At 39.9% G+C, this 144,179-nt stretch overlaps 3 protein-coding genes across 8 annotated transcripts in view; 2 read left to right on the forward strand and 1 right to left on the reverse strand.

The window, feature by feature from the left end:
• The window catches only part of ankdd1a (ankyrin repeat and death domain containing 1A), a 47,128-nt gene extending 38,819 nt beyond the window's left edge, over positions 1-8,309 (forward strand). For 4 of the 5 annotated variants that reach the window (XM_022204354.2, XM_051942297.1, XM_022204352.2 and 1 more), the window contains exons 12-15: positions 5,547-5,642; positions 6,343-6,544; positions 6,739-6,870; positions 7,106-8,309. In XM_022204354.2, coding sequence (XP_022060046.1) covers positions 5,547-5,642; positions 6,343-6,544; positions 6,739-6,870; positions 7,106-7,167 — 492 coding nt within the window. In that variant the 3' untranslated portion in view covers positions 7,168-8,309. The remainder of the gene's footprint in view (positions 1-5,546; positions 5,643-6,342; positions 6,545-6,738; positions 6,871-7,105) is intronic. The other variant, XM_051942312.1, reaches the window with a different exon arrangement.
• Positions 8,310-15,546: 7,237 nt separating this feature from the next.
• On the reverse strand, positions 15,547-117,467 carry ano1a (anoctamin 1, calcium activated chloride channel a). 2 transcript variants are annotated; one of them, XM_051941918.1, is made up of 25 exons: positions 117,330-117,467; positions 101,804-101,937; positions 90,438-90,785; positions 84,000-84,098; positions 83,467-83,618; positions 75,834-75,888; positions 73,009-73,060; positions 67,851-67,906; positions 67,665-67,706; positions 63,205-63,269; positions 62,480-62,614; positions 59,384-59,544; positions 58,212-58,297; positions 51,398-51,469; positions 47,025-47,099; positions 43,099-43,300; positions 39,352-39,463; positions 37,475-37,532; positions 37,117-37,217; positions 34,862-35,004; positions 30,524-30,676; positions 26,110-26,162; positions 25,284-25,468; positions 21,952-22,057; positions 15,547-21,195 (listed from the first exon to the last, which is right to left on the reverse strand). In XM_051941918.1, the coding sequence occupies exons 2-25, from the start codon at positions 101,873-101,875 to the stop codon at positions 20,953-20,955; spliced, it is 2,826 nt and encodes a 941-aa protein (XP_051797878.1). In that variant the 5' UTR covers positions 101,876-101,937; positions 117,330-117,467; the 3' UTR covers positions 15,547-20,952. The 2 variants fall into 2 exon arrangements, with proteins under 2 accessions (XP_051797878.1, XP_051797871.1); XM_051941911.1 differs by lacking the exon at positions 117,330-117,467 and adding an exon at positions 115,031-115,538.
• Positions 117,468-138,081: 20,614 nt separating this feature from the next.
• The window catches only part of zgc:153993 (uncharacterized protein LOC767645 homolog), a 13,787-nt gene continuing 7,689 nt past the window's right edge, over positions 138,082-144,179 (forward strand). The window contains exon 1 of the mRNA XM_022211090.2: positions 138,082-138,288. Coding sequence (XP_022066782.2) covers positions 138,219-138,288 — 70 coding nt within the window. The 5' untranslated portion in view covers positions 138,082-138,218. The remainder of the gene's footprint in view (positions 138,289-144,179) is intronic.

Below are 144,179 nucleotides of genomic sequence, written 5' to 3' on the forward strand. Positions count from 1 at the left end.
CAAAAGAGTTCATTGTGTTCGATCGAAACAGCGAAGCATTCAAACCATAGCTACTCCTGAGTGTGAATTGAATCTGGCCTTCTGATGCACCTGCTTTTATAGAGAAACGTTTCTCTCTTTTTTGTTTACTAACGTTCAGAGTAATTAAATTTTTACCAGTGTATTTGCTCATCCCTTTGTAATGTTTCTTCAAAAAAAAGAGTTTCCATCATACTTTCAGTTCTTTCAAGGTCTTCAGGATATTCCCTTGGACATAAAATCCACTTTTACACAATCATAAGTAGCATTTCACGATTTTAGCAAACACTTGAAAGGCTTCAAATTAGGGCTGCACAATATTGGAAATATGTGCAATATGCGATATGGGTGTCAAGAACTGCGATATCGATATATATTGCGATATTGGCTATTAGTGCCGTTGTCTGTTGTAATGGCCACTTGTTTCTCTTCTTGCAACCCCCAGTTCGTCAACACATCCTGCCGGGCAGCCACTATATTTTCACCATTGTAGGAGTTGGGAAAGTAGGAGACTTGTGACAGCGTGTTTTGAGTTCGAAGTCGTTTGTGAGAAAGTGAACAGTAAAACTCATGTAGGGCTCAGTAGTACGACTGGATCATAAATCTGTAGTGCTTGCAAAGAAATCCACATTATTGACCTCCGCTTTTACAGACCCCAAGCAAGCCTCGCAGAATGGCGACTTGGGAAAAATAATTCCGTTATGGCACTTAGTATCTGCGGTCGAATTCTTTCAGCATATCAGAAAAAACCTTCTTTGCACACAACATTAACGGAGAGTGTGCATTTCGCGATGTAACGTGTATTGGCTGCAGTTAAATCTTGGTGACGCTTGGAAGTTTTTTCATATGGCGTAACAGAAGAAAAACTTTCACCATTTGTTGTCTGTGTGCTTGCCTTTCGTTTGTCTGCCTTCATCGGAGTAGCTTGTGGTGTTTTAGATTGTAAGAAAATGGCATACAGTTCCTTGTGGTTGTGTTCAATTTCGCTGTGCAGATTTGTAGTGTTTCCTAGCAACATAGCCACAATTTTTTGTCATGATTTGCAAAGTACTTGCGTCTGTGACTCGTCCTGTCTCCTAAAGCTGTAGTACTCCCAAATTTCAGAGGTGCGGTGTTTTTTAGGCACAAGTTGTTCATTACAGTTGTCTTTCTTGTGTCCTGCCATGTTGTGTTGTGGCGCTTTCCCTTTCCACTGGGAGCATGAGGCTTTGGTCTAGCCAATAGCAAAAGTACTATTCGGGGTGGGGTGGGGGCTTAAGGTTGCGCTCAGTTGGTCACAAGAAAACGTCTATGCATGCGAGAAGCATGATTTAAACATCAAAATAATCGTAGCATAGCATGGCATAGCTCGGTGGGTACAGTGGCCGTCTTGTAACTGGAAGGTTGCCGGTTCGATCCTCAGCCCGTCGAGCTCATCTCGAGGTGTCCCTGAGCAAGACACCGAACCCCTAATTGCTCCTGGTGGGTTGTGGTTAGCGCCTTGCATGGCAGCTTCCCCCATCAGTGTGTGAATGGGTGAATGTGGCGTATCATGTAAAGCGCTTTGGATAAAAGCGCTATATACACACGTGGACAAAATTGTTGGTACCCCTCAGTTAAAGAAGGAAAAACCCACAATTCTCACTGAAATCACTTGAAACTCACAAAAGTAACAATAAATAAAAATTTATTGAAAATTAAATAATCAAAAACAGCCATTACTTTTGAATTGTTGATTAACATAATTATTTAAAAAAACAAACTAATGAAACAGGCCTGGACAAAAATGATGGTACCTCTATAAAAGATTGAAAACTATTTGACCAGAGTGACATGATTAACTCAGGTGTGTCATTTAATTGACATCACAGGTGTTTCCAAACTCATAATCAGTCAGTCTGCCTATTTAAAGGGAGACAAGTAGTCACCCTGCTGTTTGGTGAAAAGGTGTGTACCACACTGAACATGGACAACAGAAAGCGAAGGAGAGAATTGTCCCAGGACATCCGAAAAAAAATGATAGACAAACATCTTAAAGGTAAAGGCTATAAGACCATCTCTAAACAGCTTGAAGTTCCTGTGACAACAGTGGCTGATATTATTCAGAAGTTCAAGACCCACGGGACAGTAGCCAACCTCCCTGGACGTGGCCGCAAGAGGAAAATTGATGACAAATTGAAGAGACGGATCGTTGGACTTGTATCCAAAGAGCCCAGAGCAACCTCCAAAGAAATTAAAGGTGAACTCCAAGGCCAAGGTACATCAGTGTCAGATCGCACCATTCGTCGTTGTTTGAGCCAAAGTGGACTTCATGGGAGACGACCAAGGAGGACACCACTGCTGAAAAAAACTCATAAAAAAGCCAGACTGGAATTTGCAAAAATGCATGTTGACAAGCCACAAAGCTTCTGGGAGAATGTCCTTTGGACAGATGAGACCAAACTGGAGCTTTTTGGTAGGGCACATCAACTCTATGTTCATAGACTCAAAAACCAAGCATACGAAGAAAAGAACACTGTCCCTACGGTGAAACATGGAGGAGGCTCAGTAATGTTTTGGGGCTGCTTTGCTGCATCTGGCACAGGGTGTCTTGAAAGTGTGCAAGGTACGATGAAATCTGAAGACTATCAAGGCATTCTGGAGAGAAATGTGCTGCCTAGTGTCAGAAAGCTTGGTCTCAGTCGCAGGTCATGGGTCTTCCAACAGGACAACGATCCAAAACACACAGCCAAAAACACCCAAGAATGGCTGAGAGAAAAGCGTTGGACTATTCTAAAGTGGCCTTCTATGAGCCCAGATCTGAATCCCATTGAACATATGTGGAAGGAGCTGAAACATGCCATTTGGAGAAGACACCCATCAAACCTGAGACAACTGGAGCTGTTTGCTCATGAGGAGTGGGCCAAAATACCTGTTGACAGCTGCAGAACGCTCATTGACAAATACAGAAATCGTTTAATTGCAGTGATTGCCTCAAAAGGTTGTGCAACAAAATATTAAGTTATGGGTACCATCATTTTTGTCCAGCCCTATTTCATTAGTTTGTTTTTTTAAATAATTATGTTAATCAACAATTCAAAAGTAATGGCTGATTTTGATTATTTAATTTTCAATAAATTTTTATTTATTGTTACTTTTGTGAGTTTCAAGTGATTTCAGTGAGAATTGTGAGTTTTTCCTTCTTTAACTGAGGGGTACCAACAATTTTGTCCACGTGTGTAAATAGCGCTTTTATCGTGCAACTTTGCAATATGGATATCGCACTTACCATTATGGTAATAATGATATTTTTTCGATATGTCGTGCAGCCCTACTTCAAATACCTACCTGGGATATTGCCTAAGGTTTGACTTTGAGTTCACACGACAAAGCAGTGCAGACACACAAAAACCCTCCAGTTGTGGCCAACATCTGGCACTCTGCCAGAGGTACTTTAAGGCATCATTCCAGTTTTTTTACTCAATACATGAATCTTTATTTTCTACTGTTATGCTGGTCACCTTTATACCAGTTTTCAATATGAATAGGAAAAGTAAATATTTCCTTAGATACCCCAACCACTAAATGTCCAAATAATAGCCAAGAATCAATTCAGATGGTTCCAGTGGTATTGTTTACATCACTGCTATAAGTGTTTAATCTCAGTTCACCTTTTCTTCAGCACAGTTAATTACTTTTCTTGTGACACCGCACCTTATGCTAACCCTCTATGGTATGCATTATGATGTTGGTTGGGAAAATATGTTAGGAGTGTTTTTCTGTCATTGAATAGACCAAATAAACATAATCTAAATAAATTATCAAGAAATTATTTTTAGGGGTACCTTTTGGGGTGTGTTGCCTTGAGGCAGCACTGTACCATAATAATAGTAATGAAAAAAGAGAGCTGTTGTTTCAAATTTGAACAAAATTTATTTGAAACTCATGGAAAATACTCAATACCCTCAACAGGTTAAAATGCCACTTAATATGTTAAAATGTTTAAAAAAAATAATTTTTTTTTCATAAGACGACATGTCTGAATGTTGCCTGCAGGCAACATTGTACCATTGTGGAACAACCTATTAAAATTATGTGTCTCTAAGCAGGCCCACTGCTTATGGAAATTGATGAAGCACTTCTTATTCATGGCCAGTGTTGTCCTGACACACAGGTGTTGATGGCATTGATGAAGCAGAACCTCTTCACCTCTTCTCAGCCAGGTATCCCTCAATATCCTGTGATGGTCTCCTCATTTTCTTCAAGACTTTTCTCTCATTGCAAAAGCAACTTGCAACTTCAGTTTTTAATTTCAGTAAGCTGTGTAAATCTTTCTTCAGGACATCACAGTCCTTGCAGTCCCTGCGGTACAAGAGCCACACATTAACCAGAGTGGAATCCATCATGTGGAACACAATCTTGTGATACCATCTCCTTGATGTGACTTTTCTTCTGTAGAGCGCAATCGGCTAGTTTAGCAGATGCTCACTAGACTCCTCCCTTACTCTCAGTGTATGCCTGCACGAAACTTGGGCAGGTAACCTGCACTGCTTCTTTTTTTTTCTCATCCCATCTGTAGATGGAGATCGTTGGGTTGGCTGAGGAGAAAGATTGAGAGCATAATTGTTATGCAATTTCACTGCCCTGAGTACGACTCCATCATGGCTTGGGACTTTCTCTTCAAAGGCTCCACTGCCTTTCTTTTTCATGTCTTCATCCTTAGAGATGCTGTACCCTCCCACTCCATTGTGCTGCACTCTTCAAACACAGTGGGTCTTCCTCTTTTGGAGAATGGTCTGGAGACCAACACCACTGACCCAGTTATCAACTTTCTGCGATTGGTTGCCTGAGATGATGCTTGCAAGTCACAGAACAATGTTGCCACTTGACCCAATACCTGGCATGTCGTCCACTGGAGAGATTGGGCCTGTGTATACTTGTCGGTGATCCCATGACTGTCTTTGATCACATAGTTTAAAACCATCATGGGACAGTGTTCCTTCGGGCAACATTTGCATGTTATCAAATTTTCATTACTTAGTGAGAAAATAAAGTACATTAACCTATTAGAAATTAAGCTTTGCTCATCTATTATTATGAAGTATTTTTTCCAGGCTGATAAAGGTCAGAAAAAGATGTTTTCAGACAATTTTTGTGGAGAGAAATGGTTGAGCTGATCCTTGTGAGACAGTCTTGGTTTTCAATATGGCCTCCAGAGAGTCATGTAACAAGCATTGATATTGGTTCCTCATGATTATGGGTCTTTTTCAAAGTATTGCATTGTAATAGGGGATGTATTGTGCAAATGTAAAAGGCCAAAAATGGGTTTGTTCCATCGAGCCAACATCATACCATATAGGGTTACATTATGTAGTATAGATTCTGGACACGTCATCAGTCTTGTGTAGGAGAACAGAGAATAAGTAGTGGATTGAGTCAATGTGCATTTTGGTTTTGTATTTTATGGCATGTACATGTCTTGTCTTCGCCATTACATTATAATATGTAATATGACTTTTGGAACCGTGTTTCTAACAGAAAATGTTGTGCTGACTATATAATGTTTATAGCAGGGGAAAACATGTCTGGAAGTTGCAGCAAGAGGAAATCATGTCATCCTGGTTGACATGATCATCAAAGCTGACCGTTTTTATAAATGGGAGAGGGTAAGTTTGTTGACATTCTCTGTGAACCTGCAGAGGATTTTCTGGATAAAAGTTAATCGTTATACTAACAGACAACACCAAATAGATTCTCTTCCAGCAACATACATCAAGTATGCATCAGAAGAGAGCACACCCCTGTGGAACATCATTTAAATGATTTAAAATTGTATCACCTTGTAGTCATGACATTATTTCTAACTTCAACAGGAGGGTATGTGTTCTTATTATAATGAAACCCTTAACGTTTAAGATTTATTGTATTACCAATGCAACAAAAGTCAGTCATAAGAAGAGTAAAAGAGTATAGTAGAGATAGTAGAACAATTCACGTACCTGAGTGTTCACCTCAACCAATACACTGGACTGGTCAAACCACACAAATGTCCTGTATAAGAGGTGAGGAGACTGAGGTCGTTTGGAGTGTGCAGGACACTGTGGTTGCTTCTGCAATCTACCACACAGTGATCTGCTGGGAATGTGGGAGCACAGACAGGGATAGAAGTAAAGTATATAAACTGGTCAGGAGGGCCATCTCCTCCATGTACTTAATTGTAAAAAGAGACAGAACACAGTTTCCCCAGAAAAACTATAACATTTTACTTGATATTGCACAACATATCAGCCAAGTAGCTTCATAAATTGTGAAGGTGTGCTGAGGCACTGTACTGTATTTGTGCATTGTTTTTGAAAACTTACATAGGATAACCTGATCAACGGGCGGGAATCCTGTGTGGGTCGACCTCTCAGCTTCAAACAAGACCACCAGCCAGAGACACAGCACTTGCGCTCTGTTCTGTGGAGCCTTGCCACCAAACACCTGTGCCGCGGAGAGTGGAAGATTCTGGCTCAACACTGGGACTTCAGTGATGCACATATACGAGCTATAGAACAACAGTGGACAGGTGAGCAGTGCTGACGACTTGAAACCCAATTAAATGCAGAACTGTATGCACTTCCTGTCTTTATGCAAGACTAAGCTAATCCATGCAGGGGACAGGGACAAGCAAAGAAATGGGCACATTTCCAAAAACCTGGTACATTGCTTTTAATATGATTTAAGCCATGCCTAGTCCAATGCTAATGACTTTGTTTGTAGGTATGAAAAGCTTCAAAGAGCATGGTCACCGCATGCTGTTAGTATGGCTTCATGGAGTGGTGATGGCTGGGGAAAACCCAATCAAAACTCTCTATGAGGGGCTGGTGCAGATCTCACGGGCAGACTTGGCAGGTGAGCCACTTAAATTGTGAGGTAACGGTCTTTTACTGCTATGATGCATTTACTAGTTTATCATTTGGGCCATTGACTGTAAAGTTTGGCCCTGCTCCACACAGAGACCTACAATGTGTTAGTGCTGTTTTTCTGATTCTCCTCTCCTCTGTGTCTGCGAGATATTGGTGGTTGAATGAAAGCGTGTCGAATGTGGTGATGACAATACCTTGTTTACTTGTATTTAATCATCTAGAGTGCATTCGGCAGAAGGCCAACGCAGATACCAGCTCTCCCAAAATGTGCTCGACAATGTGACCAACACTGTGAACGACTGTAACAGACACCTGACAAACCCACCCCTCATGTTTACAGAACTCCATCCAGCAGGCAATGCCCAGAACTGAGTCCATAAAAAGCTCTGTGCTGTCAATGGTATGACCTGCTTTCATGTTCACACTGTAAATATACTGTTTACTATCATTTACCACTAGCTAAGGAAATACTGGATGTAAACCTGTGAACTACCTGCTGAGGGTGCACACTAACAGCTTTTTTTATGCATGTGCTTACTAATACAGCTCATTCTGTACTGTATCCCTGGAAGCAAAGGGTTTCAATGACACAATAGTACAGCTTATAATGACCATGTATCAGTCAGCAATTCAATCATATACAGTATGTATATATGAAGACTTTTATGTCAATTCCCTGGTTCTGTGTGTTATTTGGGTTCTGATCAACATTAAACTTTACATTTGTTTATCAAACATTTATTAACTGGACTGCACAGTGGAGTGATGGTTAGCACTTCTGCCTTGCTGCTCGAAGATCCCTGGTTCGCGTTTCAGCCTTCCTGGGATCTTTCTGGATGGAGTTTGCATGTTCTCCCTGTGCATGTGTGGGTTCTCTCCGGGTACTCCAGCTTCCTCCCGCGGTCCAAAAATATGCTGAGGTTGATTGAATATTCTAAATTCCCCATAGGTGTGAATGCGAGTTTGATTGTTTGTCTCTATATGTAGCCCTAGGATAGACTGGCGACCCATCCAGGGCGTTCCCTACCTTCGCCCCAAGTCAGTTGGGATAGGCTCCAGCCCCTCTGTGACCCTAATGAGGCTTAAGCAGTATAGATAATGGATGGATGGATGGATGGATGGATGTAGCAGACTTGAGAGACTTGTCCAGAGCATTTTATTTACATACTACACCCCAAAGTGCATGTGTAACAAAATGGAAAGAAAGGGAAAAATGAGCTTAGTTAAAGAAAATTTATAAACCTGAAATGCACAACTAAACCTGAAGTGCAAACATGGACATCAATCCAAGTCCTGTGAGGCAGACTATTCAACACACTATTACCCTTTCAAAGCAGAAGGATTGTGGCTAGATTTTCTGACTTCACCATGACACTTGTATCAGAGTGATGTGTTGTTAATAAAATATCACAATGAAATAACAGACTTTTTTCAGTGTACAGAGAATGGATGGATGGGTTCCGTAACACATGCATACAGATCTGTGGAAACGGTCTTTGTTTAGTTTGTCCAGTGTTCTATATTGTCTCTGCCTGTTGTATTTTACCTCTTTTCTGAATCAGCTTGTGATGTCCTGTACAATGGTGCTATTTAATAAGTCTTGGCTAATTCAATGCTGCGGTTATTCGCAGGCTGAGTGACAGCAGTCCTGCACTACTGCATCTCTCGCAGACACTAAGTTCTCTTTAGATAAGTATGATTGAGTTGCATAGCTTCAGAAGCACATGGAAATATAGAGATAAACCTACCAGTATCTTAACTTTTGCTCTTGATGTTGATGTTGAAGCATTGATGTCAAGTTTGTTTCTCTTCTCTCTGTCTTTCTGACAGGGCAGGACATCAGGTATGCATTTCTGTCTTTGTGGCCTTTAGAATTTTTTTAAATAACTTCTGTATTAGTTTCAGTTTTGCCCATGATTACTTATAGAGATAAACTGTAATAAGTACCATGTGAGCAGACTTTCCAGCTTAAAACAAGACTCAGTTTTATTCTATTTACACTAAGATACAGTTTAGGAAGCAGTGTAACATTTATTAGAGTGCAGTGCCAGCCTTCACTGACTGTCCTTCACAGAGTGTAGTAGAGCTAAAATACCTGCAATATATAAATAAAATCTCTATGGTTGCTGAAGATATTTCACAGCAGAAAAAAAAAAAACTCATGCTACAAAAATACAGGTTGTCTGCTCAGACCCAATAAACATAATGCAACAGCCAACAGTGAGTCACAAGTGGACACTGCAGACAACTGCTGCTCTGGGCTAAATAGGGCATCACTGCACTGTTGTGGAAAACAACAGAAACACAATGACAATAAAGTCCATCCTAAAATGTACAGAATTCAAGGACATTTATGTCACATGTTATTTTGTTTCTCTGAACTTTTTTCTGTGAACAGACAGAATCATATGTGAAGGTGAAAATAGAAATCGTATTTGCATGAGCTGAAGAAATACATTGGAGATGACAAGTCAGGAACAATTTATGAACAAATTATGAACAGTTTCTGATTTTTTTCAGAACTAATGTAATCTTAATAGCTCAGCAGTTTAATACTCGTGCATATAGGTGGAAAAACAACCTTTAGAAACAAATGATCTGATGGTACAGATCATACATTTAACTTCATATTATTGAAGAAATATCACTCTTGGTCCATCGCAGTTTGCTGTAGTGGTGTGTTTTACTAGTCTTTCCAGTAATAACGGTGGATTTACCGACACAGAGTATGGGTCTGCAAAAGTAACTCGACCCAGAGCATTTTCAGGGTACACATTTTATAGGAATGTCACAGGATGGATCAAAGGGTGTGGAGGGGGCCTTAAGTATATATCAAGGTGGATCGTGGTTAATGTGCGTATGGTTACTAATCAGTGACCGAGGGTAAGACAACAGAACAAAAGGGTAATTGGATCAAAGTCTGGTAAACAATTGCAAAAAGCAAAGGTGTGATAACAAAAGGTAAGACTGGGCTCTGACAGACAGTAGTACATAATAAGAGATAAAAGAATTGTGGATAACCATGTGAAATGAAGTGACACATGACGGTAAGTATTGGTAGCAAAAGGTCTGGTATTTTCTTCATCAATATCATCGTCTGTCATGCACATGCATGTCCGTGGATCGTCGTGACGCCATGGAAACAGGACGATGACGCGCATAAAAGACCTGCAGATCATTTGAGCTGTCATTCTGTACTTGGACTTGAAACTGACCCGTTGGAGAAACAATGTGCTGGAAAGCTGAACTGTGGAGATTTGAAACGCTGGAAAGCATCTGAAGAATGGACCTTGTTGACAAACAAACTCAGTTAATTCCTGATAGAGGAAGAAAAGCAATCTGCTGGACAAACGGGTCAGATAGAAGAGCAGCTGCTGTTTGGAGGCCCGACAAATATGGACAGTCAGCACACAGGTAAGAAAATGAAAGTCATGTTTCCGCTGAGCATGAGTCCTTAACTGGGCTCCAGAAATGCTTTGGACGCAATTTCAGAAGAAATTTCAGGATAAATTGTTTAATTTAAAGTTTGTTAAGTAACGGAATGTTTGACGGCCTGTTTGCAAAACAGTTTGGTGATTCTGGCATTTTTTTTGGTGTAAGCTCCTCATTTATGAGGGTTTTTTTTAATTAAAATTTGTGGGAAATGTAAGGAATGTGTTATTAATGCCATAGTGATTCGAAAAGCTGTTGTATTGGTTTGAGAACATGGATTTTTCTATAATTTTTTGTTGAAATGTTTCGAAACAAGATGGCGTCGAAGCCATTTTTCAAAAAAATGCTCCAAAAGTTTATTTGTGGAAACCATGGAAACGGTCAGAAGAAGTGTTCGGAAAAGTTTTATGACGTCACCACGTCCGGGCTCAGAGATAGTAGCTGAGTTTAGCTGCTTGAAAATATTGTCTGGACATCAGGTGTTTTTCAGTTCAGAGCTGATCTTGTTTGTGAGCTGATGTTAAGGTGTTGTTTGTGTTGTTCTGAACTCAGACATGGGGCCTGTTTCACGAAGCAGGTTCAAGAAACTCTGAGTTTCATCCTCAACTCTGAGTTGATCTACTCTGAGATAGAAAACTCTGAGTTTCCCTCCTTTCAGGGTTAAGAAACTCAGAGTTTTCAATAAAGCTGCTTCGTGAAACAGGCCCCTGAACTGAACCTGTGTCTTTAACCCCTTGATGTCTGAATTTATTTCCAATTAAATTATAAAAAACTTTTTGCTCTCCAGCTAATGCTAAGATAAGTGGAGATTGTTAATTTGTCTATTACACATAGAACAGATAAATAATAATAACAGATATATAATAATTACTTCCCACTTCGACCAGTCCTACGAGAAACCAGTGCTTGCAAAAGGTTCCGAGGTACATATTGAATATGCACTAGCCGGCAATGGGGGAATCGATATACTATCTCGACCAGGCGTAAACTAACCGTGACGTCACCCGTTGGTTTCAACGCCGAGAAAATGAAGCCCGGATTTTGCTACTTCCTGGTCGCCGTTTTGGATTTTTTTGGAGCCAGTGACTTAAAAAGCGTCATCAAACAGACTGGACCGGAGAGCAACTAGGGGCAGGATTGGCTGAGGACTCTCTTATCCCGCCCACGTTTTACCGCAGAGGCTTCTGTTGCTGTCCATCAAGTATAGCCACGCTCCCTGGCTCCGCCAACTTTAACGATTTATTTCAAATTCAGTATTGATTTATTTTAAGATCAGCCACCTGATCTCTCATTTTGACCATGAAAACTAACGGGAAAAAAATCCTGAGCTGTAGAAAATCAGTCTATCAAATTTTATTTTTTCCAAAAATGAATTGGGGTCTATGGAGCAAAAGCTTTTTGGAGCCAACCCTAGCGGACGGCGTGATATTGCAAGTTTTTGACACTTCCGGGTTGGCTTCAATTCTGGAGCCAGATGCTACGTCCACTATATATACAGTCTATGATCTCGACTGCAGTCTGAATGAAAGTGGTATGTTGCGAATTTGCGACAATAGGCATCAAGGGGTTAATGGTTTAAAGAATGTCAGGCAGGTTGGTTGGCCCTCGGGCATTTTCAAATTATCAAATGTGATGCAGATTCAGACTGAGGCATACAAAAACGGCCCAGTAGAGGGAGCATTTACAGCCTATGAACTAGAGTGCCTGTATAACCAGAGTGGCGACAACTGGGGATTTGATGCCACTTTGTTTCCATTCACTCAATATGTGACCCGCAGCGCCAGGTGCACATTCACGAAAACTAGCCATTTGTGGATTGCTTACTGACTTCAAGACATATTTTGGACAAACTATTTTACTGGCTTGTTTTGTCTGGATGTCCAAGGTTGGATTATGGCCGTTTTTTGTGGAATATTTTCATCTGTGACTTGTTTTGAGCCTTCAAAGGTGAGGTGTGCAGTTTAGGTTATTTGCTGTTTGTTGGACAAATGTGTTCCCACAGTTTCCTTCTTTCACTATTACTAGGAAATCTAAACATGTGGAATCCCTTCTCTGACCGATTTGTGCACCCAAAGGCACAACAGCCCGTCATTTTTCAGGTATTTAGAAAGCAATAAAGGACCTAGAATTACTCTCTGCGGTGTAAACAACGTTAACAGGAAAACCCGGCGTTCATGAATTGGAAACAAAATGGCGCCATAGATCACGTGACCGAAATTTTTTGGACCCGTCATGTCGCCACTCTGGTTATACAGGCACTCTAGTTCATAGTAGAGTATAGACCTGTATAGACCTGATGTATAGGCACAAATCGGTCAGAGAAGGGATCCCACATGTTTCGGTTTCCCAGTGATCCAGAAAGAAGGAAAATGTGGGAAAATAAAGTCCGGAGAGTGGGATGGAAACTGACTTCATCATCGTTTTTGTGCCAAGTTAGTCCCATGTATGTACTTTCATGTTATGATGTATGGGTGAATGACAAATAGAAAAGTTTGATGTGATTTTAGGCAGTTGTGGTTATTTTGACTTTGACCATTTTCATGCATGGAGATGCATAGAATACTGCCGCTGAAGGTTAACGGGTTACCCCGTTAAACTTCAGCGGCCCGTATGTGCAAACGTATTTTGCTAAATTGACCGAAGCTGCAAACTCAATGATAGAAACATTATACACCCATGGAAAGCTTAGATTCTCATGAATCCGCCGGTATAAACCACTTTCAGATGTGATTACCACAGCGGGTAATATAAACACATTTGTCCGACAAACAGCAAATAACGTAAACAGCACAACTCACCTTTGAAGGCTCAAAACTAGTCACAGATGAAAATATTCCACAAAAAACGGCCATAATCCAACCTTGGACATCCAGACAAAACAAGCCAGTAAAATATTTTGTCCAAAACATGTCTTGAAATCAGTAAACAATCCACAAATGGCTAGTTTTCGTGAATGTGCACCTCGCGCTGCACGTCCCATTTTGCGTGAATGGAAACAAAATGGTGTCAAATCCCCAGTTGTCGCCACTCTGGTTATACAGGCACTCTACTATGAACACTTAGTCCTGTACAAGTTTGGTAAGAACACATGCACCAGTAAGAGATGTAATACAAACACACATGACACTGAATATTTGTGCATTTATGCACACTTGTCAAACAGCATTTCTCTCACAGTGTTTCAAAAACATAACATTCATAAAGACATATTGTTTTACAGGGTTATTGAATTACACTGCATTCAGTTGATCAGTAGCACCTAATGAACTGCTATCTTGATGCACATCTTATTTTACTATTTTTATCTCCTCCCAAAACTTTCCAAATTGCGATTTTATTTGAAAAACATGAAATTTGTACAGTACATTTAGAATTCTGACATGCTTGTGTAAACGTATGCATCTGCCACATTCATAAAGAATAAGATTTACTGTATACTCACTGACACACAAGAGGACAAAATGTGCGATGCCTACAAATATGCATGTGTTTTCTAAATTCACCTTCCTACACTGAACTAATTGATTTCTGTGTCTCAGATCTTCAGGATTCTTTAAATTCCTGCATGGATCTGATCACTGTGGTGTTGAGCCTGAGATTGTGGCAGGGTTTCCCAAATAATACGGAAGATAAGGCAAATTTGTTTGTGTAGCACAATTCATAGACAAGGCAATTCAAGGTGCTTTATAAAGGCAAAGATATGCACTCAGAAAAGTAGACATTAAGATCATACATTAAAATCATAGAAATATAATACAAAGGTGATTTTAAAAGCCATGAAAGTAGAGTGGGCATCTAAGTGAAAGCTGAAGTAAACAAAATGGTTTTCAGACCTGATTTGAAAGAACTGCCAGTTTGAGCAGATCTCAGGTTTTCAGGAAGTTTGTTCCTCAGGTGAAGAGCTTCACTAGTCTTGTTTCTGGTTCTGGGAACACACAGTAAACATGTGCCTGACGGCCTGAGGGCTCTGAATGCTTCATATGGAACTAGTAAGTCTAGGATGAACTTTGGTCCAAGATCATTTAGTGCTTTGTAAATCAAGAGTAAGATTTTGAACGCTACCCTTTGACCAACAGGAAGCCAGCTTAGTGGTTTGAGGACCAGTGTAATATGGTGCAGTTTTCTGGTGTTTGTTAGGACTCTTGCAGTTCTGGATCAGCTGCAGGTGCTTGATTGATTGATTTCTTAAGACCTGTAAAGACACCATTACAATAATCTAACCTACTGAAGAAAATGATGGAGAAGCTTCTCTGTGTCTTCCCAAGATAGGAAACCCTTGAATCTAGGAATGTTCTTCAGAATGGGATAGGCAGACTTAGTAACAGCTTGCAAGCGGTTGTTAAAAAAGTCTGAGTCAATAATGACACTGGGAATTCTGGCTGAATTTGTAACTTTTAGTGACATGGAGTCAAGGTGAACACTGATCTTTGACCTTTCATTTTTGGGGCCAAATACAATCACTACAGTTTTGCCTGCATTGAGCTGGAAAAAACTTTGACACATCCATTCACTGGTTTGACGGATACACTTACTGAGAGCTGGTAAAAGACTGTAATCATGTGATGGTATTAGAATATAGAAGTTGCTTGTCATCCGCATAAGTGTGGTAAGAGATGTTATGATGTGCTGTCGTCTGAGCAAGGGGCAACATGTAGATATTAGAAGACTCCCAGGAATGGACCCATCTGGAACCAGATTTTTTGGAACGTGTTGCAGGCAACCCAATGAATGTAAATGTAAAATAATCAAATACTTGCAAAAAAATACAGTTTATCAGTTTGAACATTAAATATCTCGTCATTGTGGTATATTCGATTGAATATAGGTTGAAAACAATGCAAACCATTGTATTCTGTTTTTGTTTACATTTAACACAATGTCTCAACTTCAATGGAATTTGGGTTTGTATGATAAAGTTTGTTTTTATGATACTTCAGTGAATCAGTGGATATAATGTGTAGTCATGATGGGATTCATCTGTCACTGGGTCTCAGACCCACTGCTGTGTATGTTCTCACTTTTTTTATGTCAATTGCAACAACAAAAAAAAGAAAGCTTTTAAACTAGTTTCCGACTCAAAGTTCGCTCGTAAAAATCTCAAAATAAGCTAAAAAAAAAAAAAATAGAAAGAAAGCCTACAAGGTTCACTTAAGTTGACATTATATTACTTTAGTTATGAAAGCTCCCTGAAAGAAATAATGCAATTAATCAAAGTACCAAAACACACATCTCCACTCAGGCAATTCCCCTCTGGTTTATTTGCAGTTAGATAAAACAACAAAAGGCAAAAATATCCGAGACAGACTCATAGGATACACATGCAGATGTGCTGAGGCATGTTGTGGAATGTGCTTTGACATACGTTAGAATAGGTATCAGCTTGTCACAATGTGTAGTGTTTATTGATGCTGTAAATGCCAAAAGGTGTAAGATGTCAGGTGGAGGTCATCTCATGAGGACGTTAAGGAAGGGTCTTCACACGTAACAGGAGGGTAGAAGAAATTTAGAGGCTCTAACTATTTTTAATTAAAACAGGCTCTGAGGCCCTCTGTCAACACATAATCTATCACCGAATATCAACACTAAGCTACTTACACACAGTATCACCAGGAAAAGGATTTGGTAAAAATAAAACGTAAAATGTGCAGCTTTTATTATAGCCCATGTAGAAGAACATCTCTAGTAATAAAACGTCTGTTAGCTGTATTAGAAGATGTTTTCCCAGGCATCCTTCCACATACAAAAATGTCCATCCTGATGATTTCTAGTGTATTAAATGATGATTTTTAAATGGATACAATATGATGAAGTTCTTCTGTCTTTTTGAAAGTCTTTAGTTGGTCGATCTCTGTTCCCCTGTGGGTTGACAACACCCTTTCAACATGTTAGATACACTTAGAAATCCATTGACATGTAACTAGAAGACCTATACAACAGAAATATTTTGACCTCAAGCTCACTATACATCACTGGAGAAAAAAAGTGAATCATACATTCCATGAGTCTGAGCTAAGGGCTTAGATTTTAGGTGACTATATATTTACAGCAAGGGGGAATTAGACAGTGTAGACTTTACCTTTGTCTACATTACATATTACCATCCCATTCTTCAATATGTTATCCAGTCACTCCCACATGTTTTTGCAGTTTAATAAATACAAAAGAAAATATCATTCAGTCTTTGTGCTTGAATAGCTAAAGAGCTGCAGCTTCGGAAGAATGCCAGACAATTTATTATGTTAGTATAAGGCAAGAGATCAATATTGAAACAGTGTAGCTCTGCCAGGATTGACTTCTAAATCATTTTGTATGAAAACCACTGAAAGGAAAACTTAAATGAGTTGATGATAGTTCAGAAGACGATCAGTTCATGGATATAAGGCAGAGTCATTAATGCTGTCACCTCGATCACCTACTCTCACTGAAGTGCCACTGAGCAAGACACTGGTACTGCTTTGCCGAGGCATCAAGAAATTTCTCCTCTAACAAAAAACTGAAAGCAAAATGTCCCTTTAAATTAGTATCTCATACTAATAAGCAAGATTCCGCAGTCCAAAAATTCCCCAGATGCAGTTTTCAGATGTCATGTGAGTATAATGGCACTAACTGTATACACTTACACACTACATGAGACTTCAACCACGAGTGCATTCATTTCCATTTTCAGTACACAACTTTAAATCTGACAGCACAGTTGTGTGATAAATATTTAAACACACATTTAAAATGGACAGCTACATTTTATTTACATTTGCTAAGTCTATGCTAACTAGCTAGGTTGCATTACGCAATAGCACTACTCTGCTTAATAGATAAAATATTTGACTCGGAAAACCCCAAATTTGAGCATCTGAATAGCTGTGGCTGGCAGTTTTGGTTTTAATCAAATCTAAGCTCTGTAAAGCTGCAAAGGCCAACATGTCCCCTTGGTGCATTCAGCGATGACAGGATTTTGAACTGAAGACAAGGTGACATCAATTAACTGCACTTGGCAGTTTGCTGATGATACGAAAGAGACAAAATAGATAAGAGTTGTTTCTTCCTGTAAATGGAGAGCTGACAGAGGCAGGAGCAAAAGATGAAAATGATATGACAATTGCATATAATTATACATTCACCAGAACAACATTAGCATTCATTTGGAGTCATGTTGATTAAAGCACTTTAAAGCTGCACTGATTATTGTTTTAACATTGACAACAGATCATGACTATTTGTAATGGAATAGGGGTTGATTATAATGACAAACTGGGCTGTTCCTCTCTGCTTCATACAGAATTTTTGAGTCTTGAAGCACATGGTTATGCTATTACAGTTTTTCCAAAAAATTCTTTGCTTGTTTCACACAACAGCAGGAAGGTTATTTTTTTCTCTGGAACATGTTTGGAAAGAAATTAACCGCACTTTAACTGCCCAGCCCCACACAGCTAAACCCTTTTCTGTCATGGGATACAAAACATTGCTGCTTTATCAAGCTACTGTCAATAGGTCACTTTTACTTTAAAGCTCGTGTCCGGAGTTTGAATCGCAGCGTCTCCCAAAACACTGTTGGTCCCACCCTCCCTCTGATTTCGCCCCTTTATTTGTGCACGTGCGCAGTACCTGAGAGGAGTGCCCGGAGTGCTGCAGCATCTTGCCTGTTTTGCTGTTTTCCACTCTTCTACATTTAGTACATTTAGTAAATAATAAAGGAATTACGTTAGAATTCTGTATTGAGTCTAACTTGTCCTAATACCAAAATAACATGAATCTGCTAGGACGAACGAGTAAAGTTTCAATATGTGATTACACTCGTGTATCCCTCTCGATGACGTCGTTTATCAAACTTAGTGCATTTACGCGTGTATATGTGTTACATTGTTTATTTACTTCTATCTAGAGTTCAGAATTGCATGACTCCTCTGACGAAGAGTATGTCCCAGACGCCCCAACATCTTCCTCCAGAGGTCGGGCATCTAAACGAAGCCGTCAGCCGGGCTATGGAGGCCGTGGTCGGGGAGCGACGCGAGCACCCTGAGCCAAAAAACGTCCTGCAGTCTCTTGGCCTGACAAGCCGTGGGATTGGTAACTTTTCTGGAAGCTGCTGATCCCTGATGCTCTCTCCTCCACAAGCAAAACAAATGTGCGCGCGGTTGCGTAGTGTGTAGCTCGCCCACCTCTGCATGGGCTTGCTTGCTGTGCGCGTAACCGTTGATTGACAGCATGACAAAGCGGAAGCTCGAACTCAATTGGTTGGCAGCGACCAGCGCTTTTTGGAATAACATGGGGGTCTATGAGAGGAAGGCGGAGCTCAGGAATAAATTTTCATATCGCGTCATACTAACATTATATTATAGTATCGAACTAGACTAACACATTTAAGCTTTGTTAAACAATGATACATAAATTGAAAACAAATGGAAACTCCGGACACGAGCTTTAAGGTTCATCACAGCTTCATTCAGAAACACTCACCACAGTTGTGATCCATGGTGCATGTGATATTCATCATACATGTGAGACTGGATAGTATGTCAACTGATGTATGATACTCAATAAAACACTAATAAACAACAGAGTAAATCTACACTAATAGCAAGTTTAGCAAACTGTCCAAATAACTGATGGACTAGTTCATTTATGATTTCCTACACACTGAAAATTCTGTCCATGCATGATAATCGAATGATATCTTTAGTGACATTAAAGTAAATATGGCCTGACAGCTGTCATGGAGCTCTGGACTCAATGTGAGAACGATCACGATGTAACAACTGATTTAAGTGAAACTTACTCCCTCTGTGGCTGTGTGGGACCTGTCTGATGTTAGAAGTTCTAACTGTGACTTGTTGGATCCTGATAATCCTGTCTCCATATTGGGGATAATTAATAATTCCAAGTAATTGATAAAGTTAATGCTGCTGTTCCATGTGCGTAAATGTATGTAATTCTCTCTCTCAAAGATGCTCGTGTAAACCCTGCTGCTGTCTGATGCTGCAGGTATTTAAACCGAGAGAAAGGTCTCTTGTAAAAGCCTAAATTACATTCATTATTGGTGAGTATCAATAATATGACCTGATCTGACTTGCTGAGATGAAGATAGAGACTGTATCAAGTGTATGCCTAATTTCTGAAATGTCCATCTTCTGGACACTTCTGTTTGCAATAGATATGAAATTGTAGAGCAGAGTGAATGAGAAAGGTGTTTTGTGATTGTGGTACCACACTGTGTCCTTTGCACTCTGGGCAAAGGACAGAGTCAGTCAACATATTTGTTGACCAATCATGGTGCTAAAAGGTGGAAAAAATCTTCTTCGAATCACTTCACATATCTTGAAGTACACTGCTTAATATTTGTTGATGTGACCACATACAGCTTAGACTTGTGCTGTGTTTACAGTAATTTGAAAATGTTAATAAATCAGACATAATAAGGTTCCCATCACAACTTTCGTGGAAAAGTTACCAGGGTTCTAATTCAGACATGAAGTCAACACGTTCAGATGCTGTCACTTACTGGAAAGGAAAGCATGTCTGAAAGGGGCCCTAGACAGATGACGATTAACAGTTATTCCAAGATGAAAGAGGCAGAGAACAAGAAACATTGGACTGAAATACTCCAAATGGTAACTATTGTTGTGCTGGATGTGTCAACAGCTGTTTACAAATCATGGATCAATGTGTCAAAAAAATTCTGTCTGCAACCAATACCACATCTTAGCAAGGGTACACAGGACACACGATATGTATTTACAGCATCTCAGCAAAGTGAGATGGAGCATGGCATCTTTGTGTTTACACTTTAAACCTTATCAATTGTAGTTTTAAGAATTCCAGTTCATTAAAGTGAAAAATAATGTGACTTGTGCTTCCAGAAATTATATCACTGAACCTTGTCAGGCTGTTTGATCGTTCTAAACATGTAACAAATGTAACAAAAAACAAGATGTTGCTCATACAAGAGAATATATAAATTAGCAGGTGTTCCTAAACCTGCTGTTCATCCCAACAACAAAAGCACATGTGCCTGACCATGTTGCATTTACAAAAAGCACATCATTAAATTCCTGCATTTGTACATGTGCAAAAAATAGAAAAAGGCCTGTCTAAATGTTGCACACTGATGCCAGGAGAGAAGATCTCCTATTCTGCTGGATCTTAGCAATAAGATGCCAGAGGAAGCTCTTCTCAGCAGGACCATTTGGACGGACTGACAGAGACTGTCTTCATTGAAAAAGTGGCATTCATGTCTCATGGGAGAGACTTTAATATCTACTGCAGTTGCAGTTTAGCACTCACATCCTGAAAGTTGATTTCCTCAATGAAGCAAATGGCTTGTTCCTTTCAAATAAATACGGTTGTGAGATCATAAATCTATGGCAAAGTACTGTTTGTGTACTACATGCTGGATTTTGAGTTAATGGTTGAAGATGTAAAATGTGTGTAAAAAGTAACATCTTAACTTGGGATTCTAATTCTAATGTGAACACATCAAAGTTAAGTCCTGCAAATGCTCCCGAACAATGTGAATGGAGCAAACTGACCATATATTAATGGATAACTGTTTTAACCTTTACCAGCCAACCTATGTATTTACAGTTTGCTATGTTTGCTCATTGTGTTTGTGCTTGTTTCCCAGATCCCAGCAGCTAGCACTTCAACAGCAGTTAGCATGTGAAATAGGCCGTGAGCGGGGCTGTGGTGGGCTTTCATTGGCTGATGAGGGGGAGGTGTAGTTGTCCTGGCTATCCTTGTCCCTCGCTGCAAGCCTTTTCCCCTGTTCCTCTTTCATAAAGAGCTCCACCATGAGGATCTTCTCTTTGTGAATCTGAAGGCTGATGTCTTTGGGGATGTCTGGGATGAGCCAGTCCACAAAGTCACTCATAAGCATCACAACATTCTGCAGGACAGAGCAGAGACCAGAGCACCTTAGAAGCAAGCTCCTATTAATGGACAGAACCTTTTGCTGAACAGCAGCCAGCACCACCACCCTACTGTGTGTTTTGTTCTTTGGCTTCATTTTTGCATTGATGATGAAAACGGAAAACGGTGATGTCCTACTGAAGCATGGTACAACAGGAGAGCCCTGAAGATAACAAACTGACTTATTTATGTCACTTACACAGCAAACTCTTTCTACAGTTTTTTGAAACAGGTCATGACAAACTGCCAGTTATACCAGATCAACTAAGACTGTGGCTTTAAAACCACTCAGTGAAATGAACTGAGGAAAACAAATTGAATTTTTTACTGATAATTAAAAGAAAATAATTTGCAAGAGGAGATGGCATTTCCAAGTAGTCTCACTTTAAGAACATTAGGAGAGCAAATAATGCTACCAAAGCTGCTTTTTAATGTAAAAAAAATGTAATTATAAATTGATATGTAGCTTTAACCAAATGAATATTTCTATGTTTATATGTGTTGTTTTGTTTTTATTAGCAAAGTTTAAATTGAAACCTTAAAATGATATGTCTACATTTTGACATTTTAAGTCTAGAATTTGAAGAAATTTGACTGAGTATTTTATAAATTAAACTCTAAGTGGCACAGTTCCATATGAGATGATTCCATGAGATACAAATGCCTGTTTGAAAGTGTGTGGAAGAATACAGCTCATGTGATTTGGTATTATTATGTTTGTGTCGTTCCAAACCTGAAAGACAATAACAAAGGCGAGGCGGGCAGCTAGTATGGCCCAGAACTCCTTGGAAAGTTCATATGGCGTGTTAGACCAGGGAGGCTCTCTGTAGTCCTTATATCTGGAGACAGCAAAAAGGAGAGTCTTAATGTATTTGGACACTTTTATAGTGTGCAATATAATTTACATGTCAACTGATTTAAAAAAAAATTAACATTTCTTAATATTTGCATTATTTATAAGCGAAACAGTGAAGTATTTCCTTTGAACATTCAAAAGCAAATACTTTAGAAAGATTATACAGTGAACCCTCGTTTATCGTGGGGGTTACGTTCCAAAAAGAACCCGCGATAGGCGAAATCCGTGAAGTAGTCAGCTTTATTTTTTACAGTTATTATACAATACTGAACAATACAATGAAACCAAAGACCAAAATCTGTTTTCAAGCCCAAGCATTTTAAAAAAAAACATAAATGTTTTCAACAAATAACTATGATAGTTTTTGGAAATACTGTAAAACAATATTTTTAATAGTCACTACGAGGTTGGACACATTGTGACTCGCGTATTTCACCGTTCCTCTGACTTTGCCGCTCCGCCGTAGCGTCTTTTTCTACTGAAGGCTGTGGTGCAGGTGTGTTTTTCCGAGAGAAAAACATAGTTATGGGTAATTGTTGGCACTCTTTTTTCTTCTGGACAAGAAGATTTTTATAAACAGACATGCCACCTTCGATTATATTTGAGAACTGTAATGAACGACACATCAAAGGGTCCCATTCTTGCGCCGAACGCTGAAGTTCCGAGGCCATTCTTACCATGGGTGCCAAGTGACCAAGTGTTAGTCCATCCTCCTCATCTTTATCAACACGTGTCCCCTCTTCTTCCCCTTGTCCCTCATCCTCGCTTGGTGGCTTTGTCATTTCTGCCAGATCTTCATCAGTCAGCGGATGTGTGTGCGCATCAATCAGGGCATTAATGTCATCAGGAGTCATATCATTAAAGCCGTCCTCTCCGAGCTGTTTAGCTAGATTCACAGCTGTATCTACCGCGGAGTGATGGATCTCGTCAAGGGAGCTTCCGGTCGGGTTTTGCACTGCCTCTGGCCACAGTTTTTTCCAGCAGGCATTCAAAGTTTCAGTTTTCATCTCCTGAATAGCCCACTGAATATTTTGGAGATATGATGCAATGGTGTATCCATGCCAGTAGTCCTTTAGTGAGAAATCTTGATCAGAGTCCACAGCATCAACAAGATGTTGCAGGGTGTTGCGCGTATAGAGAGCCTTGAAAGCACGGATGATGCCTTGGTCAAAGGGCTGAATCAGCAATGTGATGTTCGACGGCAGAAATTCGATTTGCACACCATCATAAGACAAATCATCAGCGTGACCTCCAGCGTTGTCAAGGAGCAGAAGCACTTTACAGTCTAGTCCTTTTTCTCTCAAATAACGCTTGACCTCCGGGATGAAACCAATCCAGATTGAGCGCTTTTGTCATCCAAGCCTTTGCGTTGTGCATCCAGTAAACGGGCAACGCATCCTTATTTTTGTTTTTCATGGCTCTTGGATTTTTAGACCTATAAATAAGTCCTGGTTTTATCACAAAACCTGCAGCATTTCCACACATAACGAGAGTCAAACAATCTTTGTGGGCCTTAAATCCCGGGGCTTTGGCTTCTTCCTGCATGATAAAGGTGCGAGAGGGCATTCGTTTCCAAAATAAACCTGTCTCGTCCATATTAAAAACTTGTTCAGGCTTATATCCCCCTTCCTCAATGATCGCTTTAAATTTGTTGTTCACGTATGCCTCTGCTCCAGCGGTATTCGCAGAGCCATGCAGAAAAACATTTTTAAGTCCAAAGCGTTTCTGAAATTTCTCAAACCAGCCCTTGCTGGCATTAAATCGGCTTGTTACTGCATGATCAGCACTCGTCGATGGCCCGAAATCCTACTCTTCTTCGCTGTCATGAATGTCATCGCTGTCAGCAAAGGTTTCATAAAGATTTTTAGCTTTTGTGCGGATTACGTTGGTATCTAGCGGAATGTTCTTTTTCCTGCAGCCGTTAATCCACAAAGCTAAAGCAGACTCCATCCTTACAATGGTCTTGTTGCGGACAGTTACAACCCTTTTTGGATCCTTGTTAAAACTTATTGCTGCTGTCCTCCTTATGTTATTTTCCTCCTTCTTTATGGAACGAACCGAAGATTCATTTATTCTGTAATGGCGCCCGACAGCCGCATAGCTTCTACCTTCCTTCAGCATGTCCAGAAGTTTAACTTTTTCTGCGATATTTAGCATCTTTCTCTTCCTTTTGGGCGTGTCCTCAGGTGCCTTTGCCGGTGCAGAACATTTCGTCGACATTGTGGGTTTTGTCATGGAGAAAATTTGCAAATGTAATTTGGCAAGCTGTACAGAGACGAGGCGCAGAGACTGTTCACGTTGGTCAGTCCCTTAGCCAATCAGGATGCAGAACACAATGCACTGTTAAAAAAAAGCATAAAAAACTGCACTAAAAAAATCCGAGAAACAGCGAAGCCGCGAAAGGTGAACCGCGTTATAGCGAGGGTTCACTGTATTGAAAATACAGACCATAAAATGTATGGAAAATGAAGTGAAAACACCTAACCACTGACACACAAATTAGAAAACCTGTGATCACTGCGTATACATCCGATTTCAAGTCAGTCTAACTGCATGAACATGAACATAAAATGTGAACAACAGAACATTGTCAGTTTTGGATTTATGGGTTCCCACTCATGCTAATTTGCATGAGTGGAAAACATGACATATATAGAGGGCACCATTGATACTGATGGATACACCAAAATACTGGCTGTCACCATTACTCCCTGTCTACAGAACCTTGACATGGGAGGAATTTTCCACCTGATTACCATCAAAAGCACACAATCACAGTAGAGTTTCTCAAGAGAGAAAGAATGAAAACTATGACCCTGGCAAGCATGTCACCTGACAGAACATGTTTGGTGTATTTTAAAGAAAAAGGTAGAGCAGCACAACCCCTGCAACAAAGAGCTGCTGAAAAGAATAGCAGAGCAGAAGAACAGCAGAACATCTCTCCCGGGGGCCATATGAATCTCAGTTATGTAAATTGTAAAACAAATACCCCACTGTTCAACATAGAACTATTCTAAAGTAATGTTATATCATTGTGAATCATTTGATATTTCAGTGATGTTGGTAACTCGCTTCTGTTACATTCTTTTGAAGCAATACAGTTTGGTGGTGAGCAACTTAGAACTGGGTGCTGGGAAATTTCCCTTACTCTTAAATCCCAATGTTTACATGTATGAACTCAGTTACGTCTAAAGTAAGTGAAACCTTACCTGCACATATCTACTGGGTAGCCAAGATGCATTGGCTCCAGAGGGTCTGTATCAGGCTGAAAATCACTGACGTTGAAGTATGACAGAGTGTGATTGATGAAACCGTGCATGGTGCCGTCGGGACTGTACGTGTACTGGTAGACCAGCCGAGGGATGAAATCAGATGTGAAGGAGATGACAAAAGCCTGAAAGACAGAAAATTGCTCATCTATTCACTGTTGTTATGAAACCAGTAACCAGGAGAAGCTAAGATTTCCTCCTGCCGATTTATTCAAGGAATCTGTAACTAAGTATTTTCTTTCATCTTCAGTTTCAAGTTTAGTGTTACAGCAAGCATGTTTAAACTAAGGCCTACAAGCCAACTATAGCCTCATATCGAAATTTATTTGGCAGTGAGATATCTTAAAACTGGAATTAAAGTATGTCCTGCTGTTTGTATACAAGTGTAATTCTCACTGTATATGCTAGGTGTCTCTATCACTATACATGTTTAAAGCCTATCTTTGGGGTCTCTCACTTATTCAGGAAAAATCAAGACAACTTTTTAGCACATCTCACAAAATTTGCAAGAAAGTGATGAGCTTGTGTTGTATATGTATGAAATGCAACATAACACATGACATCATAAGTTGTGAAGCTTCAACATTTCTCAACATTGTCCATGTTGGACTTTGCTCATCTCTGCTACAAACTATCCTTATTTTACCAAACACGAACATTTCTGTGAAATGATGATATAGTGTGGCTGTGCTCACAGAGTTTAACCAGAACTATAAAGACTGATAGAAACAGAGTAGTACAGAGTTTAAAGAAAGCTAGGACTTACGTTAACGATGACTGCTACCTTACTGAGGCCCCTCAAGAGGTTGTACCAGATTCCTGCAGAGCGACAGAAGGAGTCATTCGGGTACAAAACAGCAGCTCTAACATGTACTATAGGAGCAGTAAGTAGCAGTCACCACTAGATGGCACAAACACTCTGCATGAGAGGGTGCAGGACTCACAAATGTTATAGGTGACTTGTTAGGATTGTTTGGTTCATGATTTAGCCCAGTAACTATAAAGTGTTTCTTGGTTACCCCACACAATAGGTTCTGATAAGTATTTTCATTTATTTTCTCTTCAAGTCTGCACAGGAAGAAAACTAGCTTGCAGAAACCTGAACCTTGTAACATGTAATCCTACCTCGTGTTAGTTTCATGTTACAGGTTTGCTGTGGTGTAACAGACTGGAAGAAGGCTCGATTACAAAAAAAAAAAAACACTGTATGTCTATGTCATATAAGGATGTGCTGATGTCTAACAAAAACAGCCTTCAGTTATAACAATGACAAATTTAGTTAAAATGTGACTCAAATCAGTCTTAAAACGATAATCATATGCTGTAAAAAGGTGTTTTTGGTCCCTGATATCATTCCTCCACAAAGATCCCTTATTTGTTTACAATTTGAGTGATGGTGGGACAAAATCCATAGTAACCATTCTGTGCCAAAATGTTTTATAAAAAGTTTAAATGATCTGACCCAGGGAGAACAGTGGGCCTCATTCATGAAGCGCTCTTAAGAACAAATCTGTTCTTAGAGCCTTTTTAACCCTTTAAGCTTCAGTCAATTCCAGCCGTTTTCAGTACAAAAAAATCGCTAATATTCTATTTTTAAATAAAAAAAATTACGAAAAATACGGGGAATATTGGACGTGCATCGGGAGGTGCATTTCCTTGAAAACGACCGATTCGGGGATTTTATACCGACTTCAGGACATGTTTTGGACAAAATAGTTTACTGGCTTGTGTCATCTGGATGTAAAAGGTTGGATTATGGCCGTTTTTTGTGGAATCTTTTTTTGTGTGTGTAATAATAAACCCGGAAATGTGAGTCGCGCTGTGTGCGTTGAAGCCGTGTATAGAGAACGGATGGATGAATATTTGTTTTTGTCGGACAAATGTGTTTTTCTCACCCGCTGTGGTAATCGCATCTGAAAGTGGTTTATACCGGCGGATTCATGAGAATCTAAGCTTTCCATCGGTGTATAGTGTTTGTATAATCGCGTTTGCACCCGTCGGACATTCTTGAAATTCCTATGCAAATTAGTAGGTGTACCGCCGGCGGTACACTGAAGCTTAAGATTTTTGGCATTCACAAACGTGTTCTTAACTGACCTGTTCTTAAAAGTAAGAACAAATTCTAAGAACACTCAGGAGGACTCTTACACACAAAAAATCTGCTCTTTTAGAATTTTGTTACAGTCAAAACTGATCCAAAAATTTGAATTTCTTTCTTAAAATGATTCAAATATTACCACAAATTATTTAATTTAAAATTAGATTTATTCAAGTGAATTTTAGTGATCAATAGTTTTATAGTTCAGTGCCAGTTAAACTCAAAATCAGATTTTAGATCTGAAGCTGCACTTGGTCACCCTAACATGTTTGGAGGTCTGTGGGAGGTACAAGCGCAATGACCACTACGATGTGCACGCGCGATGACCGCCGCCACGTGCACACGCAATAACTATTGCAACGTGCGTGCGTAAGCTCAGTGAAGCTGACCCCCCACCCACAGAAAAAATCCAAGCAAACAGGCTGAGTGGTTAGTGCCTCGTTTGTGCTGATTTGTGCCGTTAAAATTTTCGTTTGTGCTGCTATCATTTTTGAGATATTAAAGATTATTTTTTAGGTCATTCAGAGGTCATCATCTCCCCAGCTTGCTCCAAAATGAACCAGACTTGTCTACTTTTTTAGTGCTTCGTTCGTGCTGATTTGTGCCGTTAAAATTTTCGTTTGTGCTGCTATAGTTTTTGAGATATTACAAGTTTTATTTTTGGGCAATGACGTCATCATCTCCCCAGTTTGCTCCAAAATGAACCAGACTTGTCTACTTTTTTAGTGCTTCGTTTGTGCTGATTTGTGCCGTTAAAACTTTCGTTTGTGCTGTTATAGTTTTTGAGATATTACAAGTTTTATTTACAGACGATCACATGACCCGAATTGATGACGTCTGTGGTCTGTCACATTTATAATGTCTTAATGTATATAATGTGTATAGAACTACTGTAATAACATCTGAGGATGTTCCACCTGTGTTATTGCTGGAAAATGTCTCTTTGAACTGACTTTGTGCCTTTGTGTGTACATTTGTTCAATAAAATTTGGTTAAATAAACGTAGAATGTATGTTTATGTTACTAATTTACATTTTTAATGAACTGTGCTTTATATTTACTTTGCCAATCACATTTCTGTCATAAGACATTAAATGAAATCGCTTCAAGGTTTATTTAGGAGCATGAAACATTTAAAAAAAAAAAAAACATTCAGCACTCCCCACTAAGAACGACACAAAATAGCAGTCTTTCACAGCCATTCAACAAGACACACACATTGGATGACCTTTTCACAATTTTACTATTTCAGTGGCATTTTTACAACCTTCAGACAAATCTGATTTCTAGACACGGTAAGTGCACTTGTAAAATACCGACATTTTAGTTAAAATTCCAAGTTAACACATGGTATAGGCAACATGATTTAGCTAACATGGTATCGCTAACATTTTAACGGCACAAATCAGCACAAACGAAGCACTAAAAAAGTAGACAAGTCTGGTTCATTTTGGAGCAAGCTGGGAGGATGATGACCTCTGAATGACCTAAAAAATAATCTTTAATATCTCAAAAATGATAGCAGCACAAACGAAAATTTTAACGGCACAAATCAGCACAAACGAAGCACTGAAAAAGTAGACAAGTCTGGTTCATTTTGGAGCAAACTGGAGGGGTGATGATGTCATCGCTCAAAAATAAAACTTGTAATATCTCAAAAACGATAGCAGCACAAACGAAAATTTTAACGGCACAAATCAGCACAAACGAAGCACTAAAAAAGTAGACAAGTCTGGTTCATTTTGGAGCAAACTAGGGGGATGATGACCTCTGAATGACCTAAAAAATAATCTTTAATATCTCAAAAATGATAGCAGCACAAACGAAAATTTTAACGGCACAAATCAGCACAAACGAGGCACTAACCACTCAGCCTGTTTGCTTGGATTTTTTCTGTGGTTGGGGGGTCAGCTTCACTGAGCTGCGTGAGTAATATCCACCACGCTGACCGCCACCACGTGCACACGGCCCGGTGTGCACGCGCGCGCTGACCGGGGAGACAAGGCGGACATGGCCTGGGCAGTTTTACCTGTCACTGCAACAGAGGCAGAGGGTGTTTTATTACGACACACACCCTTTCTGAGTATAAAAGTTTAGCTGTCTCAGGTCAGACTTTATTGGCTGTTTGAAGCTCTGTCATCTGCAGAAATGACCATCACTCTGGTGGGCGGCGTTTCACCTGCACTCCAGTGCTCACGTGTCTCAAACACGCTCTTGCTGCTGCCTTATAAGGAAGTTTAGAGGGTGTACCTCTTACATTTACAAGTCAATACAATGTAAATGTCATGTTAATGAGAGGGGAGGGTGTTCGTAGAGACTGTTCTTGAATCCGGGGCATCTCCCTCCTAAGAACAGATTTGGCTTGTCAAGAACGCTTCGTGAATCCAACGTACTTTTCTCTTGGGAGTTCTTAAAGCCGTTCTTACGAACGCTTTTCTATGAACGCGTTCATGAATGAGGCCCAGTGTCTTTTTTTTTTTGCTGTACTATTAATATTACAAGTATTGATGCACATTTTTGTCCCTCTCTTTTTTTTGTATGTTTTCGAAATGGGTAGGGAACTGTTAAAAAATTTACATTTGTAGCAAAAATAATTATGTTTGTGATCATTGAAACTTTAAATAAATTTGTGGAAAAATAAAACAGTGTCTTTTCCAAAATTTGTGCTCTCTGTACCTTTACTATAGCTACTATACCCTTTGCTGCCCTGAACAGCTGGAATAAAAGGTAATAAGCTAGAGAAAATTTAGTAACTGTGGAAGATACAAACTTGATTTGGTTCAGATTGCATGTTATGATAAATGGAACAGAAAGAGGACTGCAGATTTTGTCTCGTCTGTAACAATGTCTCTCTGCAACCAGTATGGACAGGAAAAACCGATTCTTTTGAAAAGATGTCAGCAATTTTATGTAAGTGAAAATTCAGTTTTTTTGATTTGTCTGTTGAATCCCAATTTGAGCAGAACGTTTATCAAGACAGATTACTTGTCTCCTTCATCCTCAGCTCTTCTCTTGGATTTTTCCCACACATGTAAGTAATGTTGCTGAAAACATCTAGAGGAAAAATCATGTTGAAACGTACCAATGTCTTTGGCTTTGGCCGCAATTGGCCTGCGCAGCTCCATAACAAACTTCTTGGCATCCAGGCGAATCTCAATGATGTTATTTAGAAGAGCAAAGAGTGGCGCCAGAGGAAAAGAAGCCACAAAGAGAGTCACCATCCCAAACTGGATGACTACAGAAACAGATGACAGGAGAAATAAGCAAGGATAACCTCTTAGTCTTTTACATCAAAAAATGAAACTGACTGTGGACATACTACAGGAGTTTTAAAATCCTAAGATAATTTAAAATGGGGTTGGATCACACACACAAAGCCTTTACAAGCATTCTTCTGTCTAATCTCAGATATGCAAGATTTGAAACTAATCACACTACAGGATACTATATGGATAGTAGTTCCAGAGGGAGCACAGAGCAGTGCCACAGCTCATCTGATCTCATGGGGAAGTAGATATGAATAAAATAAAGTATGCGGTGTAACATCTGACTAAAACACTGATAATACTTTGCAGTAAGAAAAAAAACAAAACCAGGAACTTAAACGAGCCTGGTTGAAAAAAAATGCTTTGAAGGATGTGGTCAACATGGTTTGCTTACTGGATGTGAGATTTTAACTATCATCTTTAATATCTGTAGCACAAGTTAGCCTGAAGGCACAGAACGTTTAGCGTGGCATGGAAACAGTGCTCCGGGCACTTGTGTAATCATTGTATCTACAGGGACTTTAATGCAAAACATGTCAGACACGTTTGATATTGATCAGGGCGTCCCCAATCAGTCTGCATGGTTGTAAGGAGGGGTGAAGCGGGGGTGAATTGACCTGAAACTCCTGTAGCATGAGCCCAGCCTAAGCTTGAGTAAAAAAAAATTGTGATCTTAGTGGTCGAAAATGTGTGTAAATCTGTTAAGAACAAACAAGCAAAAGAAATCAAGACAAGGTTCAGAAATTAAAAAACAACAAAACTAAACATACATTTACGTTCCTTTCCTATAACATACACAGTTACAAAAAAAAGTAAGTAGGTTTCCGTGGTACATCACTTTAGTCAGTTTGAAAGAGGATCAAATATTTGCTTGTTTAAATATGTGAAAATGCAAATATGTGCTAATTTTTCACATGATTGTAGAATTTGTTTGTATTTACCTGATTTAACCACCACAACACAGCATGGAGAAATATGGTAAAAAAAAAAAAAAAAAAAGAAAAAAAATGCATTTTGCTTTAAATCTGTCAGTGACAATGCTTTACTGCAATTGAAGTTCTATTAAAAGGTCACATGAGCCCACATAAAATCTAAACTCATCTACTTTAACCTTCTTTTCCATCACTAAAGAATGAAACAACTACATCTGATCATTACACTGTAAACTATCTTTAACTGAAAACAATCTGAGCACACAAATAAAGTGACTTAAACACACTATTCTCATCTCATATGCTAGTTTAGTGTCTGCTACTGCATAAATCTAAAATAACCAAAGCTGCCTTATTTGTGATGTGTACATGTTGAACTGAGCCCTCAGAAGCTTGATAGATCATCTGTTGGAAACCCAGATGTATATTGAACAGATGTTCAGGCTGGAGAGAGCCACACCAGTGTAGGAAGCCTCAGCTACATTAAAGCTGCATTTATTCATTGTTTGATCTCTTAGAAAGTGCAGAACAAATTAAAAATACATCTGAAATGTATTGTTTTTTTAAAAAAAATGTGTTATTCGTAACACATTAGCAAACAGCTGCCTACAGTATTTACACATCCAGCAGAGACAGAGCAGCATTAGCACTGGAGCCATCTTTCTGGAATTCAGTGGAAGAGGACAGATTCTGATGTAACGAGCTGCCACTGCATTTGGTGAATGGGGTTTAGAATACAGAGCATTGCACTGGTGACATTGTGTTTCATTATTTTGTATGTCTTGCCTGTGCCTTTTGTAACATTTGAGTTGTCACAGAGTTTGCATGTTGTCTTGTCTGACTGCGGTTATGGTTTGATTGGAATGTGGTATGTGTGGTATTTAATCAACAGAGTTGTGAACACCAAGTTTCTGGCTGATGAGTGTAAGCCTGATATGTACTCTTCTGTTTGCTCCACTTTGGTCATCATAAGGTCTTGATAAAAAAAAAAGTTTCTTTCTTCACTCATAGTTCATCTCTGTTTATGAGTTAGTGTATCTGCAGTTTAGCACTGACCAGGTAGTTTATTAGAAACAGCTGCCTGCTGCTGCTGTTAATAAAAATATTGATTAGTGCAGCTTTAAAGCCATTGTGCATCTAATGTACATATATGTTAATTTGGTTCTTTCCAATCATTGGCTAAAATAATGCAAAAGTGATTCCATCAATACTCATTACTTTAAAAGGTGAACCAATCAATATGCTAATATGTGTAACACAGGCTCTGGAGTGTAACTCACACTGATGCTCATTGTGTTGCATCAAATACCTGACTGACTGATGCTGTCTACTGTCATTACAGTCAGTGTTGAGCCATTTACTGAGATTTGTTTTAAACTGTAGCTCATTTGAAACTGGATGGTTGGGTTTCGTTTAGGTCTTTCATTTTGTGACTGTCCTACCTCAAACACTCCATCTTGCTACATGTGTAATGTGGACTAAAATGTCCAGTAAAATCATGAATGTAAATAATTTGGGCAATGCAGATTAACTCTTAGACATTAATTAAGTCTTAGACATTTGGAACACAGCTGCTATAGCAACCTGTCTTTTAAATGATACATACTGATCACACACATGACGATGTAACAGTGTTGAGCTAGAGTGGCTTTAGTTGTTATTCAGTAATATTGGGATATTTGTTTGCACTATAAGCCTGAGTCTGTCTCTTTCATTTAGATCTCCTTCCCTCAGAAGAGCTGTATGGATGAGCTACTTATTATTAATTTAGATCTCCAAACAGTGACTAGATGACCACAACAGCCACAAGATCTGAGCAACAAGAGTAAAACTCAATCACTTTGATCGACATATCTTCATTAAGCATACACTGTCCAGTACTTGGACACTGTTTTTCACTCTGCACTGAGATTTATTACTAGCAGTAGTCATCTCACCCACCATTGTGAATTGTATTGTATTGTACTGAATTGAACCTGCCTTCTTTGAGTGCACACAGATATACACACTGGCTGACTCTAATTAATAAGGCTCTTTTAGGCTTAATTATGCACTTTATTACAAAGAACAAAAAGGTTTCATGCCTTATGTTGCTGCACAATTCTTGTTTTATCTTGTGTAAGGACTGAATTTGGAAAAAGAGCTTTCTGAAAACTGTCTGAATTTATTCCACTTGGAGCCTTCCATTCTATCCTGAGGGATAGTGTGAGACCATTGAACAGTGCATGTGTTTTTAAATTTTAAATTGTTGTTTGTTGTCTATGTTACAGCTGGTAGACTTTTTATTGTATGCTTACTTTTCGAGGTCACCCTTGTGAAAGAGATTCTGATCTCAATGGGTTTTATCTGCTTAAATGAAGGTAAAATTAAAAACTACCATTCAAAAACTTGGTTTCACTCAGACAACTTCATGTTTTCCATGAAAATTCACACTATTATTCAATTGCTAAAAGGGTTTTCTAATCATCAATTAGCCTTTCAACACCATAAGCTAACACAATGTACCATTAGAAGACAGGAGTGATGGCTGCTGGAAATGTTCCTCTGTACCTCTGAGTAGATATTCCATTAAAATCAGCCATTTCCAGCTAGAATAGTCATTTACCAAATATACAATGTCTGGACTGTATTTCTGATTAATTTAACATTGACTTCATTGAAAAAAAACCTGATTTTCTTTCAAAAATAAGGACATTTCTAATTGACCCCAAACGTTTGAACAGTAGTGTACATAGACACTCACAGAAAGCTGTAATGTACATGAAGCATGATCCAGCCAGGGTTTCCACATCACTGGTTCGCTCATTTCTGTACATTACAATATTAAACTTCTTCTAAAGGTCAGCACAGTCTACCTTAACATGGCAATTAGTTTCTACATTCTTTATCAGAGGAACATATTTGCCATTTCAACAAATTGTACTGAAAGCAGCAGACATTTACAGCGTTAAGTAAAGGTCGATCATGAAACAGGAGGAAAAGAACAGGAATGAGTGTGTTTGTTGGCAGAAGCTGAGCATCACAGTGATTATTCCTAAGTGGCCACAGCCATTAAGCTTGACCTCAACATTAACACACAGCCTTTCTCAAACATCATGGACAGAAGACATCACTCTCATAGAAGAGATAAAGATGAAGACATATGCTCAGATGAGGTGGACAATGTATTACTAAAGAGGAGAGCTATATCAAGGATAAAACTGTATGTGTGGTTAGACTCACTCATCTCCATGTACTCGGGGCTAAGTCCAACAAATGGACCCAGGAAGTGGTCTTTCTCATGGCGTTGCATTGTTTTGTTCAGCTCCTCCTCTTGCTTTGAGTCCAAGTCCGATTTCCTCTTCCGGAGCAACTTCTTCAGCTTCCTGCATATACCAAGGAACCATGCCCAAAATTACACATTCAGCTATCTTAGAGCCTGACCTATATTTTACTAAAACACACAGTGTCAAACTAACAGTGAACATAACGGGAATTTCTGTAAATGCACACACATCTTGGAATTTCTCTACTTGTTTGTTATCAGCAACTAATATGCTTGTGATAACCTAAAATCGCATGATGATGTGGACAATGTAATTGTGGCCAATGTAACTGTCAGACGCTTTTTGTTTATATTGTTAGATGACATCCTACTTACTGCATCTTTTTTTTTTAGAGTATTCAGCTTCTTATTTAATGTATGTAAAACAACTGCAAGTTCATGGAAGTATCCTCCTTTATGGCACTCAGCAAGTGCAAAATCCTCAGACATTGGGAAACCAGGCTGGTTCCGCTGTGTAGATGAACTCAGGTCATTTATTTAGATCCTAAGCATTCCTGTGTTCATGAAGTTACTGCTGCTGTGCTGCATACATAAAATGCAAACATCTCTTCAAATTTAAAGAAGCAGTCATTGCTTCTGCGGCTGCTCTCTGATGCTGTAGGTATTTATGAAAGCCAAAGGAAAGAATCTGATACACTGTTTCTGCAAAATCCTGAATTACTTTCAAAGACACCTGAAAAAAATATAGTATGTCTGAGTCACATTCATAACTGTACTTTAACAGACACGTCAGTATGATGTAATAGATATCTATGGATGGCACAGTGGTACCTGGAAACAAGCCGTGACTTGATCTACTCTTGGGTCTAGGTTTCCTAGGTCCCAGTATGAATCGTTGAAACCCACACATCTTCGTCAATGAACATAATCGTGCATTTTGTTTTTTTTCAAAGATCATCAGTGATGATGATGTGATAATTAAATTTTCTTGGAGGTATCTGTTGCGGTTCAGCGGCCCACGGGCGGGCAGTTTTGATAACTGCATAAGCATTTTTCGAAATAGAACGACACTTCCAACTCGATGATAGAAACATTATACATTGATGGAAAGCTTAGATTCTCATGAATCCGCCGGTATAAACCACTTTCAGATGTGATTACCACAGCGGGTAATATAAACACATTTGTCCGACAAACAACGATTATCCATCCATCCGTTCTCTATACACGGCTTTAACGTACACAGCGCAACTCACATTTGCGGGTTCATTACTACACACAGATGAAAATATTCCACAAAAAACGGCCATAATCCAACCTTGGACATCCAGACGAAACAAGCCAGTAAACTATTTTGTCCAAAACATGTCTTGAAGTCGGTATATAATCCACGAATAGGTCGTTTTCGAGGAAATGCACCTCGCAATGCGCGTCCAATATTTCCTGTATTTCTCGTCATATTTTTATTTACAAATAAAATATTAGCGATTTTTTGTACTGAAAATGGCTGGAATTGACTGTACCTTATAGGGCTACCTTCTTTTAAGCGATTACAATTGTCTACAGCTGGTGACCAAGAAAGTAGGTCAGTAATAAATGACAAGCCGCCAAAACATGGATGTCAGTGTCATATAAAGCTGTTTATTCCACTTTGTTTATTGTCTGTTTGTTTTTTTGTGGTCAATATACGTGTGTTTCTTTACAGAAAATGATTCAATGAAGTAAAAAAGTCTAAATGCTTTGAATAAGCAGTTCCAGAGAGATAGTTTGTTTCATTTTAATTAGTTCAATTTTTGTCACACTGTAGCTATTAGGGCAATGTTCAACAGCTATCCCAATCGTTTCTTTCAAAGTTTTTAAGTTTTAGTTGCATTTATACCATTTTAATTCTGGTTGAGTAAAGTCAGTTTTGAAGTGGCAACAGTTATAATTAGGAGGAGTTTTTTGTTCTTGAAATTCTTGGATCCATTCTACTGTCTGGATTATATGTGGTTAGTTGATGATGCATTGTACTGTAAGGATGAAATGAGACAGAGAAAATTACATGCTGACAGAGTTCAGCAAAGTGTTGAGTAGTTCTCAGGTAAATGTGTCTGAAAACCAAGCAGGCAGCTGAGTGGGTGTGGATAATGTGTTCTGTGACTTACTGAACCCATATGTAGTGATCTATGCTATGCTTAAACATGTCACACAGTCTCTGCTCTGCACTCACGGTATGCCGATCTCAAACAGGTTGTTCTGGATAAGCTGCTTGCCTAACATGGTGATGCACAACTGGATGCACAGCTCCATGAGGCAGCCTGCATGGGCACACTGGAGGAGAGGAGAGACAGCAAACAGATGTCAGAGTGATGCAGAAGAGCATGAGGTAAAGGGGTGTTTAAAAGAGTTGACGAGAGGGAATTGAAAGTGAAAGCAACCTTCTTTAATGTCTATATTTAAACATGCACCTCACTGTGTGCTCGCTCTGAAAAATGATTTGTTTGACGACTAGTTGAAATAGTTGACAATGAGGACATATGATGTTAAACAACCTCAACTCAGACTCAGACTGTGTTTAGAGTAATTACCTCTTCCATTCTGTACGATCCAACAACATACAAGTAGTTTCCAGGTCTCCCAACAAGTCTGTAAACAAACACAACTATCACATGAGGAAAGCAGGAAGTACACACGTGGACAAAATTGTTGGTACCCCTCAGTTAAAGAAGGAAAAACCCACAATTCTCACTGAAATCACTTGAAACTCACAAAAGTAACAATAAATAAAAATTTATTGAAAATTAAATAATCAAAATCAGCCATCACTTTTGAATTGTTGATTAACATAATTATTTAAAAAAACAAACTAATGAAATAGGGCTGGACAAAAATGATGGTACCCATAACTTAATATTTTGTTGCACAACCTTTTGAGGCAATCACTGCAATTAAACGATTTCTGTATTTGTCAATGAGCGTTCTGCAGCTGTCAACAGGTATTTTGGCCCACTCCTCATGAGCAAACAGCTCCAGTTGTCTCAGGTTTGATGGGTGTCTTCTCCAAATGGCATGTTTCAGCTCCTTCCACATATGTTCAATGGGATTCAGATCTGGGCTCATAGAAGGCCACTTTAGAATAGTCCAACGCTTTTCTCTCAGCCATTCTTGGGTGTTTTTGGCTGTGTGTTTTGGATGGTTGTCCTGTTGGAAGACCCATGACTTGCGACTGAGACCAAGCTTTCTGACACTAGGCAGCACATTTCTCTCCAGAATGCCTTGATAGTCTTCAGATTTCATCGTACCTTGCACACTTTCAAGACACCCTGTGCCAGATGCAGCAAAGCAGCCCCAAAACATTACTGAGCCTCCTCCATGTTTCACCGTAGGGACAGTGTTCTTTTCTTCGTATGCTTGGTTTTTGAGTCTATGAACATAGAGTTGATGTGCCTTACCAAAAAGCTCCAGTTTGGTCACATCTGTCCAAAGGACATTCTCCCAGAAGCTTTGTGGCTTGTCAACATGCATTTTTGCAAATTCCAGTCTGGCTTTTTTATGAGTTTTTTTCAGCAGTGGTGTCCTCCTTGGTCGTCTCCCATGAAGTCCACTTTGGCTCAAACAACGACGAATGGTGCGATCTGACACTGATGTGCCTTGGCCTTGGAGTTCACCTTTAATTTCTTTGGAGGTTGCTCTGGGCTCTTTGGATACAATTCCAACGATCCGTCTCTTCAATTTGTCATCAATTTTCCTCTTGCGGCCACGTCCAGGGAGGTTGGCTACTGTCCCGTGGGTCTTGAACTTCTGAATAATATGAGCCACTGTTGTCACAGGAACTTCAAGCTGTTTAGAGATGGTCTTATAGCCTTTACCTTTAAGATGTTTGTCTATCATTTTTTTTCGGATGTCCTGGGACAATTCTCTCCTTCGCTTTCTGTTGTCCATGTTCAGTGTGGTACACACCTTTTCACCAAACAGCAGGGTGACTACTTGTCTCCCTTTAAATAGGCAGACTGACTGATTATGAGTTTGGAAACACCTGTGATGTCAATTAAATGACACACCTGAGTTAATCATGTCACTCTGGTCAAATAGTTTTCAATCTTTTATAGAGGTACCATCATTTTTGTCCAGGCCTGTTTCATTAGTTTGTTTTTTTAAATAATTATGTTAATCAACAATTCAAAAGTAATGGCTGTTTTTGATTATTTAATTTTCAATAAATTTTTATTTATTGTAACTTTTGTGAGTTTCAAGTGATTTCAGTGAGAATTGTGGGTTTTTCCTTCTTTAACTGAGGGGTACCAATAATTTTGTCCACGTGTGTACATAGTATGGTCGTGTTCTCTATGCACAAATTGGTACCAGCTTGCAGCGGTAAATGATATTTGATTTACTATAGAGGAACATAAATCTGATTAAAATAATGTATTGCTGAAAAAGTTGTGGTGAACAGTGGTTGTTTTACCTGCCCCTGAAAAAGGCCAAATAAACAATGGGTGTGAAGGCATTGACAAACTTCAAGATAAAGGTTTTAAAGATGAGGCGCTCCTCGAAGCTTTTGTCTGTTTTTGGAACCTCTGGAAAAGAGAAAAGAAATGAGTTTCTCACATTTACATTTCACTCAGTAGCTTTACTGTTATAAAAGACTGTATGAAATCCAATTAAACATTTGCACTGATCGTCTGACATGTCAGGATCTAACTGCATTTCAAGTCCAATGACTTTTCCTGACCTGATATATATTAGCCACAGTAAGCTAGCTGTCAATATAGAACAATGACTTTGCAACAGCTAAGGCTTTGAGGGTACTGACTTGAGTGAAAGTATTTAATTGCTCATTAATTCAACTTTTATTTGGAACAAAGCATCAGTTTTTCCCTTGTTTAGTTTCTTGGACATGCTATATATTCTCATTCTTTTTTTCTGGAAGCTACAGTGCCTTGCGAAAGTATCTGGCCCCCTTGAACTTTTCAACCTTTCGCCACATTTCAGGATTCAAACAAAAAGATATAAAATTTTAATTTTTTGTCAAGAATCAACAACAACTGGGACACAATCGTGAAGTGGAATGAAATTTATTGGATATTTTATACTTTTTTAACAAATAAAAAACTGAAAAGTGGGGTGTGCAATATTATTCGGCCCCTTTACTTTCAGTGCAGCAAACTCACTCCAGAAGTTCAGTGAGGATCTCTGAATGATCCAATGTTGTCCTAAATGACTGATGATGATAAATAGAATCCACCTGTGTGTAATCAAGTCTCCGTATAAATGCACCTGCTCTGTGATAGTCTCAGGGTTCTGTTTAAAGTGCAGAGAGCATCATGAAGACCAAGGAACACACCAGGCAGGTCCGAGATACCGTTGTGGAGAGGTTTAAAGCCGGATTTGGATACAAAAAGATTTCCCAAGCTTTAAACATCTCAAGGAGCACTGTGCAAGCAATCATATTGAAATGGAAGGAGTATCAGACCACTGCAAATCTACCAAGACCCGGCCATCCCTCTAAACTTTCACCTCCAACAAGGAGAAGACTGATCAGAGATGCAGCCAAGAGGCCCATGATCACTCTGGATGAACAGCAGAGATCTACAGCTGAGGCGGGAGAGTCTGTCCATAGGACAACAATCAGTCGTACACTGCACAAATCTGGCCTTTATGGAAGAGTGGCAAGAAGAAAGCCATTTCTCAAAGATATCCATAAAAAGTCTCGTTTGAAGTTTGCCACAAGCCACCTGGGAGACACACCAAACATGTGGAAGAAGGTGCTCTGGTCAGATGAAACCAAAATGAAACTTTTTGGCCACAATGCAAAACGATATGTTTGGCGTAAAAGCAACACAGCTCATCACCCTGAACACACCATCCCCACTGTCAAACATGGTGGTGGCAGCCTCATGGTTTGGGTCTGCTTTTCTTCAGCATGGACAGGGAAGATGGTTAAAATTGATGGGAAGATGAATGGAGCCAAATACAGGAGCATTCTGGAAGAAAACCTGTTGGAGTCTGCAAAAGACCTGAGACTGGGACGGAGATTTATCTTCCAACAGGACAATGATCCAAAACATAAAGCCAAATCTACAATGGAATGGTTCACAACTAAACGTATCCAGGTGTTAGAATGGCCAAGTCAAAGTCCAGACCTGAATCCAATCGAGAATCTGTGGGCAGAGCTGAAGACTGCTGTTCACAAACGCTCTCCATCCAACCTCACTGAGCTCGAGCTGTTTTGCAAGGAAGAATGAGCAAGAATTTCAGTCTCTCGATGTGCAAAACTGATAGAGACATATCCCAAGCGACTTGCAGCTGTAATTGCACCAAAAGGTGGCGCTACAAAGTATTAATGCAAGGGGGCCGAATAATGCACGCCCCACTTTTCAGGTTTTTATTTGTTAAAAAAGTTTAAAATATCCAAAAAATTTCGTTCCACTTCACGATTGTGTCCCACTTGTTGTTGATTCTTGACAAAAAATTAAAATTTTATATCTTTATGTTTGAAGCCTGAAATGTGGCGAAAGGTTGAAAAGTTCAAGGGGGCCGAATACTTTCGCAAGGCACTGTATATGATTAATCAGAGTGATTTCAGATCTGCAATATAGACATTTAACAACTGGATTTATATGTTTGAGAAATTAACTCAAAGTAAAGATATTTGGCCTCTTATGAACAGTGAAGCTCAACACCACCCCTTGGGATGGACACATCCACAATTGGTTAGAGGATGTTTTGAATTTGGCTCTAAGGAAGTATCTGTATCAAAGAAAGTCACTGGAATGCAACACAGCTTCTTTCCACAATTTTCTTGGGCTCTTTGTTCTTTCATGATTATTTTATAGATCTTTTGTTTCTACTTTGATAAAGTTGCTTTTTGTAAGTAGAGTTTTATTTTTCCAAGTCTCAGTTTTATCATGTTAACTTTTACAATGCAATGGTGAAAATGTTTTTTTCTTGTAGCTACTGGCTTTGACTCTTAGTGTATTTACTTTAACACACTTTTTCCTTCCAACTATGCAGAGTTGTTGTTCTGTCTCTGTGTTCTTGAACCAGCTCATCCAGTAGATCTTCTTAAATGTTCTTATGTGAGGAACCAGGTCTGCGAATTAGCTGTTAGCTATTGACCTATGAACATGACATCAGTTAATGTAACAATGTTTGTTGTTCTGTCCCTATCAAATAAACAAACAAACAAACAATAAGGACACATCCTGCCGCAGCTCTATCTCTCTTTCTTCTACTGATGTCACATGTTCATCCTGCAGCTGTACCGTGACTTTCTCTCAGCTAAACAGGTGAATTTATCATTTCTGTGTTTTGAAATTGATCACCGCTCCACCATCTGCTTCTAGTGATGATCACTGCTAATTACTTACTTTATCTGTATTTTATTCATTCATTGTTGTTACGCCATTGTTGCCTTATTGTTTATTTGTAGCAGTAGTTAATGTTGTGCATATAATTATCATCACTTCTGCCATGTATTTTTTCTTTGTTTGGGAACTGGAGGTCAATGAATTCAGAGTTCATGACTTCTGATAATGAGACTGATCAATACAAGTAGATTTGATAATTTATTATTTAAATATTCAGTCTAAATTATTCCTGATAGAAGTCTTTCTGATGACCTGATTTATGCCCTGGTTTGAAATGAATGCTAAGTTGAAATCATAAAGTGTAGCTTACATGACATTACTTTGGTGCTACTATGTGTGCATTTCAAACAAAATAGAACATTTTCTTTCCTTTAAAGTGCTTTCCATTTTAAAGAGAGATAGAAAGACTTCATGTGACATTGTTTTTTAGACATTCTTAACATGCCAACTCCTCTTTCTTCCTAACAAAATGTAAAGATTTTTTTATTTATTTTCATTTCTAAATTTTACCAGCTGGAAACAAGACAACATTAACATAAGGTTCAAAGTTGCAAGAGTGCGAGTTCATTCTGGACTGTGATTCAATTTAGCACTAATCATAGTGCACATCGTAGATTCAGATTTTAGGTGAACAACAAAAAGCATGGCCTTCAGTCTACATAGTAAAGCTGAAACATCACAGGAAGCAGTATGTATTTTAGAGAGGAGAGGCCTTGAACATTTATGTAGTATCAAACATCATATAAGCTTTCTTCCTTTTGCTTGAAATTAAAAATACAGCTGATCTCGTCAGTCCTCAGTAAAATCTTTTTCTGAGAGGCTAACAGTGATCTGTGCCTCACCTAGTGTGGTCAGCCAGCGGGCGATGGAGGCGTAGATTTCATCTAAAATGATGATGACGATGAGGTTGATAATGGCTGCGGTGGTTTTGACAGTGGCTCGGATGTTGGACCGTGCTGCAGGATAGGTGCTGATGTGCAGAGCTGCCTTGATGCTAATTCGGTATAGGATGACCCCGAACACAATGGCAAATGTCACAGCAATCTAAAAGTAAGGAGACAGAGCAAAACTGTAGTCTGGCAAAACAGTCGAGGTGAGCAGGAGTCATTGTAGGCGGTGGCATGCAAAAGTCTCCTGATGAACTCCCTGTGTTGATAGTTTGCAGTAGGTTGTTGCTAGAGGTACAGGCTATGGGTACGGGTCCGTATCTGTAGACACTACCTTTGCGGTAACATAACACAGTCACACTCCAGGATCTTTCTCTCTCTCTCTGTGTGTGTGTGTGTGTGTGTGTATATATATATATATATATATATGTGTGTGTGTGTGTGTGTGTGTGTGTGTGCGCGTGTGTGCACGCAATGAACACAATAAGAACTGCTATTCTGACATGTACCACTTAAGCCTGCGTTTCATTGCATTCATGCCTTCATGTGCTGCTACACTGCAGTTTTCTTATTCAGCCCGACAGCTCTTGACATTTCAGTCCAGAACCATTTTCTAGTGTAAAATACTGGCTGGATTCAGATTCTATTTTGGCTACTTTCAAAAGCATTCTTAATAACTGCTCTCTCTGGCTCTCTATGTCTGTGTCTCCTTGGCTGTGCCAATGAGTGTCATATCCCAAGTTGCTACTGGAAAGAAAAGCAGTTAACCTACATTAAATTGTTTTACTACATGTAGTACAACATCAAATAATCTCCAAGAATTTGGATGCCTTCTTCAATGTGGGAAGATTAGAATTATTATGATGATGATTCAATTCAGTTCAATTTAATTTTATTTATATAGCGCCAGTTACAATTCAGAACCCCCAGAGCAAGCCCTAAGGTGACAGTGGCAAGAAAAAAACTCCCTTCTAACAGCAAGAAACCTTGAGCAGAACCTGGTTCATATGAGGGGACCCATCTGCTGCTGGTCGGCTGGTTTGACAGAGAGTAAATTTATTATATTTGAATAATGTTGGATGTGCATTGTTTAGTTGGTTTCTATATGTACAGCTGTCACAAATGCCTTGTCACAAGAGTGGTAATAGCCTATCAGGTGATGTATTTTCCATTTTCACTGTAGGCCTTGCATATGATGGCAGTTGCCGGATGTTTCATTTCCTATTTGTGATAAAAGCTTTTGAAGCATAACTATTTCACAGTGAAGAAGAATGAATAAAATATAGCATGGGGTCAACTCAGTATTTGGTGCCTGATCTGTTGATTGTATTGAGGTGGATCAGGTTTCAAAGATGGATGTCAGTCAGCAGCTTCAGATACTCACACTGATTTTACAGCAGCCCTTACTGTATAGCAGACATGTGTTAAATCTCCATAACAAAAGTTTTTATCTCAGTATTGTTTCAATAAAAAGTAACATTTATAATAGCTAGTTTCTCTTTTCATGTCACTTCATGCACATTGTTGATGTATCATAAATAAGTCATGGAGCTCAAAAGTACTGAAACTAATCTGAAACCATTATCAAAATCAAATATCAGATTTGAATCATTCAGAACTCTGAAGATATGGCTCCCTTTTGACACATGCAAGAAAACTAATTTGCAAAAAATAAAAAATAAAAAAATGAAACTCATCAGTCACTTACGTCTGGGGAATGGCAAAAAAACATAACATGCTGTGTGAATGTTTGTCCCAGACTGAGATAACATATGCAGCCTACTGACTACTGCATGTTAGTTTTTATGAAGCAAGCAAAGACTGGAGGTACATAACTATGAAGCTTGTTGACTTAAATTTTACATATGATACACACTGAAGTTGAACAAAGAAATTCTCCTGATACAGTATGTTTTACAGCAGATGACTGCTTGACAGGTGTATTAATGATGGATCAGGTCTATGTCTACACTTGAGACTGATTTAACCCAGCTCCACTCCTCCTGACAGTCAAAGGAGAAATCTGATCTGGGATCTTGATGTGAGCTGATGTTTGGTTCAGATTATTTTGCTAATATTAGGGACAGATCCAGTCACAAACCTTGTGAACTGCTTACAGGCTCACTGGGGCCGGCTCGATTAATATCAAATATGTTTGATAGTTAAAGGCATTATGGAGGATGTTTTTTTTTTTGTTTAATTTGTCTGATTCACATAAAATGAACATACTGACCTTTAGTGGACTTGTATGTATGGTCTCTAAAAGAATAAAAAAAATAAATAAATAACTGTGGACATGGCAGGACCTGAAAAACATCAGCCAATCAAAGCGCTCGGACCGAGGCGTTTGGTTTGCTCCCTTTCCTGTCAATCAAAAATCTTCCAGCTCAGGCCTAGTTACGTAGATTACGTACGCCTTGGACTTACGTGTTTTGTGTATGTGTTGCTTTGGTATAGCTTCGTAGTTAGCTGGCGACTTGTTTTGCTCATCTTTTTTTACATAATGGCAGATAAAGATCCAGGGGGACCCAGCCGTAAAAGACAACTTCACGAGTGCTACGCAAGTTTCTGGAGGGGGGCTTTTCTTCGTAAATGTTAAGAGGGGGGAGGTTAGAGGGGGGTGAGGGAGAGGTTGTATGTGCGCATGCGCATGCTACGTTCAAAGTCGTAGGAAATTAAATCTCCTCTAATGCCTTTAAAGTCGGTATGGCTACAACAGACAGCCTTGCAAAGCAACACCAAACATCATAAAACTTGGTTAATGTTAGCTACAAATAACAAAACTAGATTAAAAAACCCTCCAGTTCACACTGTAGAATAAAAAAATAAGATTCTCATGTCTTCTCAGCATTAGCTCATCCAGACTAAAGCCTTTTGTATTTGTTTTGTTTTTCTCACTGCAACATTTTTCTAATTGTCTATTGTTTTTTTTAAGTTTTGTCCTTTATAATTTCTAGTTGTTATTGCACAGCCTTGAGAACAGTCATTTTGCATTTCAATGTACAGGCTGTATGAGCATGTGACAAATAAAAACTCTCGAATCTTGAATTATTGTTAGTGTTATGGTAAGTTGTTGCTCTACAGTCTGTAGAATATATAGTATATGATTTAATTTCAGTGTGCGTCACCATTAGATCATGTGAGGTGGTGCTCTGCTCCCTCTGGCACAATAATATTAAAAATTTTCTGTGGTGTGATGTGCCATTTTTTCTGTTACTATTTTGAATCTCCTGTAGTGTGAGCCATGACAGCGAGCCAACATCCACAAAAGCAGGATCTCCCCTAAATGGAATGTAGCCATCATTAAGACACGTGAGCTTTCCTTAATGCTACAAGTTTAAGATGTCTGTTGTGAACACAAATAATGTGATGTAATGAACGAGATGACTGAAGTAATCATTCTGATGATTCTTTTAAAGTAGAAAAATATGTACTTAAATTTCAGAAGTGGAGTCCCAGACTGTTTTTGGCAGACACTGAGTACAGATACTGGCATACACAGACCACATAAATCAGCAATCCAGCCAAAAGTTGCCTTTAGGCCTTACAAACATTAGCAAATGTTAATTGTAAGACATCACAGCTGATATAATCTGCTGCTGGTAACGTGGAGGGATTAACTAGTGAACGTGATCATCAGCCAAAGGATGAAAAGCAACTGTAATGTTTTCTAGATTGATTACTGCTAAAAAAAAAGAGAGAGAACATTTACAGATCAGGAAGAGATTTGTTAGTGCAGGAACCAAAAAAGAAGCATTTGAACGTAGTATTGTGTTGCCTGACTCTGAAGGTACATTAGAATAGTTAAAAGATCTTCCATGGCTTCAACTGTCATACATGCGCTGTTGATGGAACACTGTGTGGAGACTGCTGGGACTCACCATGAAGCACATCATGACCACAGTAGTCAGGTATGCTGGCAGCCTGTCTGTACATGTCAGCTTCACCTTCTCGTCCTAAAGCACAGACAAACACACAGATTAAGAACAGAGTGTATGCAACCCTGTGTCTCTCTGTCAGCAGAAGCTCTGTATCCTCTGGTCATGCAGTTGCACACAGCACACGCCATAAATATGAAGACAGTCTGTGGCTCCAGTGGAGCACAGCTAATCCTGCCTAGAGCTATCTTGTCACATTGAAAACCACTAAGAATTGGGTCAGACGCTCAGACGACTGTGTGTGTGTATTCAATGAAAAGGATGACCTTGGTACAAGACAGAAGCAGAAGGCTAATGATGAACATGAGCATGGCCAAAGCTAAACCTCGTCGGGAGAACATGTTATGTTGAATGTGCCATCCTCACACTCAGTGCTTTCTGCTACAAACATGTTTCAGTATTTGCTCAGCACTTTGTCTACAAGGCGCTAATGAACCTCCATTAGATTTTAGTCTTCCACAATTCAGAGCTATGGTTTCCTAAGAGCTGTTCGTGGTCAGTGTTTTTTTTCTTGGCTTTTGCTGTGCTTGTATATGAGCTGTGGAGGATATCATATTGGCATGGCAATTCATAAATTAATGTGAGAAGGAAAAAAAACTATTTCAAGATAACCAAAGTCAAAGTCAAAGTCAGCTCTATTATTAATTCTTCAATATGTACATGACATTTCGAGGATCGAAATTATGATACTCTCTTCGTGCAACAGTAGACATAAAATAAACACTGTACACAAAACAGGTTTTGATATATATATATATATATATATATATATATATATATATATACATATATATATATATATATGTATGTATAAATTTAGAAATATAATATAAAAATAAAAAATGATAAAAATTAAGAAAATTTAAGAGCCAAAAACTAAGCAAATTAAGAACTAGAAATCAAAAATCAGGCAAACTAAGAACAAAGGGAGCAAAACCAGAACTAAGCAACAACTAAGAACAAAGAACTAAGAAAAGCAGAACTGAGTCAAATGTCAACATAACCATGAGATAAAGTGGCATGGCAGATATAGTGCGCAATATTCAAGTGATCACAATTCATAGTGATCAAATGAAAAATAAAACTCAAAAGTAGGAGCATTTGTTTAGCCTAAACATATGACCACTCTGATTAGTGGCCTGAAGAGATTAGGAGAGGAAAACTGAATGAAAAGGATTGTGTAAAGCCTTTGATAGTTATACATTGCTGACATTTGTTGCAAAAGACAGTGGTTAACCAATGAGAGCCAGCCATTTAATACGTTTTGATCTTTATTTTTTAATAATGAATAGACTGTCATTTGTGGGTCCCTTAATTTCCTCTGAGTTTGTAGTGATTTTCTATGCAGCATAAAATGTGACACTGCAAAGCTCTTTAGGCTACAGTTGACTCAGGGCCACAATCATAAGAAAGTAAAGATGGAATGACTGAACAAAGTGGTGCGTTTAGTGTGAAAGTAACCAGTTTTGACTTCTAATCTCTGAAAACGAGCCTGCTCTGTTTCACATCTTCTAAAATGCATCACATCTTTTTGACTAATTTCATATCTTCCATAATTTCCATATCTTCATATCTTTCATATCTTGCTGATTTTGGTTCTTTTCGCGGAATTATAGAAATCACATACTAAACAATGAAACACTGCAATGTGAAAACAAATGCAGAAAAGAGAAAAAATGGATGAAACTACTACAAGTGTTGTGAAAATCTCTGAATATGTTTTGAAGATGGAAATACATCTAAAACCCCAAGGATATGCACACAGCCTTTTAAGTCATGTAACAATGAATGAAAACTTTGTTTTGAAGAAAACTTCAACCTTCTGTTTGCGAGATATGAGTTATGATGTGAATTTTACAGTTTCCATGTTTGCTTACTTATATTGTCAGACAATGTTGCATGTAAATGCAGCTTTTCAGTCACTGATTGTCAGCTATTCCATTCCAGAGCATAGATAAAGTTGAGATAAAGTTTTTAAACAATGTAACAAATCAATGTTATGTTATGTAACAAAACGTCAGCTGAAAAAATAGAGATCATTTCAACTGTCCACACTCAAAGATCTTAGATTCTACACACAAGCCATTCTAAGACAAGAGTTAACAACATAAGGAAGAAATGTTGGCCTCTCTACAAGATATAGCCCTACTTTCAGGGATGTTGAAACATAGGAGTTTGCAGTCTGGCCTGATCCCCCATCTGACAGGTATTTACAAGGTTGCTATAAGGTTGCCATCACCAATGACATGCTGGAGAGAAGGGTCTGTGCATACATCAAGAAATGGCTAAGACTACCTCAACGCCTCAGCAAAATCGACTTGTATAGGAATGGGGCCTTAATGAAAAATACAAATCCTTCAGAGTAAAGCTGGACATTACTATGTCAGACACTCTTGATGCTACTATATGGGGGGCAGCTCTCCAAGCAGCAGCAGGCAGAAAGTGGAATCCATCTTAGGTCGTGCTGCAGGCGAAATCTGTTCTCAGGCATGGAGATACTGTAGGCCATACCCACCAGCTGCAAGAACTACCTAATCCAAGACAGCTACCACTGGAGGCCGAACCAGGTCCACGATGTTCTGTCTCCTCCAATCTCTGCCTTGTCAAACACCTTGACCTTTGTAATGATGGGAAATGAACCAAAGAGGGCAACCACGACAAAGGAATCAAGCCTACTGGATACATCCTGAGGGCATAAAATGAATCTAGACAAGGAGCTCACCTTCCCAAGAGTGATCATTACAACCAGTCTCATTCTGGCCCTGTGGTCAGCCTCACAAAAAGCTTGACCACAAAAGAGTTCAAAATGCTATGACAATATGCAGTTGGGGAAATTAATAAATACAGAAAGTTGAAGCAACTACAACACGTGTGTTGACTGCAGGTGCTTTGTGGCCATGTCAACAACCAGGGTTCTGAAAGGGATGAGAATCTGTGGGCAGGACTTATACGTGAGCATGATGTTATTGAGGGAAGCAGCAACTGACTTTACTGACAGTAAGGATAAGAACTGGCCTGCAAGATGCCCCTCAGATGGCAGTTGGTGAAAAAGCAGAGGGGAGTGCAGTGGGAGGCAAGATTTCACTGCTGAGCCCTCTGGAATGTCGTGGGCCTATTAACAAAACACTGAGGAAACCAGGTGCCCTTCTGAAGATCCCACTGAAACAAATATCAAGGAAGATGGATGCCTAGCTCATGGGTTAAAAAGTTCTGCTGCTATATTTTGAACCAATTATAGTCAGCTAAAGTTGCTTTTGCTGTTTGTCCATGCTCATGTTGTCTGTCCCATCACCCCAACAGGTCGAGGCAAATGACCACCCTCCCTCCTAAAGGGAAGTTTGTCCTCTCCACTGTAACCAAGTGCCTGCTCAAAGGGAAGAGTTTGGTGTCTCTTTATCATACTGCAAGGTCTAATATATACTTACATGTATTTACCGGGCTTTGCAAAAGTTCTGTTACACTCGGTTTCATGATCTTTAGAGACGTTTACATGTCGGAGTGAAAAATTCCATTAAATAAACTGAAAGTTCTACCTTATAGGCAGGTGTCCTTAATACAATTTTTTTCTCCGGTGAAGTTGTATCAAGATGGAAGTCAAAAGAGTTGAGATATCTGCTCTCCTCTGTGCTGAACATCAGCCGGATGACCGTCCACAGAGTTGCGGAGAGGCTAAAGAATGGTGAAGATCTTTCAGGTCTTCACCATTCTTGAAAGATCACTGAAAGATCTTCACCATTCTTGAGCCTCTCCGTGACTCTGTGGACGGTCATCCGGCTGATGTTCAGCTGCTTGGCTATGTCAGACTTGTTGTGGCCAGCATGAAGGAGAGCAGATATCTCAACTCTTTTGACTTCCATCTTGATACAACTTCACCGGAGAAAAAATTGTATTAAGGACACCTGCCTATAAGGTAGAACTTTCAGTTTATTTAATGGAATTTTTCACTCCGACATGTAAACGTCTCTAAAGATCATGAAACCGTGTAACAGAACTTTTGCAAAGCCCGGTATATTGGAAGGTTTAACATTTAGAGGGCCTTTAGATGACGACATCTACTATTCAAATCTGCTAGTCATGTAATTTTGTATGATTCATCTTTTATCTCTAATGGAAACCACTTTGGGTCAACAACAGTTGTTCTAAATGTGTATTTCAAATAAAGGTTACTTTAATTGACTTAATAACCTCAGTGAAGCATTTACTGCTACTCCTACTCAAGGAATGATCGCTGAATAAAATACAGGACTGTAAAAACAAGTCCTATGTGTTTACCTGTGATAAGTGATGGGACGAGAGAAGAAATGCTCCAGTTTTACCTTTGGGATTGAATGCTCTTGTCTCATTGTCTTTTGCATAACCCGGAACTCGTACTCCGCTCGGTTGTGATCCTGGAAGAGAAATCAGTTTGTTTATTACACAACCATTTTGTTCAAGTCAAGACCCAATAAAGAAGATCCTGAAGGGGTTTCAGAATGAAGACAGAAATTAAGTGAACAGCCTGCATGAAGTTTTGAAAAATTAGTGCTTTATTTTTCCAGTTTGAGCATAGAGCCCTGTGCAAGAAAAGAAAGAAATGCATCATTACACCTTGAAAGGATTAAGTGGAGCACATCAAAATGAAACCAAACTGTAGTTTGGCGTTAGAATAGCATAGCAACAGCCTATTTTAAGCTTATGGAAACTCTAACTATACAGTATACAGTTGTGATGCTACAGTTTATTGTGTGTAATAATAATATAAGTAACAGTTTATAATGAACTTTTTTTTTACCATAACAATAATTTAAAAAAAAAAACTGTTTGAGAAATACAGTCATGGAAAAAAATTAGACAATCCTCGTTTTCTTCAATTTCATGTTCATTTTTATGTCTGGTACCACTTAAGGTATATTACCTGAAGAATACTATGAACACGAGAAAAAATGCAGCTAATTACAGAATATTTTATGCCCTATTTGACATGCGTGAAATCAATAGGTATATAACAGGCCATTTCATGTATGAGTAGCACTACGCATGCAAAGGCCTGGAGTGGTTTCCTGCTTACATTCAAGCTGTAGCACAACTCAGAAGTTGTCAGCTTTCACTTAATACCTAAAACAAAAGAACCATATGAAGCCACAAAGGCAGCCATCTTGGCACTGTTGGAAATTGGTATAAGTAAGAGACAGGTAGCGAAAAACTGAACATCTCCAAGACAGCCATATATTACACCAAAAAACAAGCTGAACATGGTACTACCAAATTGCTAGGTCGTCTTGGTAGGATATGTCTTTCTACCCAATGAAATGACCATGCACTCATCCATTCCTGTGTCAGAAATGGTCGTCAGACCTCCAGGGACATTAAAAAGGAGTGAGCATTGTTGAGAAATGTGACTTATTCGGCAAGGACAGTCAAAACTAACTTCATGAAGCTGGTCTGAAGTCACACAGGGAACGGAAGAAACCCTTCATCAACGAAAGGCAGAGAAAAGCCTGGTTACCCTTTGCTGGGATCACATGGATTGGACTGTTAATGATTGGGCTAAAGTTCTCTTCAGTGATTAATCCAGTTTTCAGTTGACACCCACTCCAGCCAACTTACTGGTTAGGTAGAAGTCTGGAGAAGCCTACAAGTCAGACTGTCTTGCCCCTACAGTAAAACATGTGGTTGGATCAGTGATGATCTGAGGTTGTTTCAGTATGAGTCGAACAGGGCAAATGCAATTGTGTGAAGGGCGAATGAACCAGGTCATGTACAGGACTAATTTTGAAAACAGTCTTCTTCCATCAGCTGGAAAACTCTTTCCTGCCTCGAATGTCTGGATTTTCCAACAAGACAATGCACCTTGCCACACAGCAAGGTCAGTTTAAGCCTGGATGGAGAACCAGAACATTCGAACCATGCCTTGGCCTGCTCAAGCACAGGACCTAAATCCAATTAAAACCTGTGGAAAATCATCGAATGTAAAATGGAGAACCACAGACCCAAAAACAAAGCAAATTTGTTTGCATTAGTGCAACAGGAATGGCTGATGTGACAACAGAACAATGTCAGAAGCTGGTGGAGAGCATGCCAAGACACATGACTGCAGTCATCCAAAACAATGGTTACACAACCAAGTACTAACTCCTGTGTGTATCATGTGACTAACACAGACAGACATGAAAAATATGGAATGCCGAAAAGCACTGTTTTTGGCCATACAAAGCCATAGCTACTGATGTAAGAACTTCAGTGATTTTGGTTATTATCAAGAAAACCAAAATAAACTCTTATGAGCTATTTCTGTTGTTATCATTATATTTGTCCAAACAAATGTACCTTTAGTTGTACCAGGCATTAAAATGAACGAGATATTGAAGAAAACAAGGGTGGTCTAATAATTTTTCCATGACTGTATGCTACTGAATCATAAAACATCACCAACACTGATCATGTCTGTGCACATTGTCTAAGTAAGTGTCTGGATTAACATAAAGATTGGCAAAAGTAAGTAGAATCCTAGCTACCCTTCACCGGAAATAAAACTTGTCTCATTTCATTGTCCTTTAGTAGGCCATTTAGACCGCTGTAAAAATTACAGCATTGCTTCGTGGCATAAACAGATACACCTGATTAACAATACCAGTTTCCATCTTAGCAAAACTAGCTCGAGGAATTTTATAATGGCATTTTGCCAGGCTATGATGAAAGATAGTGATGATAGCAAACATAATTAATTTCAGATATCAGATTCATCTGCTTATCTGTGCTAGACAAACTTCATAAATCTGAGTCTCTGCTCCTAAATCTGCTGTTTCGCATTTAACAAAGAACTCGCCACAAGGATTTGTATTGCTGTCAAATAATCCTTTCATGGTGAGGAATATACAATCGCATGTCCTTGTAATATGCAGCCAGAAGTAAATGGATGCGTCCCCATTTAACAGTAACAGCGTAACAGTCTGCAGTAAACCCACAGGACTTAAGAGGTGCTGTGTGTGAAGAGGAAACTGCATCACTAGAAAACAAAGCTGAGGGTTAGACAATCACTTTTTTCCTGAAGGTCCATGTGTCACGCTAATGTACAGGCAGGCAGACAGTCAGTGAAAACAGATAAAAAGACCCAAAAGCAGAATAAAGCTCGATAGATGGTGCAAACAAAGATCTTGTCCAGTATAGACTCCAGCCAGCTGCAGGCAAAAAAAACTGGTGGATAAAATGAAGCTGTTTTTATGTGGGCTGATATTTGAGCCATCTGTACTCTGACTCAGACTAGTTCAAACTCGCAGACTACTTATTTGTGAGCAAACAACTATTTACATGCCATAAGTAGCAGAGCCATCAGAGGAGTTGAGTTTTTTGGGTACCTGATAAATGTAAATCTAATGTTAGCTCCCTTCCTATCTCTGGTTTGACCTACTACTTCCCTCTAACTTTTTAGCTGATAAATGATGATGTAATCTGCAGTTGTATTACCAAAACAAAGAGCTGAAAAGTTGGGGGAAAAAAGAGTAACTGTAGAAAAACTGATAATCTTATGGTTCCATCCCATTCTCCTTTCTAATTACGCAATCACTTTTTACTCTGCTAGTTTAAAAATACTGAAAGTGCAGCTTTTCAGTTCTTACAGTGCAAAAGAGTGCACCGATGTATAAAGAAGGGAAAATTCTAAACATCTACCTCCATCTCTGTTTTTGTGGGGTTCTGTATCAGGCTGGATTTTGGAGAAACATATCAGCAGGTTTTTGAAAAAGAAATGATGTGGTTGACATTCCAATGTCTTCCCAGACCACATGTCCATGTGGCCCACATCAGGGCTGAAAGTGAGCTGAGCTTGTACTGGAACAGGGTCAACTATGTGGACCTCATATTTTAGTAGCGCAGGTACTACATAGTGCTACATGCTTTTGTCGGTCTATAGAGTTTCTTGTGCAACCTCTGCTTTAATTCATCCATTAGTCACTAACCTGGAGACTTTGATCAATAAGGCTAAAACAGGTAATTATCAAGTCACCTCCATGAGACTCCAGACTCATTAATTAGTGTGTACAGCTCACTGTTGCTTAGTGTCATAAAGGAAAGGAAGGGAAGCAAACAGTTAGTATGGAGGATGACTATAAATCTACATTTTATTACTTTACTCTGTGCACTGTTTGTCTTATTCGTATACTGTGTCTGTTTAAAACTGAAAGATCTAGAATCAAAGTCAGGGAAAAAAGAAGATACATAAGGTGTGAGTCGTCATTTGTCCTGTCTGCTCTGCAGTCATCAGCAGGCACAAACATCCAGCAACAGTATTAACAACTAACAAGAGGCCACAGCATGAGGATGTACTTCACAGAGACAGAGAGGAGCAACAGGTTAAATATGATACAGAGCAAAGAGACAAAGAGAATGTCAAGTGAAAAGACCTGAGGCAGATTGTTAGACACCTTGAGAGTGGAAAGATTAGTGGTTGGTAACAGCAGCTGCAGAATGGATCTGAAACAGTGAGTCCAAAAGAAAGAATGTAAGTTTAACAGCAAGAAATGAAACAAGTCAGATCCAAACCTTATGCTCCTCCTGTGAAACACAACACACACATAAAAACATAAGAAGATGAGAGTGAGCAGTTTGTGAAGATTAAAACATTTCCATGTCACATTTAGATCAATACAGACTCTTGATAAAAACAAAAAGGCTTTTATGAAAAGGAAAGCACTGCTCCATTTCATTATGATAAAAAAAAGAACATCCACTGCTGATGTCTGAGGCTGAGATGTTTGTGTGGGAACCTTTCTGCTGAGTGCTGACTCACTACAGAGACAAAGGAGTTACATTCATATTCAAATCCTGACCTGTGCCTTCATGTTAGCCTTAATACTTTGTGAATGTGCTTTTAGGTTAAAAGCAACAAAAAATGTCAAAACTCTGTCCATGGTAGTAAACTCCTTGAAAATATTCTACAAAAATTCAGTTCAAAAAGCCTGAAACTAAATTTGGAGAATTTGAAGGTAGAGTCAGATGTATGAAAAAGGATTGGCTGCTGGCTCTGGAAGTTTTCCCCAATTCTGGCTTCCCATTTCAAATTTTTATTGTTCTGCCAAGGAACACAGCAGAGTTATGTGACAATTGATGTTTATTTGTCTGTCTGTTAGCAACATTCAGGGAGGGGATCAGCAAGTTCTGATTCCAGCGGAAAGTTGTTGCCCGGGGGGGGGAGATATGTAACGATGATTGTAAACGGCGCAGCGACTTCCAATCGCTGGGCCGTTTACAATCATCGTTAACAAGCTATCGTTAACTCGTTACCATCTCGCGGGAGTATCAGCGACAATAAAGTGTTCAAACTTGAAATGAAATCGGCGGAAATCGGCGGATCCGCGGAAAATTCCCATCCCTTGACTCTACACTTCATGGTGATTCGATTATAGTACTGTACATGACTGCTCTCACTGAGTGGCAGCTGGCATTCAGCGCGGTGGATATTAGCAGCCGTCCGATATTACGACTTGCCGACCATAAACATACCTCACCCCCCAAAAAAATTTTCTCCTCGAATTTAGACGATTCACAAGAATGACCCTGGCAATGATAAAATCTGCGGAATTCCGCGGATACGCGGAAAATTCTCATCCCTGAACATTACTCAACAACGGACTTTCGGATTTGGATCACATTTTCAGGGAGGGTCAGATATGACACAAGGACTAACTGACTAGGTTTGGCAGTGATGTGGCTTACAGTCTGGATCCACGGATTTGTTAAAAGATTTCTGTGTCATTGTGAGGCAGCAGCACAGCGTCACTGTAAGTGAACACCACGTCAACTGCCTGCTGACAATCACATGATTGCGATCCTACGACAAATCGACTGCCGCGGACTTATCGGGACTTATCTTTAGGAAATTATACAAGGAACAACTGATTAAAGTGTGGGCGTGTTTCCGAGTCCCATCAATAATCGCCACCCACTACATATATAGGTCACGTGATTCGGTTTCTGTACATAACGTACACATGCATAACACATGCCTGTGCTCAGTGCAAGGTCATTTTGTTCTTGGGTCTATATTAAATGGCCACATTCTATGTTACCATGATTTCTGATTATCAATAACTAATAAACAACTTCTGCATTTCTTTAAAAAAATGCTGCATTTCTGACAATGCCATGTGGGGCAATGAACAGCCTTGGCAGAGTACTGCGCTCTCTGAGTGCTTTTCTTGTTTTAATTAATATTGTCAGCGTAATGTAGACACACCAGTCTGCTCATGTGATGATATTTATCCATGAGCCTTGGCTGCTGTTGCTATTTTAGGCTAGTAATCCCAAGTAACAACGGAGTTTTTACGTATGCAGGCTTGTACCTTTCGATCACAAGACAGATATTTTAGTACTCATTACGAGCAGGAGAGTTTCATGTCACCACTGCAGACACTAGCAAAAATGAATGTCAGTTTTCCTTTCAGGACCAGGGATACCAGAAATAGCTCCTCCCACTTTATCCAACACGCTGTATTTATTTTTGGTTGTATTCATTTGAACTTTTGTGGCTATAAGTTTAAATGACAATTCAAGCATTTTCTGTATGGTTCAAATTTTCCCAGCAGCAATTTATTTGAATTCATTTCACTGTGCAGAAAATGAACTTGCAGAGACTTGCAAAACCTCATGTTGGCTTTGACTGTGGTCAAAGCCACATTGCCAAATCAACCATAATGAAGTAAAGATTAATTATTGTGATGATTAAAGCAACACTGCCTACACTACATCAGCGCACATTAGGAAGCAAGTCTGAAACTGTTTGTGTAGCAAATGGACAGAGAACAATAGGTTGATGATGGAAAATGTTAAGTCCAAAGGATGTGTAGTTAATGGATTAAAATCAACAAGAGTATGATCCCTGAATATGATTAACTTTTCTTTTTGGTAACACAACACATGATCATGGCACTGATATTCATTATGAATCACACTAAGAGGATTAGCACAACCTGACTGAGCTGACTTTTTGTTAAGTGTACTCAAAATTTAGTCAAACAAAACTGACATTTTGTTACACATGATTGAGATGGGCATCATCATGTCTCCAAAACCTCCCTGTTTTAGCCATGCTTTCACAGGTGTGTATCTGTCAGCATGCACTGTACATACATAAAGATATCTGTGGCGTTATCTCACCTCCTCCTCCTCTCCAAAACCGGTCAGGTCCCAGATATAGTTGAGCCGCATCTGTCGCCTCTTCCAGTGCTCCATGAAGAGAACGGCTACATAAGCAAGCATACATAGCAAACTGAACACAGGCTCAAACACTAGTCACTGCACCTTCAAAATATCACTGTCAATGAATGACACAGGGTAAGGACTATGAATATACTGTCAGTATTTTTGGACACATGTTATCTGTTTCATGAGGTTACACAGAAATATGCCAGTTCTGTTCATTGATAATGCAATAATTAGCCGTGAGTAACTGTACATGCAGTAGGTGATATCATCATTTGTTCACCCTCTTGTGAAGAGGGTTCCTACAGGTGACCAAAGTTATTTTAAACTTATAGAAAGATTTGTTTTATTTGATACTAAACTGTTGATGATATATCACTCTTGTGACTCATTTCCAGCTTAGACCTACATATAATCACTATGTGCCTATGTACTGTAGGGAATTGCAGTGATATATTTCAGTTTATCATATCTACAAGAAGATAAACATGAAGATAAACATAAGGCTGCATAAGGCTGCCTGTATTTGATTATGATTTTGCAACTTACAGATCTCACACTAAGAATGCTTTAATCTGTCGAATAATTGTGGCAGCAGATTGAGTCAAAAAAAAACTACAGCGTGTCTGTTCATTTTTTCCCAAAAGCATACATGCACACACATGTTGCTATTTTGCTACTTATGCAATTTCCTTTGAAGGAAGAGTGCATACAGTTTGGTGGCATTCTGTGTGTTCAGGTCTACAGCAGGTGGATCCAGATGGCTGCCACACTGTGACTCTGTCAGACACTGGCTTCACCAACACATAACAGCACTGTGGTCTGTGTGCCTGCTGCTAACAGATGGCAGCGTGGTTTGGCAGGCCATCAAACGAGGGCTGGCAGTATGTTTATTCAGGAGTAACCCTTGTAGAAATATATTGTGAATTTCATGTGCCTTTCTGAAGCAGCATCCATATTTTCTGGCAATGCCGTGTTGAATGAGTTAAATGGTACTGTCTATCAAGTGGAACAGTTCCAGGGATGCTTGGCTGCACAGTCTGTATTTTTAAGGCTCTTGTTGTCTGCTGGTCTGTATTGGGCTTTTTGGTTGCTGTATGGATGCTTGGATGTGAGTATGTGCTTACCCCAGAGGGCCATGAAGATGGAGAAGAAGACAGTGGCTGGGTTGTCGAATAGGTGGCTAGCCCTGGCTGTGCCACATGCTGTCACCAACTTCCAGTAGCTGCAGGCGCGGTCGCACAGCGGACACATGGTGATGTTGTTCCTGGGATCACAAATCTCCATGCTACATTCAAAGGAGTGGAGAGACATCAGAACAACAGTTTAGATTTAGGAAAAACATTACCTTAAGTCTAATTAATCTGAGTAGGATAAAATAACTTGTCACACGCTGTGTGCAATCTGCTTTTGATATAAATCATGATATACATTACTGTTTAAAAGTTTGGGGTTTCCTCGGCAATTTAATATTTTACACGAAAATTCACATTCTTTATTCATGTGCTAACATAATTGCATAAGGGTTTTCCAATCATCAATTAGCCTTTCAGCATGATTAGCTAACACAATGTAGCATTAGAACACAGTAGTAATGTTTGCTGGAAATGGGCCTCTCTATCCCTACATAGATATTCCATTAAAAAGCATCTGTTTCACTTCAGGAATCTTTATAAAGATGGTATCTTTTCCACCTTTTCAGATCTGAGGTCAGACTTCACTTTACCTACTTCCCACTTGTTTCGTTATTTCCAACTTCGTCATTGTACTTCTACTTTGTTTCCAAGCTTCCCTTATCTTCCTGCTAACCAGCTATGGGGCGATCTTCTAACTTTGAAACTTGATCAAAAATCTCTTATATCAAAGATATATGCACAATTAATGACATTTGATGGTGGCGTGGCTGTTAGCACAAGCACAAGTTGTTTGGTCGCAAGAGTTGGGTTTAGATCTCACTAATGAGTTGTGGGACAAAGCTGTCCTTAGCATATGGTCTAGCACACCTTGTGCTAGGTTAGAGCTTATCCAGTTCAAAGTGTTGCACAGAGCCCATTTATCAAAATCCCGATTATCTGAAATCTATTCCAATGTTGCAGACCTATGCGACAGATGCCATGGTTCTCCATGTAATTTAAGCCATATGTTTTTCTTTTGTCCGAGGTTACAGAAATTTTGGAGTGATTATGCTACGACTATGTCTAAGATTTTGGGGAGAAATATTGTTATGGGTCCTTTTATGGCGATATTTGGGCTCTCTGTTGACTCCTCACATATTAATCATACTCAGTCAGACGTATTAGCCTTTACGTCTCTTTTAGCAAGGCGTCGAATCTTTCTATCATGGAAATCCCCCAAAGCTCCATCCATCTCCCTCTGGCTTAAGGATGTTATGTTCTTCCTTAAATTGGAAAAAATAAGGCTCTCTGTAAGAGGTGCTTCCTCTAAATTTGTTCATAAATGGAAATCCTTTACCCCAGATTGATTCTCCTCACCCCCTACCCCCCATTAAAAAAAAATTTATTTATTTATTTATTATTATTACTATTGTATATATATATATATATATATACATATATATATATATACACACACACGCGCACACACACACGCACGCACGCACATATATATATATATATATATATATAGTGTTTTTTTTCTCCTTCTTACCAATACTTCTCGCATTGCATATTTGTTATATTTTAATTAATTAATTGTACAGGGACTTTGTTCTACTGTTCATGCTTTTGACCCACCTTGTGTGGGTTGGGTGTTGTCTTGAGTTGAAAAAAAAAAAGAGTAGGATGTATAGAACATGTATATCACTATGTTTCTATTTGTATCTATTGTTGCATTTCCTGAAAAAGATTAATAAAAAAAAAATCATCCGTTTCCAGCTAGAATAGTCATTTACCACATTAACAATGTCTACACTGGATTTCTGATTAATTTAATGCTATCCTCATAGAAAAAAAATGCTTTTCTTTCAAAAATAAGGACCCCAAACTTTTTAAAGGCCATGTAAATTTTGTGGAAAATCTGCTGAAAAACTGACGATTTGTAAATAAGCTTAGTGGCAAAATCTCTGAGACTGAAAATATCTGTAGCTTTATGAATTATGCTGTGTCCTCATATTGCCTAAAACTGAGTGTTCAAGTAATGTTTGTAATGGCTTTGTTTTGCAATAAACCTAAAGCTTTAGATTGTTTTTATGTGAATAGGTGGAGTCACTTTGAGGGTGCGGTCTAAGCCTAGTATTTACCATCAAGCCTGTTAGCACACCACGCCATCCATCTTAAGATGTCATCTCTTCTGCTACTGAGACCAAGATATGTTATTATTTCATCTTGCTTCTGACACAAATCATCCATTGAACCATCGAGTATCTATATACCACTTAATCCCCATTAGGGTCGGAGGGGGGCTGGAGTCTATTCCAGCTGACTTAAGGTGAAGGCAGGGGACACCTTGGACAGGTCATCAGTCTATCACAGGGCTACATATGGAGACAAACAATCACACTCACATTCACACCTACAGACAATTTAGAATCACCAATTAACTTCGGCATGTTTTTGGACTGGAGAAAACTCACGCATGCACAGGGAGAACATGCAAACTCCATGTAGAAAGATCCCAGGCTCAAGCAAGTGCTAACCACCAATCCACTGTGCAGCCCTGACACAAATCAGTTAGTCATAATGACAGCTGATGAGTATCAGACTGTAGATTGACAGAAATCTGATTGGAGAAATTTAATTTGTCATGGAAATAACCTTTCTAACATAAAAAATTAAAACAGTAGCTTTTTCTGAACTTGAGAAAATATTTTGGAATAAATGATTGGCTGCAGTTCATGCTGGTATAATGACTACTGACTGTGTGTAGATATATCAATGATGTTTAGTCAACAGTAAACGGTCTACACATACGTATGGTGCATTTCTACCTCAGTGGGACTCAAAGCGCTTCACAGAGTTTCTCAGTCAAACATTCTCACACTCACACACTAGTCAAAGTCACCATCTAACACTGGTTGCTTTGCACAGTTAACCAGCTGACTAGTTCTAGCTGTAAAAATGAAAAAAATGGAGTAAAGACAAGAAGTTCTCAAAAGGACCTCAGTCAAGCAGACAGACATTGATGTGTGTGATGCAACTGCAAAGAGGACAGCTACAGTAGAAAGAGACAGAAAATACTTAGGAAGACGTGTGTGTGCTGTGTACCTCGGTATGTTATCGTCAACAGTGGCACACCCGTAGAGGAACACAATGACTCCAACGATGGCAGCGGGGATTAGCATCTGTGTGTAGACTCCTAACCAGGCAAAATACAGTCCAACCTTCTCCCCAAAGTACTTTCTGTGGGAGGAGATGCAGAGGTGAACTGTCAAATTATCTTTGATACCAGGGTAATTCACGATTTTTGCTTTTTCGCATTGGGCATTCACACCTTTAAAATTCATCATTAACAGAGTTGTAATTAAAGTTGTAGATGCAGGACTTTGGGGGTGCTTTGATTTATTCATGCTTTCCATCAACACGTCCCAAATACAGGAAGAGGTTTTACATTTTCCAGAGATCCTGCACTGTGTCCACCGCTGACATGGTGCGAGAGTTCAATCTGTAACCAACTGCTATATCGTGTAAAAAGTACAGAGTTACAGCTTTTCAGATTTGTCCTTTCCTGCTGTGGTTGGCTGCCTCCTGCAGAATTGATGATATATCATCCTGCTCATTATGTGTAAGCTGTGAGACCAGTTCTGCACTAACAGACCAGAGAGAGCTCAGCACATGATTACTGGCTCTCTTAAAGTCCTCATCTGTCTTTCTTGGTTAAAGGCTGGTGAAGGCAGTCAATGCAGCTGTGAGAGCAGCAGTCTTGTGCTGACAGAAAAAATTGTGTGTGATTCACCTGATGGCTGTGACAAGAGCACTGCTGAGGATCTGACCTGATGAGCCCGATAGGCTGGTACTTGTAGAAGACGCTGTAGCTGGCCCACTCCTCGTACAGCAGCTGTGAAGACAAGCAAAGGCCAATAAATAATGTGAACGCTTCCACATTATATTATCTTGTGTCTGAGGAAGGTCAGGATCTGCAGGTTTTTCAGCTTTATTAGTGTAAAGTTACAGTATGCTCAAGCTGTTTGATTTTGCTGACAGGAAAATAGGGTTTACATCCTTACTGTAGGAGCCATATGTGAGTGTGGTTGGTGTATGCACCTCTCATTGACGCACAGGTGAGGGGCGGGTCACTGTCGGTGTGATTGGTATTGATTATGATGGCACTCAGCTGGTCTCCTCAGGTGGCGTTTGTGACACATGGTGTGGGGTGAGCAGCGGGTGCGAAAACTTTCGTTGACCGCAATTTTATGGTGTTGTTTTGCGTTTTTTACCGTGAGCGATGGATTTGAAATTAAAATAAAGATGAGAGAAATTAAAAGAGAAACGTGGAGTGCGCGTCAACAATTTTCTCCTGTGTTCAGCCCACTGTGGCCGATTGTTTTTATCTTTAAAAGTTAGCCGCAACACTTACTGTTGTTGTATTTACTTTAACTTAACAGTTTTTTTTTTAACCATGCTTACATAAAGATAGGAATAGCAATGATTTTCTTGCTTCTTACTGATTTAGTACTGATTATTTTCTCATTAAATGTCTTTGGTCTATTATTTCTGCTAATAATAATACTGAAAAGTTCAAATGTCTTGTTTTTCCCATTTTGTCTGGCTTTGCTCATATCAAAACAAAAGTTATTCAGTGTAAAATAAAAAAAATCTCGCAAAGCCAAAGATATACACATTTAAAAGTGTGGTACCAGTGTGGTTTTGTTTTGAAGTGAAAGAATTCAGTGGTCAACATATTTTTTATCAAGAGTGCCTAACAGCAATTCCCTTACAGCGTTACATTTGGTTTGTGTGGGCAAATCAGCTCCTTCAGGGATGGAGTGTTGTGTAGCTGCACTGATTTTTCTCCCCTGTCTCTTTCAATTTGCATACAGAAATTGGAAGTGACACTACCATGACAAGATAAGACACAAAAAATTGTCATTAACAGATACACACTAGACAGGTCACCAGTCCACCACACAGACAGAGAGGAAGCATAATCTGAAGAAACAAATGTCGACAAAGCAGCTACTGCTGCTTGTGTGTGAACTGCTGTTCATAACATTTTGGTCAGCTCAAAGCTTATCTGGTTTTGTTGGGATTATGGTGTCTCAGGACAAAGGACAGATGAGGCACAAACATGCAATTCTCCTCACCTTAACCAACTAGCTTTGCTTTCCAAAACCTAACTATGAGTGTAATTAAATAAGTATAATAAAATGTGGTATTAGTCCTGGATATGTACCATCATATAAAAGCCTATCTAGTAAATGTCAGGATGAATAAGTATGCTCTTGGAAGCATTCATCAAATGATCATAAGAAATAGAATAACAAACGTGTATGTCTGTTTGAGTGTGTTCGCGCCTGTGTATGTGTTGCCCAGTGCGATTTAACTACCATGTGGTCAGACATATTTATATGGAAATCACTACTCTGAGTCTTTACAATTATTAACTGACTGCATTAGCGCTTCGTGTGCATGTTCCCATCCTAATAGCACATAAATCACTGTGAAATGCTGGAACACTTTCACACACTCTATTCACAGGCAGAGCAGCAAGCTGCAAAGTGACAAATGAAGGCTTTTCATGACAGAGGAAAAGCCCAGAGGAGCGTTCAGATGGATGATCACAGAAGACTGAGTCTCAGAGAAAACAACATTTTACAGTCAACTTGGAATATCTATACCATCATTCCCACACACGGGGAAAAGCTCTTCCTTTAACACGAACACATGGCTTGTGATATATACTGTTACATATAAATATGTTGCTGTGGAGCACACAGCTAAAGCTTGTCTGATGCTTAAGAAGAAGAGAGGGGGAATTATTAGGCTGTTGCCTTAGTGACAGACTCCGCTATAATTATGGAGAGTACTAGCAGGGGAGGAGGTAACTTCACACTCGTGAGCGCTTCTTCCCAATTGCACAGTTATTTTATTCTTATGCAATAGGAGGCAAATGCTCAGACATCTGAAATGTTTGCACAGCGCCATGGTAGTGTGTCCAGCTTTGTTACTCATCACTTACACATGGTAATATGGTATAACTAACTGAATAGCATGTCACACCAAATGCCATTTTCATTTTCCAAATAGAACATCTTTTCAGGGGAGAGATGACATGTCTTTGGTGTCCTTCCACCCTCCTTTATCATGGTTAAGCCTTCCTGACCAGGAGCTTGTTCCACATCCTGAACGTCATCTGAGCTGAATGGCCTGAAGCTCCATTCCTCATCACTCTTCCCTATGACTGACAGGCCCACTGCCCAGTAACAATAAAGCTTCAGAAATCACTGCACCTAGTCTGTTAGCATTGGTGGCTGTGATTTATTGTCAATGGGTTGCCTCTCACTGTCTTTGTATTTCTGTCTTGTATTCTTTGTATTCAGCACTTGCTGGCAGCCTCGTGTTTTTCTGTATTTGCTAGCTGGCAGTTACTAGTTGTCTGTGTGTTCTGCAGCTACTTGCTAGTGAATTCTTGTAGCTTGGAGCCTTGTTGACACATGTAATAAGGCAGTCATTAGTGCCTGGAGGCCGGGCCAGGCTTAGCTTTCCCACCATACCCATATTTAGTCGGGGCGGTTTCTGTCAGGAATCCGGAGGGGTGTGGCTGCTTTGTGTTTCAGTTTGCGTAGGCTTAGCTATTTTCATTTGTAGGTTATGTAGCAAGTTAGAGACCTACCAGCCATACATTGGATTTAATGTTTTTCAACACCCACAGATCCTGTTTTTTTGTTTTTTTGTTTTTTTTTGCAGATTTTGTTAATGAAATTACGAAGCATCAAATAACACTGACGAACCAAAAGCAACTGGTGTCATGTTGCCTCCCTTTGTCCTATAAGAGCTGGAAACAAAACATTTAGGGAAAGGACTGAGATGTAGTATTGTGTTGCATTACTGTATGGGGGTGTTACATGTTACTTATACCACATTTAATGATATGTATACTGACATAATTAAATGATTTAATAATCAGCATGTTGGCATGACAATAAGCAAGAGAACTCTGCTTTCCTCATTCAACCTGCTAACAACAAGGGTAAGACCCAGCAAGATGATTCATGGATAACGATGGTCCGTGTGATGCAATTTTTGTCATCTACCAAAGTCTGCGTTGTCCTCTTAGAAACCTTCAATGACGTCTGTGTGCAGCCCAAAATTTGTGACTATGCTAGAAGGGCAACAATATATAGATGCAACCTTCTCATGTATGCAGTAGAGTCCCTCCAGGGGTCTAGATGATGACAAAATATTTGTTTATGGGTTGATATAAATAATTAGTGTCCATTTTTAATTACCGATGTAGGAGCCTAAATGTATTTAAGTTAAAGTGCAACGGTTAAAGTATGGAAACTTGAGATATGGGAATAGGGCATGTGGATAGGGAGTTTGACTGTCAGACATGGAGAGGGGAGCCACAAAGTTTTTTGACCACTGTTTCTTATTTTTAATTGCTTGGATAATTTTCAGAATTTTGGAAAAAGAAGAATTGTTTTTGTACACTGTATTTTTGTTGTTCGAGCATTTAAGTGAACTGTACAAATGGCCCAGTGGATTCTTTCTTGAATATGGTTTATAGGTAGGAGAATGTCCAGAGCGTCAAACTGTCGGCTTCTTTAATTGGAATCTACAACCTATTTTTAATAAAGATAAAAGGCTTCATTTGAATGTAAAAACTATTGCTCCTTTATATAGCTATGATAGGTTCTTTGTGACCCTGGACGGCAGAACGCTCAGGGTTGGTTCATGCAACTAAATGCGTTTTCATCATGTGCTTTCATGGTGGTTTGAATGTGATGCATTCAAGTGAATCTACCCAGGAGTACATAACAGTAACATTTTATCACTGAGGCTAGAGGATTAGAAAAGTATTAACTAGTACTAGCCCTAACCCTTCCCCTAACATATGCATATTCATAAGGGAGGACTTTGGATTTTAGAAATTATAATGTGTTACAAGTTTGTTGCTGCCAATTTTCACAAAAATAATACATTTTCCCTCCACCCCAAAATGTACTTCTCATTTTTTAAATGGTGAAGAAACTTGAAAATGAATTTACAAAGTGGGTTTTAAATAGTTATTCTATTCTGCTGACAGCTCATTTCTGCTCTGGTTTCTACCCTGTGCTGCCATGTGTGCACAGTGTACTGAAGGTGAAACTAGCCCAGTTAGTTGAAAATAAAAGTACAGCACATTGCCTTCTTTGGACTTACTAATGAATGGGCTTTTGTAAATTGATTCAAAGTGTTGGTGTGGTACCATCTTATTCAGTCTTTTGACTGACAGACTTCTTGTACGTACCTTCCTGTCATTAGGTTCTGCATTCACTCCCTCAATGTCTCCCTGCAGCGCAAACACACACACACACACACACACACACACACACACACACACACACACACACACACACACACACACACATTATCTCAGTATACAGGAGTCAATTTATCATGAGAGATGACTATGAAGAATGATGGTCATACTCACATCATGTAGTGGATAAGCCGATGTGTAGACACCATTGGCTAGCAGACTGGTGATCCCTGTAACAAGATTATAACCATGGAATGCACACAAGCACTACAGCGTAACAGTCCGTAAAATACATTAGGGGAGTAAAATTCAGAAATTGCTTAATGCTGACATGAAAAAATACATGTCAAAATGCATATGTATCAGAGTAAATGTCACGACTAAGAGGGTGAACCCAAGCAGCAGGCAACAGACAGGCAGGTGAAATCCATCCATCCATCCTCTATAGACCGCTTTATCCTCACTAGGGTTGCGGGGGGTGCTGGAGCCTATCCCAGCTGACTTGGGCGAAGGCAGGGGACACCCTGGACAGGTCGCCAGTCTGTCACAGGGCTGGCAGGTGAAATAATAAGGATTTTATATATATATATATATATATATATATATATTCTGACGAGCTGGAGCATCGAGCAGGAGAGGGAGGGGCCATGACAGTACCCCGCCCCAATGTGCGCCTCCTGGCGCATACCGGCTGGTCGGGGTACTGGTGGGGCGACTCTGGGGACCGGCAGGGATCCGGCAGGAGAGACCGCTCCGGGGGGCGGCCCAAGGGACGGGCGGGCTGGGGCCCGGCGGGTGGGAGGGACAACTCCGGAGGACGGCCCGGGGGCAGGACAGGCTGGGGCTGGACAGGTTGGAGCCAGACAGGCTGAAGGAACCGCTCCGGAGGACGGCCCGGGGGCTGGACAGGCCAGGGCAGGACAGGCTGGAGCCAGACAGGCAGAAAGGACAGCTCCAGAGGACGGTCCGGGGGCTGGACAGGCCGGGGCTGGACAGGGAACTGATGGCCGGGCCGACGGAGGTCCTCAGGATGCCGGACTGGAAACCAGCAGCTGAGCCGATGGGGACCTTCTGGAGGCTGGGCTGGGAACCAGCAGCTGGACCGACGGGAATCCTCCGGGGGCCGGACTGGGAACCGGCAGCTGGACCGACGAGGACCCTCCAGAGGTCGGACCGGGAACCGCCAGCTGATCCGACGAGGACCCTCCGGGGGCCGGACCGGGAACCGACAGCTGATCCGACGAGGACCCTCCGAGGGCCGGACCGGGAACCGACAGCTGATCCGACGAGGACCCTCCGAGGGCCGGACCGGAAACCGACAGCTGGCCCGACGAGGATCCTCTGGAGGCCGAACTGGAAATTGGCAGTTAGACCGACAGGGACCCTCCGGAGGCCGGACTGGGAACCGGCAGCTGGACTGACGGGGACCCCCTGTAGGCTGGACTGGGAACCGGCAGTTGATCCGACGAAGACCTTCCGTAAGCCGGGCTAGGTGCTGGTGGCGGCGGGACCCCTCCGGGGGCCGGGCCAGCGGCCAGGCTGTGTGCCGGCGGCGGCGGCGGCGGGACCCCTCTGGGGGCAGAGCTGGAGCAGGAGACCCCTCCAGGGGCAGAGCTGGAGCATGGGGCCCCTCCAGGGGCAGAGCAGGAGCCAGGGGTCCTTCCGGGGGCAGGGCAGGAGCCGGGGGCCCCTCTGGGGGCAGAGCTGGATCCGGGGACCCCTCCGGGGGCCCATCCGGGTGCAGGACTGGAGCTGGAGACCCCTCCGGGGGCAGGATTGGGGACTGAACTGGGTTCGGGACTGGGGACAGGACTGGAGTTGGGAATGGGGACCCCTCAGGGAGCAGGACTGGGGACTGAACTGAATATGGGATGGGGAACGGGACCAGATTCGGGACCAGGGACCCTTCGGGGAATAGGACTGGGGACAGGGCTTTATTTGGGACTGGGGACCCTTTGGGGGGCAGGACTGGGGACGGAACTAAAGACGGGGGTAAGGAGACCACCGCCACAGGAGAACCAATTGGGGTGGCCACTGCAGGGGCACCACTAGGTGTTGGGCTGGCGTTCCTCCTTCTCAGGGCTGGTGGAGAGGTGCTAAACCTCTTCTGGGTTCGGGGGGAGGTGCTACGTCTACTGAAGGCTGCCGAGGAGGAGCTATGTCCCCTCAAGGCTGCCGAGGAGGCATTACACCTTTTCAAGGATTCAGGGGAGGCATTTTGCCTCTTCAAGGATTCAGGGGAGGCATTTTGCCTCTTCAAGGACTCGGGGGAGGCGTTTCGCCTCAACAAAGCTGCAGGGGAGGCATTTCGCCTCATTAAAGCTGCAGAGGAGGTGTTTCACCTCTTAAGAACTCGGGGAAGGTGTTTCGCCTCCTCAAGGCTGCCGAGGGTGTCAGACTGGCTGCTGCCAGGCCCAGATAGTGCCTCCTCTCCCTCTCTCTCTCTCTCAGGGTGGCTCAGCAGTGCAGCAGCAAGGACAGGTGTGCCTCATCAGCAATCCGCAGCCAGAACTAGGAGCAGGTTGAGATCGTCTAATCAAGCACACCCTGCCTCAATATAACCTGACGCCTCACAACTCTCAAGCGCCAGATCGTGACACATTGTGTAGGAGCCGAGTTGTCATTTTGCCAGTCTGTCCAAACCAACACTCAATACTAATCTCTGCTGTTCTAATCTCTTCTAGTTTTGGTTCCACCTGCTCCTAGTAGAGCCCTCTACCCACCATCTACACCGGATTCTAATCTCCGCTTCAGTGAGAAAGGAAAACTCTCCAGGCCGTCACAAACCCTTGGGCATCTCCTCCATTCACCTGTCATCTCCATTACCCTCCACCACCTAGCCCTGCACTCTGGCTTCCTCCTGAGCATCACTCAAAGAATTGTGTGTTAGTAGTTGGCCGTAGTTTTTGCTCCCGTACAGAGCAGCGTTCAGAGTATTCGTTATTTGTAGCATTCCCTTGAACCTAGGGGTTATAGTAAATTGGTTGTTTTATAGCACCTAAGTGTGCCTACTGAGAGTAGTAATTATTTGTTGTTATTTCGTAGTAGTTGTAGTTTCCAGCCACTAGTAGTCGCTGTGAGTATTGGGAACCTATTGTTTCCAGTTCAGTTTCCTGTTGTTGCTGCCAACTTGGTTTGTAGTTTTTGGAACCCCTGTGAATAAACCTTTTGTGTTGCATTTAAAGACCATCTGTCATTTCCTGCGCCTGAGCCAACAACAGCATAACAGAGGGGTCGTTAGGCCCCTTCAAGGCTGCCGAGGAGGCTCTACGTCTCATCAAGAACTCGGGCATGGCATGTTGCAGGCTGCAGGGGGAGCCTTAAGCTCCTTCAAAGCTGCAGGGGAGGCTGGAGGCCTCTTCAATGCTGCAGGGCCCACATGGACCGGAGACGGGGCGGTGGCCCCCACAAGGACAGGAGACGGGGCGACGGCCCCCACAGGGACAGAAGACGGGGCGTCGGCCCCCATATGGACTGAAGATGGGGCGTCGGCCCCCACAAGGACAGAAGACAGGGCGTTGGCCCCCACAGGGACAGAACACAGGGCGTCGGGCCCCACAGGGACAGAACACGGGGCGCCGGGCCCCATATGAACACAAGATGGGGCAATGGCCCCCGCAAGGACTGCTAGATGGACCGAAGACAGGGCGATGGCCCACATACGGACAGGAGACGGGTCGATGGCCCCCACAGGGACAGGAGAGAGGATGGCCTCTCCTCAGCCGGGAGTGAGGCGGCACAGGGCCTCTCCTCGACAGGGAGTGAGACGGCGTCGACCTGCTCGGAAACTGCGGCAGTGTCGACCCGCTTGGAAACTGAGGAAGCACAAGGCCCCTCCAGCACTGCAGGTGAGGTGACACAGGGCTCCTCCAGGGCAGGGCTCCTCCAGGGCAGGAGTAGGGGAGCTAAGGCGTCTTCTGGAGCCGCACCTTTGGCGACCAGGTTTTGTCACTGGTGGCTCCATGGTTAGCGGGGAGGCAGGACTGGGTTGGCTGTAGGGTGAACTGCCCGGTGGAGTGGCCTCGAGCCCCTCAAGGATCGCCATGGTGGCTTCCCGTACCCCAGGAACCCAAGAGGGATTCACGGAGCCGTCAGAGCCTGCCAAAACGGTCCTGAGGTGCTCAGAGGCAGCCAGGAACGCCTCAATGGTCGGAGAGGGAGCCTCGGTCCCCACAGAGGCCAGATTACCGGCCAGTCGCTCAGCGGCTGCCGAGGTGGCCTGGAGAATCTCAAAAGTGTGTGTGGGGGGGGGGGGCGCAGTTAAAAGAAAAAGCAGGGATGCCTGCCTGGTTCTTGGGTGGCTAGGTCATTCTGTCACGACTAGGAGGGTGAACCCAAACAGCAGGCAACAGACAGGCAGGTGAAATAATAAGGATTTTATATATATATATATATATATATATATATATATATATATGTATATATAATAAACAGGGAGCACTCAATGGGGGGACAACAGAACGGGGAAACTAAACAGAACTAAGGGCGACTGTACGGGGCCATGGTGGGGGCTAAACTAACTTACTGGGGAGAGAGGTGGCTCACGGAATGTCCAGGGTTCGGGAGACGGGACAGAGGCAGAGTTGAGGGCAGAGAAGCAGGCAGACCGGGAGCAGACGGAGGGGTGCAGAGCGGAGGAGGGGTGACGAGGTGAGGAGAGGAAGGCAGAGCAGGTGAGGTAATCCACAGGGGAGACTGAGTCCAGGGAGCGACGTGCGTGAAATGGAGTGCGGCATGCAATGACCCAGTGTCGGAGCAGAGGAGAGAGCCAGGCTTTATACTGAGCTGATTACAGATCGCGCTCAGCTGCGCTCCTCCGCAGCCGCTCCTCCGCAGCCGCTCCTCCGCAGCCGCTTATGACGAGCTGGAGCATCGAGCAGGAGAGGGAGGGGCCATGACAGTAGCTCTATCCCTGAAGTCTTCATATGCATTACTGATTTTTATGTATTTTCATGTTATACATTTCTGTGTGGACAGCATGCTAACATGTCTCAATGATAAAGGGTTGGTTTGATTTCACTTGATATTTTGGACTCTATTTACGTTTTAAATATGCAGTTAATGATGTGACGTGATATGCTTGACAGGCTTGTTTCTCTCAGGGTCATGAATCTACAGTTTTATGTGTCTTCAAGTCAAGAATCAGGAGGATCTGTCACAGAAGATTTAGTCCATTCTTTAGTAAATAAACTGAGCAAACACAGAGAGACAAACCCAAAGCCTGCTTCCTTCTGTGTAGCAATTACACTAGACTCCAATGAGAGGGGCACCCAGATTAATTGTATATTGATTTGTTCCTTGTATTAAAGATGTAGCACAGAGATGGTCTTACCCATGGAGTATTTGGCTTTGGTGCATCTTGTCCTCTTCAGTACCTCATAGACCTGGAAGCACAACAAAAACCCTTAAAAACTGTAAAATTAAGTATTTTCTGTCACAGAAGCACGAGAATATCGATAAGGAGGAGAAGATGAACAGGTATAATTAAATCTGAGTGTAAAATGAAGTAGGCAACCTGCTGAGTTTCATATGTTTGTCCTTAGAGAAGCTGCAAACCAGCTTAGTGTGAAATCAAGAGTTTATAGTTTTATTGATGTGAGCTGAAGCTGGGAGTCAACAACTACTGTGATTGAGGAGGTCCTTCCAATACTGAGAAGTCAATCACATTATCTAGTCATCTGTCAAGCACTTCAAACTTCTGTGTAGGTGTATGTATGCCAGTGCAACAACACAGAATGCAGATTCACAGAATGTACGTCTTTTTTTTTTATTGCAGCCACTTCCTCACTTCACATGAAAAGAAGGGGTCTTATTGGAGAAAAGCTGATGTCAGAGAGCACAGCATGTAGAAACCATATGTGTCCATATGAAGAACGAGGAATTTACAACCTTAAATTCAAACTGTGTACTTGCTGTCTCTGTGAAAATTAAACACTTCTTTTTTGTCTGAATATCTCGGTAACACTTTATAATAACTATACACTATTAAGCATTAGTTAAGCATTGGTTCAGCATAATTTAAGCATTAGTTAATCCTTAAATCCTCATGAACTCATCATGAATTCACCATTAGTAATGCATTACAAAGCATGAGTAAAGACAGTTTTAAATGTTCAACTAACACATTATTAAGCATTAGTTAAACATTAGTAAAGTGCTTAATTCATCGTTAACTCATCATTTGTAACTAATTAGTTATACGTGCTTAATTAATCATGAATTCATGATCTGTATGGCATTTATTATGCATTACTAAGCACTTAATAAATCCGGTTAAAATGTTTTGTTGCTCATTGATAATCTCAGTTGTTAATACTTTATAAAGGGTTAGCAACTGTGTTAGTATATGATTTACAAACACATATTCATACTCAATGAATAACTTATTAATGCGGTTACTACTCATTAGTTAAGTATATTCCGTGAGCTCATCTAAAGTGAGGACTATCTATGCTTTATAAAGCATTTATAAATGACACAGAAGCAAAGACATACAAAGTGTCAGTTTTCTTGGTCCCAAACAATACAAGCTCTTTTAAATACACACTTTAAACAAATACAATCTATAAAATTTCAAGTAAACTTGACAAACATCTTCAAATAACAGTCTGTGATCGTATAAAATAGAAACATAAAATACAAGCTCTTTTAAATACACGCTTTGCAATCCTTAACATTTCAAGTAAACTGGTGAACTATCTCTTTAGGGCACACACACACCAGAGGTAAGTGGGTGCCCTTGAAGTGCACAAAGTGCTTTACAGTAAGACAAATATACCGTTTTCAAATATTGCAAGATAACACTAGATAATTTCTGCAACCTGTTTGCCTCTACGATCAGCTGTCATCTTACCAGCGTGACTTCTGCATTTTGGAGCATGCGCACTAGCGTTTTTGATGGTAAGAGCATGCGCAGTAGCGTCTTACACATCCCAGAGTCCTACAAGTCCCAGTCTCCTCCGCGGTTCTGGAGAGCGAGACCGCGCGGGTTTTTTTATTTTTCTCAAATGCGGAAGTCGGAGAGAGAACCCGCTGGAGAGATGACAGCTGATCGTAGAGGCAAACAGGTTGCAGAAATTATCTAGTGTTATCTTGCAATATTTGAAAACGGTATATTTGTTTTACTGTAAAGCACTTTGTGCAATTCAAGGGTACACACACACCAGAAGTAGGTGGCTGCCTGATTCTGGGATTCCGCCAATGTAATTCAATGGGAAACGAGCGGATTCCTCCTCCTGCAACTTTTACCTTTGGCAGGAGGAGGAATGTACTCGTTTCCCATTGAAATGCACTGGCGGAATCCCAGAATCAGGCACCCACTTACCTCTGGTGTGTGTGTGCCCTAAAGAGATAGTTCACCAGTTTACTTGAAATGTTAAGGATTGCAAAGCATGTATTTAAAAGAGCTTGTATTTTATTTTTCTATTTTATACGATCACAGACTGTTGTTATTTGAAGATGTTTGTCAAGTTTACTTGAAATCTTATAGATTGTATTTGTTTAAAGTGTGTATTTAAAAGAGCTTGTATTGTTTGGGACCAAGAAAACTGACACTTTGTATAGCTTTGCTTCTGTGTCATTTATAAATGCTTTATAAAGCATAGATAGTCCTCACTTTAGATGGACTCACGGAATATACTGAACTAATGAGTAGTAACCGCATTAATAAGTTATTCATTGAGTATGAATGTGAATATGTGTTTGTAAATCATATACTAACACAGTTGCTAACCCTTTATAAAGTATTAACAACTGAGATTATCAATGAGCAACAAAACATTTTAACCGGATTTATTAAGTGCTTAGTAATGCATAATAAATGCCATACAGATCATGAATTCATGATTAATTAAGCACGTATAACTAATTAGTTACAAATGATGAGTTAACGATGAATTAAGCACTTTACTAATGTTTAACTAATGCTTAATAATGTGTTAGTTGAACATTTAAAACTGTCTTTACTCATGCTTTGTAATGTATTACTAATGGTGAATTCATGATGAGTTCATGAGGATTTAAGGATTAACTAATGCTTAAATTATGCTGAACCAATGCTTAACTAATGCTTAATAGTGTATAGTTATTATAAAGTGTTACCAATATCTCATATAGGATCCACCTTCCTTCCATCCATCTACTAAAGCACATACTTACTATTGAACTCCTGGTCTTGCTGTCAAAGAACTTGTCCCTGTCAGACAGATCGAATCTGGCAACAAAAAACAAAACACACCCAGTATCAGTTACAGGTGCAGAGGAAGAGTGCAGGCTTATAGGAGCATGTAAAACAGGCTTTACTCCACTAAAGTCCATAGGTACAGGAAAGAAAAAAAGGGGAGTAAGAAGGAGATAAAGGGCAAGAAATCCACCTTTGCAGAGTTGCAGACTCTATCGCTAAAGGTATTTTCTGTCCACCTTGCACACAATGAACTAAAATTGAAGCTACCATCACATGAGAGTTTATGTAAAAATACAGTCAGACTACGTGTTGCCTTAAAACTGAATTCGGATGCTTCAATGAGATACCATAAACATTTCTAAACTAACTTCTGGAAATAGGACCACACACAAATACTAAGAAGTCACATGTTCATGCACAAGAGGAGGTCATGCATTTACTGACTGCATTACCAGTCTGGAAGGTAGATAAAAGCACAAACATATACAAGTTAATATCCTGTCTCATGAACATCAGTCCTCCTATCTAAACCAACTGAGCACTCCTAAATGTTTCTATTGGCATGACTGTCCTCCGTCTCTCCTCACTGTTGTTTTAATCTTCACTCTTGTATTCATTTTCTGTGTTTCTCTCTATGCTCAGTCTGCGGTCATGTTTTGTCTTTTCATTCATTTATTCTACTCTGGTATCAGGGTTTTGTTCATTACTCATGTGTTCACAGAGCAGTCACTCCCACCTGCTGCATTACCTGATTCCACTCTGCTCATCAGTCCCTCACTATATAGTCTACTGGTTAATTGTAGAATACTTGCAGGATTGTCCTTGAGCATTCCAGTGAGTATCCCAGCCTTGTTCTTTCCTGCCTGGTTTTTGAACTGTTGTGGCCACTTCCCTGCTAGGTGGACTGCGGCTCTGCTTGCTGTCTGATTTCTGTTTGCTAAATAACCGGCTATCCAGCCTTGAAACTGGAGTAAATCTGCTCAAAACCCCTGGAGGATAAGCCTGAGATAGAATAGCCCATCTCTGTAACTCTAAAATAACTGTCATGAGCTCTCAGCAGACAGCTTCAAGACAAATATACACTTTGTGAATTTACACTCTTTAGCTTGACAAGTCAAATGTAACAAGTATAAATGTAAAGATGGTGTATGTATGTTTTGTGTATGCTTTGCTATTGCAAAGTCAGTCAGGATCACAGGAGGAGAAAAATATGTGTGTGTATTAACAGAAGACAATGTTAAACAATTATTTGGCTAATATTATAACATTGCGGATAGTTACTGAAATAATGGAATGAACTGAATACTCAGATGCACAAAACAAATCTGTTTACGCAGGTGTTAACTGTCAGACTCCATGCATATGAAGTGAACATCATTCTTAGAAGAAAAACCTCTTTAAGTGTGTGCTCCAGCACTGAGAGAATTTCATCACAGTGACTGTGTGGGCAGCTCCTGTCACTCAGTTCGCACTTGTGTTTTTGGTGGTGCTCAGTCTTCATCAAGACAATTCAAACAGACCTTGTGCCTCCACTGATAGTCAGCATGAGTAAAACCTGCAATTTTGGCGGGACACTTTAATCCTTCATTCAGTGCCAGAGCAACTGAAACGTCTCAGCAAATTACATAACTGAATTTAACTCCAGACTAGTCTAAATGTAGGAAAATGAAACATCATGTCTGATTAAGACAGACTGTGTTAATGTGCTTTGAATGCCACATTATGCTGTAATCCATAATGAGGCCTAATCTCAGGGAAATGGCCTGTAGCATTTTCAGAATCATGAAGATTCAGTGATGGAGAAGATGTGGAGGGAGATCTCCTGCTAGCTGTTAGTCAGAGCTGTAAATATAGCTGCTCACTGCCCACTCGCTCCTCCATACATCCCAGCAGGTTGACAGTAAGACATTCCTCTTCTATGATCACTGACTTTGAAAGCAGTTTCGGTTGTAGGTACTAAAAGAAAGCATCTGTGAAGCCATGACTTCCATCAACAGTTAATCCTATTAATTGCTGTTCTGAAGCCTTTATTCTGCTATCCAGTGTGTGATTTAAAATCCTCTATCCCAGTGCTGACAAAATGTAAATGTCTTGTGTGACTCAGACTAGCTGTGTTTGTTTCCTGTGTGACAGAAAGATAAGAGTGGGGGATTCAGCAGGAGGCTTTAGCTTCCTTTCCATGGTTTAGTGAGCTTTCATAGGCTTGTTGGGGAATTTTCTTCAATTTACACCTCTGTGGTGGGTTTCTAGAGCAGTTCTGCTGACTGTTGCAGATAGTGAGAGCAGGGTGCAGGCTCAAAAACCAAAAACAGTGAGTTCAGAGAGCTTCAAAATCCCTATATAGCTGAAGGTAGCAACAGGGTGAGTAATATTTCTCTGTAGGTTCATCCCTGTGAGTAACAGCTTTTAAATTACACACACAGCAATTATTAACATGAAAAATAGAAACCGTTGTTGGACATGCACTACAATCCAAGTATGGTTCGCTCATTCGTTTTTCCGTTTCAAAATAAAATGAGAAAAAACAAATAATTGGCTTGTTTTTTTGTTTTAAAATGAAATACGAAAAACAAAAAGCAGAGAAAGAAAAAAACGCTTCGTTTTTACAAATTTTAAGGTTTAAACAAACAAAAAAAGCCTTTTCCCATTTAGAAGCGACCGACAGAACTGGAAGTCAAAGTGTGAATTCGTGGCGACTTGACTTGACTTCTCTGTCAAACTCCGCACCACGTACTGTGAAAACAAGACATTATTTAGAGCGAGTAGATGCATCACTCTAAGAACTCATGATCTCTGTTAAGAACCGGCGTGTAGAACCCAAGCAGCAAGCGACAGGCAGGTGGGTGAATTAAATAATACATTTATTTTACAGAAAATAAGACAACAGGCACTCCATAAGGGAGGTACGGAAAATATACAAAACGGAACTGAAACTGAAACTAAGGATGGCGGCTCGCGTCCGCAACGGGGCTGAACTAAAACTATGGTGCCATAATTGGGTCAAAAGTCACGCGCATGTAACTCTCTCTCTCGCGCGCATAACACTCTCTCGCGCACGAAACACGTATCCCGCGCGAGCGGAAAAAAGTCTCCACGGGCGCGTAGCAATGTCTCCGCGCGCGAGGAACCTCCTACGTGCACAGAGACATTGCTACGCGTGTGCAGACCAAGCTCCATGCGCCCAGTGTCTCACGAAACTGTCCTCCTGCGTGCGTGGAGCTCTGATCTACGCGCGCGGGAAGAAGACTTTTGACCCTTTGTGGGCAGATATCAGTGCTTGCCACAACCTCCCTATGATTGGCTGCCTGTGACAGCAGGAACTCTCCCCCCACGTGGGATGCCACTGTATACAAGCGAGGAAATGGTTGTGGAGCAGGGAATAACACGCGCATCAAGTCTCGTAACACATCTCAACATACACTCAGGAAACGAGCTAACACCATGAAAGGAGCTAAGCGCAGTTAGTAACTAACACCACAGTCCGTGTAGCAGCATTTACCATGATGCTAACAATCTCACTATTCTCTGGACGCACACATCTCCGAACACCACACCAACACGAGATCTCAGGCCTCGATGTCTCTCCGCGACGCAGTCTGCTGTCAATATCGGAAGTCGTGCTTGTCCCGAAGCACCCTCCAGTGGATGAGTAAAACATAGCACCAACCGCAGCCCTCTCTACTGTGACAAGGTGATGTCATTTCCTTTCTTGTATACAGTGGCATCCCACGTGGGGGGTGAGTTCCTGCTGTCACAAGCAGCCAATCATAGGGAGGTTGTGGCGAACACTGGTATCCACCCACAAAGGGTCAAAAGTCTTCTCCCCATGCGCGTAGATAAGAGCTCCACGCATGCAGGAGGACAGTTTCGTGAGACACTGGGCGCACGGAGCTTGGTCTGCACACGCGTAGCAATGTCTCTGTGCGCACAGAGTGTTTTTTGCGCCCGTGGAGACTTTTTTCCGCTCGCGCGGGGTACATGCTTTTCTCGTGTGTGTAACACTTTCTTGCGCGTGACTTTCGACCCAATTATGGCACCATATAAAACTAATGGAAAAGGTGACTCACGTAAAGTCCAGGAGGGGGAATTGAAAGGCGAGGTGGGGAGCTGAGCTGAGTAGGCTGGTGGCGAGGATATGGCGAAGACTGAGGAATGGACAGAACATGGGCAGACGCTGAAGCTGAGGAAGGGAGATGAGCAGGTGAGGGTTCCAGGGTGAGAGGGGGAAAACGGAGCAGGCGTGGAATATCCAGAGGTTGACCAGTCCAGACAGCGGTGTAATCCAGATGGGGAATCTCAGTCAATGGCCCAGCAAGGCGCAGTGGAAAGAGCCAGGCTTTTAAGCAGCACTGATTAGTAATCCGCACTGGCTGTGCTGAAAAGCACAGCCACTCGTCATTAGTTAAACGAGCCAGTGCACCGGAGCAGAAGGGGGCGTGACAATCTCAGTGCGAACAAAATTGCTTTAATGGTCCAAGCAAGTATTTTTAAGTATTAAAATGTCAAGAACTCTGGCGATCGCTGTTCCAGCTGAACTGACGATCAGGTTAACTGGTAATAGTTTCTAGAGATGTTTTGTTGAAGGTTTCTCCTGACCAGACCTGGTTGTGTGTCAAATAAAGACACTAGACAAAGAAAACTTCCCCGAAAAACATCGCCATCATTACTTAATAAAGTCTATATCCATGTAAACATCACCTATAGACGGTTAAAAGAAATGTCTCGAATTTTATTTCTAAATTCCATCTTTTCCTCTTCACCGTTCATAAAAATACGTGTTTTTTTTATTTCGCCAGCACATTTCCTTTTACTGTCTGTAGGTGATATTTACATGGATATAGACTTTATTCAGCAGTGATGCCGACGTTTTTCGGCAAGCTCTTCTTTATCTAGTATCCTAATTTCACACACAGCCAGGTCTGGTCTGGTCAAATCTGCTACGAAAAAATCTGGAGACGGAAACTATCACCAGTTAAACTGGAACACCGGCACCAATAGATAGCATCCCATCATAAACTTTCGTCCATACGTCGGACCTGTCTATAAAACACACAAGCGTGAAAAATAACATTCTACAGTTAATAAAGTATGGCACTGAAAATATCATATCTGGTTAATAGAACAAATTACAGCTCTCTCCAAATCAGCATTAGACAGGACTGCGTCTTCTTAAATTGTTCTCCATGCAGAACCTCCTTGACTCTCATTATGCACTATAATAATATAATATAATATAATATAATATAATATAATATAATATAATATAATATAGAGCAATGTGGAGCTCCATGGTTTCTATGTGGGTTTTGTCACTCTGAAAGAGAATGAAATTGGAGAAGTGCTCCAGTACAGCCATTCTAGATGTGTTCACGAGCCAGACCAGCTTTAAGCTGTTCTTAATCAGCGACTTCCGGTGTTGCAACAAATTAAAACAACAGCCATATTTTGTATTTCGGGTTAAAAAGCAAGAGCAAAAATCCAACACTGTGGTTTTTCCATTAGTTAAATAATACGTTTCTACATTTAGGTTTTAAAAACTGAAAAACAAAAAAACAACGTGGTTTATTGGTTTTTTAGATTTTATTTTGAAACAGAAAAACGAATGAGCGAACCATACACTACTTCATTCACTACACATGCAATGGTACATTTTTCATTATGTGTCAACCCACTGTACATGGATCCATATAATTAAATGCAACTATAGAACATAGAGATAAACTCTCCAGGATTTTTGCTGATGACATGCTACAACATACATTAACTCTCAGAAAATGTGCACCTCTTGTCAGAGTCAGAAACTGGGGGATTTTCATTTTTCTGGCAATTCTCAATTACTCATGCCTGACATGCCATATATGCAAATCCAAGTTTAAAATTGTGATATTTCATCAAAATTATTTCATTCTAATCTCTTTTTAAAAAATTGTCTGTTCCAGATTGTGTAAATAAATAAATAAATTATTTGCTCCTCCATGAAATGCCATGCTTGACTCACCTCTGACCAACAATCACGTAACAAAAAATTCAGGAACTTGTCATCTAAACTGCAGGCTGTGTTTACACAGAGCAGAGGAAAACAACTGGGAAAATATGGCATTATAGTTTTATTACACTAGATAAAAACAATTCTAAAGTTCTCTCTACTTCTTTTCATGGTTGTACTGTGTCCATAGAGTTGCAGGACTTTATACTGCAGGGAAAAAAGAGCCCACAGTGTGTTCAGCTGTGTCAAAGCACCCAGAAACTGCTTGAGGTTTTATCAGTTTAATGAAACCATTATAGCAGAAATAGCACTAGGACAACTTCACAAAAGGAACTTAATATATGTACACTAGCTGTTCAATAACATTCATTTTGGAAGTATGAATTTATTGGACTACACATTTAACATGTTTAAAAGTTAGGTTTGTGTGTTTTACACATTTCTAAACTGATGCATAAACAGACCGTCAGGTTATGACGGGCGGCATGGATCAGTGGGTACAGTGACCGTCTTGTAACTGGAAGGTTGCCGGTTTGATCCTCAGCCCGTCGAGCTCATGTCGAGGTTTCCCTGAGCAAGACACCGAACCCCTAATTGCTCCTGGTGGGTCGTGGTTAGCGCCTTGCATGGCAGCTTCCGCCATCAGTGTGTGAATGTGTGTGTGAATGGGTGAATGTGACGCATCATGTAAAGCGCTTTGGATAAAAGCGCTATATAAATACAACCATTTACCATTTATGATTACTACAACGCAGTGTAATGCAGATAAGCATCCATGTTAAAAAAACAACAACAACAAAACAAAACAAAAAAAAACGAGATGGCGCAGCAGCCCCTCCAGGAAACAGCGAGAGTGACAGTTTGGAGTGTCTTGCCTGTCCAACACATTCATTCCGCAAAACTTGAACATCAGGGCAATGAATGTTGCTGAAACTGCTAGAAGTGAGAGTGGAGAACATAAACTTGCATGAAGTGCAGATCTCACAGGACCTGAGCTGGAATAATAACACTTCAGCGATCTTCAAACGGTCCCAGCAGAGACAACATTTCTTTAGGAAGCTGAAACAAGCCTCTCTCCCCACCAGCATCCTCAGGACTTTCTACACCTGACATACTGCATCTCAACATGGTACTTCAGCTGCAGTATGTCAGACCGAAAAGCCCTGCAGAAGATAGTCAGGGTAACCGAGAGGGTCATCAGAGTTTCCTGCACCTCTGTTCAAGTACTTTTCCAGAGCCGCTGCAGTAGCGAGACACTGAGTATTGTCAGGGACTCCTCACACTCTCTCCCTAAACTTTTTGAACTGCTGTCTTCAGGCAAATGTCTCCGAAGCATCAAAGAAAGAATGACCAGACTGATTAACAGCTTCATTCCACAAGCAGTCAGAATACTAGACTGCTGATCTGATTTTGGATCCTTGAGAAACACTCTCATCTGATATGACAATAAAGCTTCATTTGATTTTGATTTGATTGATTTGGTGTGGTAACTCGTGTAAAGTAAGTTTTTTTTAACTAAGTCAGTTTATCAATGTCCAAGTAAGCAACACATGGCTTAACAAAGGTGTACAATTTTATGACTTTTAAACTGAACTTAGAAGGTCAACACAGATTTGACTTACAGATGCTGCTTCTCTCTGGAGAATGGATGAGAGAGGGATTTGACACTGTCTGGTCGGTTGGCATCTACTTTTGGGTGAAGAGGAGCTGTAACTTTGTGAATGAACAATCGGATCTTCTCCACCAGATTGCTTCCTTGTTTGACATCATAAACCTGCAGAGAAGATAAAAAAACATTGCTTTAAGTAGATGAGGTGGTGAGGCTTAGATTTAAAGAATAAATAGTAAAGAAGGAACTATGCATTATGGTACTTGACAAACGGCTGATGGCTGTTATGTACTTTGCTCTTTCTATGATCAGATTTTCATTGCAAGGCTTGTAAGGGCTGTCACTTCAAAATGGCCTCATTGGGGTAGCCTAACACCATATGAACAGAAAGGACAGAGCTCTAGAAAACATTTATCTTCACACATTCACAACTCAGCACTATACAGACTCTTAGAGATAATTCACTCAGCTCCAGAGAGGAAAAAACTACACTAAATATGCATATGATGGAAAGGAAAAATTGACAATTTATTGATGGGGCATTACCTTCTTTGTTGGCATCTTGAGCTTCATGAACTCAGCCTCTCGACACAAAACATTCCAAGGAGCGTGGATCTTCAAAAAACCAATTCCAGGGATCTTACACTGGAAAAAAAAACAAATTTTGGATAATTAAATAGTAGTTGATGACTTAACAAAACATTAACCACCCTTAAAAACAACATGTTTATGAGAGCTGACATTTCAGCCAGTAGATCGCAGCAGCATGCTGTTAGTCTGTTAGATATGAAGCTCTGCTAACTGACAGGAAAATCCTCTGCATCCACTTCAGCAGAAACCTATGCCTTTCTATGTAAATATGAGATTGTCTCTGCAGCCTCTAATGTTATGTAAAACCACTCATGCATTGTCACACTTGTTTCACACCTTTCACCTGCCCACTGACCTGTCTGGATACAGAAATACATAATAACAAATCAGAATCACACAGAATCTGGCACACAGTGCACTGTATATTGCATGATACAACATTAAAATCACTGACAATTGAAGTGAATAACATTGATTAACTTTCTACAGTTGCACTTACTGGAAATTTTGATATATTAGGCAGCAAGTAAACAATGAGTTCTTGATGATGATGTGTTGGAAGCATGGAAAATGGGAAAACGTAAGAATCAGAGTGACTTTGACACGGGACAAAATGTGATGTCTTGACGAATGGGTCGGAGCAAGACTTCAGCATGAATCCTGTATGGATTCATGTTGGATTTAACCTGATGTATACTGTATATATTTTACCATCACTAGGCAAAAAATTTCACACAAACCTTTTAACATGTTGTCATTTAGGTGGTCTCAGTGTTTGGGTTCAGGCATATGGGTTCTGTAAAGCATCTTGAGACTATCTGAATTTTAATTGGCACTGTATAAATATAACTGAATTGAACCGAATTGAATTGAAAATTCAGACCACGAATGATGGGAGACTTTAGCCAAAGTCAGGGCTTTTCACTGATCAGATATGATTGCATAAATAGCAAGTCTGTGGTAAGAGGAGGATGTGGTGGCTCAAACAATCAGGTTGAGGACGTTTTCTTGTGAAAACTGGAATTCAAATCCCAGGTGAAATCTCACATGTTCTCCTGGGAATCCATGCTTTCACTGGGCACCATTATCTTTGCAAAGCACGGTTGTCATGCTTATTGTCACTACATTGCCATGTTCACAGACTGTGATGCAACATTTCTTTTCTTTAGAAGTGCTTATTTAATCAACTTTACACTTGACACTGCATTGACTTAGGTCTTCATCAACACACCGGCCAGGTTTAAAGTAATTTGGAGGAATGGTTGCCAAGAAAAGCCAAGAACAGATGGAAATACCAAGAGAATCATTTAATTGTGAGATGTTGTGCAACTCTTCATGGGTATTTTCTTTTTCTTTGATTTTTTATGCTTAGGAGTAAATAACTTCTGATCTTTTCTTATGAGCATGCAGTATTGGAGTGTTTAACTGTTACGGTACAGTGGGTACGGAAAGTATTCAGACCCCTTGAAATTTTTAACTCTCTGTGTCATTGCAGCCATTTGCCAAAATCAAAAAAGTTCATTTTATTTCTCATTAATATACACTCAGCACCTCATCTTGACAGAAAAAAACAGAAATGTAGAATTTTTTGCAAATTTATTAAAAAAGAAAAACTGAAATATCACATGGTCAGAAGTATTCAGACCCTTTGCAGCGACATTCTTATTTAACTCACATGGTGTCCATTTCTTCTGATCCTCCTCGAGATGCTTCTGCTTCTTTATTGAAGTCAAATGTGTGTAATTAAACTGATTGGAATTGATTAGGAAAGGCACACACCTGTCTTTATATGACCTTACAGCTCACAGTGCATGTCAGAGCAAATGAGAATCATGAGGTCGAAGGAACTGCCCAAGGAGCTCAGCGACAGAATTGTGGCAAGGCACAGATCTGGCCAAGGTTACAAAAGAATTTCTGCAGCACTCAAGGTTACTAAGAGCACAGTGGCCTCCATAATCCTCAAATGAAAGAAGTTTGGGACGACCACAACTCTTCCTAGACCTGGCCGTCCAGCCGAACTGAGCAATCGTGGGAGAAGAGCCTTGGTGAGAGAGGTAAAGAAGAAGCCAAAGATCACTGTGGCTGAGCGCCAGAGATGCAGTCGGGAGATAGGAGAAAGTTCCACAAAGTCAACTATCACTGCAGCCCTCCACCAGTCGGGGCTTTATGGCAGAGTGGCCCGATGGAAGCCTCTCCTCAGTGCAAGACACATGAAAGCCCGCATAGAGTTTGCCAAAAAACACATGAAGGACTCCCAGACTATGAGAAATAAGATTCTCTGGTCTGATGAGACCAAGATTGAACTTTCTGTTGTCAATTCTAAGCGGTATGTGTGGAGAAAACCAGGCACTGCTCATCACCTGCCCAATACAATCCCTACAGTGAAACATGGTGGCGGGAGCATCATGTTGTGGGGGTGTTTTTCAGCTGCAGGGACAGGACGACTGGTTGCAATTGAAGGAAGGATGAATGCGGCCAAGTACAGAGATATCCTGGAGGAAAACCTCTTCCAGAGGGCTCAGGACCTCGGACTGGGCCGAAGGTTCACCTTTCAACAGGACAATGACCCTAAGCACACAGCTAAAATAACAAAGGAGTGGCTTCAGAACAACTCTGTGACCATTCTTGACTGGCCCAGCCAGAGCCCTGACCTAAACCCAATTGAACATCTCTGGAGAGACCTCAAAATGGCTGTCCACCAACAGGGCCGGCCCTAGGACTTTGGTGGCCCTAAGCAAGATTTTTTTTGTGGCCCCAAAAAATGCACAGGGCAACTACCAAATCACGTGCACAGCTTGTAATTGGGTTAAAACACATGCACACGATAAACAGCATTAACAGATTTATGTTTTATTGGAATAAAGACAGGGACAAAATGCGAATCACACACTTATTGTGGTGTGGCCCCCTCTAGTGGATGTGGCTATAAACAACGGCATAGAGTGTTTATGCCAGCGGCCGGCCCTGTCCACCAACGTTCACCATCCAACCAGACAGAACTGGAGAGGATCTGCAAGGAAGAATGGCAGAGGATCCCCAAATCCAGGTGTGAAAAACTTGTTGCGTCATTCCCAAGAAGACTCATGGCTGTACTAGCTGAAAAGGGTGCTTCTACTCAATACTGAGCACAGGGTCTGAATACTTATGACCATGTGATATTTCAGTTCTTCATTTTTAATAAATTTGCAAAAAATTTCTACATTTCTGTTTTTTTCTGTCAAGATGGGGTGCTGAGTGTACATTAATGAGAAATAAAATGAACCTTTTTGATTTTGGCAAATGGCTGTAATGACACAGAGAGTGAAAAATTTCAAGGAGTCTGAATACTTTTCGTATCCACTGTAAGTATTATGGCCAATTAGGCATTTAATGAACATTTAAACTTTTAAAAAATATATATATATGAGCCACATTTTCAAAACTGAGGCACATACCAAACTGTAAAACGTATATATTATACCCATAGTTCTACTTGAATTAAATTAGACTTAGTGATGTTGGTAGATGATAAAGTCTACGCAAACAAAATGTCCTAACACTGTAACTAACATTCTGAAAGTGCAACATAAAAACATGTTTCCCTACTTTCTTTTAGCATGTGGTCATTGTACGTTTTGTAGATGAAACATCCTAAGCTGTAAAAGAGTAAGGCGATAACAGCATCAGCAAAAGAAGCTACACTATAACCACAATTTCTGTGTATCAGGCTGCCACATCATTTACCATCTCAACTCAAGCCTCCATAAAGCTTTGCAAAACGATACTGTTTCCAAATTTTGCCCATACATTTTGAGGCCACTTACAATAACCCCTGATGGCAGGCTGAGTTTTACACTGGGTTGCTAAAAGCCTTTTCCAGAACATATTAAGATTAAAGCTGCTTTATGTCAAAGGTTTGTTCATACACTTTTTAATGGATGAGTCACTTTGGGTCCATTTGTCTTTTCCACAGAAAAATGACAAAAACTCTTTCCAGTTCTCCATTAATGAAAACAAATCTCCCTGTATCCATGGCTCCACTCACGTAGCTCAAACACAGTAGTTACACAAGAGTCACCACCAAACATCTATATTTAGATGAAACGAGATTAAAAAATAAACATAATAATTTCAAAGTAATACTCTGGAGTCAGTTCAAAGATGAGGATTAAATAACCATCTGGCTTACTTTAAGCAACAGATAACTAACTTAGATCTTAGTCACTTCTTTTCATTAAGAAAAACTAAACATTTTTGATGTTATTAAGATGTAAACATGACATCCATTCAAGAGCTTACTGAACACACAAACTAAATGGTTTGGTTTGGCCCTTCACTGGCTCCTGTTGTTTGTAGCCATGCTAGAAGCAGAGGTGAAGCAGTGGCCAGACGGTAAAATGTGCTAAATATCTGTGTGCACATGTTGTGTTTACAATGATGACTGAGTATTTGGTTTGCCACTTCAAGATTTTCAGTGGCCCCATCTGGACCACCTGAGTAAAAAGGTTATTGTGTCTGGTTCCTCATAGACAACGTAGAGCTTCTTAATTCCGTTGTTGTTTTGGCGACACAAAAGCTGTTCTACACACACACAAACAAAAGCTCATCCAACTCACTGACGCCCTTCTGTTTCTGGCTTTGCACAGCACCACACCTGCCTTCAAGCTGTGCCCATGTATACAATTTCATGAAATATTCTCACCTCCGTTCACACCATTTAACCTTCACCTATTAAAGTAAGTGTCAATTCATTCATTGGTTGAAACTCTTGTCTGACTTTGATCTCGTGATACCACCAGAAACTTTTCACAGAGGAGTCCAGATGCAGCCATTGAAAATTTTGAAATGGCAAACCAAAACCAAAAGCCATAACTTTTAGGCCTCCGATGATCAGACTTGATCGTGGGTGCACATCCCTGGTTAGTGTGGGTGTTGGCGTTGGATGTAAGCCTAGGCAGTGTAAAGTGGAGGACGAGCTGTTGCCTATACAGCACATCCCCCTTCTCCACATCACTTATGGGTCCAAAGAACAGCAGGACCATTACAGTTTGACACCAGCGACATCACAGGAGTTGCCACAACGAAGTTGAGTACCACGTTAATTTCCCTTAGGGACTCCAACTCTGGATTTTTTCCTCCAATTATACTCCTGATGCCTTCCCCCCAAAAAGGGGGACCGTGAGGCAGCGGGGATTGCTAGATGGCCGCCATTGGCTGTCCTGAGATTGCGCCCTTTGGCAGGTCTTGTTTATAATATGGCGTCTAGCCACCCTCCTCACCACTTCTCTTGTGAGAACTGGTGGGGGAGCTGACAGCCTGACCCTGGGGCAGGCAGTACTGGGTTACAGGTTACCAGTAGCAGGTCCATTTTGGACCTGACCTGACTGTCAAAAGCCATAGCTGAATTTCAGATATCCTACACTGCTGCGGTATATAGACTATTTTTTAAACTATAACAACATGAGAATTAAGGAATAGCATATGCTGGTTTCTTATTTTACTGTTAATGTTATTACTCCACCAAGGAACGCGGGTTGTGTGACGACTGGCATACGTTTGTCTGTCAGTTTGGCTGTTCGCAACATTACTCTTAAAAGGATTAACGGATTTGGATGAAATTTTCAGGGAAGATCAGAAATGACACAAGGACCAAGTGATTACAAATCAACCATTGCGGACATATTAGGACTTATCCATCAGAAATGATACAAAGAACAGTTGATTAAATTGTGGAGGTGTTTCAGAGTCCCATCAATTCTCCCCGCCCACTACATATTTAGGTCACGCGATTTGGTATTCGAACATTACTTACACACACCTGTGCTCAGAGCAACATAATTTAAATGGTCACATTCTGTGGTGTTGTGATTTCTGATCATCAATAACTAAAAAATAAACAAATGTTGCATTTCTGACAATGCCATATGGGGGAATAAACAACCTTGGCAGAGTACTGCACTCTGTGAGTGTTTTTCTAGTTAATTATTTGATGTGCATAGAATGGCACAGGTACGGCTAGAATTTTGATATTTTGGGTTACCAACGCTTCAAAACAGTCAAGGGGAAGAGATGCTGTGGAGAATTTGAAATGAAAAGGTTTACCTATATGCAAGATATGTAGATGTACTTGCACCATATTTTTATACTGTGTTAATGAATATTAGTTAAATATGGAGAGGTTCATATGAAAGCAACCCATGCTGCACTTGTTCACTGAGACAGTTTAACATTTTCCAAACAAAGGAGTTAGTCATCTTCTATAAGTTCTATCATTAAAACTGAAATGTCCTATGAGAAAATATAGATGTATATAAGCCAAGCAGCCAAGGAGGTTTATGTCAGAAGGAAACAATGTGACCTCAACAAAAAGTCAGCTCTCAAAACACTCCATCACATTCAGACCTACAGTCTCACCCCATCATCCTTTTCCAGCTCTAGCCCCGTCTCCAGAAGGTTTTCTTCAAACTCCTCACGCCTGAAGCGCTTGTCATCCTCATGGTAGTCAGTCCGCTGCTCCTGGGCAGTGATCTCTGGGTCTTCTTTTGGTTGCAGCGGGGCTCGGCTGCTTCTCATGCTTAGGCTGCGCCGAAGCCGTCGTATGAAGTTGGTGTCGCCAAATCTGGACGACTGCCGCCGGATGCCACTGGGTTTTTGGATGTGATATGCCAGCACATAGTCCACACGCCGCCGCCCATCAGAGAAGTACGGGCCTAACTGAGGGTTTAGAGGTGAGCCATCATCTGCGTAGAGATTTTTCAATGGCTAGAAACAAGACAGAGAGAGAATATCATAGATTACTGTATGGATGTAGAAATATTTCTTACATTGACACAAACACGTCCTCTTTGAAAACACACACACACACACACACACACACACACACACACACACACACACACACACACACACACACACACACAAAGACAACACTGCTGATCTGTTTTCATTGACATTCATCAATTTCTCTGTCCTTTTCAGATGTGCCTGTTGTGGCCATCAGCAAACTGTGTCACATCTAAAGAGGTTAAAATAACTTTAATGATATTTATAGCAATGCAGCCACTACAATAGATTTGTAATGTTGATATCTTCTTTGTTCATGCAAAATCAACTAGCGACAGTCCACAGCCAGCTGCCTCAGGGTTTTAACTCTGATATAGATAAAACACATAAACAGGAAGTGGGTGGGCGGAGCCATGGGACCAAACAAATCGTAGTTATCTGGGAGGGAGACAAACAAGAGGGATGTGACTCCCCACAGAAGCACAGTGGGCTGCAGAAGCTGGAGGAGGCTGCCTCCCCTTCTTTGTCTCTCTCTGACATTGTGGCCCAGCAGGAATAGTCTTGGTTCTCCAGCTGGCCACTACACCACTGATAGTGGCTAACAAATGTGTTGATAGCTAACACTGGGTGACCAGCTATCCTTGAATATACTAAAGTTATGACAGTTTGTTCCATGACTCCTCCAAGTGCCACAGTGTCCTCTGTCAACACATTAAACCCAAAGTGTTGGGTGATGAGAAACATATTACCCAGCTAAGGTTAAAAGTAAAAACAACTCACTATTTAAAACCAAGGCCCTCACATTGGTGTCATATGATCACCACACGTAGACAAGTGAGACTTCTGCTAATGACACATATTTTCAAACTACCAGGAGTCTGATTTGGTTATTGCTGAATCCTTATTGATCCTATGCAGGGGTGAAAGTAGTTTTAAATTCTTGCCGGTACTATTACCAAAATCCTCATCTCGCTCGAACTTCATGCATTTTAAAATAGCAAAGTTAAAACACAAACAAATAAAAACATATTATTTTACTGTAGGCCAATGGAATAGGTTTATTTGTTTATTTGTTTAGTATTAGGATCCCCATTAGTTGTACCCTGAGGTCAGCTAATCTTCCTAGGGGCCTGTTTAAAATAGCATTTTAAATACAATACAATTCATACATATGTCAAAGGTACAAAAATAGAATTAAAAACCATATATATACGCACAAACAATATTAAAAGTTCATCCTGTGACTAACAAGCTTCAAAGTTTATCCAAAGCAATTCGCCATCCTTGCGCAATAAACAAATTAATTCTAACATCTGTAGTAAACCACTCACTTAAATAGTAGCAGATTTTAGTTCATTTTACAGTATATAGTACCGTGGTTCATCCTGCCCTGACTGAACTCCACTTAACAGAAGCACACGAGAGCAGCATGCAAAATACCACGGTACAAAAGATATATATAAATATGTGCACACATACACACACACACACACACACACACACACATACATGTATACATACATATATATGTATATATATATATATATATATATATATATATACATACACATATACATACATATATTCATATAATTTATATATAATAGGTAAGAATTAAAAACGCTTGAAAATATGGTAAACTTTTTGCTTTAATTGAAAAACTGATACACATCCAGAATACAAGGCTCTAAGAACAGACATTATGTCATGAGCAAACACTCAGAATGGAACTACACATCAAAACACATCACCTAAAATATTTTCCACAGAGGCCTAAAGTAGTTATAGTAGTAGTAGTTAGTTTCAGATTTTCTGTGATAACCCATCTTCAGTGTCCCTGTCTTTTCCTTTAATCAAAGAGGTAATTTTCCTCTGCATTATTACTTTGACAAAAATTTTTGACTGTTTTGTAGTGCTTTTCTCCGTTTTTATTTAAAATATGTATCTGTCGGTGATAGCTGCTCGAAATCCAGTTTAAAGTTTTTTCAGCCAATCACAAGAACGTGTGGAATTTCAGGTGTAATTTATTGCTCGCCCCGTCCCGGCGCAAGCGGCGCTTGTTGACGTCTATTGACTAGTTGTGGACAATGTCCCAGTGCAATAAATCAAGTGCACCTACTTGCTATTGGCTGTTATTGGCCATAGCAGTTGCTGTGTTACGGAAAGTAGACACACATGCGCACTCACGTACTGCTGAGTGAACGGTGGTAGCAGGCAGCCGGGCGGAGAACCGGTGGAAAAGCGGTGTACCACTACCGGATCTTTTACCGGTATTGCGTACCACCACCAGATCTTTTGCCGGTACGCAGTACCGGACCGCACTGGCTTACTGGCTTACCCTGATCCTATGGATCCTAATACATTTTTTTGCAGTCACTTCACATTAGTAAGAAGATACAGAAAAACAAATGCCTCATGGCAGGGTGTGGATGGAGGATCAGATGATATAGCTGATGGTTACAATGGCAACATCATGCTATTCTTCAGCTGTGTATTTACCTCACAGTTCACTGGACTAATGCACTACTGGGCGCCATACACTTTAGCACTAGAGAAGCAACACCACTAGCTTCCCCCAGTGAGTGCTGTTATCAGCGACAACATGGTGCACACTGGAAAAGAAATGTTGTTCAGCAGGGACCAACATACAACAAACATCCCAGATAGTAAACTATGGGTGAATCAATGTTGAATCTATGTTGAGACCTAATGTAGAAATTATACAGAAAGCGCAAGATTGATAAAATGTTGAGTCAACGTTTGCTTACATGGATTACATGTTTGCAAACATAGATTCAACATTAATTAAACATTGACCTGTCAAACATTTTAATTAAACCAAAATACAATGTAGATTCAATGGCATCTTTTAAACACAAACTTCAATGTTGACAAAATGTTGTTGAATCAACGTTGATCCAACCATCAATCTTCAACCGTATCCACTATTCAACCTTCTTAACCCTAATTCAACATTGATTTAACATCTTTTGCTATTTGGGTAAAGTGTGATTTATGGTTGAAAAGCAAACGTTGACTCAACATTTTATCAACCTTGCGCTTTCTGTATAATTTCTATGTTAGGTCTCAACATAGATTCAACATTGATTCACCCATAGTTTGCTATCTGGGATGTGGTTCTACAGCTGATTCATGTTGTCTTTTACTGCATGCCATCAAATATTAAATGTAATAGCAAGTAGTGTGTACACAGCGATCTATTCTAGATCTATTCTGTCGGCTGTCCCTTTCTTACTGTGGGTTATAAAAGCCTACAACATGCTGACATCCCTACACCTCATACTTTACAACAGCTTTGCATTTTGCTTTCAAATGTAAAAAAAAAAAAGTGCATAGACAATAAGAGAAAGGCCACAAGTTTTCTGGTATAACGACATACGGCTGACTCTTTTCTATTTTATGCTGTCACCAAGTCCCATGAAAGGTCAAAACAAACACTGAATGTATTTTTTAGCAAGCCTGGTATGTCTTCTCTTTGTGGGACATAGTTGTTCATAAATGATTGCAAAAACATCATTGAACACTATTGCCCCCTTCTTAGGTAACATCTGGAAAAAAAAAATACAATAATCAGCTGTTTCAAGAAACATTTAAATTTTGAAAAATAAATTTACATGTTTTCAGTGAAGGCATTGTTTCACAGAGGGTCAAATGTTTGTTTGTTCAAATATGACTGTTGAACTGACAGCTTGACTGATTTATTTCATGACTTTATGAAGAAAAGGGACACTGGTTTGTCTTCACAACAGTTTATACAGTCCAAAAATACATAAAATATGAACATTAGATTTCATTTGATAATCACTGTTCAATAACACTGCTGCAGCACACTGGAACACAACCAGCAATGTTCATTTGATATTTTCCTGATTTATTCTGTGGGTAATTCTAAAAAAAAACAACTAACTGCCCTTGTCAACTCTCATTTATCTGATTACAGCTTTGTACGCTGCCACTTGATGAACGGAACTCCAGGCTATTTGGAAGCTTGTTAACCCTTTGTGTGTGTGTGTGTGTGTGTGTGTGTGTGTGTGTGTGTGTGTGTGTGTGTGTGTGTGTGTGTGTGTGTGTGTGTGTGTGTGTGTGTGTGTGTGTGTGTGTGTGTGTGTGTGTATGTGTGGTGTAACACTCCTGCAGGCCATCTGATGAAACACTGAGGCACACAACCACACACACAAATCCTCAGCTGCTTCCACTATCAGGCCTTTTGTATGAACTTGCATACAAAAGGCTAGCTGTTTATCTTACTGACAAATCTTTGTTTTGATTACATTACAAGAAAAACTATGATGCTTTTGGGAAATTATATCATTCGGGCACCAAAAAGAAGACACAACAGGGAAAAATTAAAACATAGACACAAGACAGTAGACTTTAATACACACAAATATAAAGATAAAATCCATCCATCCATCCATTCTCTATACACTGTGTTATCCTCACTATGGTCCGGGGGGGGGGGGGGACTTTCTTCAAAAGCCTTCAAGGAACTTTCTTAAAGTCCAGTGGATTGATTTAAACTACTTTGGATAACCATGACCTGGATGAATGAGAACCTACACAGACAATTTGGAACAATGCAATTAGCAAATTGCACGCTGCTAGATAGGACATTTCCTACTGTTTATTTTATTGATCCAGTATGTTTTATTTTCCTCTCACGCTCTCTTGTCATCTTCTCTTTGCTCTGTGGAAACACAGCTGGCAGTTCATCTTAAAATTTTTACCATCGTCAGATTTTTTTCTCACATTGCAGTTGGTCACACTGAGTCACTTATCAAACCCTAGCCCTGTGATAGACTGTTACCTGTTAAAGGAGTCCCCCTCGTGACCTGAATGAAGATTAAGATTAGTACAGATCTATCAATAGTCTTTAAAGGGAAATTCGGTACAAAGAAAAGGTACAGAGATTTATTAGAATTATTAGAGGGTAGAAACAGTACATTTACAAACCTAATGTCTGTGTCTTTCCCCATCTTGAAGTAGTTGTAAAAAATGTAGTTGTATTTAGTAAATCTTTACCAGTCCCCTCTGTTCCAGCAACATACAGGAGTGTCACTGACTTTGTAACAGTGAGCGAGATGTGGTAAAGTGAAGACAGCACATACTGTATGGGAATTTGTGATAGCATTAAAAGCCTGTGCTATCTGGAACAGATCTTTACATGCTGATAAAGCCACAATTACATTAAACACAGATCAGACAGTCCGCTGTCAATAGGAGAGTCATAAACTCAGGATGAATGCATTTGAATTGCCTCCGTGGCTGTAGATCAACAATGAATCACAAAGCTAATATTGATACAGTAGGAAATGTGCTGATAAGAAAAGGTCTTTACAGCCACCGTGCAGCAACAGTCTGTGTTCCTGTGTGTTTCTGTGATAGGAAGTATCATCAAGGGCTGTTGAATATGGATGTGAATATGTGCGCAAAGAATATAAACACATATATTCATGTTCAACTCTCTCTCAAAAGAAAGTAGTCATCGCTGCAAAGGTCAGAGGTCACTTCTCAGAGGGCGCATGAGGATGTGGTGGTGTACGCATCGCTCACCAATAGGAACTGTATTCTCACCAAGCCACCGGGAAATGAGGTTCTCCTCTCCTCTGGGCTTCCACACAGTCACCCACCCACACGCATACACGCATACCCCCCTCCCCCCCCTCCCCCTCCCACACACACACACACACACACACACACACACACACACACACACACACACACACACACACACATGTTTCTGAGCCATGATAAACTACCCAGTTTTCAAGTCAATAATGTTTTTCACAGCAGCACTGAGGAAATATCCGCACGCTCAAGGGTTCAAATCACAGTATATTACTGTGGAATTTTGATTCCAGTATTCCAACACAGGAAATGAGGCAGTAAAGGACGTAACAGAGCAAACATAATAGTACTTATTGGTGGACATAGATTAGATTCCCCTACACATTTTCTGGTGGTATTTTCCCTGCAGACAGATTTAGCTATGTTCTTGTTTTCTAATATCTCTACACTAGAATCCAGAGGACGTGAATGGAAATTAATATATGTAGCTCACAAATATGCAGCCACTTCACATAGAGGTGTGTGAATATATGTCACACCTCAGTGACCTCAATGTACACAGCAGTAAATATCCATCCATTCTCTATACACCGCTTTATCCTCACTAGGGTCGCGGGGGGTGCTGGAGCCTACAGCAGTAAATATCTCAATGGATTTCACAAAAGTCAAGACACAAGAAGAACATATTTCTGCAGGACTAGACAGCATTATAGATAAGCGGTAAATCAGCTTATAAAATGTAGTATATCTAGGACCAAAACCCTCTCTGAAGTTACAGCCATTGCAGCCCTTAATTCCTAAAATATAGTCGATGCTTTGCACCACTGACCATTTAATCAAATTATGCAAATATACATTAAACCTTATATCATTCACCGTGAAATTAGATATTTTTTTTGTTTGGCCTGATTTAGAACTAAAGTCATTTTAATTGTACAATATATACTATTTCCTTTGGCCTGTCATCCCAAGATCATGATTTTGATTTACTTTTTATTTTCATATGATTGCAACAAGCTGATCCTAACAACCTTATTTTCTCAAGATAAAAATAAGAGAATAGGACAACTATCAGATAAATGAGGGCTTCATCGTTTCCTTATGGCCTATAGTAATGGCCACTATGAAACAGACTCGAATGAATGAATGAATGAATGAATGAATGAATGAATGAATGGGAAAAAAACAGAAAACCTCTGAGAAACTTACTATAATAATACACTTTAGTTGCAATTACAGTTTTTTTCAATTGCTAACAAGCATTGGTCCAAACTGAAGTCACATGTTCAAAAGTCTTTACTCAGCCTGCATTTCCATCATGTATCTCGGCTAAACAGTTAATTTCATCCCCAAAACTGTTTCTCACCAACAAAACATTTTATACATGTCTCAAAATAAGCTCATTCAACCACAACACGAGCAAATAGTCTCACTTTGGAAACAAATGCTGTCAGTCTTAGGATACTGAACTGCAAAATACTTACAACAGAGAGCATTACATGAAATAAATTGTAATCTTTAAAGTTTGAATGATTTCTTTTTAGATAAATCAGTATTTTAGTATAAAATAATATCCTTGCACTTTGAGTTTTCTAAATTATTGTAATATATTGCAACAAGAATGAATCGGGAAAGCAGCAGTTTACTTCAACAACATTGAGGTATTTTCTCTGTGCCTTTGCATAGGTACTTTGGGACCTTACAAAAAATAGAATGTTTACTGTAAACAAAAAAAATGCAGAATCTCAGAATTCAGGGGGCAGAATAGAAATAAAGAGATAAAATTCAAAAACCAACAACATGTACATGTATACTGTAACATTCACAACCTGCCGTCTGCATTTGGACTCATGTTTCTATCCATTACATCTGATGTCTTCTCTGGAGATGCATTGTGGGTAGAACCTTTTTGAGTGTCTCCTTTTTATGGTTTCTGATGAGGCCAAACACAGATCACGTGAATCGGTTTTCAGCTGACAACTACACTCAGCTGTGTTTGGAATTAGGTATTTTTTTAAATTTATTTTTATTGTCAATATTTTGAAATGATTTTCCATAGATTTCAATGTGGCTGCAGCAGAAATTCCTCATGTTTTTCCCCATCATTCTGTTTTGATTGTGGTTTTAACTGTTTTGAACAGAGTGTGTTAGCATTTGAAAAATGTGCTGTAAAAGTCTAGTGTTTTGTAGGTGGTGAACTAGAAACTGAGAAAAGAGTTCATGAATTTTGGTGACTGTGGTCACTGAATGCATTTTGTGTGAAAGCAATGCAAAATGTTCAGAGTGTTCAGAGTTTTGAACATGTGACTTCAGTTTTGACCAATGCGTGTTAGCAATTGAAAAAAAACTAAGATCTTTGCACTCTGATTGTTCTAAATCATTGTAATATATTGCAAAAAAAAAAAGAATCAGGAAAGCAGCAGTTTACTTCAACAACATTTACATATTTTCTCTGTGCCTTTGTATCAGTACTTTGGGACCTTACAAAAAAAAGAAAGTTTACTGTAAACAACAAAAATGCAGAATTCAGAGGACAGAATAGAAATCAAGAGATAAAAGTCAAAAACCAACAACACATGTATACTGTAACATTCACAGTCGTCTGCATTTGGACTCATGTTTCCATCCATATCACATCTTACATCTTCTCTGGTGATGCACTGTGGATAGAACCTTTCTGAGTGTCTCCTTTTATGTATATGGTTTCTGATGAGGCCAAACACAGATCACCTGAATCGGTTTTCAGCTGTCAACTACACTCAGCTGTGTTTAGAATTACATAATCTTTTAATTTATTTTTATTGTCAATATTTTGATATGATTTTCAATAGATTTCAATGTGGCTGCAGCAGAAATTCCCCGTGTTTTCCCCAATCATTCTGTTTTGATTGTGTTTTTAACTGTTGTGAACACGGTGTGCTAGCGTTTGAAAAATGTGCTGTAAAAGTCTAGTGTTTTGCAGGTGGTGAACTAGTAACTAAGAAAAGAGTTCATGAATTTTGGTGACTGTGGTCACTGAAGGCATTTTGTGTGAAAGCAATGGAAAGTGATTCAGAGTTCGGTCCACATGGACTTCTGTTTTGCAGACTGAGTTAAGAGTTTTGAACATGTGACTTCAGTTTCGATCAATGCGTGTTAGCAATTGAAAAAACTGTAAAGGACAACATTTGACAGAGCATTCTGCCTAGAACAATTAATTTGACCACAACAGGCAGCACAACAAGCTGTGAAAACAACAGCGACACATTATTGTTAAACAGTTAAACTTCTCAAGCACCAGAAAATATAAGGAAAGCTGTGTAGCTAAAATATGAGAAACTGTTACTGTAAAACAAGGCAAACACATTTGTAAAAAAAAAAAACAAAGTAGATCCCATACCACTTAGTAAACAAATACATTTTATTAATACAGCAATATAAACCAACAAGGCAGAAGTCTGGGAACCAGTGAACAGCTGACATGAAAATACAGTTGCTGCTGATGGCGTTCTTTAGGAAAAAATTGTAAATTGTTCTGTGTAAAAATGTTGTGTCAGCACATTGTGTGCACAGAATGCATCAACAAGATTTTAATGAATATTGAATTTAAATTAAAATCTCCCTTTAGTCCCAAATGCTCCATACATAACTACTGGTCCAAGCAAAGGAATGAATTTATTTCTCCTGACAGAGCTTTACCACATGATGCTCTACATACAGGCTGCTAGCATGGGACTAATAATACGATGAAAAACCACACACACTCTTGTTTTACTGCGGGAGCTGCAGCCCTGAACCATGGCTAGGAGCACTCTGGTCCTAAGTTAATGAAGCCTTTTAACTGCTCAAGTCTTCAGAGAGGCCAACGGAGAGGTGCCGGCTTATGTTCATGAACAATTTTATTTTTCTTCAGTGGCAGTAAACACCTCAAATGCTCATAATGCTGCTATATCCAGAGCATCACTAGATGTTTAAGGTTTAGAAACAGGTAGCCGTGTTCCAGCACAGGGCTCAGTATACGCTGACAATTCACAACACAGCAGGAGAACCTCTCACAGGAGAACCACACCATAGCTACAACACAACTACCCCACAACAACTGCCTGAAAGGGCCATAAATGCACTTGCTGTGACTGGCATCTATCCATGCCTACACTGGCTGCAAGTAACAACTATTCTCTAATCAATTAACCTGTCAATTAATTTCTGGATGAACTGATTAGTTGTTTGTTGTACAAAATGTATGAAGAATGTTTATCAGGATTGAACACAACCCAAATGTGGTGTTTAAAAGGTTTTTGTCCAGAACCCTAAGATATCTGGTTAACTGTCACAGTACATGAGTAGGAACTGAGGAGTGAAGACATCAGACAATATTCAGATTAAAAACGCTGCAATCAGAGAATTTAGAAACATGAATGTTAAAAGATTTAATGTATTACAGGTACAGGCTCATTTGCCACTGATGACTTCTTTTAGATCCACTCAGAATACACCACATCTGCTTTATTAATCACTATTGTCTATATCCCTTAGTCTTATTTATGTTTTTTTTAATTTGTTTCTTATGGGCTTATTATTTCAGCAGTTTCTTCAGCTATATTTATTGGAAACAGACAGGTCTTGACTCAGTGCATAACTGTGTAAATGTGTATCCCATAGAAATCCCATATTTCAATAATATTTACTTATTTGGTTTTTCTCATGCTGAACCATTGAACTGATGCATGGCCACTTCAGTCATTGCTCTACACCAGTCCTAAACACACAAACAGGACTTGCATACTGTACATGCAGTAATATGAATCATATGGAGTCAAACTGACTGCGGGCCACAACTCACACCTCAGTATTTTAGTCTACATTTTCTCATTGATTTGTTTTTTGTCATGGCTGAAGTTAAGCTGAATTAGCTATTAGCACCTTCCATCTGTGGTGAACTCATTAATATATCATTTGATTATTATGATATTGAGGAAAAGTTCAGAACAGTCAGAGAGCATTTTTCACAGATATCATAGTGGATTTAAGGATGTTTTCCATAATGGACATTAATTCATCAGCTACACAGCTTAAAGAGGGTTGCAGTGGGCTGGAGCATATCCCAGCTGATATTGGGCAGGAGGCGGGCTACATCCTGAGTAGGTAGCCTGCCCATCATAGGAATACATAGCGAGACAGACAATCATGCACACTCAGACACACACCTATGACCACTCTAGAATCACCAGTTAACCCAAACCCTGACAGATGACACATGCTGAATGCTGAATGTAGCGTAAGTAAGACCCTGTTGTTTTTTGAACACCTGCTTGCGCCTCACGTTTTGCATCTCTGCTTCTCCCTGGGGCAAGTTTGAAAATCTCTGCTCTGCATCACACATTACAACTCAGCAGCACTGCAATGATTATGTGGATGTAATTTCTTACTATGGACTCGTTGCTCCTGGGCAGGTTCTTCTCTTCACCAGGGACTGGCAGGTAGTTGTCGTTCCTTCTCATCTTTGCAGGCTCTTCCAGCTCTGGGCTCCGTGAGTGCTCACAAGAGGACAAGGGAGGAGAACCTGGGGGAAACACAGAGATGGATTTTGCATTTGAATTTTAAGATACTTATTCTACATTGTACTTTTGATTCATATTGTGATTCACTGCAAAGAAGAAAGTCTTGTGGTATTTGAATGTGTTATAGCCATGCATGAATTATGAGATAAAGATTGTTTGGGAACAGCAAGCAAAGGCTCCGTCCCTTCCTATACTGAACGCTACACACTTAAACTGAAGGCGAGGCAGCAGGTGAAGCAGAGCTTTCACGTGCAGGTTGGTTTAAACTGTATCACATCAAAGATGGACTTTTCTCCTTTTACAGTCTAACAATCTTCAGCTGACGGTTTGGTGTGAACATCGGGAGTAAAGGTAAAAGTCACTAACAATCCCATCTGTCAGACTAAGTAAAGCAGCAGTCTCTCCACATATCTTGCATAAACTTCCATCCATTCATTATCTACACACCACTTCATCCTCATTAGGGATACAGGGGGGCTGGAGCCTATCCCAGTTGACTGAGGGTGAAGACAGGGTTCATCTGGACAGGTCATTCACACTCATAATCACACCAATGGACAATTTAGAGTTAACAATTAACTCAACATGCTGTTGGACTGTGGGAGGAAGGCGCAGCACCCAGAGAAAACCCACGCATGCACAGATAGAACATGCAAACTATATGCAGAAAGATCCCAGGAAGGCCGGTAAGCAAACCAGGCATCTTCTCGCTGCAAGACGAAAGTGCTAACCACCAAACCACTGTACAGTCCCTTGCATAAACTTTTAATGTCAATTTCATTAAGTAGCATTCAGAAAAATGCTTTGGGATGAGTTCAACTCCACTGAAACAAATGAACTGGCAAGTCTTACTCCAGTACATTTTGTCCCTCACAGAGATGACAGTGACAGTAAACAAGCCAGTCTCAGTCTGAAGGATTCACACCTGAATTCTGGACAACGTCTGAAGAATTAGGCATTGTAGGCCAGAGTCGACCTTTCACACAAGTAGCACATAACAGCAGAGTGTCCATGTCAGATGAGATGTCACCACTGGAAATACGCAGTTTGGTTTTGATGAGTAGTGGCGCCTGAGCAGAGTGTGCAGGACACAGGACATGATGCACATCAACATGCACTCTGTCACTGTCATCGTCTGTATTAACACATGACACCTTTGTACCAGGGAGATGGAAGGGTAAAGTCTGTTTAATGTTGGGTTCCACTGATTCTGTCATTTGCATTGTCCCACACAGTTCAGTTGAGGGGCGAAGCACGTGTGAAAATGGCCTAGGTGTGTGAGTTCACACAATGAATAAGATCAAGCCCTTCACTACAGACTGACATTTTATATGAATTAACACTCACAGTTGTGAAGGCTTTCTGCATGAGAAAGGGGAGAAAAAACCTTCCTCCAATAACAGGAAACAGCTGTCACCATGGATACTGATAGATGCCTTGTTTGCTCAACTGTTGTATTTATTATAAGCTGTAAATGTAGAATGTCCCCAAAATGAACTTTTTCTTTTTGTGCAGTCCAGCTGTTATGGGAGAAGTTATAAATGTAGAATTTGAGCTGAGAATAATCTAAGAAGAAATGTATGAGTTCATCTGGTGTCCTCTAAAGACAGCAGACCACAGCCCCTTTCAGACATGCAACTCTGTACATTAATCTGTTGGCATCGAAATGTGTTGGCTTCATGTCTGAACTAGCACTCTGCTAACTTTTCTGTAAAAGCAGACTTACTAGATCAGACAAACTAACATTTCACTTTCAGCATGGGACACGTCTCAACTCCATGCAACCACAGTAACAGATATAGGCTATGAGCCAGAACCCCAAATTTCACCTATCGGTACCATTCAGATGGAGTAAGCCTCACTGTGATTTTTAGCAAGATATATATATCCCTAGAGATGAAAAAATTGTGATAGCCTTGTATAACTCTCGGCCATCACTGTGTTATCACCCTAAATGTATACGCGGGGCGCTCCGATTTGTATGAAAATTCGAAATTCACTAGAATTTCTTCAAATTTGGTTTTTGGTCACAATATGGGCTCAGTATGTTAAAATTAGAATAAAAACATAAAGAAGAAAAATATATCACATTTATGCAATACTTTTGCCATATAACATAAAAATATGCTAAATTTGGTGAAAAATGGTTACGGAAACACTTCGAGTTCCGAAAAGCAACTGAATATTTTGCTAAAAATTGTACAAACCAGGGCATGCACAGCATCAACTAACCACTTAAAATCTTTCTAAAGGGGTAGTCGTTCAGAATATATCAGAATTTGTCACAGTAATAGTTTATGTGGGCATATAATTTTAATTTGGCAACGTGAAACCATACCCCCCCGTTGTGATTTTGTCGAAAACGGACATTTTCGCTGTCTTTGACAGACGAGTCTGTGACATTTATATCTTTCTTCGCAGTTTTCACAAATTCTTGAGTTATATATTTGAAATATTTACTTGTATAGATGTGTGTGATTCACATTACTTAATATTTTGCATGAAAATGGTTTAAATTTACTGAAAAAACATCCAGGAGATAGCACCAAGCTTGAACATGCATGGCTACGGTTGGGATCTTTTCTAAAATCATTATACATGTACTCTCTCACATAAATAATACATCTGATCTTACACAGTATTTAACCCTTTCAAACCCTGTAACCGCCTTGTTATAATACTGACATAAACTAAAGAAAGCTTCTTTTTTTTGCATTTTAGATAATTTGGTGATGCATCTCACATATAACAGCAAATCTGATGTTGCACAGTATTTAACCATTTCAATCCCTGCAACTCATGTTATAATAGACTTGCCTCATCTAAAACCTTCTTTTTGCATTTCAGATAATTTGGGAAACCATCTCTCAAATATGATAACAATTCTGATGTTTAACCCTTTCAATCCATCTAACTTATGTTATAATATACTGTCAGGCTGCAACGTGCCCTGTGTGGTTTCCTTTGCATTCCACCTCAGTGAAGTCGGAAAGTAGATTTGCCAACGCACATTTGAAATTTACAGTCTAGTGACTAAAGTGTTCATAACTAGGTCATCAGTCAACTCAGGAATGTTTAGGAAATGTAGGAATGTAGTGCTTAATAACTGCTTTGTTGTAATTATATTTTTGTGTGTGGGTGTGTATGGTCTGCTTTGGTGATCGTGTTGGGACATGTGTTTTATTATCTTGTCTTAGTTTCTTCTTAATGTTGTGGCTTACACCTAACAACACTTACACCAAGATTACTCAGACATGCACAGCACGCATTCTACTGGTTTCTACAACCCCATATTGTGAGTATTAAATATCGCCTGTAATTTGGTTTCACAGAATATTCAGTAGCTGTGATCCTTGGTGTGTCTCCCTACTGTTGTGGCCATTTGAGCCAGGTCATAACAATTTAGAAAAGTATATGCATATATTTACTGTAAAACTTACATTAATTGATTTTACTTGATATAGTAGAAAAAAAACAGAAAGATATAGTATTACAGCTAGTTGCTTCCATGCTCCACTCTGTTCACAAGTACAAGTGAGCAGGGAAAGTACAGTTGGTTAATCAGACACTTTACACTGCAGCTATTGGAATCGAGGGGTGTTGAGAGTGAGATGAGTGTCACAGTGAATATAAAGTATTGATTAATCAATCTTTAGGTGATCTTTTAAAAGTTGATTTGCAAGTTTTCACAGAGCCATTGGTATCAGTTGACTTCAGAAAATGATAGAAACTAACTTGCTCCAAGCAAATCTATCACAGTGACAAACAAGAAAAGCACTCAGAGAGCACAGTACTCCAACAACGCTGCTCAGTCATTGTATGATTTCCAATGGATAAGTCCTGATTCGTCTGCAGCGGTGGATTTGTAGTAGGATAACGATTATGTGATTGTCAGCAGACAGCTGATGTAGTGTTCACTTGTTGTTATAGTTACAGTGACGCTATCTTGCAATGATATAGAAATATTTAATCTTTAAAATCTAATCACTTGGTCCTTGTGTCATTTATGACCTTCTCTGAAAATTTCATCAAAATCTGTCAATCTATTTTCGAAAAATATTGCTGACAGACAGACAAACAGACAGACAGACAGACAGACAAACAGACAGACAGACAGACAGACACACAAAAAGATGCACAAACAGACAAATGTACGGAAATCATCAATTAACTCTGCTGAGGCTCCACCTCCTTGGTGGAGTAATAATTGGTCATTAGATCTGTATTGTATGACTGTAAGCAAGAACTGCATGTGTCAAAGGCAGAGATAGTAGAAAATCAAATTCACAATGATAGGAAAGTTAATTTTGTGATTGTCTATATCTCAGGCACCAAGGCTCTACAAGTTCACTTTCAAAGTGTCTTTTCTGAGCTGAAACCAGTGACTGACTGTCTAAACCCATACAGATGGTAAGCAACTTGGCTAAAATGCACAAAACCACTATTGTGGTCCATAAAAGCAGAACAAGACAACTGCACAGCAGTGGTTTCAAATGGCCTCAATCTCAGTTTCTGGGAAACATAGAAAGTGTGTTGGTGAACTGCTTTGTAGTAAACAGCCTCAAGCACACAACCCTGTATGGTTCTATAAAGGTCCCATATTTTACCCCTTTTTGACAAATTAATACAAAGCTCACATGTCCCAAAATTGTGTATTTTAAATGTGAGCTCAAAACATAGCACAGATTGCTTTTATATTATGTGTACAATACTCTCAATTTTGGCCCTGTTTCTAGTGACAGAGAGGAATCCAGAGGAAGTGGAAGTTATCACAATAAGACCCAACACTGAACAGCTCATTCGGAGACACACTGATCTGTGAAAAAAGGAAATAAACAAGTGCATAGAGTCTGAGGATACATAGTCAAATTCAAAAACAATAAAAATGTGGCTTTTGTAAAATACAGGCAATTTAAAGTTTCACATGTTGGTGGCTATGAACAGGATAAAGATTATCTTTGAAGGCCTGTTCACTGCACACAGTACAGTGATACTTAAAAGTATTCACAAACAATTCAATAGAGAATTCCATTAATTCAAACTGCTGAATACTAATACAAGAAGTTATAAAGGATACGATGAGCAAAAATAAAGTTCTCCATTTTTGTACATATCTTTGCATATGAGTTACTTTACAACACAAGAAAACATTCAGTGCTCCAAAATTGGAAACAAAGATAAACATAAAGATGACAAAAACAAAACAACAGAGCGCCAGTACAAGAAAAACATAATTTGTTTCTTTAAATACGGACGGCATCTGCGATGATGCAGTGTGATGCTATTATACTGCAATGAAACCTGGATTACAGTACAAACTGTGTGTGCATTTCACTTCTCATTTAAGGCCAGGAGTAGAGAGTTTCTTTTACCATGACCTTCCTCTGACTTTGCCCTCATGTAAAGAAGGTAACACTGGCTCAGACGAGACGGTGCCTCAGGTGATGTGTCCAGTAATCACGAGTGACAAGATATGGTTTGTTTATTTTCCGAAGTGAAATACCAGAGACGAACTTGAAGTTACTTGTCTGGCCTGGCAAGTCTGATCCTGTACAGTGCATCAGCCTACTTGTGCACAGAATACCTCATGTAAACCCGAGCACGCATCTGTCAGCAAATGTATGGCTGTTGTCTGGTTATATAGAATTTAATCTAAAAGAACGTTTTAATGATTGTATTTTTTCTATTGTATGAGTAAAGCACTTGGGAATACTGCCTAATACTGTGAATGAAATTCTTAAATTTATCTCAAATACGAATACATCTGATTGTCACTATAAAGCAGCTTTATTTTCAGTATATTATATGCTGTTACAAACATTGCATCACAACAGCACCCTGCCAAGGAATTGATTTCATCTGCCAAGTGTCTTGGCAGATGGCCTAGACAGGCAGCGCCCAGCATGTGTCTTGGATCTATTTTCTTGACATGCAAAGTTTTCAGTGTAACATTTACTTCCATGAATGACCAACATTTCTGAAATTTATATCTACTAAATGGACACACAAGGCTGCTCGGCTGTTTCTACTGATCAGGCTCTAATGAACAGATATAAGACATCCAATAAAGCTCTCCAGCATGCAAAACACTGAGAGAATATTTTGCTTGTTGCTTTGAGAACTATTACTGGAGAAACACATTTAAACCAGGGATTGCAATACTGGATAAAATGCTTCACTGACCTGCTGCAGTCATCCATCGTCAAACACAAATCAAGCTGCTATTCTTAGGGCAAAAGTGAGATGCTTTACACTGAGCAGATCACGAAGAAATAAAAATCTAACTGGATGTGAACCGACAGTGTGTTTGCACAACCATCAGCTCCAGTGTGTACATTCCAACCATGAATATTCAAATCAAATGAAGGCAAAAAGTGACAGCTCGGTGTTTCATGACAAAGAAGAGAGTGCCACAAAATTCTAAGAATTTGTGTCTCAGCACTTCCACAGAATCAAAATCACAAATCATCTGAGTGACATGCTGTATGCACAAAAAAGAATCAAACCAGTGAGCACAGGACTGCATAATATGGACAGATATTGTAATAATTATCAAAATACTAACTCCACATAGATTCACTTCAGAACTACCAGGGACAAATGATTATTTTATGTTTAAAGCTGCACTAATACATATTTTTACATTATGGATTATGTGACTGTGCAGAGAATGAGAAAGCAATTACTACCTCTACTGGGAATGCACTGAGATTTTTGCCAGTATCTGATATATGGATATTTTCCAGCTTATTTTGTCCGATTGCCAATGCTGATATATGTTCATATATTCTCCTCAGAGAACATCAGGTCACACCTGTAGTGGAATTAACATGTTATTATTCCAACTGTGAGGACCCACTGGTAGGTGCAGACAAAAATTGCTTTTCAAAAGTACACAATTCCTAGGCAAAATGAAAAAAACAAAACTGCTTAATCTACAAACAAGCATATTGATGGAAATGCTGCTTTCTAGGAGCGTGACAAAATTGTGAATTAAAAAGTTTTATACTTTTTAATTCACATTTTTACAAGTCATTTAGGGTTTTTTTCTTATTATTCCTTCATTACAATCATGATTTCAAACAGTTGGCAAATTCTGATTGCAGTCAACTGAAAAGTAAATAAACTCTAGATTTGCAAAAAAAAAAAAGTAATACTGCTCTATTAACGCTCCGCACAGACACTTCAGAGTCCTACTAAAAGTATGTGGATTACAGCGCTACTGCTTTGATTTTTAAAACTACCAAAATGCATGATGTGAAGAAAAGCACAAATCCAGCTTGCTGTGAAGAACCGTTGCATGTGTACAGCAGAAATATGTCTACGGCACATTTTCAAATTGTCAAGTTTAAATATAGATAATGGCATAATGGTAATGAGTATAGATCACACCATGTGGCCACTGATAGAATTCATGTTATGAATGGGCTTCATGGTGAATAAAGCTGGACAACAATTTTGAAATGTCAGATTCATCACCATTTAGTGCAAAGCACACTCATCTTGGCAGCAGGGGGCTTTGAGGCAGCAGCAGTTCAGTCCTGGTACAGCAGTAAGCCAGAGAAGGTGCATAGATGGCACCACGGTGCAGCCTGATCAATATTTCTCATTCATTTAATGTTATCTTCACTGAAAAAAACTGCTCTTCTTTAAAAAATAAGGACATTTCTAAACGACCCCAGACTTTTGAACAGTAGTGTAGGATGAAAGAATCCAGAACATTTGCAGATTTTTGAAGCTTTTTCTTAAATAATTACTTGAAATGATTAATCACCTCTCAAAAACAGCTGCAATTCACTTAAAGCAAATTAAATTACATCTTTAGTTTTTAATGTCCACGTCTTCACTGCTTTGGTTCACTGCACTCACACACCCTGTTGTCAGCAACAGCAGCAGTCATACAGGGAGAGACCTGCTGCTGAACAACACTAAGATGGTTTTCTCGGGAGTTAGTGGAGACCAAAACATGGATTGAGATTTATTAGGTGGATGGAGCACATTAACTATGACAACTTGACAGGGTGATGACTGCCAATAGGCTCATCTTATTTCACTAATTTCATTCTTCTTGTCTCACCTGTTCTCATACTCCTGCCCTCCCCTGGAAATCAATCTTGGTGTGCCTTTACAAAGGATGTCTCAACTCTTAAAATGCATCTTAGGGAATAAGGATCAAGGAGGATGAGCTATGAGTGATGCAAAAGTGTATCCGCACTGTAACCTCGATCAAGTCTTTTCTGCAAACATGACTCAAAAGAAGCTTGACATACAGCTGGAAAATAAAGAAAAACGTGGCAGGAGCAGGACTGACAAATATGTGTAAATAATATAGATTACTCAGTAATAAATGGTATACTTTACTTGTACTGCAGTGTGTGTGTGTGTGTGTGTGTGTGTGTGTGTGTGTGTGCCCAGGTTCTGGCTATACTTGTGGGGACCAAATGTCCCCACAACTATAGGAAAACCAAAAAACATGTCATTTGTGGGGACCTCATTTGGGTCCCCACAAATGGAAACAGTGTTTTCTTGGCCATGTTGTTGTTACTGAAAAAAGTAAAAGTGCAAAAACGTTTCTTTAGGGTTAGCCATTGTTTTGGTCTGGGTTAAGGTTAGGGTTAGGGTTAGGGGTTATATATGAATGGGAGTCAATGGTATGTCCCCACAATGATAGAAAAACATAGTATCTGTGTGTGTGTGTGTGTGTAGGTGTGTGTGCCTCATTCATATTTCATAGCATATACATACGTGTTAAATAATCTAAATATAAATATATACTGTTATCTTATAATGAACATCTGACAGAGATCAGAAAACACAGGGGCAAGCTCTAACAATGCCACAGCTGTGCCACATGTCTATGGAACCATAATCCTGACAGTAAGTTTTGGCATTGAAAAATGGGGAATTGAAAGCGAAAATACAAACATTGAAGTTTCAATCTTACTGGCAGTGTTTTTGCGTGAGGGGCGGGGGCTAGGGGGAGCGGGGCTTATAGTGCGAGAACACGCTTCTTGGTTTTGAGGAAAGGGGACAGAAGGAAATTGCCCTGTGCTGGCTAATGCCATTTTCGTTTGACCAAGCATGGATCGGAGTTCACCTCAGGAGCGGATTGAACTTTGTCATTCGGTCGTTTGACTGAAGGACCGGTCCATATGTGGGCTGGTACGCTGGTATTTATTAAATAATTTTGATTATTGGGCACCCAATGCCCATATAGCTCATCGGGTAAACAGGTGACCCATGTATAAGGGCTGGAATCCGACGCAGCAGCCCGGGTTCGATTCCTGCCTGTGGGCCTTTGCTGCATGTCATCCCTCTACTTTTCTCCCCATCTCCTGTCACTCTTCACTGCGACTATCACAATAAAAAGGCAAAAAAATTTTTTTTTATTTTTTAAGCTGTCAAAATATTCAAATGTGATTTATATTCTTCCATCTGCATATTATATTTTTTCCCGATGGTCTTAATGTGTGTTTCACAGGTAAAATGTTTGAAAAAGGATTTTTTATGGTCTGAATTGTAATCAACTCTATGAGCTTATAATGGCTTATAATGGTTGGGGGGATTCGAGTCGATTGCACAGGTGGGCTGGTCTGGTCCAAAAACTCCCGGGCCGAATTTGACTCCCAATCCGGTGTTCAAGATTAACTGGTGTTCCGATCAACTGGTGATATTCAGTGAGCGAGGCAGCTGTTACAACAGCAACACATAGCATAGGTGACTGTACCGATGCCTGTTCAAAACACACAGACGTCAATAAACTGTTCCGAAATGTTCTTGTTGTCAGCTTTAACGTTGTCGTCATTGCTCTGTTTGGACTCACGGCTGTTCAGTCTACCAGTAAAATACTCGGTTTAATGAGGACTTCCACCTAACGGAGTGGAAATATCGCTTCACTGTGGTAGAGTGTGACGATCTACATCAGATTAATTGGTGACAGTCTGTGGCCTCAGTCAGACAGAAACAGCAAGAGAAGTTCTAATACCGTTTCAAAGCTTACTGTGATAAACCAGTATGACCTGAGTTGTTCTACTTTTAAACAGATTTTAAGTAAAACAATGACATCATATAAACCATCTGACCACATTCTAACCAGAGGTTTCACATTTTCAGTGCCTTCAGAACGTCGATATGCTTCATCTATTTTTCCCCCAGTTATTCAGGATTTATTTATTTTACTGGGGCATTGCGAGTTAATCAACATTGTATTCCATAGAATCAATGCATTGTAAATTAAATGCATTGACTTTATAGAACACAAAATTAAAGGTTTTTTTAATTTTATTTCTAAAGACCTGGAACAATAATAGAGACGAGGATATTTATTCTACAAAACCTTAACGAGCCAACCCTTGAACTATATAGCTAGCTGCTGTACAAACAAGATCTCACAACTCAAGATGTGAAACAATAAAATAAGAATGAATAAAAACAGACCAAATAAGATCATCTTGCTGAATTGTTCTACCATAAGTTCCATCTGCAGATTCCCTCTCAGACTAAAAACTGCCTCTTCACTGAACACCTTTACACTTATATATACTTATGACTACCAATAGCTGTGAATAAATGGTTTTTTTTTCCTTTTTATTAGCTTTATTTGACAGGTAAGTAGAGAGACGGACGGAGAAGTAGGGAGAAAACCTACAGCAAAAAGCCGTGAACTGGAGTTGAACCCGGGCCACTGCGTCGGGTTTATCTTCCTGTTTATAGAGCGCTTGTTCAGTCACCTGAGCTAATGTCCCAGTATATGTAATATACTGAAAGAAATTGGTGTCTTTTCTCAATGACGTCAGTTTAGAGTAGTATGACATAAAGTTCTGCTGCTGGTTTGAACATGAATGTCCTGTGAATTTTGATAAATTGCTGCATTTCAAATCCAATACCTTAAATACTGCTGAGCTGTTTTGGTCAAATTTTTACGTTTGTGTTATTTAAATAAGACAGTGTAGCTACAATGTGATCTAAACCTGCCAATACTGTATCAATATATTAATGTTATACTGCAACACTTCGGCATTCTGTTATCACACGGCTTAATGAACTTCTTGTTAAATAACGTGTACACCGTGTGCTGGTCTCCTGTCTGCTGTTTTAACAGTAAACAGAGATCGCAGCTCCACTGGTTCCATAGTCTATGTTCCAACCGCGGTGACGTAGTTTTTCTTTCATGTAGCCTGACAGCGCATGACTTTTAAAATGAGAACGCCTCTTATTTCCAGTTATTTTGTCAAGACCGAAATGTATAGAACAGCAGAAATCTCATTTTATAGACGAAGTTGTCCCATTGTTTATTTCCTGGTCAGTAGGTAAGGGGTCCTGAAAAGCCACGCCTATGAAGCATCTGTCTCAGAAACCCTGCTATCACCAGTTGATCGGAACACCAGTTAATCTTGAACACCGGCCCTGGTTCACCTGGACCTGGGACTTCCAAAATGCCAGTGAGTCTGTTTCTCTTTGTACGTATTAGTATATAATATTTTTCCACACAGAACCTTGTGGCGTTAAAACCACTTTAGGCTTCATATTATGCTAATTTAGCAAATGTGCTAACGTTCTCTAAGCCAGCTAATGTAAAAGGGCTTTGACTCGTTTCTACAGACACATTTCCACTTACAGGAGGGATTCTTCATCAACTTAAATATTAATATTATTATTCAATATTATTTATTAAATAACTTAAATATTATTTCGCCACAACTTAGCCCCTCCAGAAAAAAAGCAGGCAAAAATCCTTGATTCTACGAGTAAAAAACCTTGATTCTGTGGGCTAAATCCTTGATTATGCATTAGCTAGCTTAGAAAAAGTTAGCACGTTTGCTAAATTAGCATAATATGAAGCCTAAAGTGGTTTTAATGCCTAAAGGTTCTGTGTGGAAAACTATTATATACTAATACGTACAAAGAGAAACAGACTTACTGGCGTTTTCGAAGTCCCAGGTCCAGGTGAACTCTGATCCATGCTTGGTCAAACGAAAATGGCATTAGCCAGCACAGGGTAATCTCCTTCTGTCCCCCTTTCCTCAAAACCAAGAAGCACGTTCTCGCGCTATAAGTCCCGCCCCCCCTAGCCCCCGCCCCTCACGCGAAAACACTGCCAGTAAGATTGAAATTTCAATGTTTGTATTTTTGCTTTCAATTCAACATTTTTCAATGCCAAAACTTACTGTCAGCATTATGGCTCCGCGAAAATACTGCCAGTAAGATTGAAACTTCAATGTTTGCATTTTCGCTTTCAATTCAACATTTTTTAATGCCAAAACTTACTTGTCAGCATTATGGCTCCATACATGTCACATTTACTCCATGTCTCTTTAAAACAGGCAGGGATGTGTTTTTTTTAATGCCCATTACCTCAACTTCTCTTCAACACCTCATCTACTCACATCTCCAGTAGGAAGGACTAAGAAGCGAGGAGAGGAGTTGAGGACAATAATCAAGGATACACAGACAGAGAAATGAGGAAAGGGTATGTCCACCTTGTGTTTACATCCTGATCTGCTGCCCTCAAGTGGCCTAAAATCCGAGTCATGCAGCTTCAAGTATAATGAACTTATCAAAACTTTCAAAGATCCCAAGCTGCAGGAGTCAGCTACTTAATTATTCACCAGCACATGGTGGCTGTGAACTTATGTCAGTAATGAAATACTGTTCAACCCTGCCTCATGTTGTCAAATAACATTCAACAGGAGATCTGTGTGTCTGTGTATCCCACAATAGACTAGACTCAGTTAAGGTTAACTGTTGTGGCAAGGTTTAGATGTGGTCTAAGGGGTTCGAGACACATATAAAACGAGCTATTTGTATAGTCCAACTATTTAAATCAGTCAGGCGGAAACCAGCAGAAAGTAATTGGCTTTCTGTGGAAGTCAAATCCATCAGCATGAGGATGTGAAAAGATAAGTAGGGGATTCTGAGGCAGCAGTACAGACATGTGCTCCTAGTGCGCACATCAGCAGCCACGATCCATGTAAATTATGACTTCAGGGAAATTTGAGCTGTTTTCAGTCTGCGTTCCAGCGCACGGCCGCACATAAATCGTCACCATTATCATATTCCTGCATTTTAAGCAAAATATGGAAAGACGTGTCTTACCGAGCTCCTGTGCACTATCATGGTGGTTTAAGCCTCCAACTGGCTGTTCTTGTCGCTCCATCGGGTTTGAGAAGGCGCTCAGGGTTTCTAGAGCCCTGATCACATCTACAGAGCTCTCTGCAGCAGCAGCTACTCCTCACAGCCGCCCGCGCTGTTGCATGGAAACGCTGGATGGAGAGCTACCACTTATTCATCTTTTGGAATGCTGATAGACTGCTGGCACACAGTTTCCTGTCGAATTTGTCCAACACAAACTATCTGTCCAAAAGACAGTATCTACAAAGAGTGGGTTATTGATCTGAGTGTTGATGGTTAGTGGAGCTACTTCAGCTCTGAAGGAGTCCTGAATGAAGCTCCATCTGCCAGCATGACACCGTCCTGCGCTAAGACGTCCGTGTGTGAGGACGATCTCTGTCTAAATGAGATGATCCGGTCACTAACAGCAAAGTGATAACGAACGGAGAAGCTTAGCGAAAATCGTGCCAAAACGGTCGAAAAACATGTTGCATTCAATGACCACAAGAAAAATGGGAAAAGTGGTTCCCCGCTTACCTGCCACAGCTCATCTCGGTGTTTACACTTCAGCTTTCAGCTACTTCCTCCAAACTCTGGAGTGAAATCTGACTACTAGTTTGTGAGTTTAGATTAACACTTAGTTGGTAATTTTTACAGAACCCGTGGTCACCTGTCTGACTAGAGCTTCATTCAGATTGTACACCACTTTATAGAATATTGAATAAAAAGCACAGGTGTCTGCAGAAAATGACAGTGATGTGTTATCAGTGTCATGCAAATGCTGCTGTCTGTCTATAAAGTTACTTTAACACATCTTTGGTGCTTTTGTACAAATACTCTTTTGGAAGACAGTTTTAATTGTTTCTAAATGGGATGTTCTGGTTAGTGCCTCATCTACCATAAAGCTCCCCATTCAGAGTGTTTAAGATGTGGCTTTACAATATCCTCACGCAATGACAAATATCCTCTAACTTGGGCAAATTGCAGTGGACACAGAATCTTACATCAGGTTTGTTGTATTTTGTACAACTGTACAGTTTTCCCATGAGCTTCACTAAAATTAAAAATACAGAACTTTAGCAACTGTTCCAGATTTCAGTTGACACTGAGTTCCATAATATATTGTATTTGAGCTCTGATTTACTTCTAGGTGGCAGTCTAGTCTGCTTAAACAAATGATAAATGACCAAAACAAACCACAATTTGCCCTGCAGCCACTTGCTGAAAAATAAGACACTGTGCCACCCTAATGTGATTACTGGTCTCATCCTCCACACTCCTATAAAACCTCTGTGGCTCTTGCACTGACTAAATAAGATAAGATAAGATAAGATCCTTTATTGTCAGACATTAAAAAGAGGGAACATAAATGAAGCAGACAGTTTTATTTCGTTTAGCCTGACTATGGGAGGCTGTTATTTCCAGTGGGACATGAATGCAGCATTGTTCTCCAGCTCCAGCATCACTGCGCCAGCTGGTGCCGCCCCCTCGCGATGGGGTCCTTCAGTAGGCGCGAGGTGATCACAGCGCACGAGTGAGTGTTGGCGAGGTCTGATCACTGACAGAACATACAACACAGAACATACAACATACGGCACCTCCTAGGATGTACACGCCATGATCCTCTAAAATCAACCCGCCGCTGTAGTAAGCAGTTTAAACACAGGGCTTCCCCAAGCCTCAACATGCCCTGAACATAGTACTCTGCTCCACTGCGTGGCAAAAACAACCAAAGACAATTTTCTTCGCTAATTGGTTCCTTTCTCTTAATCTCCACAACTATATGTTCCACAGCAGCCTGCCGTCTGTCAGCGGCGGATGCGAGCTCACAGAGGAGGACTTTCTTCCGGACACCTTGTGGACCGTGTGCGCCCTAATGTGAAATTAATCACGAGGATTTAATTGCTGTGAATCGTAAATTACACTCATTAACTGCAGCACTTTAGACACGTTATCATGGAATAACCAATAAACACATCTCTCTGTGCGTAATCCAGCACCAGGGAAACCTCCGCGCTCCCAATGCGCCTCAGGACACTCGCGAATGTCTCAAAGAAAATCCCAAACATTTACCTCCCTGTTTTAACCCAAACTGTTGCGCAAATATTGTAGAGGGTTTTTCTAAAGTCCGATAAAGACACCGAAGCATTAAATGATCTGATCAGATGTAGCCAGGCGGGGAAAGAAAAACATCTCCTGTCTACTCGTAGAAGAAATGAATGAAATAGGTGCAAACAAGTCATCATTCGGACAGCAGAGTGGGGAGGAAGAAATGAATAGTTACCTTTTCTCCACAGTTACAGAGAGCCGTCTGGTAGAAGGTAAGTGCAGGTATTGGCCAGGTAACACTTCCCACTCACCTGTGCGCGGAGACGGGGCGGAGGAGGAAGTGCTTCTGGTTTTCTCAGGTAAAAATTCTCCTCCCACACAGCGTCCCGGGAGAACATGAAGTCACCAGTGGGTTATGCAATGCCACAATGTAAAGACATGGGAAAGACTGCTGCAGAAAGAAGCTCAAAGAGAACACGTTCTAAAAAAATACCACGTCCATCCTGGTAGATCAGACTTGTAAGCTCATGTCTTATATTGTGGCAGGTTGAGCTACAGCAGATATTTCTTTTGATCGAGGCAACCTGAAAGCAGACAGGGAGTCTCCTCAAGTGAGACAGATATTCCCAAACAGCGTGTGTGGACTTGTAGACTGCCAGGTAGCTTTCCAGTTCCCAAGCACGCCACCACTCACCCATAGAGACAGAGAATTCAAAGCAACAGACTGGGCCCATGGGCTACATATGTGTAAAAATGATTATGCTGCCTGCCATATAGAGTACATGGCAAAGAAGAGTCAAAGCAATCAGACAGCAACTATCCATCGTTGTAAGTTTTCCTACCAAATGTTCAAACATCATTCATATTTCCATATTCAAAGTACAGCTCTGGGTACATGGTGTCATCTGAGGGCAGAATGTGGACATACCTGTTCCTTGTAGTTTTCCTTTTTGGAAACATGGAAAGCAGAGCAATGTCCAAACGGACAGTATAATCACACCAATCATAACCTTAACACTGATGTGTCTCCTCTAACCTGAACCACAATGAAAGCCTAACTCTTCACAAGCCATGCTGATTGAGAGACAGGGATATTGTGGTATCATGAGATTGTTTGTATGTCAGAGACAGTTGGCATGCCACATCTACACAATTAAGGATTTTTGTTAAAGGGTTATCGTTAGGGTTAAGGACAGGGAGACAGTGCTGCCAAGTCAGACAGTTTGGTGTGAAAAGACATGCAAAGAGAAAAAGAAATGCACAGCGATAACATGAAAAGATACTGGCCTTACTGTTCATGTCATGATACCAGTCTTCTGATCCCTCAGGGATTACAACAGTGATACTGAATCAGTATTCTTACCGAGGAGCTTTGGACAAATGCAATGACAGTTGACTATTAGTAACATAAATACAGACAGATGTTTAATATTGTTTGCATTAGGTGTAGCATTGCAGTCATAAAGTCATAACATGAGCAGCAGTCGTTGCAGTTGTAGTAGTGGTAGTGAGAGTAGCAGTTGGAGCAATGCTGTTGCATGACTTTTCCAGAACAAATATTTGCTCCCTTCCATTAACATCTACCAAAACCTCCATTCATCCATTATCTATACACCGCTTAATTGACTGATTGATTGATTGATTGAAATGTTTATTTTGATTAAAACAAATAAAAAACAATTCAGAAATTAAACTGATTGCAAAACATATTATTCGAAAAGGAGTAGGTTGAAGTTAAACTTATAGAAACCTACCCCATTTACAATTTTATATTCATGAAATTAAATTGACATACAGTTTTAGCAGCATACAACTGAATTACTTATTCTCGCTAATCTGCAGTAAAGGCATAATGAACATTTACAGCAAAACATATGCAACATTAATATTGAAAATGAAATACCTTTTTATATTTTATTTCTAGCATACTTACAAAGGACAAATGTTTTATAATTTCTTTTAAACAACTGAATATTTGTACTTCTTTCTATTTCATCACTTAACTTGTTCCACATTTTAACCCCGCAAACAGAAAGACACTATCTCTTTTTAGCTTTGTCAGCATACATTTCTTTAAAATTAAGTTCCCCTGTCAAATAATAACCCCCTCTCTATCATGAAACAGTTTTTGAACTTCACTTGGTAGTTCATTTTTCCTTGCCTTATACACAATTATTACAGTTTATATTGAACCAAATCGAAAAATTTCATTTCTTGTGATTTTAAAAACAGTTCATTTGTATGTTCTTTATATCCAGCATTAGGAATAATTCTTAGTGCTTTTTTCTGAAGTATAAACAAAGGTTGTAAATTTGTCTGGTAAGTGTTACCCCATTAATCCTCATTTGTCTATCCCAGCTGACTTAGGGTTAAATCAAGGGACACCCCGGACAGGTTACAAGTCTATCACTGGGCTACATATACAGACAATTACAATCACATTCACACTTACAGACAATTTAGAGTTACCAATTAACCTGAGCATGTTTTTGGACTGGGCTGTACAGTGGATTGGTGGTTAGTACTGTTGCCTTGTAGCGAGAAGAGCCCCAGTTCACCCTATCTTCCCAGGATGTGTCTTCATGGAATTTGCATGTTCTAACTGTGCATGCGTGGGTTTTCTCTGGGTACAGTCTAAAAACATGCTGAGGTTAATTGGTGTTTCTAAGTTGTCAGTAGGTGCTTATTTTGAGTGTGCTTGTTTGTTTGTATATATAGCCCTGTGAAAGACTGGTGACCTGTCCTGGGTGTCCCCTGTCTTCAGCCTAAGTCAGCTGGGATAGACTCAGACCCCCGCAACCCTAATGAGGATTAAGCAGTGTATAGGTAATGGATGGATGTTTTTGGACTGTGGGAGGAAGCCGGAGTACCTGCAGAAAACACATGCATGTACGGGGAGAACATGGAAACGGGAACCAGTCATCTTCTAGCTGCAAGGTGAAAATGTCAACCACCAAGCCACTGTGCAGCCCTCTACCAAAACCTGTCAGACAAAATCTAGTGTTAGTGTCCTATTTCAGGACAATGACTGACTGCTGCCTCACAGGTCAGAGGTCACACTTGATCACTTGCTGGTAGTGCCCATTTGGAAATGCAGAACAGATATATATATATATATATATATATATATATATATATATATATATATATATATGTATGTATATCTGTATTATATATATATATATATATATATATATATATATATATATATATATATATATTTACAACTGTATTTTGCACATTATTGTCACAGTGCTAGCCAACAAACTGCACCATCACTCTCATCGTCTGTTTATACTGTGCGGTTAATCTCTACTCTCGATTTCCCACATCAGTAATATATCATCCCATCCCTGTTTTAGGGACCAGTGCAGGAACATTTTGTTAAAACAAAAATATGACTGCCACTTTATGAACAATAATAGCAGTGGCATTACAAGTAGTAGCAATAGCTGCAGTAGCAGTAATCTTGATAGTGCCAGTAGCAATACTGCAGTAGTAGCGCTAGAGGTAATAGTAGTTACTTAACAGCAATAACAGTAGAAATAGTAACAGGTGCAGTAACAGTTGCAGTAGTAGTAGTAACAGTAGTAGCACAAGGCATAAAAGTAGTAGCAGTAGAAGTCGTATGAGCAGTAGCAGCAGCAGTTGTAATGAGTGTAGTAGCATTAGTTGTAGTAGAGTAGTAATAGTAGTAGTATTAGTAGTTGCACAAGCAGCAGTAGCAGAAGTAATAGTACTATTAGTATCTTGCGTGACAGCAGTGTCTGCCAGTATGTGTTTGCGTGTGAATAAGTAAACTGTAAAGCATTTTGTACCTGAAGGTAGAAATGTTAGAGCAGTCTATTTGCCACTTTAATGCACTACAACAGAAGCCGGTGGTGTCCACTGTGAAGGTGTCAAAAGAGTGTGGAATTTTGCAAGAACTTACTGTCAAATGTGAAGAATTGAGGGATTATGTGAGGGAGTGTCTCTGTGTGAATACAGGAGGTGTGTCCTGCTGCTCTCCTGTTTGTAATTAGAGCACATGTATTCGCAGTCAACCATATCATGTGTGGTCAATCCATCCTCTATACACCGCTTTATCCTCACTAGGGTCGCGGGGGGTGCTGGAGCCTATCCCAGCTGCCTCAGGCAAAGGCAGGGGACACCCTGGACAGGTCGTGCGGTCAATCCACTATTCATTATAGAGAAAGTGTATTTTACAGAGTAGCCAAACCAACCCTGAACCCACAGTAGCAACATGGTTTGTATCCCCACTCGGCTGTGGGACTGCAACTTCAGTCTGCCGATGTTTGTTCTGCTGATGGCTTCACACAATGTGGTGAATCAAAACCAGGGAGTGCTTTTTCCAAAATATTTCCCAGAGGGGTGTCAGCATGGACACAAGTTGTTTTCAACTCTTGAATTCAAGCCTGTTGCAGGTAAGGGTCAGAGCAGGTTGTGGTCCAAGGTAAGAGAATTGTGCATAGCTTAGTCCACCTATTGTGTTTCTTACTAGCAACAAGACTTTCATAGCCCTGGGTGTTGTTTTAAGAAGCCCACACCTAAATCTTTGAGACTCACCAGACAGGCCAGGAGAGACAGAGCTGTCATCATGTTCCCAAAGAACTTCAGAAACAATTTAATATACAGTATCTTTACTTCCTATTTTGACTCTGTTTAAAAGGAACAATGAAACAAAGGTATCAGCAGAAAAGAAAACACAGGAAAGTAAACTGTGGAAATAATAAATGTGCTTCTGTATATAGGGGTGCTAATGTTACAGTCAATAGCAGACTTAGAGGAGGTCACAGCTATATACAGCTCTTCACCCACATAAGTATTCTCAGGTATACATGTGAGTGGATACACCGTCCCACACATGCATATTTTCAAGGACTGTCTTAAAGTCGGGTCCTGCTGTCACTACAGGTATGTAGAGCATATTCCACCCAGTGAGTCACAGCTGTTAGCGTGTTAACCCATGCCGCTGCTGAAGTTGAGATAGAAGTGGGAAGTGGGATTTGTCCTGACAATGACAGCACCATTTTTTTAGAACTTGTTACAGCTAGGGTAACTTTCATAGTCTGCTTGTTTGCCTGTCTTCCTATCAGAAGTTTGTAATTTGGCTAAAATGTTTGTTAATTCAACTAACAGTATCATGTCACACAGACTAAAGCTCAATGCTCTAAGTGTTATTTTCCCGTCACTGGGATTTGTGAGAAAAAGAGCTTATTAAAAGAAGTTCCAGAAATCAGTGGAATAGACACCCTCTGCACCTCCCCTGCTTCAGGGGCACCTTCACCCACCCAAGAGCTCTCTGCAGCTTATTCACTTGGGTCAGTGTATGCTTCTCGAAACTGCACAGTTTCAGGTAGAATTTTTTTTTCTAGTTTTTATTTTTTGCAGCAGCCAATCAGAATCCAGAATGTTTAGTTGCAATGGCTAAACATGTACTAGGCACTAGGACATTTTAGAAACCAAAGGAATATACTGATAGTTCTCGTTACTGTGCAGCCCTACTTATCTGAATCAAGAATTTAAAAAAACATGCAACCAGCCAAAGAATCAGTCATTTGTTTTCGGATGATTTACAAGCTCACTGTCACATCTCAATACCCCAGCAAACACTACTCCTGTGCTGATGCTGTGTGCCTGGCTAAAAAGAAGTGACATGTACAGAAAATTGAAACATTTAAAATCAAGTACATTTGCTATTTAACATATCTGGCATACAGATTTCTTTTTGAATATTTGTGGAATGTCTATTTCACCAGATCTTGAGAGGTACATACAAAGGTTTTGCAACATGTCGGGATTCACCAGGAGGTAAAAACTCAGGTTAGTGGGTCATCTAGACCCAGAAGGAGTAACACATTCTCTTGTTCCCAAACTGCACCAGAGCAGCCGGATGATGCTTTTCTTTATCAATGGCTGTTGTGGTGCAGATATGTATGTTGGTTACAGAGGTGAGCAGAGATACTCAGCCATCAAACTGCAATATATGATACTGTTGTGGTAAACTCAAGTGGCAGTCAACATGACATTGGTACAGATAAACTTATTAAAGGCTAGCATTGGTTGGTAAAAGTATATTTTACTCGATTTTTATCATACTTATGAATCATTTTCACTCTTTTTATGAGTGGTAGTTTTCATTTGCTGTGGAGCCTTAAAATATCTGTGACAGTTTAAAGGAGTCATTCAACTTTTATAGTACTGTAGCATCCTGCAGAAATATAGACAAACCTACACAGTGGCATTTCTGTTTCATCAGAAGGCCATTTATAATGGAACATACAGCAACCACAGACTGAAGGTCTTTCAGCGTTTCTCAAGGTTTATCAGCAACTCTCTACATTCCTCACTTTTATGGACTCACACCTTCTCACCACAGAACAAATTGTACTGAGAAGAGGAGTTTGGACCGGTGTGCTTCTGACATGATGTGTGCACTGTAAGGCTGCCAGAAACTTTTGAATCTGAAATGTGTTATCCCAGTGCTTTAATTCAAATTAAATACTGAATTTAAAAATAGTATATTCTGCGTTGGGGACTACAGTCCTGGATCATATCGTCACGCACACACACACACAAAAAAAACTTTAAGTGATGCAGATTGAGGCTCATATGTGCTGTCATTCATTGTGATCCTAAGAATGCAGTCTATAGCTAACTATTTTGCTGTGGCATTTGTTAGCTTGTCTTGTTATAGTTTATCTCTATTTCTCCCACACGCTGCATCCAACCAGTCTGCCGAAGCCTCCCTCCACTGTTAGTTTGGGTGAGACGTGATGACGCCCAACCCCAGTCCTGATCAACCTCCAGCCCTCCTAAGTGAATTAGGATCAAAATTATCTTCCATCTCAGAGTCATAACTTACAGTGTGATTTCTACTTCAATTAAATAAAATTTTATTTGGATTACACTTCAGACCATATATCATCTCAAAGCACTTCACATAGCAAGGTGAGGATCTTAAAAATTTTAAACATAATTAAACAGAGAATCCACCAATCCAGAGTTTCCTTTATGGGCAAGCAGTCAGCGACAGTGGGAAGGAACCACCACTTTGAACCACTTTGGAATTAAACTGAGATTGTGGTATGTAGTCTGTTAGTAATGAGAAGTTGATAATATTTAATACTGCAGTGTTAATTAAAGGAAAGATGTCCATGAACAATCTAATGGGAATGGGTCTAATGGACATGCTGCTGGTTTAGAGAAATTTACTATCAACGTGAGCTCTGAGAGATTTACAGCAGAGATACAGTTCAAGTATAAATCTGGTTCTATGGATGCTTCCAGAGCCACTGTACCTAACCACATATTCAGGATTTTTTTTTCTAATATTCAAAACTTTATTTGTGAAGAAGGTCATGAAATCTTTGCTACTGAGAGCTGAAGAAACAGAAGGCTCCACAGAGCTGTGACTCTTTGTCAACTTGGCGACAGTGCTGGAAAAAACCCTAAATTTGTTCTTGTTTTCTTTTCTTAAAGATGAATAGTAGGTAACTCTTGTCCCACGAATAGCTATATATGATAAAATTGTCTCTCCAGGCTAAGTGAAATTCTTCTGAATTAGTGTAGTGCCCCCGCCTTTCCAATCTGCATGAATTCCGCTTTAAGATGTGCAGTTGTTTGTTATACCATGGAGGTATTTTATTACAATTTATTGCCTTTGTTTTCAGAGAGGCTACAGTGTCGAGGGATGTACACAGTAAAACTGCAGTCCAAGCAACAAGATTATCCACCTGTGTAGGACTACCATTAGAGGAGCTGCTCTCTGTTTTGTTGGCATATGGAATTGAAGCAAACAATAACAGATTTTTTTCCTTAATGTTAGTTATTGCATTATCAAATAAACATCTACTAAAATGAAGCTTTTTGGTAGTTGTTATTGTAAATTCACTTCCAGAGAATATCATTGGTGATGTTGTCCATCCAGAGTAAACCTTCATAAATCCACTAAAAGTCAGAGAAACACGACTTGCCTGCCAAGTGAAGAAAACAGAAGTCTTAGTTTGAAGTCGAATTTTCATGGAGTCAGTGTGACAAAATGTAAACCAATATATGCTATTTTTTGCTCACTTTGTGTTTGCATTTCGCCATTTCTGGTTAGTCTGGTTTGTCATGTCCTCCTTTTTATCATAAAATTAAAATTTCACACCGAGCTGAAAAAAAAATGCAAACATCAGATCTTCAAGAGCAAATAATGAGATGCACTATAAAATGAATCAAAATCTGACTGCATAATACATTCATGTGTTCCTGATTTTTGCCTGTGGATATGAACTGGACCACTCACAGGTGTGATGAGTGACAGTGCCTCATACAGTAATTGTTTGCACCTGTCCATTTGCAGCTTTTTAGGTATCAGTGTGTAAATCAGTGTGAAACAGATGTGCATGATTTGTTTGGAAATACTCTGCATAAACAGAAGATTGTCACGATTCTTCCTCAAGATTCTTGTAATGTTCAAAGAAGATTCAACGCTCACAGCAGGCCTTTGTTAGAAACAATATAGATTATTTTTAAATGAATGAGGATGGAGAAGGGTGAATGTTAATAGAATATGTTAAAACAGGACTGATGAAACCATATCTGTGAAGGAAGTTTTAAGATGTCATTATCCTACAGTTAAAAGAGATGCATGTAAAATCATCATGGTGTTGAGTGCTGATGGCTACGGCAAGCTGCTGGTTGAAAATAACTGCTCCCAATCACAACAAGCAAAACCAAAACATCCAGAGGCATATGTGTTAGAAAAGCTTGGCCAGTGTGTGACATATGGTTGCCACTGTTTCAGAGGCACTGAGTTAGTGGGAAGGAGAAGGGACTCCTCACCCTGCTTCTGATGATCTTTAGCTACCATTTCCTGTCATGCCTTGTAAGAACAAATCTCTGAAAGCTGCAATACTGCAACTGTCATGAAGCAGTGAGTAACTATGAAATCTGTCTGTGGTCCTGTGTGTTTAAGCTTAGTTCCCCTGTTTGCATTAAACTGGCTTATCCAGTGATGTTACAACATTATGGAACCTGTACCATTTCTAGGTGTGGAGGTGTAGTATAACAGTTTGACCATGTTAGGAAAGAAAAGATTGTTCCAGAACACACTAATTATGATCACTGTTGTTCCCTTACATGGTCTGGGCTCCTTGTCTTGTCACCATCAGTAAACAATTGTGTAGAAGTGGTGCCTTTCTCTCAAACTAGCTATCACCTAAAGATAGGCAGCGGCGCTCTGAAGGGAACTTTAGCAAGATCGAGAGCAGCACAACTAACATTACGCTTCCTGTTACTCTGTTCCCTAAATAGTTCCAAAACACGAAAAACAATTATGTATAGTGACTGTTTCAGCAGCTCAACACAGTTATGTGTTTCTCAGGAGACTGAAATGGTGTTAAAATAAGAGTATATATTGGACAAAGACAAATAGATGTGCCTTAATCTAAAACAAAAAGGTTAAAGTCACTAAAAGACTCCATGATGCTGAGAGGAACTGCAACATCGGTTACAAATATCTCTACAAGCAACAGCTGCCACATTATGCTTAATAACTTAGTTAATATTAACAGTATAATTAGTGCAGCTTAAAAACAAAAATCAATCAGAACTAATCAAAACAAGTCAAAAGCAAAAATAATAATTTTGACAATGATTATCTTTATTGTATATTTTATAAGAAGAATGAATGTTGCAGCTGTAACAAACTTATTTTTGAAGTTGAATGGTTAAGTCAATCGAATATCAATAAAGTGCAAAATATATGTTGTATCTTTATAGATTCAAACCTGGATAATGTCTTTAAATGTATGCATTCCACCCCACCAAATTCTTTCTTACATATCACTTCACTGATATTTGAAATGGCTACCAATTATTTTTCTGATGACCAACTGATCAGCTCTAGTTAAAGTCGAGTAGCACTTCAGGGTTATAGTTTGCTGAACCTACAAGTATTTATACAGTTCGATAGTTTGATTTCATAAAAATCCATCATGTCTTATTAGCCAAATTTGAAGTAGCTAAATGTTGCGTTTGTTTATCAATTATTATGTTGCCAGTAAACAAAAGCAGACTTCATATTTGTGACTGTCAGATAAGTAAAGTGAAAAAAAAAACAGAAAGTGGAGAATAGAGTTCAATGAAAAGAAAATACTGAGGGAAAGTACAAACACTGTGTGCTGCTGTAGAAAATACGTACTTGTTGCTTGGCCAGACAGAAAAAGCAGTCAGGTCTTCACTTATCAAACAGGATAGGAAAATGATCTGGATTTTGGAACAGTGTGTGTACAGTAAGAACCCTGCTAATCTTACTTTATATTTTCCTACATGACAACCAAAAAACTCAAACACATTTTGATAAAGAAGAAGAAGAGAAGCTCCACACATTTCTGAACTGTGCGCTTTGTTCTAGCTATGCAAAAAACACATGAATGTTTGACTCTAATCTTATTTATTTTTGACAGACATTAGACAACAGTGACTCTGCAAATTTTTTGTGGCACACAATAATTGTTTTTACAACTGTACAATTTCCCCTCCGCTTTAGACACAATGTGGAGAATTTAACATGAATACAGAATGAGGAAAGAAAAGCTCTACTGAGAACAGTTACACTGCATTTTTCCCTGATGATCTGAAGTTTCTGTATGTAACGGTGACACATCATTTTTTGTCACTCATGTTGGTTTAATTCTTCTATTTCTTCCATTTAAGTTCGTTTCTTTCATGAACATGCAGTGACAGATGACTAGAGAGACTAAAATTAGTTCTTTGCTGCCGTATTTAGCATCAGTATGAACAGGACTGAGGTCAGGCAGCCCTCCTTACACCAGCGTCCGCAGCAAAAATAACTCCATTAGCTGTTTCCCATGCACCATCCTCTCCACTTCCTGTTGTCCCCCCACTCCTCCAAACACACACTCTATCTCACTGTCTCTCCCTCTCTCACACACTTCCTGTCATGACAAGGCTGAAATTAAAACAGCCTGTTAGTTTGGACCCCTCCGCAGCAGACAGATGAGAGATTAGAGACATTTTCTCACAGTCCTGTGCGGATAGACAGAGGCGGTCTGGAGGGATGAGATACATCTTGACAACTTTCTCTGTCTATGTGTTGTTTGTGCTTTCAGATCAACAACAAACATGTTTTGGAATGAGGATATCATGACTAAACAGCAGTTTCTGCTTCCCTAATGTTGAAACTAAAAGGAAGTACAGTCTGAAAGGTTCTAATAGCTTATTTTTTTGTCACACTTGCAGCATGCAGTGTGTGTGTGTGTGTGTGTGTGTGTGTGTGTGTGTGTGTGTGTGTGTGTGTGTGTGTGTGTGTGTGTGTGTGTGTGTGTGTGTGTGTGTGTGTGTGTGTGTGTGTGGTGCCTGTGAGCAGAGGCAGCATGTCAGGACCTGACAGGGATGCACACTTGGGGAATGTCAGCAAACATCAGGCTCCATTAGCTTACAATATGTTGATATATCAGTCTCATCAGCAGCAGAAAACAGCAGTTTCTAGTTAAAGAGACAAAACACTAGAAAGGCATTGCTATGAAAAATTAACAAACCCTAAGTCTTTATGAAAAGTCTTCTTTTACACTGTGGCCCAACATCTGCTTCATTAGTGGGGATCATCTTTCTGGGTTTCTCTCAAAGGTTTCAAGTTTCAGAGCTTGAAAGTATCCAGCCCGATTGACAGTTTCACGAATCCCCGTGAGACCGGGTTGAAGTATCAGAGTGTTTGCACTGTTTTACTGACATTTTGGTTTGGTTTGTCAAGTAGACAGAGAGTAGTTTATTGTGCTTTTATCTGTCATTACGCATACATATATCTAATGTGACGTACAGAGGCTGTCATTCTTTGTTTATGCTGTTAGTAAATCATATAGGCAATGAATAATATCAACTGCCAGTGATCTTTTAGTTTAACCAAGTAAAAACACATTAAAAAATCCTGCTAAAGACCTAGGTTGCCTATGTTCAGAGCTCACCAGGGCAGAATCTTGCCTGTTATAATCATCATTTCAGAAATAGTTAAAATATACTTATTTGATTCTTTAGTAGGGCTGCACAGTGGAGTAGTGGTTAGCACTTTCACCTTGCCGCAAGAAGAACCCTGGTTCGAGTCCCAGCCAGAACCTGGGCTCTTTCTGCATGGAGTTTGCATGTTCTCCCTGTGCATGCGTGGGTTTCCTCTGGGCACTCTGGCTTCCTCCCACAGTCCAAAAATATGCTGAGGTTAATTGATCACTCTAAATTGCCTGTAGGAGTGAATGTGACAGGGATTGTTTGTCTGTATATGTACAGTGGGTACAGAAAGTATTCAGACCCCTTGAAATTTTTCACTCTGTGTCATTGCAGCCATTTGCCAAAATCAAAAAGGTTCATTTTATTTCTCATTAATGTACACTCAGCACCCCATCTTGACAGAAAAAAAAAAACAGAAATGTAGAAATTTTTGCAAATTTATTGAAAAAGAAAAACTGAAATATCACATGGTCAGAAATATTCAGACCCTGTGCTCAGTATTGAGTAGAAGCACCCTTTTCAGCTAGTACAGCCATGAGTCTTCTTGGGAATGACGCAACAAGTTTTCCACACCTGGATTTGGGGATCCTCTGCCATTCTTACTTGCAGATCCTCTCCAGTTCTGTCAGGTTGGTGGACAGCCATTTTGAGGTCTCTCCAGAGATGCTGAATTGGGTTTAGGTCAGGGCTCTGGCTGAGCCAGTGAAGAACGGTCAGAGTTGTTCTGAAGCCACTCCTTTGTTATTTTAGCTGTGTGCTTAGGGTCATTGTCCTGTTGAAAGGTGAACCTTCGGCCCAGTCTGGGGTCCTGAGCCCTCTGGAAGAGGTTTTCCTCCAGGATATCTCTGTACTTGGCCGCATTCATCCTTCCTTCAATTGCAACCAGTCGTCCTGTCCCTGCAGCTGAAAACACCCCCACAACATGATGCTCCCACCACCATGTTTCACTGTAGGGATTGTATTGGGCAGGTGATGAGCAGTGCCTGGTTTTCTCCACACATACCGCTTAGAATTAACACCAAAAAGTTGAATCTTGGTCTCATCAGACCAGAGAATCTTATTTCTCATAGTCTGGGAGTCCTTCATGTGTTTTTTGGCAAACTCTATGCGGGCTTTCATGTGTCTTGCACTGAGGAAGCCCCGACTGGTGGAGGGCTGCAGTGATAGTTGACTTTGTGGAACTTTCTCCTATCAACTGCATCTCTGGCGCTCAGCCACAGTGATCTTTGGGCTCTTCTTTACCTCTCTCACAAAGGCTCTTCTCCCACGATTGCTCAGTTTGGCTGGACGGCCAGGTCTAGGAAGAGTTGTGGTCATCCCAAACTTCTTCCATTTGAGGATTATGGAGGCCACTGTGCTCTGAGGAACCTTGAGTGCTGCAGAAATTCTTTTGTAACCTTGGCCAGATCTGTGCCTTGCCACAATTCTGTCTCTGAGCTCCTTGGGCAGTTCCTTCGACCTCATGATTCTCATTTGCTCTGACATGCACTGTGAGCTGTAAGGTCTTATATAGACAGGTGTGTGCCTTTCCTAATCAAGTCCAATCAGTTTAATTAAACACAGATGGACTTCAATAAAGAAGCAGAAGCATCTCGAGGAGGATCAGAAGAAATGGACAGCATGTGAGTTAAATATGAATGTCGCTGCAAAGGGTCTGAATACTTATGACCATGTGATATTTCAGTTTTTCTTTTTTAATAAATTTGCAAAAATTTCTACATTTCTGTTTTTTTCTGTCAAGATGGGGTGCTGAGTGTATATTAATGAGAAATAAAATGAACTTTTTTGATTTTTGGCAAATGGCTGCAATGACACAGATAGTGAAAAATTTCAAGAGGTCTGAATACTTTCCGTACCCACTGTAGCCCTGTGACAGACTGGTGACCTGTCCAGTGTGTCTGCTGCCTTTGCTGGGATAGACTCCAGTGACCTGAGTGAGGATAAAGCGGTGTATAGAGAATGGATGGATGGATCCTTTAGTAAGAATTAGATGAGAAAATCAATATCATCCTTATACTTTGACTGTGTTCGGAAAGAAAATATTGTTCCAGAGCACACTAATCACTGTCACTGCTGTTTTCTTACATGGGCTGAGTTCCTTGTCTTATCACCACCAGTAAACAGTTGTGTATAGATGGTGCTTCTCTCTCAGACTAGACAGACAGGTGCTCTAAAGGGAACTTTAGCAGCCAAGAGGGAGAGCAGAACAACGAACATTACACTTCCTGTTACTCTGTTCCCTAAAATGTTCCAAAACACCTTAAGTAGAGATATGGATAATGTTGAACAAGGTGAACAAGAGTAGGGCCATGTTGAAACATGGGAAAAACCGAAGACAGTCACCACTCCAGACTGTTGCCAAACACACACACACACATACGCACGCACGTACGCACGCACGCACACACACAAACGTCACCAATGAAATGTATTAAATTACTCCACTTTGTTCTCAGCAAGAAAAAGCAACAACAATAAAAAAGACCTCTCTCAAAATAGTGAAATGTGCATTGAAGATATAAACAAAATCGTGGTTCAACAGCACCATCACAAACAATAGTGAAATGTAGTTCATTCTTTGTTGTTACAGGTTTCTTTACATTATACAATTTGAAACGACTGGCAAAAAAATCTACTCAGGCAGCTTACAATAATGAATGACTCTTTTGGGAAGATATAAAATGATTTATGTCAAAAAATGTGAAATTACATATGTGAATGTAGCACAAAGTTCCTTTTCCTTTCTGCAAATTGTTTTTCACCATTGAGAATCTCTGTGAAATTATTCAGCTGTTGTGTTTTTAACTCAACGTGTGTTGAAAATGGGACTATTCTGTTTTCAGTAAAGGCTGGTATTTTAAATGCTAATGACTGATGTCACACCTGCCTCATCTGTCTCATCTAGCCAGTATTTGCATTTAAGTGTAAGAATCGCTGTGACTCTGACAGCTTGTTTTATATCAGCATGCCAATGGAAAACTACCAGCTTGTCTACCAGGAGGACAGTTTTCCTTTGTTTAGCCCATTTACTAAGAAGTGGCTGAGCAGAAACCTGACAGGCTGGTTTTAGTTATGTTGTGCAGGTGGTAGCGGAGGTGGGTGGGTGTGGTGATATGAGCGGACCATGAAAACATCACATTAGACTGCTCCACCTATTGCTCACCCACTCTGTTCCTTTTGCCAAACAAAATTGAAGTGTTGTCTGCTGAGGACATAGTCATATGATTCAACATCGCCATCATGTGGAAATTTCATGTTAAAGCAGATTGTCTCAGTCATTTTAATCAGTTGCCAATCTGTCAGATGGAAAGTTAGTGAGTCAAAGACAACGGTCTTTTTGGAATTACCCTTCATGAAGGCTAGAATATGCCGTTGGGAGAGTTGGGGTGGGGGGTGGGGTGGGAATTAAAGTGAATGATCATTTTGCTGGATGCAGTTTAGGGTCAATCTTTTGTCATCAGACCAGATCATTTCTCCTCTCATGAGTTAAGAGTTATCCAGGGAGATGTTGCTTGCATTTAAGCAAGAAGAGTCTTCTCTGTGGCCATGTTCCTGTAAAACAAGGAGTGCTGCATTGAGAGTTGTCTTTCTATAAAATTCTTTCAACACACAAATGAACTCTGGATCTCATTCACACTGATCATTCAGTTCTTGGTTACATATCTGATCACGAGTCTTGGTCTGTGATTATTCAGATCTAAGAAGACTTTTAAAGGTGCCAGACGTCTTCTAAGTGAAGGAGCCTTCTCTGCTCTTGAATGCTTTCAATAGTGCACAAATGTTCTTGTCTCATTTCCAAGATCTGTGCCTTGACACAACTCAGTCTCACAGTTCAATGTAAAATTCTCTTAGCTGTATAGCTCTGCTTCACTCTGACACAGACCATCAGCTGTAAGACACAACACCAGGACCTTGGAAAGAACTCACAGGTTTTCGTGTAGTTGCTTTTTTTTTTATTGTTATCAATGTTAACATCCCATGTTTAACTCTGTTATTACACATGGTTTTATTTCATAGTAATGAATGTCTCATGGGTGTTTTGAATGTATCTTACTTACATTACATTGCTTTAGTTTCCTGTTTCTGATACACTGAGGACAATGGAAATACCAAGAGTACATGGATACATTAATAAAGGCAGTTCAAGTGATGTCAGCCTACTTGTCCACTCTCTAATTTGCTATTGCATTTTGTTTTAATCTGTAACTTTGTTTATTCTGCTTTCATGAATTTGACATCTCCTTTATGTATTAAGAAAAAAATAATTAATTTATTCATCCAACTAACCAAGAATTTCTGCAACAAATATATTTTAGGAAAACCTTTCTTAGTCATGCATATAAATGTCAAAAGGTCAAGGTCAAAGGTCAAAGGTTCTTTCTTGTCATATCATTCCACATTTGCACATGAAACAATACGAAATTAGACCCTGGTCCTGGTTTCAGCCATAAGACAATATAAAAACACTTTCATAAAACACAATATAAGTATAAAGATGATGAAATGTGTACTCCACATGAGACGTTCTATCTGCCAACACCACCACCTTCAAAGTAATTTTTTAAATCAATTCCACATGGAATTGCTCTGCTATTATGTGCCAAAATACCTGCTGTGAAAAGATCTGTCATCAGTCTTATGTAACTGCTAAAATAAGATGCATAGTTCCCCACTGCCCACTCGTGGCTGTTGTATATCACTAGAATGTCATTCCTTTACCTTGGAAACCTTTGGGTTGCTGTTTCCAGCATGGTATTTATCTCTTTTGAAGGATGGTAAATGGATTGCATTTATTGTTTCTAATGCTTTCTCTGGCCTGTAAGTGCATGCCATCACTGCAAGACTAGGAAGAACAAGAGAACAGGGGATTGTGTGGTTTCAACTTTCGTTTTAAAATACCCAGAATCTGCTGGATTCAAATGAGGTGATATACTTGGCCAGATCGAAATTTTCACTTTTTTCTTCTTTTAAAAACTGTTGAAATATCTCTCTTACGTCAAGCTTTTGCAGACTGATAGTCATCTTGTTAATTATTCTTTTGGAATATCTACGAGCACTGATGGTGCTTCACTGAGGAGACCATGCATTCACCGTAGTAATGCTGGCCAGGTTAACACCAAACGTAATAAACTCCATTAGAACTAAACGAAAGTATGTTGGTTTCAACTGACCTAAAAAAAAAAGGTGCTTCCATCATTCATCAGGCTTCTTTCATGTTATTTAGCAAAGTTTAATTTTCTGCCAAAGAGCAAGCAATGTTTTTTGTCTTTGACTATATCCATAAAGGTTGCCATTATGCAATCATGCCTCTTTTCCCGTCTTGATGAAATCTGGTAATCAAGTCAGTGTTGGCTTTCAAACTTACCCTAACCCTACATATTTTTGCTATACTTTAATTTACATTTTGAAAGAGGAAATATTCTACTACTCAACATGAAAATGACACAATTATTCAGAGGTGATACAGTTTTTTATCATTTGACATTTAAATTACAGTATCATACTGCGCAATGTACTCAATTCTGGTGTATAATGTAAGTCAATCAATCAATCAATCAAAGTGTATTTCTATAGCACTTCTCATACATAAAGTAACACAAAGTGCTTAACAAGTTAAAAACAAACAATAAAAAGACAATGCCCCACATCCCTCCCAACTCCCACCCCCATCATTCTCCCTATCAACACACACACACACACACACACACGCAGACAGTCACACAGCCACGCACACACACACTTCTATAACAGAAATAATAGCGTTGGTTGGCTGAGAGCAGAAGCACCAGAAAGAGGAAACACCATCATTGAGAGCCGCCCACACCCGAGGCAGCAGCAGGCCTCAGCAGGCCCCAACAGGCCAGCTAGCTCCAGGGCCATTAGGCCCAGGCCCTGCCAAAGCCCCGGATGCAGACGGCTCCCCACACTGGAATCTAAAATAGATGTGTTGAAAATAACAGGTAAAACTAAAATTAAAGAGTAAAATAACTACTAAAAGATGGAGAATGGTAAAATAGTAAGTAAATAGTAAAATAAATAGTAAAATAGATAGTAAAATAAATACTAAAATAGTGAAGTAATAATATAGTATACAAATAATAAAATAAATAAATAAATAAAGCAAGACCAAGGAATAAATAATATAAATCAAGGCATTAAGATAAAATAAAAGCATTACGTAAAAGCCAGTTTAAAAAGGTGAGTCTTGAGCCTGCGTATAAAGTCTCTTCGTTCTCTACAGCCCTCAGGTCCTCTGGCAGGCTGTTCCAGAGGCGAGGGCCATAATGTTGAAAAGCTGCCTCGCCATGAGTCACTGTATTCACCTTGGGAATTATCAAAAGGCCAGTGCCAGAGGACCTGAGGGTCCGTGAGGGTTCATAAGGTAAAAGTAGATCAGACAAATATGAAGGCCCAAGACCATTAATACATTTAAAAACTGTTAAAATAATTTTAAAATCTACCCTGAAGCACACAGGGAGCCAATGCAGTGATTTTAAAACTGGTGTAATGTGGTCCCGCTTTCTGGTCTTCGTCAGGACTCGTGCAGCTGAGTTCTGCAATAATTGGAGGTGAGAGATAGTTTTTTTGGGAAGACCACAAAGCAGGGCATTACAGTAGTCCATTCTACTGGAAATAAAAGCATGCTTTAACATCTCTGTGTTTGCTAGAGAGAGAAATGGGCGGACATTGGCTATATTCTTTAAATGGTAAAAACCTGTTTTAGTTACGTGTTTAATGTGAGGTATAAAATTAAGCTCAGAGTCAAAAAGTGACACCCAGATTTTTTACAGAAACAGCAGGTTTAAAGGATAGCGAAGACGGTTTTGATAAAAGTTTCTCTCTCTTGGCTTCAGGGCCGATTACTAAAATCTCAGTCTTGTCCTGGTTGAGCTGCAAGAACTTCACTGCCATCCAAGATTTGATGTCTAAAATACAGTTAAAAGGGCATGAACTATAATGTAAGTGTCGATAACTGCTAAAAGCTACTGATTCTGTGAACTAAAAACTTGAAAGCTGTATTTGCTGACCTAATAAATCCTGTAATCATTGTTACAGATCTATTAAAAGACTTAAATTAAATTATCTTTCGGGTTGCCAGGTTGTAGACAATCCTCTTTCACCTTATTTTATTGAAGCTTCAAATAATCAGGAAGCCCTTCCAGTGGACTGTTTATCCACTTATCTCAAGCAAATTTCTCCACATCTAAGCTGCTTATTTACATTCACAGCAGCAGACAGCTTCATCATTAATTTTAACTGACTGCAAAACATTTTAAATGAAGAAGTTCTCATTCTGTTGTCAGATTAAAAACTCTCTTGCAATCATGAGGTTTTTAAAAAAAAAAAAAAAAATCTAATTGTCTGCTCTAATCTGCTCTATTACCATAACCGTGACTTTGTATTCAGAAGAATGGAATTTCAAACTGCTGACAAACCAACAATAATAGTATCGTTATACAATATAATCAGTAATACATAATGTTTCAGAAGTAGGTCATTAGCTTTGCAATTATACATTTTATGTTTAACATTAATTAAGATGTGTGGGTTTTTCTACTTGTATGGGTTAATTAGTAAAAGTTAGTCTGTCTCCTGCATATTTTAATAAATCATTATTTATTTTAAAAGATTAGACACTATCAGGTTCATATGGGAAAGTTAATATTAAACAGGGAAGCTTAAGGTCAGAAAGATGTTTGCATTAATTCTCAATCATCCAGGCTGTTTCAGTTATATATTGTCATGTCCAAATCACATGGCTAATGGCCCGCAACACAAGACTCACATGCCTTGAGGTAGGAAATGAGAAACCATCAGGTTCTGCAACAATGGTCGTGAAAGTAATCAGGTCAGAGGGGATTGAGATGTTAATGACAGTGAAATGTTGGCCGGCCGGCCGACCAACATTTCTCCAACAGCATGTCAGTATCTCATCCAGGAGGTCACAAAAGAAAATAAAAAATTTCATGTAAAGACATTTATGGTTTTGGTTTGAAGAACTGCTGCTTTGCCTTTTCATTATTAGGATTCAAATATTTTGTCTGTCGAAACAAAATTGAGGTTTGGACCATGGTTTCACTTTGATTTACAGGCAGGTATAAAGGCATTTCTGACTATTTTCTGAATTTTTACAAAATAAATCAGTCTCCATGGTGAAAGTAAATTGTTACTTGCAGTTCAACACAAATCATCAAAAAAAAGTTCACTCCAAACCAAATTTGGATCATTTCAGAACTAGGGGACATTTTGGCTTCAAAATCTTCGAAAAATAAACTCATCTTTAAAAATTTTCTGCTACATATTCATCAATAATAGGGAATAAACTATCAATTTATTCATCATTTTTATTCCATGTTTCATTTGTTGTTTGCTAGCCCTACTCTAATCACAGTGACAGGGTTGCTCATCCATGCTAATGGAAATATCTAACTCCAAGTGAGGAGGAGAAGCTAGATATTTACCTAGCTGTTACTGATGACCAAGAGGACAATCTTACTGATGGAAAAAAGTAAAGAAAACAGTTAAAATAATTTGTCTTATCCTGATAAACATAACAGGGTTCCATGAGAGAGAATGAGACATTCAATCAAGACTGACAATGTTATGAAATTATGGAAATAGAAGAGAGGACATAGCATTGCTCTATGCATTCTTTTGGAAAACTGATGATGTTATTTTTATTTTATTTTTTTTTTTAGATTTGGTCCCAGGACATGTAAATTTACGTAACTACTGCATGTTTTACTATTTTGTACATGGATTATTTGAAATTTGATGAGTGGGACGTGTTCCCCACTTCTGGAATAGAGTATACCCAACAACAACAATAACAACAACAACAAAAACAAAAACAAGCAAAAAACAATATCAACAATAATCCTAGTGCGCAGACAGCAAAACCAGCCCGGTGCTCACCGGAACACTGTGTTCAAGCTGAGGCCCTAAGGCGGGCCGAGGGACGCTCCGTGTCACTTCCGTGTTCTTCAGTAGGAGGAAGATACTTTTCACGGGGCGGACGCGGCCGGACTTATTACTTTTTTTGGCCAAACCAGCGTTAAATATTGAAGAAAATAACTACAATTCAACGCACCGAGCTGACAGAAAGTTTGGGGAAATGTCTGGCAGCCGAGACGAGGATAAACCCCCGGGAGAGCAGGAACCTCAAGGCGCCGTCGGCGGAGAAGGTATGTGGAGCCGCGTCAGGTTTACACACTCGGTAGAAAACTTAGCAGAACCAAATATTAGCTGACAAGCTAACCCCATTTATTCACCGACACACCCGACCGTAACGGAACCGGGCCCTCTGTGGGTTACCGCTGCTACCGGACGGTGCGTGTCGGTAACTCTGGGTGTTTCTCACAGACACTCGTGAAACTTGAAGCCAGCTGTAATGTTTTCTTACTGAAGCAGAGCTGCTTCGAGAGCGCTCAGCCTGCTGATATCAGCCTCGTCTGTCCCGAGGCTCACACGGAAATCCTTGGGTTGACTTCACTGTCGGTGAATATCACTGCGATAAACGGTGAAACCACCTCACTGAATGAGTGCCGACCGCATTTGTGTATTATAAAGAACTCCACAAGTTTGCTCTCAAACTAGAGAGCAGACCTGTGGAGTTCTTTATAATGGTGTAAAACAAGGCGGTAAACAAGGCAATAAAACAGGCAGATTTCAGCCAGAGTCAGGAAGGTGCGAGTCTGTGGCCTCCTGTCTGGACCAGTTCTCACTGTATCTGATGTACAGTATCAACAGCTAATCTTAAACACACACAGCTTCCTGACCATGTGTGAAATACCAGTAAGGACTTTCTTGTGGGGTCAAATGGTGATGGAGGAGCTGCTCATTTATCTGTGAGGACATCAGAGGACAACTGCAGACTCAGCAGCTGGAAGAGAACAGATCAGACTCATTCATCCATCCATTAAATATACACTGCTTAGTCCTCATTAGGAGACTGGAGTCTATCCCAGCTGACTTTAGTGAAGGCAGAGTCCACCTGTACAGGTCACCAGTCTATCACAGGGGTGCACATAGAGACAAACAATCACATTCACACCTACAGGCAATTTACAGTTACCAATTAACCTCAGCCTGTTTTTGGACTATGGGAGGAAGTCGGAGTACCTGGAGAAGACTTGATGCATGTACAGGGAGAACATGCAAACTCTATGCAGAAAGATCCCAGGTCCAGGCGGGGATGTAGACTGGGGAGCTGGGGATCTTGTAGCTGCAAGTCAACAGTGCTAACCACTGAACCACTGTTCAGCTCATTATTCAGCATGAATACTCAAAACTTTTACGCATGACCTACTAAAAAACACAGCTGGACTGTCTAAATCACGTGTCCGTTGGTGTTCCTAAATGTTAAATCATTTCATATAATATGTAATTCTGCTGATTTTTTCCCAATATTTTCTGGTTATGGTACACAGTGGGCTGCTTGGCTTATTTTTTGGAAAAAATGTAATATCTTGGCTAAAAATCATCCCCTGGTAGTGATTGAGGGCTCATTTCAACCGCTATATACTTGGGAATACATCTAAAAAGATATCTTTAAATTATATTAAAAAGTTAAGGCTGCAGGGAGATTTTTCTAGACATAAGTGTAGGGTTCCGCCGATGGAATTTGGTGATTAAATGTAAATTTGAAAGGCGAGACATGATATTGCCTTCAAATGTTTTATTAACTAATTCTATGCAGAGTAAATGACTACTTTACAAAAAACATAACAGTGAAACATGAAGTTAGTTATCGTCCATAGGCCTATCATAACACAGGACATAAAGGCTTTTCTCTCAACTTAACCATGTAACCTAATGAATTATTCACAAAGATATTACTTAAACCACATAATGTCACGTTCATTGGGTGTTTATCTCTGTTGGGAAATTTCCTACAGCTAATACTTACTATGAACAGAATACCATCTTTTACTATGATCCATGCAGTACAAGTAAAGATAAGTGCATTTTGGTTCTCTAAACCAAAACTAGTTCTGCAAGCTATTTCACTGCTCTATGTAGTTTTGTTTTAATGAGAAATACAAAAATGTGAATCCTTAAAAGGAAAAATTGTGACAAAAAACTGGAAAAATCTACCAAATTTCAAGAATTTTGAATGAAATCTGCCCTAAATTGATGCCTTAAATGACCATTTTCAAAATTTGAAGGCAGTTGTTACACTTAGAGACATCTAGAAGTCTTTTTATACTGCAAAGTATGTGTATATTAGAAGTACTACATACAATTTCGATACATACGTGTTAACATCAATCGCCCAAGGTCCACACAGGGGAACTTAGACCTTCTTCAGTAAAATTTGATCTGTGAGAGTTGCCAAAAGCCAGATTTTCTGACACTTGTATTTTTCAACACCTGACATCCTATTCTTTCAGAAAATATATACTTTCCCATGTCTGGCTTATGGCAAGTGAAAATATTCTGGGTGGTACATGAAAATAGTCTCAGAAAAAAAAGTGAAAATTTACTATATTTTTTCAAACTTTGCAGAAATGTTCTAAATTTAAGCAATTAAGAAAATTTGGAGCAGGTAAACCTGAATATTGTTAAAATCTCAGGTAAAAATGATTAATTTCTCAAAAAGAAATAGAATGAAAACCTTATGCTACTTACGCTAATTGGACGCCTGTGGAATGTGTCATTTCCTGAGATTCAAACTGGCCTAACTTTTTAAAGAATAGACTGTTTGACTTGATTTTTTTTGTTGAACTGGATTTTTATTCTACTATAAGAAAAACAAAAATAAAAGCAATTTGGAGGGGGTCAAATTTTCTAGATTTCCAGGTCCCAGCCCACTGTGTAGTATTTTGGTTGTCATTATAGTTTTCATTATATCTTTATTAACTTGAAATTCAACAGGTAAATCTTATAAGTATCTGTTCTAGCTTCAACATCTAATTACTGTAACTAGTTTTAGTAGTGTAGCTGTTGAAATACAAGAAACTGAGACAAAAATAAACTGTAGTAATTATAAGTGGCCACTTAAATATCGTCAAATTCTAGCAGTACAAAAGAAGTTCTAATGCATCATGAAGGGGCTGTTGATTATAAATGTCTTAATTAAGGAAGAAAGACATATAGTTTCCACAGAAATCTTAGTATATCCGATACACACTATAGTCTTTTTTATATTTCCAGACTTCTCTTTAACCGGCACAGAAAGAATACTAATACTATGAATGAAGATGCCGGGCAGAGCCATGTGTTATTTTGTAGCAAGTGAAATTCCCTTCTCTAAAGCTACAAGAATGTCACCACTGCCAAAGTGGAAATATAAAATGTGTTGCTTGAAGGGCTGCTTTTCTCTGTCCTACACAATTAAGGAATGAGCCGAATATTCGGATCCCAAAATAAATATTCGGATACCACCATAACAACTGCATATTGGGATATTCGGGTCCAGCCCTATTTTTTAAAAGACATGGAGTTTTGTTAGCATGAAGGCTCTGCATGTGCACAGCAAGATGAGAGACAAACTGAAGAGAAACATAGAAAAGGAAGAGTTGATTGTCTAAAGAAATGCAACATCAGCTGTAGAACTGCACAATCAATAGATAATTACTCACAGTTCCAATGTTGGCTTCCTATTCTTCTTCTTCTTCTTCTTCTTCTTCTTCTCATTATTATTATTGTTTTTGTTTTTATTTTTATTATTACTATTAATAAATGAACATGACCGACTCTGGTATTGATGCTTAAAACACTCTGTTCATGAAGATAAAATCATCTAATTTCAACTTTGGTTAATCTGACATTAGCATACCTTATTTCACTCTTTTCAAAGTAATTTGTCTCACATCTGTCTGACTTGCTGTGTTGCAGTAACTGAGTGGAAACTAGGAGTCTCTATGCACAGCCAGCTAGCTAGTTTCTACCATAACCTGCATGCAATGTGTTTTGGGAAAACTGGTAAACTGTAGTGTCTGTTAGTGATTCTCAACAAGTAAGGTGCTTTGAGTTTAATTTTGAAAGTGCAATGAATAATATTTTGTCTCCAAAATCAGTGAGTATTTGTGGTAAATAATCACGATCACATAGTGTAGAATAAAATAGCTTTACTGTCATCATGCATGGAAGCATGATAAAAATATATGATCCAATATAAGAAAATATAATATATATCGATCCAAACAATCTTGACTATCATTTTGGCCATAGCTGTGCAGCTCTAGTCAGTTGTAGGATCCACCAGCCATTATCAACAATGAAACAGAACCAGGACAGGGTTTTGTTTATTCCCCCACCTAAAGCTCTGGAGTCCTAGCACCTCTGCAGCCACAGGATGGAGGTGGGCTCCCCTTTTGATCAGTGAAGCAAGAGGGACACCAGGACACCACGCCAGATGTGGGACATGTCTGGCATGGGGGTGCAAAGCACCGAGTCAGCAGGAAGCGAGGCCGAGAGCCGACTTTAAAGGATTCCCCCATTACAGACCTCCAGGATGTGTATTGGACCTGTCTTGGCAAGAGACTGGCTAAGACCCTCATGTACCACCAAGCCTCCAAGGAACCAAATTGATGGCAATAAAAATTCTGACTGATTCCTGAACAACAGAAGGGAAGAAGCTCAGGCACCTGGAGGACCATTTCAAAGACATTCCATTTACTGACAAGGAACTCTGAACTCCAGTCAGAACCAACAAAGATAATCATCCCATAATTCTGGACAAAACTCCTTTTATGCACATCCATTTCACCGAACAAGTGAACTTTTCAATGACTTCATGATTAATCTACCTCTTGCCTTACTTTTAATATTTTATTCCTCCTGATTAGTATCAATGTCATAATTTTAACATGTCTGCCGATCACATATGAGCATGTTTGGTATCATTTTAATCAGCTATCTATCAGTAATGCTCCTAGATAAACTATGTTCACCAAATTTCAATAATTTGGAAAGTTATAGAAATTACCTGAAAATGTAACTCTGTGAGGGACATGTGGACATCAGCCCTCCCTGATGGAGGATGTATCAGACCCCTGCTGAGTTAACAATATGCAAAGGTCCCCTTTAAAAGACCACATCTGAAAGCACCATTTTGAGTTCTCCTGAATTTTGGAGTCGACTTGCTATCCATCACTCTGAGGCTCCAGCCTGTCCACCGTTGTTCCGACCCGCTTCCACAGGCCGACCAGACAGCACGCATCATCATCACCTTCGTCGTCATTATCACAGGCACGCAAGTACCTTTCAATCACTGAATACTTGGTGCATTCCTCTAAACTCTTAGATTCCCTAAAACCTTTAATTTGGCAGACTTTCACATTGGCATTTCTCAAAAGTTACGGCTGCTTTCAGGTGTGGTCTTCTAATTACTTCCTCCCAGAGCGCCTTATTTCAACGTAATATTCTCCAATATTGTGTCGTAATATTGTACTCTATTCTTTCCCTTCCCTGTCATTCACATTCCGCTTATTGTTTGTTTTGTGTTAGTGTTTTGTGTTGTATGTGTGTTGTTGTGCTCTTAGTTGATAGACGTCATTAATCATAGTTAGCTGTTGTTGTCTTCTTGTTGTTGTTAGTAAATAAATGTTTTAGTAACTAAATCCAGTTGACTCAGTTGTTTATTGTTCACATTTTGGTCCCTAACTTGTATTTGATTCCAGCTACCGAAATTCTACTCATAACCTTTTTGAGCTAAAATAATTCCCTTGATTACTTTATGAGGTTTTTCTTGTCTGCACCAAGAGATGTTTAAGATGCTACATTATTATTTTTAGGCTAACTCAAATATTTCGCTGGCCGAAAACTATTTAGACTACTTAATAATTCTGCACAAAGTAATCTTAACCCCATTTACCGTAACATTTCATTATTTGGTGGAGAAAACAATTTAAACTTTACAAACACATATTAAGAAATCCTACACAGTTGTATAAAATATTTCAGCTACATAAAGTTTGATATTGACCATAAACAGGTGTTTGTGATACGACCTCACTTGCCAGCTAATTTGTTTGATTATTTAAATCAGCTGCTCAAAGCTTTGTATGACGGGTTCAAAGTAGGGCTTGGCGATATGGCCAAAAAATAAATTCTTGATTTTTATTTATTT

The sequence above is a fragment of the Acanthochromis polyacanthus genome, chromosome 2, assembly GCF_021347895.1.
Source record: "Acanthochromis polyacanthus isolate Apoly-LR-REF ecotype Palm Island chromosome 2, KAUST_Apoly_ChrSc, whole genome shotgun sequence".
Classification (NCBI taxonomy): Eukaryota; Metazoa; Chordata; class Actinopteri; family Pomacentridae; genus Acanthochromis; species Acanthochromis polyacanthus.

Coding starts and splice junctions, on each gene's coding strand:
- ano1a (XM_051941911.1), bottom strand. CDS start 115,091: ATGGAGCGACAAGAACAGCCAGTTGGAGGCTTAAACCACCATGATAGT. Junction 51,470..58,211: donor GTTTTGGAGAGGAGGAGGAG/GTGAGATAACGC, acceptor TTTCTCTTCCAG/GATCACAACCGAGCGGAGTA. Junction 39,464..43,098: donor CCGCTGGCTGACCACACTAG/GTGAGGCACAGA, acceptor TCTCTTTTCCAG/AGGTTCCAAAAACAGACAAA.